The sequence below is a fragment of the Sturnira hondurensis genome, unplaced genomic scaffold, assembly GCF_014824575.4.
Source record: "Sturnira hondurensis isolate 20B ecotype Veracruz unplaced genomic scaffold, ASM1482457v3 Scaffold0013515, whole genome shotgun sequence".
Lineage (NCBI taxonomy): Eukaryota > Metazoa > Chordata > Mammalia > Chiroptera > Phyllostomidae > Sturnira > Sturnira hondurensis.
The window spans coordinates 1,838,058-1,982,236 of record NW_028086146.1 but is presented as its reverse complement, the minus strand read 5'-3'; the positions used below and the strand labels follow the sequence as shown (position 1 = coordinate 1,982,236).

The 144,179-nt window shown below is 39.6% G+C and overlaps 1 protein-coding gene across 1 annotated transcript; it reads right to left on the bottom strand.

Annotated features, from left to right (window-relative positions):
* Positions 1 to 60,563: 60,563 nt before the first annotated feature.
* Positions 60,564 to 131,733, bottom strand: LOC118997821 (transient receptor potential cation channel subfamily M member 3-like). The gene is made up of 6 exons (XM_037061681.1): positions 131,651 to 131,733; positions 116,284 to 116,497; positions 112,903 to 113,027; positions 99,451 to 99,622; positions 81,447 to 81,521; positions 60,564 to 60,742 (listed from the first exon to the last, which is right to left on the bottom strand). The coding sequence occupies exons 1-6, from the start codon at positions 131,651 to 131,653 to the stop codon at positions 60,564 to 60,566; spliced, it is 768 nt and encodes a 255-aa protein (XP_036917576.1). The 5' UTR covers positions 131,654 to 131,733.
* Between the last annotated feature and the right edge of the window lie 12,446 nt (positions 131,734 to 144,179).

The following is a 144,179-nucleotide window of genomic DNA, read 5'->3' as shown; positions in this document are numbered from 1 at the left end:
TACTAGCTTTATTATGTTTTTTTAAATTTTTATGTAAGAATAGCAACTATCAGAGTTACTTGCCTCAAACTTTTAATTTTATCTGATGAATGGAGAAGGGGACCCAGGGTATGCTTTGTGGTTCAACCCACACAGGTCCTTCGATTCTTCTACATGTATGTATTTAGAATCGAGTCCATTGGAACCAAATGCTTTAGAGCAGAGATTCTCAACCTGGGACACAAGACACACTTCCTAGGGTTGTGAGCTTCCTGAAGTGTGATCAGAATCTTGAAAAATTGGGCATATCTAATTTGGGGAGTAGACAAAGAAGGTCAGCTTCTATGGTCAAAGGGGTCACGTGGTATACTGAAGAGTTAGGCATACTTGGAAGTCCAGGCTTACTAATTAGTAATGGTAAGCAAGTTACCTGAGCAAGTTACTTAATGTCTTGTAGCTCACTGGCCCCATCTGTAAATGGGAATTAAAAACAGCTTCTACATGATATAGTTGTTGCAACAATTAATGTTTACTGTGTTTGTAAAAATTTTGGCAGTTAGCATAGTGACTGCCACATGATAGGCAGTCAAGAAAATATTAATAGTGGAAGCAGAGTAGGTAGATGGGAAACTAGAATACAGTGGTTGCTCTTCTGAGTTTTAATTTTGGAATCTATCACTGAATCATTAAGTCATCCATTCATCCCTTCATTTATTCACCAAAATTGGTCTAACACTTGCCATGTGGTATGAATTATGTGAGGTGCTGAGAGAGCAGTCATGGACAAGACGCCTTCTCTGTCCTCACAGAGCTTGTCATCTAAGGAGGCTGACCAACAGGGCGTAGCCAGCGGTGTGACAAGAGCTGCAGCAGGCAGGTGTGGGGCTCAGGAGGAGGGTGGGGGGCCTCTAACCAGGAACTGCAGTCAAAAGGTCTGTGGTTTTGCTTCATCTTATAGCTCCGGTTTTCATTTCAGTCCTAAACAGAGGCAACTTCTGTTTGTTTATTTGCATACTGAACACCATTAGCCACATGTAAACTACCTATTAAGGGACCTGAAGGGCAGGATCTGATCTGTAGAGGTTGGAGAAAAATAATCTTCTCTTGCACATGGCTGCAAGGATGAGGACATGCAGTGAGACCTCTTTATAACATTGGGACTAAAACCAGGACGAACACCAACAGCCTCTTTATAAAGGAAAACCATTCACTTCAGGCACTTCTACTTATACCTTGACTTTGAAGAAAGTTAGAGTTAAATTTAATGCTCAGTTATAACAAGTACAGTAGCCTACTTTTTTGGTTTCTTTCTCCATTGCTCTACATGGTTTTGATTTTCTATTTTAATATATTACAATATCTCTATGTCTAGCTATCTACTATCTATGCTATATTAAGTGATTTTTGAAAGTAGATAGGGCAATAATTATTAAATAACCTCAGGAACTTAGTATCTTACATATTACATTGGTCTTTTACTTTGTATATTTTTATGATTCAGTGGACATGACTAAATTGTAGTGTATTTAAATTTTATGAAATTGAGTCATTCTGTAACAGCTCCATTATAGAAGAATTGAATAGCTGGAGCGTGTCTCACAGGAGAGGTCCTTGTGTTATCCACAATTGGCTGTGTAATGGTATCATTTTGAATTATATCCACTATTAGGAGACATAAGGTTGCTGTGTTAATCCATTTAAGTTACTTTTGCACTTTCTGGATACACCAACTCTCTTACCTTTGAGCAAAGCTGTCAGGATAGCTAAATCTATGTCCTGGTGTCCTTCTGATCCCATCCGAAACACCGTAATCTGCAATTTGAAACACGACCATTAGCAATGCACTTTTTCCCCCAAGAGAAATTAAATCATTGGGACCATATCTGAACACAGACCATTTTAATATCTGTAAGGTAGATTCTTAACCACAGGAAAAGCATACATAGCAAGAATTTAATTAGATGGCCCTGCAGTTCATTAAGAGGGAGATGATGCCTCAGTAGCCGCCTGACAGAAACCATCTTGGATAATTGCACTGATTGTGGTTTCAATGAGGAGAAACCAGAAACCAAGGAAAATGTCCTCTCCTAACATTTAAGTTTTTAAATTAAAACTTGCTGGGTTGCCCTGGCTGGCGTAGCTCAGTGGATTGAGCGCGGGCCTGCGAACCAGACGATCGCAGTTCGATTCCCAGTCAGGGCACATGCCTGGGTTGCAAACTGGTTCCTTGCAGGCTAACTACCAGGGGATGCACAAAAAGGCAACCATACATTGATGTTTCTCTCCCTCTCTCCTTCCCCTCTAAAAATAAATTTAAAAAAAAAAGCTGGGTTTACAGACAAGTGTAAACCACAATGTAAACTATGAGATGAGAAACTAAGTGTTTAAAAATAGCTAGTTGGTAGTATGCCCTTCAGTAAATACTCCCCTTATGTATGGGTGTGTGTGTGTGTGTGTGTGCGCGCGTGCGTGCGTGCAGTGTAGCCATCCCTATGCTTACTCCTCGGCAATAGTTACTCAAGGTTTTCAACGTTGTGATGCTTCCAGATCCTCCAGTCCCCTCGATAACCTTGAAACCTCTTGAGAATAATTTATCAGTGCATCCAGGAGAGAAAAGTATTCTCTGGTGGATAATTAATACACGTTGGATTAATACTAAGTCCCAAAATAGTGCTTAAGAACAATAAAGTTTTTTTTTCTAAGTCAGAGGGAAGCTACTTAAAGAAGCCAAAAGATTTTTAAAAATTTCTATATTGAATTGGTATTGTATTCAGCTGCCTTAGGCATTGAGTTTCCCTGTCTATAAACGGAAATATAATAGTACTTGCCCATTTCTGACTATATAGAAAGCAAATGTTATAGAATTTGCTAATATATAATTCTAGGCCTTGCTACTACGATGGAGATCACGGACACAGAACCACAGACTGTCAAACCACTAGCTGCCTTACAAGTTTTCTGATCCAGTACTCAGAGACAGAAACCCAGCGCTTAAGGGCGACAACTAGTCAGATGGACAGCTGGAACTGGAACCCGACGACAGACCTCACCGTTTGTCTTGTGCTTTAAACATTGGAAAGAAGTGAGGAGAAGGAACAAGAACATATGTGCTCTTGTGAGATGCCTAATTCTTTTGTACCAGTTTATGTCCCGGGATGAATATAAGGCAGAGACTGCGAGAGGAAGTGCTTGACAGGCATTTGAACTGAAAAATGTAAAAAATGTAAGAACCAGATGAAATTCATCTGTGTCCTGTGTTTGGCTCATGGGTCATAGTTGTGGCCCCGGTAAGGATCACCAAGTGGAGTTGTGCCCATACTTCATCAGACTTCCACAGAAATCTGCTTCTGCACAACCACAGTTTGGCCCAAGTACCACTGGGATAGTGCCCCAAATAGTCTTGCTGCCCCCACAGAATCCACTTGGAAGATGAGAGGCAGCTTTTATCTGCTCTGTACTCATGGGAATAAAATTTGGGTTCACTGGATTAAGAACCAGGGGGCAGAAGTGGGATTTTGGCTCTTTAACTCGTTAAGCCAGGGCTGGCTGGAGTCTGAAAGGCATTATTGTATAGCACGCTGAAGCGTCAGGATAACATCTGAGCTCGCTGTTTTAGAAGAACTCAGAAATTAGGCCTCAAACGGAATTCCTCAAACATAGGACCTAATTGTTCTGCTGGTGGGTAAGTTTTCATTGCCTAATTAGAGGCTCCATTTCAGATGCAAATTCTCCTGAGGCAGCAAACACATACATCAAATTTCCCCTACAATATGAGACTATCAGGCTTTCCTGGAGATAGATTTGAGGAGGAGGGTAAGAAAGGTGTATATAGTGCAGGCTTTCAAAACGATTTTAACGTGGGAAAACAGAGACCTGGGTATACGTGCTGTTGTGTGTCAAAGAGCCTGCAGTGGAATTGTATGCCAGGACTTTGCAGTTCTTTCCCATACTTAATGGGAGGAAATGGATGTCCCACCCCCCAACATCCATCCCTGTGTGCTCAGATGAAGAACCCAAGGCCTCTAGAAAGAGGGAAAAGAAGCACGAGAAATAGGCTGGAGGATCCAAAGATAAAATTTATTCCATAATTTTGCTTTGAACTGACCCGAGATATTACATGTTCATCATTACTGCAAAGATTTAATGTAAAGATTTATTGCATGTAAAGATTTAAATTTCAAATCAAAAAAGTCAAACAAGAAACCAGAGTTCTCTCCTACCACTCCCCAATGTTGGCAGGGATGCAGAAAATCAGGTGGGAATGGGAGTCAAAACAGTAGTTTTAAAGTAGGATAGGTTGGCACAAAATTCCTTGGTTTTGATTTGTTATTCTTTAATAGCTCTGGATTTATTTGTTGATATTTTATTTGGGATCTTTGCAGCTATGTTTGTGAGTTTGGTACTTGTCATAAACTTGACTGGTTTTGGTTCCAGAGTTGCACTAATTTTCAATATGAATTTGGAAGCTTCATTTAGTTATGTTCCAGAACAGTTTACATGACAAAGAATTTGGCTTCTGGTAGGTTTAGTAGGATGGTTATAAACTATGCAATATTGAAGCATTTTTAGGGATAGATAGGTGATCATTTTTATATATTCTTCAAGTTACTGATCAATTTAGATTTTCTGCCTTTTCTTGATTCAATTTCATATATTTTCCTAGCTAAGCAGGCATTTTATGTAGATTTTCAAATTTATTGATATACAGTTGTACTTAGAATTCTCTTATTATTTAAATAATCTCCTCTACATCTAGAATTATATGGCAGTTGTTTAGTCCTCTTTATCTTTAAAAAATTTTTATCAGCACCTGAATACATTTTTTCATTGCTTTTAGAGAGACAGGAAGGGAGAGAGTGAAACATTAATGTGAGAGAGAAACACTGGTCAGTTACCTTCTGTCTGAGCCTGGACCGGGATGGTATGCACCCAGACAGGGGATGAAACCCACACCCTAGGCGTGTGCCCTAAGTGGGAATTGAACCTGCAACCTTTTGGTTATGGGATAATGCTCCAACAAACTGAACCACATAGGCCAGGGATATTCCATTTTATTTTTCACTTGATCAAAATCATGGTAATTTCAAAGAATCAGGTTTTTATTTTATTGCTCAGTATTATATTTACAATTTAAGTATTATCCTCTGTTTTCTTATTATCCATTCATTTCTTTTAATTTGCTGCCTTAGCCATTCTTTTCTTAGAAATTTGAGTTGACTTTTTAGACAATTTATTTTTATTCTTTGAAAATACATATATTTATTTTCTTTGTTTTCTATTCTTGTTTTCTAACACATGCATTTAAGATTCTGTGTCTCATATGCTTTTATATGCATTATGCCATTTTTCATTCATTTTAGATATATGTAATTTATTTTCTCTTAAAATACTGGAATCTGTAGGTGTATTTATAACATTCTGCAAATGTGCTATTTTGTTTGAAGAAAATATACAATCTCAATATTTATAAACTATACTTACTAGATTTTTATTTAAATATCCTACACATTTACTTATTTCTTATTTCTAATAGGCATGTTAAAATCTCCTATTAAGATTATACACTTCACTACTACACCTTGAAAGTAAACAGTTTTTGCTTTGTATGTTTTGGAGCTTTTAAAGAATGTATAAAGATTCATGGCAATCTCTTCTTGGAGGATGGTGCTTTTCACCAGCATATAATATCTCCCTTTCCTATTTAATTCTGTCTATTTGTTATTATATCTTATTTTATGTTATCATTGTAATTGTCCCACAACCTTTTATGAAGGACTAGGATTGGTCTGGTACATTATTCCACTTGGGTATTTGTCAATTTTTTGTTGTCATTTTGTTTCAGGTTCCTATCTTGGAAATAGCAATGCTAGATTAAAAAAAAGCTAAATCAAAATATTTATCTCTTAAAGGCAGAAAAGAATCTAGTTACATTTAATATGATTATTGATTTTTTGTCTTATTCTTCCATATTATTTTATGTTTTATATATTTATATATTTTTTATAATTTCCCTTCTATACTTGCCTTTTCTTTTAAAAAACATTGCATCTGCATAGATAAAATCCCAGTGGTACAACGAGATATACAGTGAAATTATGTGCTTCACTTCCGTCTTTAATTTTGTAGTGCCTTCCACAAAGTCAGCCAGTAGACACATGGAGCTGAATGGACTTACTGCTTCTAAAGCCCAGCAAGTCTTGTAGTTGAATAAAATGAGGGTATTGAAAAAAATATTGGAAAAATTAAACTGACTCCCTTTCAAGGTCTATAAATTAGCTTAATTTGTGATTTATGTTTATGTCAGTGAGCAATGAGTCTGTAAAAAGAGACATGGAGATTGGAGTGAACTTTTCAAAATGAAAATTACCATTTACATTAAACTGAAAAACATCTATAAGCCATAATTTGTCTCATTCTTTCAAAAACAGAAGGGAACATTCCACAACCATTTACTGGTATGTGAAATGTGAGAGATAATATCAGTTTGATAAACAGTTTGTAACACATTGGAAAATTTTAGAGAAAGAGCATAGCTACACAACAGATAATCAACAAAATTCTATTAATTTTTTTTTTTAGAAATTTATGAAAGTCCCCCAAAATGTTAACCAAAGGTTTAAAGACATTACAGGGTGGGGCAAAAGTAGGTTTATACTTATGAGTACATAAAGCAGAGAGTTTATTCTTGGATTAGTATTTATTAATTATTGTACTGTTTTCCATACAAACAATGGTAAACCTACTTTTGCCCCATCTTGTATATGCTACATTTGGAACTTCCTTAAAAGAAACATCTCTAAAATATTTCCTATTTACTCATTTAATTTCTTCAAACATTTTTTTCTTAAATATATTTTATTGATTATGCTATTATAGTTGTCCCCGTTTTTTTCTCTCCTTTATTTCCTTCTGCCCTGCAACCCCATCCCACCAGCATTACCCACCCCTCCCTTAGGTCATGTCCATGGGCCATACATGTAAGTTCTTTGGCTTCTCCATTTCCTATATTATTCTTAACCCCCCTCTGTCTATTTAGTATCTACCATTTATATATATATGTATGTATGTGTGTATATATATATATTTAGTTGCTGTTCAAGTACAGTGGGGGGAAATAAAAACAACTGTACTCATTTAATTCCTTAAAAAAAGTCTAGAGATGTTTCCCGAGGACAGGAGCAGGAGGAGCGGGAGAGAATTAGATCCATAGGTAATTCTATCACCACAATGCAATGACTTTAAAAATCAGTAGTGTAGTAGAATACTTCTCAGATGAATTATTAATATTCAGAATAATTTGAAACAATTGAATGATTAATATAAGATGTGAAAATCCATGTTTATTGAGGTATAGAGTGATACAAGACCACGGAAGACACCTAAACAGGAATCCTGACTGGTAATATAAAAGTCCTTTAAAGAGACACTGGTTTCACTTTTCACTTTGGCACAACAAAGGTCAGTAGGTACCGGGAGGAGAATGATGCAACCTGGTAAAAAGAATACTACGCACCCAAAACATACTTCTATTTGATTTCCAGCACTCGAGAGAATGAATTCTGATTGGTTGACAAAATTCTTGAAATTAAGATTTTGACCAAGTACTGGCTTTTAGAAATGGACATGCGGATTTTTATGGGGGAGGGGAGAAAAATCAGAGAAAATTTAAGCACACCTGGAAATGAGCAAACCAAAGATCAGTAGAATGTGATATTGAAAATTTTCATCAGAAAATTATTATCAAGTGAATTTAATTATTGGTTATCAAGTTCCACATAAACTATACATTGACTTTCCATGTGATATATTTAAGTAAGACTCAGTTTCATACTGAAATGGGTAAATAAAAAGTGATGTTACTGAAATAGAAATTGATGAAATTAATATAATTTTACTGTGTCCTGCTTTGAAAAGACTGTCATATATAAATTTACACATTGGATAAGTACATGATTATTTGACTTTCAAAAGAATATTTTATCATACAAGTTTTTCCCAGTTTATTTTAAAAGTGTGTTCCTTCTATTCTTAGTATACAATTCGCTTTGGATTACTTTCAGTAATAAGTTGTCTCCTAGATTAAACACACTTTAATTACCACTCAACCTCATGCTGTCTCAAGGGACCTTCATGCATGAACTTGGCAATTAATGAAGAGTGCCAGAGGATGGAGGAAGTTTTGCTTATCTGATTCTAATCCTTGTCCCCCTTTTTTATCCCCCCCCCCGTAATCTAAGAACACTAGAGTTCGTTTCTCCCATCAACAAATGCAATTCAGAGGCCAGAAGCCCACTGGTTCCAATACAAGAAAAATTATTTTTTTCTTATTATAAAAACAGTGCATGATTATCATTAGAAATTCTAGAAAGTTTAGAAAAAGTCAAATAAAAATAATTTCTAAAATCCAAACTCTTAAATGAAGACAACCTGATGATATTTCCTGTAATTTTCTCTTTTTCTTTTCTTTTTTTCTATAAGTGTAGTATGCATATATATATACGTAGGGGGCCATATTTGTGAATTTCTTTACAAATATGTAAAGAAATATATGTAATTTCTTTACATATATGTATGTGTAGGGGGCCAATTTGTGAATTTTGCATTGTTTTCTTTTCTGTTAGCATTGTAATTAAGCACTTTCTTGTGTTATTGGGAACTCTTCAAAAACATAATTTTCAATATCTGCAGAGTATTTTTTCAACGAATGTGTATAGCTCACTTACCAATACCTCTGTTATGTCTAAATCTTTGATAGAAACAATGATGTAATGAACATCTTTGCATATAAATCCTGTTCTGTATTTGGCATTCTGTCTTTAGCATAGATTCTCCGAAGTTTGGTGCTCTAGTCACAGGTTGCCTCATAGCTAAGAAGCAAGTACTTTAAGCACATAAAAGCTAGTTGAAGTAAAAGGAAGCTTGTGTTGTCCTTGAATGAGATCTGCTGTAATGGCTGAAGAGAGGAAGGCAACTCTTATGAAGCTGGATGTAGTAGCAAATGGTAACTGAAAACACAGATGCATGTATGTGCTGCCAATGCCGCCTTCACACCCAGACACAGAGAAGCTACGGGCAGGATCATCTCTCTATTTGCACCACTACCAACCATCAGGATGAGTTTAGGTGCTTGTTTTTTTTTTTTGAAAAGAAGTCTTCAAAAGCAGATTAACCTTATCACTTTCTTCCAATTTCACTTCCTTGGGTTTTACTTTGGCCCTTTGCATGCTGTGTAGGTCCCAGGGTAATGCTGGCTCGAACAACTGGGTGGCGCAAATAAAATCATTTGATTAGCATGAGGTTTAGATTCTTTTTTAAAGCATGTAAGTCAGGTCACAGTAAGGAAATTGTTACATATGTGTCAGGAGTGCAACCCAGGCTCTCTGGATCCATGATTGATACAAACTTTATAGTGAAAAAAAGACCCAGCAATTTGGGATCCTAAGGTGACATATAGAGAAGACAGAAAAAAGTGGCCCGGCTGATTTTATGATGAAGAAAAAAAATAGGAACAGGCTAAATTCCTCATCCACGAATTCTTTAGGGAAATTTCAGTGGTGCTGTCTGGGAGTTGGAACTAGATGACAGCCTGTCATTGACTATCTCCTACTTTCAGTTCCTTTCCTGACAATTGATGGCACCTCTTTCATTTATTATATAACGATGCAATGTACCTCAGCAGGTGCCAACAGATGCCAGATGTCCAGCAATAGAATTTCTATAGCTTTCTTTATATATGTCATAGCCTTGGCTAGCAGAATCAAAAATATTTGTTCCCTACCATCTGGTCAGCCAACCAGAGGGACAGAAATGCAACTTGACCCAAGACCATATTTTCCAGCTCAGGAAGATACGTAGACATCTCTGTGAGGAGAATATGTGGGGCAGCAGATGGGTCTTATAGGCCAATACCCTATGGGCTTATTAGGTTATAAAAATTGTTAGTGGGTTTTTGTTTTGGTGGTTTTATCTTATTTTTTTGCCCTAACAGGATAAAACTATATATATTTTCCGACTTTCCGTTGTCATTATCAAGACATCACATACTTCTGCAGCCCAACTACTTCTTCGTGATCTCTCCCGGTGAGAGGTGCCAAGGAGGCACCAAAAAGTGCAATGGACAGAGAAGGCGTCTTGCCTCCCTTCTCAAGCCAGTGTAGTTTCCCTGGCAGTCATCTTGTCAACTGTTTGTAAGTTGGCTGTACTAGATGCCCTTGGTTCACTCCTCTGGGAACCTGCCCACTAGACGTCACACCACTTGTCATGGGGCCAGTCTCACCCCTCCCCTTGTACAGAGTAACCCTGAGTCTGAGCCAGTGACGGAGGCCATTGTGGATAAGGGGAATACCATTCTGGATTGTTTTCTCACTTTAGGAAAAGATGCATTGCACTTTTCCTTCCCCTCCTACCCAGCTGCAAGAAATACAAACATCTTGAAGGTAGGGCATGTAAGCTTTTTTCCACACTTGCTTTCCGTACCTTTCCTGGGAGAGAAGTGGAAGAGAGCTGTTTAACACTCATGTCAGAGCCTGTGAAAAACTTAGCTAGGGAGGAACGGGGGAAATGTTTCGGAGGAAAATGCCCATTTCAGACTGTGTGGATACTTTCAGATTCCTGGGTTTTCTTTGCATGGCTGACAGGATGGAGTCTGTTTCACACGGTGGATATCCATGTCAAAAGACTCGTGGCCTAATCACCTCTTTTTCTGACTTTTGGTTTTATTATCTACAAAAAACAATAACAATAACTTAGTGATTATAAAGCCTCCTTTTAGCTCTACAGGTCACAGAATTTCTTTCTTCATGCTCAAAATAGCAGAAAATCAGACCAGCATTAGGGTTATCTTACAGTTTCAGCTTCCTGCCTGATACATTGTGACCCTGTTATTCCCTCACTCCAAGAAGGGACCTAGATTTTTGTGGATGGTAGCATATGAAAATCTCATTTCTAGTTACTTTAGGTTGTTTAATAGTTTAGGGTCAATTACCATTTTTAATTGAATATAACTGACATACAACATTGTTTAAGTCTAAGGTACACTTGAATTGATTTGGTACATTTATATATCACAATATGATTGCCACTCTAATTAACCACATGATTCAGCAATCCCACTTCTAGGTATACATCTAAAGAATGTGAAAAGAGAGTTCTGGCCAAGATGAAGGCATAGGTGGAAACCCTTCGCTTCCTAGCACAACCAAAAGGAGGATAACAACCAATCTAAAAATAATAAAAAACAAAAGTGCCAGAAAAATCAAGCTGCATGGAACTCTGACAACCGAGGCATTAAAGAAAAAGCCAACCGGAACAATCGGACCAATAAGGCAGCAGACAGCGCAGACCAACTTAGAAAAACTGTGGTGACACATAAGACCCTGGGGCTGGGGCTGACTGCCAAGCTCTGTGGGCTCCTAGGGAGGGGCTCACTTAAGAGGAAAACTGAGACTCAGAGCTGACTGTGGGCTATGGCTGGGGTTGCCATGGTAGGAGAAACTCCCAGCCTCACGTGAGAGTTGAAAAGTGTGCTAGAGAGGAGCAGGCCAGCTGCACTGTTCCCTCTCTGGCCCCTGCCGAACAGGTAGTACCACAGCGCAGCAAGGAGGGTTGCCCTACCTGGGTGAATACCTAAGGTCCTGTCCCCTTACAACCTATCAGCTGTGCCAAGACAAAGAAATGTGGCCCAAATAAAAGAACAAAGTAAAGCCTCACAGCTAAGTGATGAGGAGATTGCCAACCTATCTGACAGAGAATTTAAAGCCTTAGTAATCAAAATGCTCACAGATCTGATCGAGCTGGGTCAAAAAATGAAAAAAACAAATGAAGGATACCCAAAGTGAAATAAAGCAAAATATTCAGGGAACCAACAGTGACCGAAAGGAAACCAGGACTCAAAGCAACAATTTGGAACAAGAGAAATAAATACACATTCATCCAGAAGAAAAAGAAGAAACAAGAATCCGAAAAAATGAAGAGAGACTCAGTAACCTCTGGGACAACTTGAAATGTTCCAATATCCAAATTATAGTGGTGCCAGAAGGAGAAGAACAGCAAGAATTGAAAATTTATTTGAACAAATAATTAAGGAAAATTTCCCCAACCTGGCAAAGGAAATAGACTTCCAGGAAGTCCAGGAAGCCCAGAGAGTCCCAAAGAAGTTGGACCAAAGGAAGAACACACCAAGGCACATCATCATTAAGTTACCCAAGATCAAAGACAAAGAGAGAATCCTAAAAGAAGCAAAGGGAAAGGAGACAGTTATAAATGGGTTCCTGTTAGATTATCAGCTGATTTCTCAAAAGACACCTTGCAGGCCAGGAGGGGCTGGAAAGAAGTATTTAAAGTCCTGAAAGGCAAGGACCTACATCCAAGATTACTCTATCCAGCAAAACTTTCATTTAGAATGGAAGGGCAGATAAAGTGCTTCCCAGATAAGGTCAAGTTAAAGGACTTCATCATCACTAAGCCAGTATTATATGAAATGCTAAATGGACTTATCTAAGAGAAAGAAGATAAAAAAAGAATAGTAAAATGACAACAAACTCACAACTATCAACAAATGAACCTAAAAGAAAAACAACAAAAACAGAAACTAAGCAAACAACCAGAAGAGGAACAGAATCAGAGAAATGGACATCACAAGAAGGGATTTCAGTGGGGAGGGGGAAGAGAGGAATAGGAGGGGAAGGTACAGGGAAGAAGGGGCATAATTAGTAGGCATAAAATAGATGGGGAGAGATAAAAATGGTATAGAGAACAGAAGACTCAAAGAACTTACATGGACATGGACATGTAAGTGGACAACCTATGGACATGAACTAAGGGAGAGGAATGCTGAGGGGTTGGGGGGCAGGGTGGAAGGGGATAAAGGGGGGAAATTGGAAAAAATGTAATAGCATAATCAATAAAAATACTTAAAAATGTAAAAATAAAATATTAAAAAGGTATCTGCACTCCATGTTTATCATAGTATTACAATAGTCAAGCTATGAAAACCCGGTGGTCATGAACAGATAAATGAATAAAGAAGATGTGGCGTGTACATGTATACAATAGAATATTATTTAGTTATGAGGAAGAAGGAAATCCTGTCATTTATTGTAACAGGGTGAGTCAAGCCAGATTACTGGGGAGCAGAGGGGAGCCCCCAATCCTGCATGAGAAGCTGCATCCCCCCCCCCCCCACACCAGGAGAAGGGAGGCTGTGGGGAGAAGCTCCAAGGTGGTGGACTGAAGCAGCAGCTGGAGAAAAAGCCCACTTCCCCAGGAGGAGATGGGAGGTACTGCAGCAGAGGAGCCTGCCTGAGGCAACTATAAACAAAGGCAATGTGGTTGCATGCAACCGGTGAGCTTGAGAGGTAGCTGGAGGGAGCTTGTACAGAGCCTGTTATGAGCTGGGGTTGGGGACACCTGACTTCAGACCATGACACTTGTGCCCCTGTGCATAGTTGGGAAACTGTTCCCTTCTGCAAAATGGCAGCTGGAAGAGGGCCAAAGACACTGGGGAGCTGACAAACATGGTGCACAATGGTGCACATTGGTTGAAACTCTGGATGCTCCATTGTGCATGGATTTCTGGGCTGAGTCTTTAAAAGGGAATGTGCTGGGAAACATGCAGTCTTTCCCCTCCCCTCATTAGCCCAGTCAGCCACAGGGGCTTAAGTTCCTGAGATTCCTTAAGTTCTAGCACCCCTCTTGCACAACGCTGGCTGGTCCTGTGCGGCCCACCCTGCTGGGTCTACGCACACTCGTGAGAGATGCCTGGAGCTGAGCCATGACCAGGAACCTGCCAAGCAGCCTGGATTAACATACTACAGCCACCTGTGTTCCCCAAAGGCTGGTACTTTTAAAATGGGAAAAGGGATTCCAGACACTTCCTGGAACTGGTCTGGCCTGGCAGAGGGTGGCAGGGTTATTTGTTTTGGGGTTAAAAGGGAGTGGGGCTCTGAGACAGTGACTTGCTATTATTCCACAACTGTATGGCCTTTAAATAAACAACTTCTTTTCTTTTTCACCAAACTTCTGACTCCAGAGTTTTGTCTATAGGCGGTGAGCAGTACAACTCCACTGACTGTTCTGCAACAGCACCGGCTGTTCTGTAACATTGTAACAATGGGGATGGGCAATAAGGTCATTATGCTAAATGACATAAGTGAGACAGAGAAAGACAAATATTATGTAATATCACTTATACATGGAATCTAAAAGAGTGAAATTACGGTTTTTTAAACGTTCCCCTTTTATGTTGCTGAACCATGGTACCATCACCTCTGCCTCACGCCGTGCATACCACATTGTTGATACTTAGCTTATTATACACCCAGCTGTTAGGTCTCTGACATCAGTTAAGTGGCACATGGCAACCCTGTCTCTATTTAGGAAAATCTGTCACTCTCGGTATTGTAATAACTCATCAGCGACCATGGAGCAGGACAACACCTAAACCCCCTACTATGAATACTGCTTTAGCCCTTGAGTTCTTGTCGTCCATGGCCCCCACAACCCTCCTAAAATCTAGATGCATTTTGTGCTCTGGCTCAGAGAGGACAGACTGTGTATAGACTATGAGCTTTAGAATCACACGGACTCAGAAGTGAATGATGACAATTATTAGACTTTAGGTGTTACTGTGCCTCTCTGAGTCTCGGTTTCTTTCTGTGTGAAGTAGAGAGAACTCTTTGTCTAGAGGATTACTGCAAAACTTGATGTGGGATCATCCTTCTAAATCATATAGCACAGTTTCTAGTATTTGGCATGGGCTCAAGAGTTAATTCCCTTCCCATGTGTTGGCTCTCCCTGGCATGTTCCTGGGCCTGCTCCCACCGCCTCCGCTCTGCTGGTATTTCTTGCCTCTGAAGCTCCACTTGGCTGTCTGCCCCATGGCCTCTCAGACACAGTTCAAGCATCATCTCCTGCAAGCTCATTTTAATTCTAATTATCCTTTCCCTTGGTTAAGCATCAGTTCTCCCCTTGAATTATGTGAATACATCTCTATTGCAGTACTGAAACTATAACACAAACCATGCCAACATCAGCGACAGCAGTGTTACTGTGGTGGCTTATGTGTATTTACAATGTGTCAAACACTGTGCAAGCACTTCACAAACAGGACTTCAGCTAGTCCCACAAAAATGAGTCATTTAGTCACTGTTATTATTCCCATTTTATAGCGGGTGACCATGGGGCCAGAGAGTTTAGATACCCCATGGAAGTCCATGCAGTCAGGAAGTCATTTACCCAGACAACCCAGCTCAAGGACACAACTTCCTATTTGTTTGTCTTCCTCCTTCAATAGCCTCTGACTTCTTGGAGGGCAAGGATACTACTTCTTTCTTTACATCCCTGTTACCTAGTAATGTGCTCAGCACATGGTAGGTGCTCAATAAATGTTTGTGGAATGAATCCTTTCTGAGTTCAAATCTAACCAGTAATTTTCAGATGAGAACTATGTATGATAAAGACTCTCTCCTTGACCAAAGTTCACTCAGGCTCCTCTGAACTTTCTCTTCTCTGAGGCTCTTATTTTGGGGGCCTCCTTGTTCATCTTCTCATTTCCCAGTTTTAGTAAGAATCCTGTTAAGTCAGTTTATAGAGAATCCTTCACCATAGGTATCTATCATCCTTGATATCTGACCAAATTCCTCATTCTACACCACCTTCTAAATGATGTCAGATATCTTGGCCTGCCTTCAGCAAGAATCATACTAGGCCAGTTTAGAAAAACTCACCCTACCACCTTCATGATTTTCCATCCACTGACACCTACCCCACTCTGCTTCTTGGCCATGAGTCCCCAATTTTCCTTGTCCTATTCAGAGTTGAGACTAATGTCTCTCCCTTACTGAAAATCCTGTAATGGGGTCCCTTGAATAAAGATTTCCTTAACATCTTTAACAAATGCCAGAATTAATTTTGAGTTAACATATCTGAGACTGAACAGTCCTCATTGGGTTCATAAAGGGCAGGGCTGGAATCTTAGAAGTTCAATGTCTGGGTTCAGGCATCTGTATATCTCTGCATTACTTCTCATTCAGAGACTGATCAGTTTCCACATGAGATCCATACCCAATCTCACCAGTAAAGGCAAGACAGGCTTAGTGCTAAATTCTAAGGTATGTCCGGTGTTTTTCTAGACATGTATTCTAGACATGTATTCTAGACATGTATTCTAGACACATGTCTTTGCCATAGATGTTTTTTCCTCAACCATTTTTGCCACACTACTAATTGACCATAAAGCAATTTTGGCACTAAAAAAGACAAAGTCATGACAAATAAAAGATGGGCATTAAAAAAATTAATAAAACATGAAAAAATGAATCACAAGATTTAAAAAGATTATTTAAAGTGTGTATAGACTCATATACACTTTAAATAATACTGTGCAAATAACTGACTTTATTTTGGGGATTGTACCAAAGCACTGTCTTCTTTCTATAGGAAATGTGGGTTCAACTCCGTGTAGTCAAGGAGGGTCCTTGCCTCTCTTTCTCCTCCCAGTGTGATGTGTTTCAAAATAAGAAATGACCTGGCTGGTATAGCTCAATGGATTGAGCGCGGGCTGCAAACTAAAGTGTCGCTGGTTCGATTCCCCGTCAGGGCACATGCCTGGGTTGCAGGTCAAGTCCCCACTTGGGGGCACACAAGAGGCAAAAACACATTGATGTTTCTCTCCTTCCCTTCCTCTTTCTTTAAATAAAAATAAAAATAAAATCTTAAAAAAATAAGAAATGAACTCTTGAGGCAAATCATTATCATTGGGAAGAAGTGCTAACTAGTTTAAGACCACCTTCACCATATCTACTTATCACTCTGTAGACCACTATGAGGGCTAGATGAGACTTATATATAATATAAAAATAGGAGTAACTGTGTGAACTTTGTCAGCAGAAAAACAAAACAATACTGACAACTAGCTTAAATACATTAAGTCTACCAAAGACAGTTGATTCATCAATAAATAAAACCAAACAGAAAACACTCAAACTGTCAACCAGTTATTTTATCTTTTTTTTTAGAGCAAAATTTCCTATAGTCCATTAGTTATGCAGTGCAAATGTTTGCAGCAAAGCTGTCTATGGCAAAGATGCGACGGTGAAAGAACCTACAGCCATTCCAAGGGTACGCATATCATAAAGGGTCAGGACTCACTTCACTGCAGCCTTGCAGGCTAATCATAAGCGAAAGAGGTACTGCCATTTTGTCAAGAATGTGCCCCGTTGTCATTAGAACCAGCATTAGAATAAATTCCTAGCCTGAGAGAAGGTAAGAAAGAAAAGCTTTGGGCTGCTTTGTGAATATGTGCGCAAACCCATGTTTGAAGGACATGCTGGGCCAAGACCAGCACATCCTGGGATATGTGTCTGACCCAAGATGATCTTGAATTTGGTGTGTTTGTTCGAATTACCATATTTGAAAACATTTGCACATGAAGATGCATAATTATATTTTTGTCTGAAGCAATGGCATATAAAAGAGAAAATCACCAAGACCTTTACCAGAAGACAGACCTGCCTCTGCCTTCAAGTTTGCATGCCTCCCAGGGGTTGCCCTTCTGTTCTTGTCCTGTGTGCCTGGCTCTCAGTCCCTCCAGCAGAGAAAAATTCTTGTTTATTTACACAATGCCCAGTGTGGAGGTGCTGCCATTATTACTATTTTTTTCAGTTTTTGATTGCAATTTGTGCTTTCTCCACAGCTTTTTTCCCAGGGCCACTTGAGAAGAATAAAGCAAGAGCCTCCTTTGTCGCATGACAAGAATGGAAACACAAAGGGAGACAAAAGGCATCCCTGGTAGGTTTTCTCTGTCACCAATTTTCTCTTAAACTAGGTTGGCAAACTGAAAATGAAGCTGTGTTGTCTGATCCCACAATGGAAGAACATGACATTTGTTAAATGGTAAAAGAAAGGACCCATCACTGTCATATTATACCAACTGGCAATGAACCTTGGAAAAATGTCCTGTTCTTTCAAGCTCAGAGGGAACTGATTCAAAGAAAGAATGACTCAGTATATCAGCTCTATTGTTTCTTCCTAAAGCAAGTAATCCTTCTCCTTGGGCCCATTCAAGCTCACAGCCCTGTATCCTCCCATTGAATAATCGACTATATTCTCATTGTTGCCTATCATGTAAATGAGAGTTGTTAACTGTACCAGGGTCAAAATTCTTCAAATAATTGCAGGCTGGGATTTTGGAATTTTTAACATTTAAAAAAAATGACTAGGAGGAATAGCTTTTCTCCCAAACAGCAATTTTCTCTCTCTCTCTTATGATAGCTTTATTGTTCCATGTCATATGTTCATGTGCTACAAGTAAAAACTTTTGGGGAGAAAGATTGAAATATGATCAAGATGTGGACACTGTGAAGAAGCCCACAAGAAAACTGGAACTAGGGAAAGAAGGTAGTACCTGAAGAGACAAAGGTCATTTTCAGGTGGTGTGACACAGAAGACTTCATTGAGAAGGCCAGCATTTAATCTGGACTTTGCGAGGTAGTTAGAGTTTCAGTGGGGAAGTGTGGTGGTGAGGAGGGGTAGAAAGAAGAAAATGATATGAGAAAATAAGAGATAGGAAACATTTAAAACATTACATGCAAATATTCAACTTGGCTGCAGCACTGGGTGTAGGGAAGGTCACTTATGAAGGAAGGTTGGGGCCAGGCTACGAGTGACTTTTAGTGTTAAGGAATTTGGACATGTTTCACTTGGCCATGTACCAAGCATTTTACATCTATTACCTTGCTAATCCTCACATCAATCCAATGAGGCTCAAAGGTTCCGTTAGTCACCCAGGAGCATGGAGCTGGTAAACAACAGAGGTAAAACTGGGTCTCACGTCTGTGCAGCTCTACAGGCCATGTTTGCAGTCTCTCTAGGTTACCTTGCTAACGTCAAATGCTGCTGCAAGCAAATTAATCTTGGAGCGAGGACTGGGGGTAGAGCCCAGCTTCACGGCCACTGCGGTAGGCTTGAGATAAAATGACAAGAGCTGTCATTAGGAGGTGGCTTAGTGATGGAGAGGAGGCACTGTGAGGGCGACTCAAGAATAATCATAAAGTGGGTTGTCAGAGGGGAAGGGATTGGAGCACTGGGTGAAAAAGGTGAGGAGATTAAGAAGTGCAGAGTGGTAGCTACAAAATAGTCACAGGGATATAAAGTACAGCGTAGGGAATACAGTCAATAATATTGTGATAACCACATATGGTGCCAGATGGGTACTGAAAATATCAGGGGAACATTTTGTAAAGTATATGATTGTCTAACCACTATGCTGTACCCCTAAACTGATACTAAATAATACTGAATATTAACCATAATGGAAAAATAAAGGTTAAAGGTCAATGCCATAAAAAAAAGAGACTTAATAAACTTCCAGGCAACTATATGCAGCAGCAGCAACAATAACTAACACAAAGGAAATAACTCTCATGAGGTGGGTTGATTATCAAGGGTCAAGAGACAGGGAAGAATCAAATGTGACTCTAATGAGTTTTCCAGCCTCAGTGCTGAGAGCATAGGGCTAGTCTTGACAGAAATGGAGAAGCCACAATATTTTGGGGGAAGGTGGTGGGTTTATCCATAACTTGTATCCTTTTTGACTCAAAAGTTGAGTGTAGGCCCAGAGCTGCAGCCTGGAGGGTTGAAGGTGATCCAGACAGCGCTCTGCCTTGCAGTGAAACCAAAATACATAAAGTCTGGGCATGTTGCCGCCATGCCCTCAAAACCTTTGGGTGAGCAAAAAGAACAAGTTCTTCATTGAAATGCCCTTGAATAGAGCTACTCCATAGCCTTGGGAAGATTCTAAAAAGGGGGAAAAGGAAGTATTTAGCACAGCATACAGGCTATGGGCAACTTTTTAGGTTATAACTGCTACAGAGCAATGTGTGTGTACCAGGAGAACCCTAAGACTAAGAACAGAAGCGCTCATCAAATTGCTCTTTTTGAAGAGCAAAAGTGGAGGGAGGTTTAAACACATCCACTTGACTGTTATGACAACAAGGAGATATGTGCATGTGCACATACCTACACACATACGGTGCTCTCTTGAGTCACGTGCTGGGCAATGTGAAATATGTTAACCATTGTTCCAGAAAGCAACGATATACAATTTGAGTGTGGTCTCTTGGGTGAGAGAATGTACTTTTTTTTTAAATCCTCTGTGGGGACAACTTTGCCCCCAAAGTCCCCCCGCCTGCCACAGATGAAAGTGAAACTACCAAGACATGATCTACTTGGGGAGGAGAGGTGGCCAATCTCTCAAAGAAGAAGGGCCAAGAGTTCCTTCCTCAAGGGGTTTTTACTGGGTTCATTTGCACAAGAATACAGGTAAGGATCAAATAATAGATAGCATTCAAAGAACTATGAGGACTTATTCACAGTTAGGGTCAGATAGCTAAAGAGCCATACAACTTAGAGAAATAAACTTCTTGCTTAAGCCTTTATCATTTAAATGAAAGCGTTCTAAGCAAAGCAGGTTTCACAGGATTTTACATATTCTTTCTTATGCCTGGATTACACTCTAGCTGGCAAAGGGCTGCACCGTCTTCCCCATCATAAATTTTCAGGCTTAAGTGGATTAGAGCCAGGAAGCGCTTCTCCCAGAGGGAAATGGGGACTCAGGCTATGTCAGAATAGCTGGGGGGCGAGGGTTCATCACTCCTTCTTTGTTGCAGCCCCCTGAGTCCTTCTGTGATGGCCTCCCAAGTGATTGTGTCTGGCTTAAATTGCCCCTCCTCTGAAGGGTCATACCTGTCATAGACTAACTGACCAAGCATTGGGGGCAGGAGACAAGCTTTGTCTCCTTAGTGGCTTGCATTCTGGAGGTTGCTCACTCAGCCTTAGCCATGGTGGGGCAGTTACAACTCTTGAAACCAGGCAGAGAGGTTCCCAACAATCCTCATACAATGACATATATATTTTTTCCATTGCTGAGAGAGAGACAGAGAGAGGGATTGATAGGTTGTTTCCTTGTACATGACCCAACTAGGGACTGATCTTGCAGTCTGGGTATGTGGGCACATGCCCTGACCAGGAATCAAACCGGCGACCTTGTGTTCTACTGCACAACGCTCCAACAAACTGAGCTATGCTGGCCAGGATAGCAGAATGTGCTTTTCAACCAGCATCGCTTTTCCCACAAAGAACAATCAGAGAAGTGTTTGATTGTATATAAACCACTTCAGTCAAATGCTAGCATTTTCCCACATCTTTCCTATGACCTCAATTGGACAGTTTTATGATATCTATTTTATCAGGAGATATTAAATAATGAAGTGTTTTAAAGAAGGGAATTTTCCAGTTAAATATGGAGTTTCCCTTAATGCCAATTAAAAACTAGTGAATTTTCTTGGGTGAAAATTTTTCTAAAACATAACAGACACTCTTGTCACCATAGACAGCACTAAATAAGATGAAAATGCATTTCTTTCTTTTGGTAGTGTTGTCATCATTGACTCAAAGAAAGTAGAGCTAATTTTTTATCTTTAAATGGCCTCGGACTGCTCATGTTTTGAGTTCACTTATCTCCCATGGATAGGCTCCTGACTCTCCATCTGACTAACTCGTCTCTCAGCCCCCACTTGTTCTACCTCCCTGCATTCTAGCTGCAATAGGCAGGGGTGGGGGTGGGGGAAGAGCAGTGGTTTCCATGGCATTTAATGCCTACAACTGTGTGGAATTTAGTGCACAGGTTGTCTGATACCCACGTTGGAGTTCAATAAGTTCTTTTTTTTAATTTCTAGTGTTCTGGTTCTGAGTAGTTGAAGTTTCTACATAAGAGATCTTGAGATAAATTAAGTATCATAATATTTTAGGCAGGAAAATTTTCTAATTAATCGTATTTGAGCTCTTTCTGCTTTGAGGGAGTTAGGATTGAATACTTTTAGACTTTTAGGGAAAGCAGTTGCTAAGTGGAATAAACACGTCTGCCTCAGGTGAGAATAGAAACAAGCCCTGGTGAATAATAATAGCAGCCGTGATGTGCAAGCCCCCCTCTAAACATTCTACCTGTATAACTCTCACTTAACCTTTCCAGTGACTCTCATTGGAAAGCATATTCTTATTTTTCAGTAGAGATGCCTGAAGCTTGAAAAGGCAAATTAACTTATTCAAAGAGACAGAGCTGGAATTCCCATGCCGTCCTCTCAAACAGGACCCTGCTGAAGGCCTCCCGTGCAGCCTCCCGCTCATTTTGCTGGATGACTCATCAGAGTTTCCTGACTCTACAGAGGGGCAGGAGAAGGCACGGAAGCCAGAGGTTAGAGGGGGCGTTGCATATTCAATGTCGATGGCTACTGCTTTCAAGCAAATAAAGAGCCTGCTGAGAGAACAGGTGTGGCAGCAGCAGAGACTCATCCACCACTCTGGAGGCTAGACAGCTTCAGGCCATGCTCAGTCACTGGAGCCTTATTTCTTTTTATTTTATGGGGCACATTCCTCCATTCAGTGGACTCAAAGGAGAAGAAAAGCCTATTAGAAGAAAAGAATCATGACTGTTAGTCATTCTTCCTTTTGCTTTCTACAGTTCAGAATTCATCTGTTATTTTCTGTAAAACCATCGACTTGCAGTAGTACGAAGATTTTGGGTACATCCTTTACACAGATTTATCAGTTATTAACAATTCCTTTTTCACTTTCTCCCCCTGCCTCTACATATTCAAAACAAAAACAAAAACAAAAACAAAAAAACTCTATCAACTTGCAGAAGAGGATTTTAAAAAGCCTGAATACAAAGAAAGACACAGGGTTACTAGCCAGTCTTGACCATCCTTTCTTTGGCTTTGGCAAGAGGACCTCCTAATTATTCAGGTTCCCCAGATTTTATCATTCAGCAACAGCTCCTTTGGACTTTGCTTTTTAAGCAGAGAATTCTTTAGATGCCCAGAGCAGAACTAGCACAGAAAAAGATAAGCTGCTAAAGAAAGTCAAAATCCAAAAAAAAAAAAAAAAAGGCATAATAGAATGGCATGAAAAGGTGCATGGTTTTAGCTAGTGATTATAAAGCTACTGTATTTAATTGAGGTAACAATGACACAAAGTAGAATGTAATTATTTTATGTCTAGCATCTGTCTTTGATTCTATTGTTTTGTTATTCATTTCTGGACATTGGTGAGAGATGTTTCTTTCCTTTTTCACTTTTTCCTTATCAGTCCACTGAAGCAAAACATCCTGTAGCTTGAAAGTTATGTATGGATACATGCATGGGTACATTCAAGAAATATTCAAATTCTGTCTCTCTCTTACAAACCCTGCATTTATTTTGGTTATATTTTCAACCTCCCCTGTCTTTCCCTCTTCATTTTTTCCCTCCCTTCTTTCTTTCTAAAAATATTAGCTAGGAGCTATTAAAGTGCCAGGCACTGTGCAATGACTTAGAAATATATATTTGTATAAATATATTTATACACTCATAAATATATACAAATGTACATGTGTATATGAATATGTATATAAATAATTTGCAGAAATATTTATAAGCATATATACTTATGCAAATGTATATTTAAAGGCTCCTAGTTTATCAACAAATCATATTACAGCATATATATACATACACACATATTAACTAGGAGTCTATACATATATATTGAGAACCTTTATTTAAAATATTAACTACAAGCCTTCAAAGTGGCAGTGTAGTCACTTCCACAGTGATTTAAAGGTTCCTAATTGATATGCGTAGTCTATTTAGTTAGTATGTATATTATATATATTATACATAGGGGTAATATACATAGGGATATAGTATATATATTTATGTACTCTGCCTACCTTTAGAATTATATACTTACCCTTTACCTTATGTTTTGGATAATTCGGTAGATATAATCACTCTTTACTAAACTTTAATGACATTATGATTCAAGATACTCATTTGTTTCTCTGGAATAGGAACTATAGCTAGCTGAAGTTCAGCTCAAAGTTTATAACCTTAAAAACTTCATCAACTTTATTAGTTAAAAGAGCAAATATAGTTTTTAGATGATGATAAAAATGTGCCTAAGAGAGACTTTTTCTCTGACCATAGTTGTTTAGAATAAGAAACAATAGAATATATTAACATATAAATGAAGCTAAATTTAGCCATGTGGAAAAATTTAAAAATTATAGACTTGTCAGAGGGTGTGTAAAATTCTGAATGAAAAGAAGATTAGTGAGTTTACTCCATATACAGTGGACAATTCTAATTCCTTTAAAATCCAGGTTATTCACCCTTCAGAAAAAATCTCTAGTTTTTGTTAAGTAGTAGAGTGTGTTTGCCTTCACCATTAGCGGCTCTTTATAATTATATTGTCAATCTGAAAGGGCAGGCAAGGCCAAGTTGAAACATACCATAACTCCACAGCCCTAAGACTGAGTAGAAGTGAGACAGTCACTAAAATAAATGGACTATGGAGAGAATTTTTTTTTCAAAAGAAGCAATATTATGTGAATGACAAATCCTTTAATTACTCAAGATAATATCTGATTAAGGATCTCATCATCTTTTTACAAAGACCATCTAACGCATGGCCACCGGGCCACCAGGATATAACAAGGAAGACACTCCGCACATGGCCACCAGTGTTCCTGACCTGTGAAGGAAAGGAAGACCCAAGGACGTTTTCAGGTTGCTTGGTGTTGGAGTCTATCTGCCAGGTGAGTTCAATTTCACTAAGAATTCCCAGATATGACAGGCAGTCAACAACTTTGCTGGGCCTGACAAGTTTCATTTCAAGGAGTCCAGATCGTAATTTCAAGCAGACTGGCTGCTGTTATAGGTCCAGTCAATCCAAGGTTTCAATGGCCTTCAGGCACTACTTCACTGCGCACACGTGATCAGAGAACCACCCAGGCCTATGTGACAAAGGCTGGGAAGGAACTAGAGAGTCCCTTAAAACAAAAGCATGTTTCAGCAGCTTATTGAATCAAGTGCCTTTTTATAATGACTGATCTTCTATTTGCAATATGTACGAGGAAAAGAGGCATTTCTGGATTTAGGATAAAATCTGGGGAAGGAACTTCCTCTTTCTCACTGGTGACTTACTTTTACTGACCTGCGAAAGAGTATTGGATACTCTGCTCTCTGATTCAAATTTTACTGGACTTTACCCACAGTTTCTAAAATGACCACGTTTAAAAATTCTATAAATGTTTGACTTAAGTGTCAAATAAAAGAAGTTTAAAGGCCCTGGCTGGCGTAGCTCAGTGGATTGAGCGCGGGCCTGCGAACCAGAGGATCGCAGTTTGATTCCCAGTCAGGGCACATGCCTGGGTTGCAGGGAGGTTCCTTGCAGGCTAACTACCAGCAGGGGATGCACAAAAGGCAACCATACATTGATGTTTCTCTCCCTCTCTAAAGATAAATAAATAAATAAAATCTTTAAAAAAAAAGAAGTTTAAAAATGTCAGTCTAGCTTTGGCTGGGTTGCTCAGTTGGTTGAATTGTTGTTCCATGCACCAAAGGTTGTGGGTTCTATTCCAGTCAGGGCGCATACCTAGGTTGTGGATTCAATACCCTGTTGGAGCACATTCAGGAGACAATGAATTGGTGTTTCTCTCTCATATCAGTGTTTCTCTCTTAAATCAATAAACATATCCTCTAGTGAGGATTTAAAAAAATGAAAATATCGGTCTACATTTTACATTGGTACATACCAAATATACACATTACATGCATACATTAAACACATACAGAATCATCCTAGCTTGAAATATTCTGTCCGGTTGTCAGCTAACATCCACATAGTCTAAATTTTAGTTTTGAAAACATGGTCTCTGGACCCATATAAGCCACTGTTTTGACTCTAAGAGTGAGCTTCATATTTTAATTCAATAGATGTTTTCTGAAACCTTCTCCAGATGCAATGTTGGTGTTTTAATTTAATATCTAGTGAAACCAGAAGACTCTTAGTGCGTGGCACATGGCACATTGTTTTTTACTTGTTTCCTTTACCAAGACATGGTGGATTTATTATAACACTCTTAAATGCAGTACTTGATATATAGAACCTTTTAGAAAAATTGATTTTTATAACTTTCAACAATATTTGTTACATGAAACAATATATTTTAATATATGATATATCATCACATACACAAATGTTATAATAATACATATTACAATATGTCACCGTATGATATATGAGACCATTGAACTGGTTCTGCTGGCACAAGCAAGTCATCTTTTTGTTTTACAGACAAGGACAGTTTAATATTTTCCTCATAAGCTGTTATGAGAAAAGTGAATTAATACATGCAAAATTGTCAGAAAAGATCTTGGCACATTCTAGGAGACACTGAACTAACTTGACACATAAGCTCAAAAAAGCAAGCCACCTAGGAAATGAACAGATGTTTGATAAATGCTGTTGCTGCTCTTATTATTTAAAGTCCTAGTTCCCGCACCTGTAGACGGAACAGGTGGATTTGATTTTGACAATCTCTGCAGTTTCTCTCTTTGGGGAACCCTCTGCTGCTCTATCCTTTAACGTTCTATGAAGTGACCAATCTCCTAGATGAGTAGGTCAGGTTAAATTGAACACAAATAAAAATTTACCCTGAAGTATTAAGAATCCATGGTAGCAAACAGAAGCAGATGAGTAACTATTTTGCTTTGCTACAATGAATAACTTCTCAGTGTTTGCTTTTTTATAATGCCAGAATGATGAAATGATAATAAGCAGGTAATTTCCCCTATGGGCTTCAAAACTTGGCCAAGTTGTGAATGCTTTGGGATCCAGAGAGACAGAGGCCAAGCTTAGCCCTAACAGGGAGCAGAAGAGCTCTCTGGAGGCTCACTCTGATACATTAATTTTGTGTTGTAAATCTGGGAGAATGCTTGTATAGCCCAAGAGCCAGTTGTTCCAGCAACTGCTATCCGAATCCTTCACTGCCCAAATAGTTGCTCTCTTTCTCTTCCTATGCGAAATATAGGCTGGTCATGGGGGCTGTAAAAACTGCTTAAAATTAGGCTTTGAGCTAGTGAATATGTCCTCTCCTGAAAAAACATTTTTTCCTAACATTTCCCAGTATTTTTGCTCCACCAAAAATCCAAGTGTTACAATAGGCAGTTAGTTAGAGATTAATGAAAAAGAAGGAGGCCAGACACCTAATTAAGCTGGATTAGCTAGGAAGGGGCAGCAGCTTCCCAGACACTCCATTTGGTGCGGGAATAGTCGTATCCCCCCACAAATGGAGACTAATCCCCAAGCAGGCAGGAAAGACTAGTTTTCCAATCTCCCGAAAGAACCACCACCCATTCCTCCGGATTAATGGGGGAGGAAGAACCAGGGAGGGAAAATTCCTCTGCAGAAGCATGCACAGAATATGCCAAGATGGCGACCATAAAGGGGAGGTTCTATCCTGGAAAAATCTAGGAAAAGGAATGAATAGGATAAGGGCAGGAAACCTGGGAAGATCTAGGAAAGGGATCTGATAGTTTGAAAGGAAGCTTACGTTCGCCCAGACGCAGGAAAATATAATCAAAGATTAAAAAGCCTGAGGTGCATGCTCTCTTTGGCAGACATGTGGCCCAAAGTGCAGCACTGACGGGCTGGATGGGAACAGAGACTGTGCTGGGTGGGAATAGAGACTGTGCTGGACTACTGGAGCTTTGGATACCAGGCTACTAGCATGGCAGCTCTGGGTCCTGGTCTCCCTCCTGGGCATGGTGAGGACAAGTGCAGGCCTGCGGCCCTAGAGGCTGAACTTTTTCTACAATGAGACAGAGCTGAGACACCTGGTCATGGATGAGGCATTGGGCATGGTGTGCCTGGGGGCAGTCCTTTGTTTTTGCTCCAGTAAATGTTGCCACTATATTTCAAATCCTCCTACATGTGTACCCCTGAAATGCATTTCTTGCAATACTGTGGAAGAATCCTATTTTCTCAGGCAACACAAGGGCTCTATTTTTTATTTCTAAACACATAGAACAGTAGTTTTTTTTTAATATAGTGGTGAGAGACAAAGCAGCCAAGAAGCTACATTTTTCTAGGGCAAAATATTATTCATCAATAGTTTAATTTCCATAATGTTTTACAAAATGAACCACTCCTGATCAGGCATAAGTTTATGGGGCATACTGCTTGCGAGACAATTCCAAAGGAAAAGAAAGACAAAAAGAGAAATAGAGCATGCCTGAGAGAAAAAATAAAGGGGAATTTTGGTTTGTGGTTTAACTGGTTTCTAACAGTGTCCCTGACATAGTTTTGTTCCATGTAAAGAATATGCAACAGTGACCCAAGTCCTCTTCAGTAGTAAATTGTGGTTCTGTCAGTCGACAGCTGGTATGTAAGTAACCTTGTCGGTTGTATTGTACCAAGGAAACGGGAGACTTACAGGGCTAGCATTAGGGCCCCGTTTATGGAGAAGGCTAATCAGACAAGGCAGGACTGGCCAGAGTACATCGTGAAAGGCTGCATTCATCACCAGTGCTATGTACAAGCTGGGTCTTCATATTTCTTTTTGTCATGCAATGTCCTCTTTTCTTGTGGCCCCCTCACTTGGAACTGTGTACTCAGGGGACAAAGGTTCTCTAGTAGGTTTTGACTACCTCAAATTCCATGATGCCTAAGAATCCATGATGCTCACCAACTCAGCAAGTTGCCCCAAAAAGGTTGGGACATTAAATGAATTCAAACTAATTGTATTATATAAACTTCATGGGTGAAAAGGGTCAAGTAGTAAGGGTCATCTCTGTATTATAATATTTAACAATTATCTTTTGTTCAAATGTTAGACTATTATACCACCCTCCACAGATGCCTATAAACAGCATTCGTGTGCAATTTTAATGGTTAGGGAGGGCTTTGTTACTCAGATGTGGGGTTGGCATGCTTCTAAATCCAAAGCATTTTTAAGTGTTCTCAATAGGGTGTAGTATAATAAAATGATCTCAAAGATATACTTCCCAAGTCAGCTCCCTTACAAATGCAGTTTTGAGAACTACAGTGTAAATGGGGGAAGAAGCTGTTGGTAGCACTGAGTTGGGTGTTACAATCAGACACCTACTCTGTTCTAAAAGTGAGGCTGGGAGGCCTTCGGTGCATTGCCAGTATCTTTTCCTGAGTTTACAACTCAACCTAAATGTTTTCGATGGGGAAATTTTAGCATGATGTAATGAATGATTTAATCCTAAAAATGTATTTTTATAAATAGTACGAAAAAGTGCAAAGTTTTAATGCTAAATGAGAAAGTTCATTGTATAGAGATTACTGATTGTCACTGTGCTTAAAATAAAATAAATCTAAAAACTTACATAAGGAAAGAAAAACACCTTACAAAGAAATTCAACAAAAGTCTGTGGAGCTCATGGGGCTATGAGTGATATTTTTCCTCCGTTTATTTTTTGGTGGTCTCTAAATTTTCTATACTAGATATATTTTTAATCAGCATGTATTACCTTCACAACAGAAACATGGACTGAATAAAAGCTACAATAAAAATCAAGGGCAAGATGATTGTTCACTGAGAGATGCAAAATTAATTTGTTAAAAAGTAAAAACAATAATTTGAAATATAAAAGAAAACTGTGTAAACAAATCACGGCACCCATGACAAGCAGGACTGGATGGCCCCTGGAGGTCCTCTGTGCCATGTTCCCCCCAGCCAGGTCATCTGAAGGTGAGAATTGTTAAGGCTGGAGCGTTAAAAGCCTGTTCTTCTCACATGAGAAGAGAGAAGTGGAAAGAACACGATATTTTTTATTTAAAGAAGTCTGGATTCAAATTTTAATGCTGCTGCATAACTCTCTGTCCCTAAGGCAAATTACTTAACCTCTCCAAGCTTTAGAGAGGAAAGTTCTCAGTAATACACACTTCTGGTGGTTTTCAGATTTAAATGAGAGAGGGTACTAATTGCCTGGTAGCATACAAATGGCAGCTATTTAACATTATCATTATTATTTGATCCTCTTCGATTCCTCAGTGGCCCCCAGATCAGAAATATTTTGGTGCTTTTTCTCTTGAGTTTATAAGAAAATGAAGGTAAACTACTGAAACCTCTGTCCTGTGTATTCCAGTGTTAAATAGGATAAACATTTCAGGTCATGGCATATTTTCCTTTTGCAGATAAGAGTTATTGCGGCATCATCTCTTGATCTCTGGTCTCCTTCAGTTTCTTCCCCATTCCGGGTTTTGCTTTACTGAAAAATTTCTCAAAAGCATTTTCTACGCTCTCTCCACTCCTCGCAGCCTCATTCTCTCTCAAGTGCACTCCATTCGGGATTTTCTCCCACCACACCACTGAACCTGCACTTCTCACGGTCACCAATGAACTCCATCTTGCTAATTCCGAAGGCAAAGTTTTAATCCTGTAGTCCTTGATTTACTAGTGCAAGATCATTCCCTCTTCCTTTCGATGTATTTATTTCACATTTCTTTATTAACTCTTCCCCCTGAATGTAGGCCAAATGAGGGTAAGTACTACTCTATCTCCAGGCCCTAGAACAGAGAGCTTGCCTCATAGTAGGGACTCAATAAATGCCGGTGAAATGAATGACTACAGAAGTAGTTTGATGAATGAAAGATTGCAAGAAACGGACAGACTTTCCCTTGCTCTGTGTGACTCCTGAGCAGTCCTTAAGAGGAATGTGAATGCATCCTTTAAACCGAAGCTGACCCCACCACCTGCGGATGCCACTGGAAGTTCTTGGACTTCTGCTCAACGCTTATAATTTGTTGGCATGCGCGATGCTTTGGCTTTCGAGAGATGCATTTCCGACTTGGATTTTTCTGCTACAAGCTTTGGTTGCATATGCCCATGTTTACTTGTGTGTGAGGTATGCTGGGCCTGGCATCTGCTCTGCTTCCGGCCCCTCTATGTGCCTGTGCCCACGGGATGTCTGGGAGTTTGTCAGCATGTTATAAGGAGGTTTAGAAAAATTCTCCTCTCTGAGCCTTCTGGCTTATCTTATATTGGCTGAGAAAGCTACCAAGTTTGCTCAGCTGGCAGAGCGACAGAATCAGCCCATACAAGGAAATAAAACAGCTGCACTGGGGATGGAGAGCTTCCGAGGGCCAATGAAAGGGGAAGACGAAGAGATTACGGCTCATGGATGGCAGATGGTTGAGGTCTGGTTAGAAAGAGGGTTGTCAAGAAACATTTAATCTTAGGCAGAGTTGGAACATGGGAATTTAAAACCACAGATAGGCCATAGACAAAGCTGGCAATCTCAAGCTCTGTGTCTCCTCTAACACCCTGCCCCCATCTTTAGTCCATATGAAAAATGCGAGTAGTTCTTGAGAGCCCTGAGTGTTTGGGATGCTGGGAGGTATGTTACCTGTGCACTGTAGCCTTTCTCTGGAGCCCTCAGCCACTCAGCAGCATGTGTCTGCAGGTGCAGGGGCTGGGAGTGGAGCATTGGCGTCTGTTGCACTGAGGCTCTGAAACAGGCATTGACAGAGGAGATTTCCAGGACAGCCATGGAAAAAGAGCGTGCCATTCAGAGTGGCTTTCTGACTTCAGTGTTTTCAGAATGTGCTGTCTGTGACAAGGATCAGTTTCCCTGCTTCCTGCCAGTGAGCACGCATGTTTTCTTGCAATGTGAAATGAGGGGCTGGGGAGAAGGAATGAACAAATAAAAGGAGAGGAGGAAAGATAAATGCGAAGCACTGTGGTTTAGTTTTTTTAGAAAGATTATCTATTCTTCCTAATATGCTCTTTTTCCCCCTCCTAGAGAGTGTTACAAAATGAGAAGAGCAAATGCTTTGGAATTAGACACATCTGTGCTTGAATCCTGGCTGTTTCAGTTATAATGTTGATTTAGGCAAGAAACCTACTCTCTCAAAATTTCTTAATTGATAAAATTGAGAAATAACACTGATTACATGGTATTGTTTTGAGTCTTAAATGAAATATCAGCAAAGTGCCTAGCATAGGGTCTGAAATAAAGCTCATTCTACATTGTAGTTACAAAAAGAGTGTGGGAAGCATCAGACAGGGTAGGCCTGGGCTTCATTTGTTAAGCTACTCAGCAAATATTTAAATTGAGGATCTACTTTATAACTAGAAATGTGTGATATGTTAGACAATATAGATATACCTGCTGAAGGTGTGGATAGACAAAAACATGCAAAAATAATAAATAAGAGAATTGTAAAGTGTGGCAAGTGCTGTTGGGAAATGAATAGTGGAATGAAAAGGGAAACTGTTTTACATAGGGTGGTCAGGAAAGGCTTCCTGGAGGAGGTGATGTTCACGCTGAGAATGAAGAAAGAGAAGGAGCCAGCCATATGAAGACTGGAAGGTAAGGTTTTCAGGCAGAAGGAAAGATTCAAGCTCACGTCTGTGACCAAAGATGACTCAGGCTGTTTGAGCTACTGAAAGAAAGACCAGAGTGCTGAGCTGAGAGATTAGTGCCGAAGCAATAAGAGACCTGGGTGCAAGTATTGGTAGTCATTTCTAGGGAAAATCTCTCCTGAGAGACTGCTGTTCTACCCCGTTTCCAACCCCAAGCCCAATGGGGTTTTACAAAGCAGCAGAAAATGCTGCTTTGTAAAAGATTTCTCCCTTTGGTTACTATTCTGGCCTCCACAATTTTAGAAATGAAATGATGCCATTTTTCTTTTTTGCAGTCCACTAATTTTCCCATATAGAATATTGTAGTCACCAGTATTTGATTGTTTCTTGGTGTTGTTAGATGAGAGGGTGATGGGTTTTTGTGAGTGCTCCGTATTTCCTGTGAGAACGAAGTCTCTGTCTCCTCAATTGCTCCCTAACAGAAGTCCTCCAACCCATTTCCTGAGAAGCCCGGTGAAAGGTCGCACACTGCAGCCTTCCCACTCATGCAGCTCCTGTTGGAACCTGCTGATGGGAATTGTGTTTTTCCTTGACCCAGGTCCCCCTGGAGGCGGACAGACTGCAGAAAAACTCTAACTCCATTTCTTGGGCCCCAAGTGGACCTGCTTCCGCTGGGAGGGCTGAGAACTGTAATCCTCATCCCCCCTGGGCAGGACCTGCCTTCCTCCCACCTGGACCAGGTTGGTGGGAAGTAGCCAGGGAACTTCATTTCATTCATAACGGGAGAATCTGTGTTCTCTGTCCTTTAAAACTGGGGTGGTGGTCCTTTGAGTGGATGATGATAATGGGGGGAGTGGGAAGAGGAGGCCTGATTGCACCACTTACCAGCAGAGTCACCTCGAGCAAATTGTTACCTTCTCTTAACACGTGTTTTGTCTGTAAAAATACGGACAGTATTAGCTCTCTCTCAGTATTGTGGGGAAGATAAAATTAGGAAAAGCAACTGGCCAGCTAGGTATTAATGTACTCTTCCCTCCTTCTCTCCTTTCCCTCCAGGAGTCAGTGGCTCGTCTCTCTTGTTTGTCTCCTATCATGTAACAGCTCACGGGTGGTGTGTGCAGAGAACCTGGGGTGTGGTGGTGAAGTCCCAATGGTCACTCTCATCTCTTGTTAAATACCATGCCCAAGCGCTTGGAGAAGAATGTGATCACAACATTTAAAATCAAGTCGGCTGTGGCCAGTTTCTTTGACCTGTGATCTTTCTCACCCCACTGTGAAACCTAAGTACCAGCTCCTATCACTGATAACCATGCTGATAACAAATGGTGGGATTGGGCAGTAGAATAAAGAAAATACAGGAGAGAACAGGCCAGATAAAAGGGGAGGGAAGGAAAATAATGTTTAAGATAAAGGAGGGGATTAGCAGGTAAAACTTTTAAATTCCCTTTGAAGGAGAAAATGGCCAAGTAAAGCAGATAAAATCCAAAATCAACGACAGAGATAATAGTAGCAGTGATAATGTTCTTCGTAGCACGTGTTTGTCTTTCATGATTAGGATAATTTTCTCAGGGCAAAGTTTGGGTGGATAATGAACAGGAAAAATGACACATTGAGCAACACATAGTCAACAAGAGGCTAATGGTCCTGGCTGAACCCTTGGAATTTGATGAATGTATTCATTTACTGAGCCTCACATCCAGGAAGAAGGAACATATATACCAATACAAAAAAAAAGTGTGGGTGAATGAGTTTAAATGATAGGAGGTATTTTATACAATTGATTAGCATGAAAGAGAGAGCAGAAAGTATGTTTTTTCAGACACCTGGTTTATAAAGAACTCATGCCTAGAAATAGCCTAGATAGCTCCTTCCCATGTACTTCCCTCTAATCCTCCAGGGCTCTCTTTCTCCTGCAAACACTGTGGGTCAAAAACCCAGCACAGTTTAAAAAGTTTGAGTAAATTTTGTGGAATCAGAAGTGGAGGAAGGAATAAGCTGGGAAATATCTATCTGGGAGTACTGATTTTCAAACTTTAGTCCTACAATCTTTAGTCAAAGAAATATTACTAGGAAAGGGTTAGAGAACTAAGATAAATTTAAACCAGGGGCTGTTATGTTTAGCATTCTCTCTCTCCTTGTCTTTACTCATCATGAAGATGCTGTAGGAGGCAGTTTGGAAATGACCGGAGTGTGAGAGTTGACATGGGAAGGCGATTTCTACTCAATTGGTAGCCCACCCCGTCCTCACCTTTCCCACCTCTATTTCCCCCTTCAGTTGTTATACTTCCTAAAGGTCCCCTAATCAATGATTCCTTTGGTTCAGTATGTGCCCTCTATTGGAAGTCCAAGTATGTTATGGAGATCAGTATGACATACATGAATGTGAATTCAATACTTCTGGCCTCCAGAATCCCAGGCCATGGAATTAATTACGGGAGGTGAGAGATGGGTAGCTACGGAGGAGCAAGGTGGGGACGTACTATAGGGTGTGTAAGAGGGCTGTGAGGGTATTTCTGGGGCACAATGCTGCAGAGAAGGAGGGCACAGTCACTCGAACGTTAATACATTAACAGCTTTGTCTAAGGTCAATCCTCTCCCCAGAAAGGAGACGACAACTTTGTTTTTTTTCCTACTACATTTCTTGTTTTTTGTTCTCAGGCTCTTTATAGCAAAACAGAATCTTGCTAAATTATTTATATTGCTTTATGAGAAAATTGATTCTAGGATTGATCCTTGGATCATAGCCTTTTCATAAGCTGATGACTTTCTGAAATATATGATTTAGCATGTAAGAGATTACCTGTATAAAAACTGCTAATGAGAAACAGGGAGGTTTGCATATTTAAAAATTGCTCAGAAGTTAAATATGTATCTAGGTGAGGTATATCCAAAAAACTAGAAGGAATGTAAGACCCTGTTCAGGGCTCCTGTGAGTTTAACTTAATTGCTGCCATGGAGAGACCTCTATAATACAGTGGTTCTTAATTCTGATTTACTCATTCCCTGGGGAATCTGAGAATTGGATGCATTCTTTCGATAATGTGCTTATACTCACAAAACCTTGCATGCATTTTTAAAAGATTTGTAGCACTTTGTAAAGACCTGTAGTTACTCTCAGACACTAGGCTAAGAATGCATTCTCTATTAAACTCAGAGAAAACACTGGCCCATGTATTTGGGATGGAAAAATTCCTATTTGAGAATATGCTATAGGGTAGAGGTGAGAACTGGCCCTAGTACTTGTCAGACATAGTACCTTTAACATTTGAGAGAGGATCCAAGAGCACAACATAAAGAAAATATGAGGCATAGTTTTTTCTTCAAGGCAAATTAGATTCGGTTAGACTAGAGTATGAGTGACTAGAGCAGTAGCTCTAGTAATTGTGGCTGGAAGGGTAGACTCGAGCTGAATCCTGGAGGGTCTTTCATGGCAGACCGAGGCACTGGAACTGAATTCTGGGGGCCTGAATGTCCCAACCTACAGTCATGCTTGTACAATCTTCATCTTCTTGCTGTATGTATATATAAACACTTCAATTAAATCTTTTTCTTCAAATTGATTTTCTTTAAAATTTGTACTTATCTAGGCTTACTACCCATGGTTTTGTGTTCTTATCATTATTTCTAATATATATGCAAACAAAAACATACCTCTTAAAAGAAAAATATTAATTTGCATTTCACCTGAAATTATCTTTGCCATCATCATTTCTCACTTTGGGAAATACTAGTGAGCACAATGGGGTTTCATGATGAGAGCTGCTCCTTAAAAGGAGTCACTTGGCGGTTGTTTGTTAGTTAGAATGGAGAGGATAGGGGCTGTGAGCCCGAGCAAAGACCGATTTGTATAGATGGGCATAGTAAGGCCATGGATGTGGGAGGCAGAGCGGGAACACAGAGTGGGATCCCTCCAGTCTGTAGAAATATCTCCCTAGAGTTGGAACTTGCACCAATTTTCATGAAAATTATATTAGCAAGTAAGCTCTTAAAGCAAATAAAATAACACTATAATGTTTATTTTGTGTATTATTTATATTTCATTTATTATATTATTTTATTTTTCCTAGTGAAAGAGAGTACAGTATTTTCTATTGCCTCTAATCTACTGATGTTTTTCATGATTAGGATTGGAAAAGGTCAAAAGCATTAAAATCTAATGAAGTTGTATTGGTTACGAGAGAGAATCTGAGGTCTTGATAGTGAAGCTGAAAATCAAATGGGCATTTTCTTCTGGAGAAGAAATGGGTATACTTCTGGAGTCTTCTCCAATTTGTTTAATTTTTCTGGTTAGCCAAAAAACAGATATAATTCTTGCCCCATTGTTGTGCAGCTTAAATAGAACAAAGAATGCAACAGAGCCTTGTCCACACAAGGCATTATAATACTTTGTACATCATAAGATAAAAGTTGTTATTAGTATTAGAAGCTGTATTAGCAAGAAATTGTATAAATGATATTTCCTTCAAATTCTTGTTTTATTTTAATGAACATTTTGTGAAGAGGACATGAGTTGATGTCTAATTTTTGGCTTCTAGTGAACCTGATTAAATATTATACTGGAAAGAATAATTTTAGTTTGCCTTTGATATAGAAATACCAAGTGACCTGGATATTGTGCTTACATTGTCCTCGTAGAAATATAATGACTGCCACATAGGGGCAGACCCAGGAATAGCGACTAACAATGTATTTGTTTTTTCCCCTCCAGGAATCTCAAAGTCTAATGAACACCCGTGTAGATTCCTCTGGGAATAAGAGAGGAAATGGGCTTCTACCTAAAGTCATTTTAAACTTGGTCATATCTAATATTTAGAATATGAAATCAGCTGAAATACGGTACGAAAAGGCCAAGACTTACAGAAAGATGCTCTGGGTTCAAGCCATGGGCTTGTCACTGAAGTCTTTGAGTTTTGATTTCCCTCTGTAAAATGGTGATCTGAAACCGGTGGTAGTATCAAATACGATGATATAAAAATAATCTTTGTTAAATATAAACTACTACATCGCTATCGTTGTTAAAATAAAAGTACTCATTGAGTGTTTTCTATGTTCTTTGCATATGTTAACTTATTTAATTGAGTAATTACCCCAAATAATATAAATACTATTATTATTTCAACTTTCTGAAAGAGAAAACAAAAGCCTCTAGAGATTCACTAACCTTCCCATTGTTCTGTATTCAACTGACTTCAAAGCCTGCATCATTCTTATTGTTAGAACCGTGATATCTTAATCATCTAAAAGTGGTTCAGAACTCGCAGAACTTAATCTGCAACCCACTGTAAATTGAAAAGTAATATGGAAAACAGTTTTAACAGAGCAATACTTTTTCTGTATCTTCTTTTGACGATCTCATTTAAAAAGTTTGGACTTTGTTAACATTAAGATGATAGTCAAATAAACTTAAAAGTAGCTAGTAACATTCTCTACTTCAAAGAACACTCCAATTTCTTCATAAACATTGTGTTGGAGAGAACTTTCTACTAGACCATGTAGGTGACTCTATGATTTCAGCTACTTGGCTCAAACAGCCCCTTTCATCTGTAAGAAGGGTTTTATTCTCATGGACATGAGAGGTCTACTGCACTTGTGTGAAATTCAGAAAAGCAGGACCTTGGAGGAAGACAAGGTTAGGTATTCATGCTGTTGGGAGATGTCTCAAAATGATGACTCAAGTCAGAATAGTGAATGCAAGAGGAAAGAGCCAAGAATTGATATTTGATAGATATCTGTTTATAGCATAGGGAGGAAGAAGAGGAACAAGCAATGGAAAGAGAAAATGAACTATAAGAAAAATGAGAGGAAACAGAGAATCTAGAGAGTCTAACATCATGGAATCCATGAGCAAGTCACTTTGAGGACGGAAGAGGAGTGTCTCTCTACCCCCTTCTTCCTGATCCCTTATATTTGCCCCCCAAATTAATATGCTGCTGTGGAAAGGTTCTGTCTCTTTGATTTTTATTTTTTCCTAGATAACAATAATGAAACTTAGCTCACAGTTTGGTTCCTAGGGGGGTATATGCTCTAAGAAGGTGACAGGTTTTGAGATGTTGTTTTGACCCAAAGTGGGAAGCAAACAGAGCAGTGATTTTTTTCAAGAATGATGTACTGACACAAAATGCCCACCAATGCATATTTTCCTGAGGCCACATGGCCCAGAGGTCCATAGTTCACCATCTATATACACATCTAAAGTGCAGTTGTTTATTACATTAGTTGGATGTTAGGATGAGAAAGATGTCAGATTTACTCCAGAACCAAATCCCTTAGTCGAACTTGGCAATGGTTAGATTGACCTCAGAATGTTATGTCTGTTTGTAAAGAGAATCAAAGGAAACTTGGAGAAGATAAGAGGTAAATGGAATTCCACTAGGCAATGCTTCCTTGTTTTGTGTGCTGACTGTACAGCATTGTGAGTAGAAGCTACCTGGACGCTGGAGCAAGACAGTCCTAGTGAAGCTGTTCTTGCTGTGTTCTTGCTGTATGCGATGTGCACATTGCTTACCTCGCCCAGCCTCGGGTACCAACCCTACTCCCTGCAAGGGAAACAGAATGTGTGCCTCACCTCCACCTCCTTTATTAAGTATCTAGTACTGCCCATGCACATAAATTGTCCCTTAAACATGGCAATTATTATAATTACATTTATGATTAAGAAATCCTAATTGATTTCTGTCCAGATGTGCAGATAAGGACAATTTATTTCTGGTTAAAATCACATCACCTTACCCAACAATGTAGGGATACTCCATAAATTTTGCAATAAAGATCTCACATTAAAAGGCAGTTGACCTTTTCAGCAGGAGCCATAATTAAATGACATGACAGTTATCAGGCAGAATCCCAGGGAACACTCCTATGAAATACCCAGAGAAGCACATTTAGCCTCATTTGGTTTTATGACTTGCAACTGGTTCTGAGAATTTTAATCCTAATTGCTTTCCTAAAAAATTTGCATGACTGCTGAAATGTATAGTTCTGATAAGTTTTCACAGTCAGCATTGGCCTTAGCATTGGAAAATCATTAGTACTCGATCAGGAGAAAATCCATACTGTGGCATGTGGAAGCTCAGGGTTTCTTGTGCCTCCGTAGGGGCAGAGGCAGGGGTGAGCCGAACAGCTGTGAGGTAACCACGTCCTAGATGGGAGAATGCCAGGGGCACTCTCCGGGTTGATGATAGATGCTCTCCTGGGTCATGACTGGGAACCCCATCTGCACATTGGCTTCTCTGTGCAGCAGGGACAGGCTGCTGAGGTCTACGATTAATGAAGAATTAGAGGTGTTGTCCCATCCTCCTCATTTCCACTCCTTTCACCTGAACCTGGAAGCTGTTGGGAGCTTCTCACAAAGATCACGTGGATGCTTTCCAGAGATGGCTCTTGCTTACTTGAATCAAATCCCCCTTTCTTAAATGTTTGGCTTCTCAGTCTCAGAAATTGCCTCCCACCCTCTCTCCTGGCAGTCTCAGTGAGCCCCTGAGTGTGCCAGCCACTGTTTTAGGTATAGAGGGACACTGTGCTGAGCAAGACAGTTCCAGCTCATGCCTTGAGGTACTCAGTCTGGTGGAGAAATTGGGTGAAGGCTCCTCCTACTCTACCTACATCCCTGTGTTGAGCCTTTTAGGGTCTGGCCCTGGTGACCCTCTGGAAGAGAAGGGCCCCATGATGCCCCAGAGGTAATCATTCCAGGGTGATTACCTCCACCGTAGAGTGTCTGAAACGTGTGTGAAACCACAAGCAGGGTTTAAAGGGCTCCTTACCTCCCCTGTCAGCAGGTGGGCTCAAATGCCCTCGAGAATAGTCCCTGCCTGCTAGGGCCTCCAGAGAGTTTACCCAGAGTGGGGGAGTTCACTATACTGCCTTCAGTGAGACCATTTCTATATAAAGATATTTCCAAAAGACATTAAACACCACTTGTTTTGAGCCCTAGTCCTTCATTTGCTAATTACGTGATTTTTAATTTCTTTGTCTTTAAGGTAAAAACAATAACAAACCTCTCTCACTGGGATGGTAGCGAACTTCACAGGAGTCAGGACCTGCAGAGACTTAGCATCCAGCCTGGCACATTGCAAGTGCTCGTTACACATTAGCACATTTTTTATTTCTGTTCACCTAACAGAAGGTCTCTGTGACTACACCAGATTCTGTAAGACACTTCCCAGATGCAGGGAATGTCAGTAGGTATTGGAGGACACTCAGGAAACCACGGAAATTTCCAGCATTCCTTGGTTTCATTCCTCCATTTTCTACCTGTATAGATTGGCGTATTGGCCTGGACCCTAAGATATATCTGACAACAAGCACATCAGTGATTCGCTACTCACAAGCACAGTGAAACCCCAAACCTAAGAGAGGATCAACTGAAGCATTTCTCGGGAGGAAACTGGCTCTATCTCTTCGACTCATTTGGTTGTGTCAATCAGAAGCACTTGGGTGAACTTCAATAGGAAATGACACTAAAACCCTGCCTCACACAGTTCATTAAATTACGGCAGGAAAAGCAGTGTCTTAGCTACTGAGGAGAGGAAACTATAGAAGCCAATGGGGCTTGAGGAAGGTTGTAAGCTTGGCTGGTAAGAGAAAAGTATGTGACTCAAGAAAAATGATTAAAGAGACACAGGGCACACGGAGAGAGCTCTGCCACTCACAGGGAGCGGTGCTTACATACCAATTCCTTCTTCTTCATGCACTCCATGAGGATGATGAACAGATGCTGGGCCTGGGTTCGAGTGTACGTGAAAGTCTTCTGGATGGTCACCAATAGCTGGTCCCGCAAAGATTCATTTATAAGTCTGCAATGAAAAACAATGCCCAAACAGGTCACCCCAGCTGCTATTCAATGCATATTACTGAGAAATATTAGAAAACATAAGGAAGCATTATGACCATTGAGATAGGTGTTACTACTTCCTGTATTTTTCTTGCAATAGTTATTTTGACCAGGATAATTGAAAAAAAAAAGTGCACATAACAATAAATCCATTTTAATGTTTCAGACCCTAAGAGTAAAGTGAGATTTGGTTCTTTTTTCTTTTTCTTTGTTTTATATAGGATGTGTTTAATTCCCTCCTCTTCAAATGCTGTGATCAAAAATGCCTTTAATTAATCATTAGCATTTTGGTAAAAATTTATAATACTTATCTAAAGATTTGAATTCAACTTTATCTGTAATTATAAAACAGAGGTCATATCTCAGTAATGGATTTTTGAGCATTGATAAGGAAAAATAGAAATTATGTTTCCTCTAAATCATTTCAAGTTGGTGGTAGCTTATCTGCCCTATGACTTGGGTCATCATTATTTATGTCAAGATTTTGTGTGTTACAGCTAATAAGGGCATGACCCCAAGGAGGCCTCATATTAACTGCTTTATGAAAAGACAGTTTTTACACTATAGAAGAATTAATGAAAACAAGGGAAGTGCATCATATCCAATTCATGCTCTATCATCGTCTCTTAAATGTAGACCAATTGTAACTAAGTTTAACTCCCCTCTCACTAGCCTGGTGAGAAATAACTGGGCTATTTCTACCAGCCATTAAATGGCTGGGAACAAAAATCTCCTTCATTTAACAGGTAATGTCCAAAATCAGAAAGATAAAACTTTTTTTTTTAAAGGTACATTTTTCAACCTTTTTATTTTTTATTTTTTAAAGATTTTATTTATTTATCTTTAGAGGGAAAGGGAAGGAGAGAGGGAGAGAATTATTGATGTATGGTTGCCTCTCATGAATCCCCTGCTGGGAACTGGCCTGCAACCCAGGCATGTGCCCTGACTGGGAATCGAACCGTGATTGTGCGGTTCACAGGCCCACGCTCAATCCACTGAGCTACACCAGCCAGGGGCAGGAAGATAAAACTTTTTTTGAGAACTAGTGACAAAATTCTAATAACTTGCCTAGTATTTTAAAGTTTACACTTTTTAAAAATAATTGAAGTATCAGCAACTCCTACATGCAATAGTACAACATAATTGTTATGCAATTTGGTGCTTACAAGAACCCTACAGCCAAAAGATTTATACAATTAAAGAGGGAAGGATATTTTATCCCAAAAGAGCCAGATGCTTATGGTGACTCCGCAAATAAGTGGCAGAGTCAGGGCAGAATCGTGCTCTTCCCACTGCACCGCACTGCCTTGTATTACACCCGTCGCACTGCACCACTGCCTCTCTTCATTGCTGCGGCTATTTGAGCGGAAATCACAGAACTTTCTTTAACAAAAAGGCATGACAAATTTTATTGCTGAAGAGAAAGCAAGATAGGAGGCTTGAGATTATGTTCACATCAGTAGCCTGCTGGGCTCCAGGATTGTGTGAGGATTCACCTGGGCCCCCTGGGTTGGATATTGTGGTGGCTGAACTTTGAGGAGGGTGCGTTCCCCATGACAGAATTATACAAAGGATCCTAGAGTGTCACTGACTTCAGTAGTGGACTGGGTTATTCCTCTGCCCCTCAGGAAGATTGATTTCATGAGCATATACATTTAGAAAAAGAGGATGGGCCAGATCAGGTTGAAAAATGATACCAGATCGGGTTGAAAAATCATACCAGATCACCTCAAGTTACTATTCTGGAGGACTGGTTGTTGACCAGTCTAAAACCATTCATTTGTTCATCCATTCATTTAGCAATTGTTTAGTGATACCTATTTAATGCCAGGCACTGCCAGGGCAACAGGGATCGATGAGATATATACACTTCCAGCCTTCAAGGACCTTACACACCAGTGGAATAGAAAGACAAGAACCAGGACTTCTGCCAAGATGGAGGCATAGGTGGAAACACTATGCCTTCTCCCACAACCAAGTTTGAATACAACAAAGGTTTGGAGAAACAAAGACACAACCAAAGGACAGAAAATTGAATTATACGGAAGTCCGACCTCATCTAACCGTTCAACTGGGATGGTAAGAGGGGCGGAGCCAGCAGCGAGCAGGGTTGGGCAGGACAGGGCCCCCGACCCAGGCGCGCAGGCAGACGGGAACCAGTTGGGGTGCGGGGCAGACCGCGGGCACATATTCTCGCACAGTGAGACAGACCACGCAGGCCCCAGGGGGCGAGGGCTGATGGCGGTGGCACACTCGCGTGCAGTGGGACGAAACACGTGGGCCCGGTGACGGCAGCAACTGCGGCACTGGTAAGGGACGTGGCAGCAGGCGGTGGACAGGATGCCATAGTCCCTCTTTGACCCCGCCCCCACATACAGCGTCACAACCCAGCGACTTAGTTGCCCTGTTCTAGTGAACACTTTAGGGCTCTGATCCTGCTATGGAACAGGCACGAACAACCTGAAAGATGGCGCGAGAAGAACTCAAAGTCCCAGAGCCAATAACTCTAAGCGACCGAGAAATTGCCAGCCTCTCAGAAGCACAATTCAGGACACTATTTATCAGGATGCTCACAGAACTGGTAGATTACAGTCACAAATTAGAGGAACAGAGTCACAAATTAGAGGAACATATGAACGCTAAACTAATTGAAATGAAGGGAGATGCACAGGAAACCAATAGTGATGGAAAGGAAATGGGGACACAAATCAATGGAATGGACCAGAAGGAAGAACAAAACATCCCACCAGAAAGGAATGAAGAAATGAGAATTCAAAAAAATGAGGAGAGGCTTAGGAACCTCCAGGACATCTTTAAACGTTCCAACATCCGGATTATAGGGGTACCAGAAGGGGGAAAGAAACAGCCACGAGTGGAAAACGTATTTGAACAAATAATAAAGGAGAACTTCCCCAGTCTGGCAAAGGAAATAGACTTCCAGGAAATCCAGGAAGCTCAGAGAGTGCCAAAGAAGTTGGACCCAAGAAGGAACACACCAAGGCACATCATAATTACATTAGCCAAGACCAAAATGAAGGAGAGAATCCTAGAAGCAGCAAGGGATAAGGGGACAGTCACCTACAAAGGAGTACCCATCAGACTGTCAGCGGATTTCTCAAAAGAGACCTTACAGGCAAGAAGGGGCTGGAAAGAAGTATTCCAAGTCATGAAATCCAAAGACCTACAGCCAAGATTGCTTTATCCAGCAAAACTTTCATTTAGAATGGAAGGACAGATAAAGTGCTTCTCAGATAAGGTCAAGTTCAAGGAGTTCATCATCACCAAGCCCTTATTATATGAAATGCTAAAGGGACTTATATAAGAAAAAGAAGATGAAAAATATTAACAGTGAAAGGACAGCAAACTCACAGTTATTACCAACCACACCTAAAACAAAAGCAAACCAAGAGGACAGCTAGATCAGGAGTGGAACCATAGAAATGAAGAACACAAGGAGGGTTAGAAACAGGGGGGTGGGAGGAGGAGCAGGGGGGAGAAGGCACAGAAAATAGCATAGATGGTAGGTAGAAAATAGATAGGGGGGAGGTCGAGAATAGTGGGGGAAATATAGAATCCAAAGAACTTGAGACACGTGGTTATAAACTAAGGGGGGGAGAATGGTGGGGGAGGGAGGGTGCGGGTGGAGGGGATTGAAGGGGGGGAATAGAACAACTGTAAAGGTATAATCAATAAAATATATTTAAAAAAAAGAAAGACAAGAACCAGCAATTCACCTGTGATTGACAGTGGTAAAAAGAAGTAGAGAAGCTTGTGACAGTTGAATAGAATCTAATCTAGAGAGTTCAGGGAAGATTCCACTGAGGAAGTGCTGTTTTATCCCAGACTTGAAGAATGAATGAGCATTAGGGTTGTCAGGGGGTGGTGGGGCTGGGTAAGAGCATTGGCAGCAGACAAAAGAGCACGAACAGGCCTAGTTTAGAGAACATAAAAGGTCAGTATGCCTGGACCATAGAGAGCAAAAGAAAAAGCGGAACAGGATGGGGCCACAGAAGGGGTGAGCAAGGGTAAGATAACAAAGGAAATTATGGGATAGTGTTAGAGATCTCAGATTTTATCCCCCCATCACTCCCAGTGAAAAGCCATTGAAGGATTTAAGTTGGAAAGTGACATGATTACTTCTGTGTTGTCAATACATTTTCTTGAAGAGTCAGAGCCTGAGTCTTCATACCTGAGCCTGTGCTAGTTGACAAAGAACCCATACGGATATGTCTAGAGAATTCTGCAGTATCAAGTGTACCTAGAGGTTGTACATGATTAACAATAGAAGAGACTCTTCTGATTAGTCACTTGATAGATCCAATCATTCATCTGCAGGTGTTTAATTTTTATAACAAGTCAAAATTTGTTTCCCATGGCTAAGCATCTGTAATAGAATCCCAGTTCCCTGAGGTCATTAACTGTCTGAAGGATCTGCCTGTCATTTTATAAAAACTGAGGAATGATGTGCGCCTTAGCTAATTGTGGGCTTCAGTGGTTAGGAGAGATGAAAGACACTTAGAATCTTATACTTTTAGCACAGTGTTGCAGTTGACTGAAGTGGTTTTGGATAAATCACTTAGCAATAAGAACCATGGAATTCTACTTCCAGAAGTAAAAGATTTCTCTAGCTTAGTTGGTTTCCAAAGTGTGGGATGCCTATCCCTTATGGAGCAGAGACAGTATTGGGTACAACAAAGGTTTTGGTTTTCCAAAGGCACTGGTTATACTCAGTAAACATTAATAACTGTTATTGCTGGTTTAGTACTTTTTCCTTCCTTCTGATTGCATTAAGAGGAAAACCATATTTCTGATGCCTCTTTGCCTTTAACTACTCCTCAATATTTCCAAATTTCCCCCTTTTGACATAGAAATAATGAATATTAGATCTCATGCTTTTGGCCTAAAAATTTTAATAAGATTGTTTTGGAAAAACCCTGCATAACATGTGGTTTGTATATAGCACATAATGGTCTATGGCACAGTGGGCCTCAGTGGTAATCTTATTTTATCTTGATAACACTCTGTGAGTCAAGCACCTTTTCCATTTTGCAGAGGAGGAAACTGTTTCCACGATGTTAAATGATTTGTGCAAGGTCACATAACTTGAGTTGAGTCTACTGATTTCAACCTTCCCTGCGTGGTGCCACTTTTCCTGATTGTAACCTGTAAATATGTCTTTCAGTTTCCTGATCATTGGCACCGGAGGTAAAAATTTCAGTGTATTTGTTGTAGGTAATTGATTTTCCTTTTGTGATATAGAGAACATCTGAAAGAAACCAGGCAAGTTTGGAGGAGATAAATGAATGACTGGTAAATGAGGACAGTAGCAAAGTGCGTTTAGTACACGGGAGATTGTATTCTCTTCTAATTTTCCTCAAGATTTGCTGTGCTGAATCAGAAACTTGGTGTTTGGCACAAAGGCTTCCGCTGTCTGCTCGAGGAACCCTTTTTTAATTTGTGATCACTATTCTGAAAGATATTGAGAAGCTTGCTTTCTTGAGATTATTGCTTTCTGAACTCACCCTCGCCTTTTTGTTTCTTGCAAAACACTGGAATGATTTAAAAATCTTAACTGTGATATCATCAGCAAAAATAGAAATAAGCCCAGTTTAGTTTTCTTTTTATGGCATTATAATAGTAATTGGAAATTTTTTGACATCGAAACATGGTCGTGTAAAATTTTGGTTTTAGAATTTGGCCTTTGACAAAGGGGTGCCTTTTTATGGAAGCTGTTGATTTGTAGCTCCATGTACCAATGCTATTTTTGTTATGCCTAAAATTGGAAGTATAGCCATTAAAGTGAGGGAATTTTTTATACTATGGCATTTATGTCTCCTTTTCTATGCTCTGCTTGTGACCTGGAGCTTTTTAGATGAGTCACAGAGTCATATGAAATAGGTCAGTGTTCGTCCAGTGCTCATTGTAACCCACAAAACTTCCCACAGTCTGCTATCAGCATTCTGTTCAAAGGCTAGCAATACCACCCACATATACACGTTCTTCAGAATGAATTTAACTGCCTGCAATATCAGAGTTTTGTTCCTAGATTTAAAAATTAGAAAATGTGTTGAGAATTCAATGGGACGTGGAGTTAGGCTTGGGTTAATGGCTTTCGAGGAGAGGAACCCTTCTAATGTGCTCCACAGACCCTTATTAATTAGTTCAGATACAATATGGAAAGATTTGCTTATACAAATAAAAAAGATTGTTAATAACATCACAATGTGGTATTTAACTGACATCATTTCCTAAAGGATCTCCAATGCTCTAAAGAAAAGTGAAATTTTATTATTTTCTTGACGCTAAAACAAAGTACTAAATGTAACATTAAGGACACAGAAAAATTATGTGCTTTGCCTAGGGTCACAGAGAATGGTATTTTTCTTTTATTCTTCTTCTCCTTGTCCAGTAGAAGTGAGCACAAATGTCATGAGCCTGGGTCACAAGTAACAGCCGGGCCCTCCCAAAGACGCAGGACAGCATGTGAGTCAAACTTCCGGGCCGCCAGGCCCAGGCTGCCTGTGGTTAAGCTGTCACTTGCCAGCTGTGTGATCTTGTGAAGGTTATTTAGTCTTGACATGTCCTACTTTTCTCATATATCAAATGAGAATTATAATAGTACTTATCTCATAGGAATGAGAATTATAATAGTACTTATCTCATAGGCTTACAAATACCAAATGAATTAATCTTTGTAAAGGGCTTAGAAAAATGCCTGGCACATACCAAATACTATGTAAGCATTGTTATTATTAAATCACTGTCCTGACTCTGGCCAGGCAGCTCAGTTGGTTGGAGCGTCTTCTGTACACCAAAAGGCTGTGGGTTTGATCCCTGGTCAGGGCACATTCCTAGGTTGTGGGTTTGGTCCCCAGTCGGGGCCCGTGTGGGAGGCAGTTAATCGATGGTTCACTTTCACAACAATATTTCTCTCTCTCTCTTTCCCCCTTCCTCTCTAAAATCAATACACATGTCTTTGGGTGAGGATAAAACAAACAAACAAACAAAAACACTGGCCTACAATGCTTCTTAGGAAAGAGTCACTAAGTATTCCTTCTTGTTAAGTAGCATGACCAGTGGCCAGGGCCTCTGTGTGCGATGCAGAGCTGTCTTGGGATTGCCAGTGCTCTGCATACCTGCTGAACCCCGTGGTATAAGGCCACTCACAATCCAGGCTGGAGAAACAACCTTTCCACTTCAGAGAGGCTAGAGATCACCAGTTCTTTCTTACATTTGGGGAATGGAGATACTAAACAGATTTGGGAGGCTCAACTAGAGAGGAACCTTGAAAACACTCCATGTAGACATTTATGCATCTATTTATTTAATCAAAAAAGATAAGAGTACCTACTATGTTCCAGGAACTATGCTAGGAGTAGAAAAGTGAAGAATATTCAGTCTTAGCCTCAAATAATTCATAAGGATATATTTTATATAGTCTGATAATCTATTAACTGGTAAGATACCCCAATATTTAGGTAAAATAGCATTTATTTATTGTGTTGATGGTTTTGAGGGTCAGGGATTCAGGTATCGAACAGAAGAGATGATTCATCTTTGTTCCACGATATCTGGAGCCTCAGCTGGAGAAGCTGGAATGGCTGAAGATGGCCATAAATGCTTAATTAGGACTATCTGTCTGGGACCTCAGTTCCCCATGTGGCATCTGCTGGGGCTGGAGTATCCAGTATGGAATATCTTTACTCCTCCTCTGGCACAGGGCCTGGGATGGCTGAGTGACCGTGGAATGGTCGACATTGCTCCCTTCCGTGGTTTCAGAGCGGATGAACTTACATGGCTTCTGGCTTCTCTCGAAGTGAGGATTTCAAGAAAGAGTGTTCAAAGAGGTCCAGCCAGAAACTGCAAGGCTTTTTATGACTTGACCTCAGAAACCCTAGAGTGTTATTTCCTTATTGTCAATTATTCAAGTCATTAAGAGCGGCCCAGATTCAAGAAAAGGGAAGGAATAGACCTCATGTTGACGGAAGAGAAGCGTATATATGCATACACAGAAGGAATACGTTAATGCTGATCATCTTGGAGACCAGGAACTTCATCAAGTGATGCTGTTCAGATGGGACATTGTAAACCATTGATCCTTTCTACATCGAAGAAGCATCAGCTTTTTCACTTTAAATTCCTTATTTTTCATCGACACGAACAAGAGAGTGGTGTTTGCCAGGGGAAGGGGGTTTGGGGGGAAGTGGAGAAGGGTATAGAGGGGATAAATGGTGACGGGAGGAGACTTGACTTGGGGTAGTAAACACATAATACAGTGTACAGATGATGTGGTGTGGAATTGTGCACCTGAAACTTGTATAATTTTGTTAACCAGTGTTACCCCAATAAGTTCAATTTAAAATAAATAAATAGTTTTCCTCTTTTAACAGCTGATTATGAGAACCACAATTTTTCTTAAAAGTGATAGTATAACCTCTGATAATATTTTCAAAATCTTATTGCTTATTTGAAGCATAGAACCTACAAATGTTTTCTTTTGATTCAGTGACCTATTTATATGTATTGAGTACCTACTATGTACTCGATACTTCTTTTAGGCCCTGGCACCTGGCTGGGCCCTTTTTTCCATGGGTACCATTATTATACCTTGTCTCTGTTACATGCTGCATGTAAGAGACATCCATAAAATGTGTGACTGCTTGGATCAACCTGTGAGGTGCCCAGGTTGTCACCTGCAAGAACAATGGAGTATTTTTTCGGTGCCCTCCTCTCACAACACCTTCCAGAAACTAAATAACAGAGATATCTGACTTCCCAGAATACTGTTCCAGTCAACACCATTCTCGGTCTGCCTTGGTCTGGGCCCTTACCCAAATGGTACCCACAGACCACTAACCGGTTTGTTCTTCATCCTCCTCTAATTCACATCCCACAGTGTTGATCGAATGGAGCCTCTACAAAGCAAACGTGACCCTATCACATCCTCCTTCAAACCCTGCAGTAGCATCTCATCACTAGCAATAGCTCATATCAACACTTGATATTTCTGGAGCATGTACGTTCTAAGGAAAGCCCTAATCTGAAAATTCTACTGAGGGATTTGAACTGCAGATAAAGGAATGATCCAACTTCAGAGCAACCACTTTACAAATGCAGAATCTGAAGCATAAAGACGTGACCCAACTCACTAAGAGTATATATTGCAGTTGAAAGCATCAGAGCAGGGTCTGGGGGGCAAGAGAATCAGAGAGGGAGAATCTCCAATAATTAATTATATGAATCTAAATACATAGGTTCAACTCAGTGTAGTAATGTGGTTTGTGGTTTAATTGACTGGATGCAAGTGGAGATTTCTGAAATCTCATGAAACAGATTTGTTCCTGAAACAGGATGTTATGGATCTCATGTGTGAAAAGATTAAGTCATGCAATTTCAAAGATCTGCTACTTCCCCAGAGTTACTCCCCTAGCTTATCAGATGCCCACATTTCCTTTTAATTAAAAGGCAACTAAATATTTTGCTCAACAATTAGAAACCCTAAAAGCAATTCAGGATAAGTGATGCTTCATGTTAAACTCACTTGACTGTAACTGACAGATATTGATGGTTTTCAGAAAGTACTAGTCTAATAGAAAGTTGGGGATATGTGAACGGAACACACAAAAGTAACCAATAGGTGGGATGGGGTGAGTAAACTGGTTTGCCCAACCTTTCACTGGGAATCAAGTTCAGATTCAAATGGTCTCTCTCAGCTAAGGCCTAAGAGAAATAGCACATAAGTAAGTAAATATGTAAAGTGAAAATGATCTTTAGAGTCTAGCCTAGAGAAATAGTTCACTGGGGCTTCTCCAGAGGGTTCCCCTCCAGAGATGTGAGGTAGTTAGAACAATCTTAGAGAAGCTGTCTATAACTGGGGAGAATGCACACACCCTGACGGTACACCATGTTCAATGAATTTCACTTACCGCTACTCATAGAGTAAGGGTTTCTTTTGTTTGCTTAGTTTTGTTTTACTTTTTAAAAAACCTACTCTAGAATCCCAAGCTAGATACAGTAAAGTAGAAGGCATACATGCATATACAAAAGGAAACAGGAAGTGGTGGTGTGCTGGTGGGGAGGGTGGTAAGAAAGGCACTTAGTACCTATTGTAAGAGAAGCTTTGTGCCATATATTTTACATGTGGCATTTTATAAAGACATATTAACCTAAGAAAGTCCTAACTACACTTCAACCCCTTGGATGCAGGGATTGCGCGTTATATTACTACGTACTCTTTTCTCTCAGTGTTTACCCAGGTGCTGAAGATGGAGCCTTTTCCACTACCTTCTAATCTAGAAATCCCCTCTTTTTATCACCTTCTAAAATATTATACAACCTTTTATTATGTTTATTACTTATTATCTATATAATCTGTCAAAATGTAAACTTCACAACAGCAGGGATTTCTGCCTTGTCAGTTCACAGGCATGTTTTTTGCCAGCGCTGGGAACACAGTAGGCGTCAAAAAAATATTGTTTGAATGACTGGATAATGTTGGCTGAGTGAAAAGACGTAACTTAAAAATAAAGGGAACAATGGAAGTTGGTCAGACATTCCCAGTCTGGTGGAACTCAATGCTAGAGCTGGGCAATCCTAGACCACAGCCATTCATCGTGGGGTAATTTGAACTTAAATTTATCGTGATTAACTATAACATAAAATTCAACTATTAGTCAGTCCAGCCGCAAGTCCAATTCAAGTGCTCCGTGTTTGTCTGCTAGGAGAGCAGAGATCTAGAACACTCCCATCATCACAGAAAGTGCCACTGGAGAGCACCACTCGGGAGGCGGACACGGCTGCCAAACTCTTCACATACGGCCGGGACCAGCAGGACATTTAGGCGGCAAATCCTGATCAGTGTCTCTGCCATTTCTCTTCCTTACTTTGCCTTTGGTTACAAATGTGTCTGAGAGGAGAAATGAAAGTGTTGCCAAAGGATAAGGGACCACCACATGGTCAGGTATCTTTTCTGCTGCCAAAACTGTAAGGAAAACACATCCTCAGAGTTCTTTCCAAATCAGAGTCCATCAACAGCTATTGCACAGAGCCAGGCAAAAGGAAGAGTCAAACTTTTATTGCTTTAGGCCCTGTGAAAAAGACAGGATCGGAGCTTTTGCTCCTTGGAAGGCGAAAGCACTGGTACCTCTTCAATGGACTTGCTTAAAAGTTGGTCCAACTTTTATTCAGAGGAGAAGTCTTTTAGGCAGATACATTTCTTAGGCCTATCTATAGGATTTTGTCTTCATTTTAGAGTAAGAGTAGACATCCATTGCACGTTAACTGTAAATTTCTTTCTTTGTGTCTTATTAACCTATCACGATTATCTTTCCTCTGAGCCCAAGTGCAGTCTCAGAGTCGTTCTCAACACCTGGTTGGGCCAGGAAGTCAGTACCAGTTGATTATTGTTGATACTCAAGATGAAAATGACTTGTCATCCCTGCAGTAGAAATAATAAAATCTCAAATATACTCTCAAATGGTGAAAAAAAAGGAGGTCATGAAGAACTCCAAATTTGAGGTCTGTCTCCAAGACACTGAACTGTGGCTTCCATAAATTTAGAGAAACCAATTCTTGAATGCCTACTCAAGACCCTTGGAGGTCATTGCTTAAGGCAAGACACTTGGTTTGCACTGAATATCCCCAGAAAGCACAACAAATGTTCCTGTTAACTCCAGGACAGCTGTCCAACAATTAGGATGATAAAGGAAAGACTTTATCAAAACCGAGCGGAGACTTTTCTAGACAGCAGTAGTTCAGACCTCTGTTGATCTTGGAATGCTACTTTAATGCATCTTTAACGTTTCTCTGGTTGAAGAAGCTTTATATTAGGTGATCACTATTATATTTAGTTTTCATCAATCCTATGGTCCACAATTAATATCTGAGAATTGCATGGGAAATCTGGAGGAAACCCACTAAGTACATTGCAAACATCATTTATTATCAGTGATACCACTGGGTGAGATGTTGGTAATCCACTCTGTTTCTAGCAGCTGCCTATTCTAATGTCAGAAAGGTTGACTCAGAATTCATTTCTTCTAAAATAGAGGCATTAAATACCAGGGCATTTTATCATCTGTGCCTCACTCAAAGACGTTTTAAATGTATTTGTGGATTTTAAAGCCCTTACCACTTTCTTTCATGAGAGAGAGGCTATGTGACAGAACTTTGGGAAAAAATTTGCTAGCAATTAAGTGAGTAAAGAAATGTATATGCTACATTGCATATTTCACCGTTACTTAGAGAGTAGATCTTAAAAGTTCTCATTACAAGAAAAAAATTTTTTGTAACTATGTAAGGTGACTGATGTTACTAGACTTATTATAGTGATCATTTCTCAATGTACACAAATATTAAATCCTTATGTTGTATATCTAAAACTAATATAATGCTATATGTCAAATAATGTGAAGTCAGAGATGGCTACAGCAGCATTTCGTGCTTGGAGGGCAGTGGGGAGGACCGTTCTGGTGGGTCTCTGGGTGAGTGAACGGTTCATGGAGATGGCTCTAGTCACAGGCTGGGGCCAGACTTCAGAGTCTTGAATCCAAGTGAAGGGATATGGACTTGACATGTACATTAAGGGTCTTCACTGGATTCTACCAAGAAGTCCCTGGAAGTTTGAAGAGGAGCTCCGGAGCTGCCTCAGAACTGCCTTGGTGGGTGAGAGCCAGGCTGAGAGAGGGAGGCTCTAGGCCAGGAGTTCTCAAAATATGGTCCCTGGGTCTATAGCACCAGCGTCTTCTGGGGACTTCTTTGAAATGTAAATTATGTGGCTGTAATCAGATTTACAGAATTAAAAAACCTGAGATGGATCTCAGCAATATGATTTTTAATAAGCCCTCTGGTTAATTCTGATGCAAGGTTAAAATTGAGAACCAGTGGGCTAGGCCTTCCACTCCAGCTTCAACAGAATGAACTTTTGTCTTGCCTGTTTTATGTATTGCACTTGTATGTAAGATTTCATTTGAGAAGGGGTTCAGGGGCTTTATAAAAGTGAAAATCAATACTACAGACAAGGGGGGAACTGTGACTCTCATATGGTGTTCATTGTAATTGAATATACACACACACATATGCACACGTGCACACGAGGTCTGTCTGGAAAAAGTCCAGCTATTGTTAACATAATAAGGATGGTTTGCATGACATTGATGTAATCTGGCAACCAAGGAGAATGGACTGGAATGCGCACGTGTGAACGTAATTTCACTGTACTAGTCAGTGGGGACAGTAGAAGCCGATGAGTGAGCATGTGAACTGGTTGGTTATCACATTCAAAATGACCGAGCAAGTAGGGCAACAAATCTGCATCACATTTTGCATGAAGCTTGAACATTCCTCCACGGAAACTACTGAGATGATTCAGAAGGCTACAGCTATGGGTACCTGGTGATAGCTCCATCATGACTACATGCCTGCTCATGCATTATGTCTTGTGCAGAGTTTTTGGGTGAAACATGAAATCGTCCAGGTAACTCAGCCTCCCTACACAGCCCATATTTGGTGCCCTGTGAATTCTGGCTTTTGCCAAAACAAAAATCACATTTAAAAGGGAAGAGATTTCAGACTGTTGATAAGATTCAGGAAAGTACGATGGGATAGCTGATAGCAATTGGGAGAACTGTGTGAGGTCCCAAGGTGCCTACTTTGAAGGGGCCTGAGGCATCATTGTTCTATGTATAATGTTTCTTGCATCTTGTATCTTCTTCAGAAAAAGTCTCTATTTTTCATATTGGCTGGATACCTTGTGGACAGGCTATATACACACACACACACACACACACACATACTGCACAAAACAAACTTTTGTCACACTGTCTTATAGAACTTGTCTCCTTTACCAACTTTCCTTCAATCCTATTCAGATTGATTCTTTTTTTCTGGGTTGGGTTTTATAAGGGAAAGACATATATTAGCTTTTTCTTGGTCATTCATTCATGCTAACTCTTAGTTTAGGTGTAGTTTTTGATGAAAAAAGGAGAGAAGGAGCAAAAGAGTCATTATATTGTCATTTTGTGGATAAGTAACATATATGGTTCCATTGAATAGATTCCTGTGAGGAATGCTACACTCAAGTACTTGTCCTCTGTGTTTTTGTAATACTTTCTATGTATTTACCATAGCACATGCCCTACCAGTTATTTGTACTCATGTTTATGTTTTAATCTCCACTAAAAATCCATGACAGGGCCATGTCTCACTTATCCTCTAATAGTTCCATGATTATAATGAGCACTTAATAAATGTTAACTTGGAAAATAATTTACAAAAATAAAACTTTTATAAATAAAGCCACCAGAAATCTTTGTCTGTATAAGATGTTTCCAGCTTTCCTTACTTCCTTCTTAGAAAGCTAAACAGAATCAAGTTTGGACATGCCTTTTTATAGAAAATTCTAGGAAAGAGACGGGTAAGATGAAATTGACAGAAGTGAAAATGGACACTTGGAGTCAGCATGCTTGATATTTGTTTCCTTGTTTCTCACTTGACATTCCAATTACGTCTAAATCATGCTGGAATACAAACCATCGCTATCAATTACTGTCTTTCAGCAGATCTTATAGAGACAAATGATAGGGCTGTGACATCCATCAGCTTTAGATGGAAATCTCTTGAGCAGCAGAAGCAAAGCTTGGCGACCACTGCATAGAATGATATATCCTGGGGAATACAGCCTACACGTGGGTTTCTAAAATGACTAATTCTTTCTCCTGTCTTTGCTCATTTTGGTATATATTTGGAGAGAAACAAACTTTTGTTGCACCTCTGTGAGGGTATGGTTTTATAACTGAAAACCATGCAACACATTTTTCCTTTTTCATCTCCACTTTGTGTTTAATTTATGCCCTTACCTCGGCTAATCCAAAAATGTTGGGACCCTTATTAAGGTCCCTTTAGATAGGAAAATTAAATTTTTATTGGGAATATATTATCTATTCCCCTGTCCTCAGGAGCAAGCTATTGCTCACTTTTTCTTCACAATATTGAATACAAATTCCACTGGCACATAATGTGAACAGCTAAAACTTAGTGATCTGATCCACTAAAAAGAAAGAACAATTGTGCAATATAATAGAGGTGCTAAGTATCACTAACATATCAATCATATTACAATACATACAGGGTCCAACAGAAGTAATGCCTGCTTGAGTGTGGTTGGTAGAGTAATAATATGGGTGTAGCCCTGGATGGCATAGCTCAGTGGATTGAGCGCGGGCCTGCGAACCAGACAATCGCAGTTCGATTCCCAGTCAGGGCACATGCCTGGGTTGCAGGCCAGTTTCCAGCAGGGGACACATGAGAGGCAACCATACACTGATATTTCTCTCCCTCTCTCCTTCCCTTCCCTTCTAAAGATAAATAAATAAAATCTTTAAAAAATAATGATAATATGGGTGTAATAATTTATAGTTTTAATCTGAACATTTCACCTAAAATGTCACATGGTGTGCTTGAGTGTGATATTGTTACGTTACAGAGTTACATACTTATGATTTTGTAATAAAAGATTTTATAATAAAGGGCATAATTTGTGCCACAGCCTGTAAATATATGAAATTAACACATTGTACACATTAAATTTACACAATGTTAAACATCAGATATACTGATTTTGTTAAAGACTTTATTCATTTATCTTTAGAGGGGAAGAGAAGGAAAGAGGGAGAGAATATCAATGTATGGTTGCCTCTCACATGCCCCCTGCCGGGAACTGGCCTGCAACCCAGGCATGTGCCCTGACTGGGAATCGAACCATGATCCTTTGGTTCGCAGGTCTGCACTCAATCCCCTGAGCTACACCAGCCAGGGTCAGATATACTTAAATAAGAAAATTATTGACAGTCTTTTGATGTTTGCCCCACTGATAACTTCCCAAAAGTTATGAACAGACTACTTAAAAGCTGTAAGGTGTTTTGCTTCTGCCAGTTCTACTTCTTGTCCTGGAGTATTTTAAATGGTAAACCCAAATGATGGTTTTGGGACAAACATGCCAAATACATGTAAGTATCAATAATAATATTTGGTTGAAGGACACTAATTCAGATGTGTTTTGCACACTCACATTTTCATTTGTGCCATGTGTGCTCCCTGACTGACAAGTTTCCCTGTAATACCAGACTTAGGTTGCCGAATACTGGGAAACATCATAGCTGCATTCAGTTTCAGCCACCTGCAGCCTGGAAGGTCTTCCTTATGGGTACCTTGCTTAGTTACATATAGCATCAGATGGAATCCTAGCATTTAAAAATTTAAGTAATTGAATGTAATGCTTTTTAGGTAGCACTAATCTATTTATGTTTGCAGTATTGAGTCCTTTATGATTCAGAAATAAAATTTGGCAATATTCCTCAAACAATGACATTGTTTAAGGAAAGTGGAAGAAGTCCCTCTTGGTCATGAGGTCTTGGTGGGCTAATTCCTTTTTTAGCACACTACTGCAAAATAATGTCCTTTGGAAATAATTTTTTAAATTGGCTGCACATGTGTGGCCAGACAATTTCATTTCAAGCTAAATAAACAGGATTAAGTCTGGCGGTTATTCAGATGCCACAGAAACATTCCAAATTCATTTTATCATCATAAATGTATAATTGCTTTCTGGGAGTAGCAAGAACATGCTTTCACCTTAATGCTTTATAAATGTTTCTTTAAAATTTTGAAGTTTTAATTGTAAATAATCCCCATAAAAGTTATCTTAATTCTTTATCTCCACACTAGTTATGCACATGACTTCACATTCTTTGATAATCAGTTATGGTTTATACATCTGTATAGATCCTATATAGATTGTGCTCTTGCATATTTTGACTAACTAAAGAATAATTAGAACTAAAGATAAACTTTGGTTGTAAAATTACAACTGACAAAGTTCAAGGGGCATGGGATTTCTGACTCAGTTTTCAGGCTGGGGTATACTGGTTGGGTGGGGTAAGGAAAGGAATCCCCATGAGGTAGAGCTGGCCAGCTAGAACACTGGTTTACAAGCAGGAGTGCATTGATTTTATCTTTCTGGAATGCACATAGTAAAAATGCTGGGACATGATCATGCAAAGAGGCAGCTGAAGGCATGTTAAGTGCACTTATATGTTTAAAAGAGAGAATTATTGGAGTACTTCTATATGAGAAACCCTAAAGCACAAACCAAAAAACACCTTTCAGCGAATTTGTATAGTACACCAGAAAGAACCCTGAGCTGGCACTGTGGGCTATGTGACCTTGGCAAAGCACTTCATTTCTCTGTGTCTGTCTCCTAGGTTGAAAGATACAGAGTCCCACCCATCCTTAACATGTACAACACTTTTGTCACCAAAACAGAATCAGGAAGGGAAACATAAAATATTTTAACATTTTCCAAGTACATAACCCAAACTAATGACAACAATAGACACTAGGTACAGACTATCATTGTGTATAGACCTAGAAAACCTGAAATACTGGGATGCACGGCTTCCTCGTTCCTTTGTTTTCTGAAATGAAGCACGCCTTCCGTCCTGATCACACAGGTAAGGCGGGAAGCATGCATTCTCAATGCAAACCTGTTTTTACTTCATAGAAACACAATAAAATAATCACAAGCACTAGGAAGCAAAAAAGTAAGCCAAAGATGAAAACTGTACAAATTCTTTACTTCTTTCAGAAAAAGGAACAAATTGCTATACTTAAATCAATGAGAACAATGGCTACATTTTTCATAAAAGCAAAGCACAGTTGAGGAGATTAAATTCGTGTTGGTAATAGACATGGAGGCACTGGACAAATGTTCCCTTTCTTTTTTTATCTCCTTAACTAAAAATGTGGACCAATATTTGCTATCAAAGAAGAAGATAAAGGTAATTTAATTAAATTTGCTAGTAAGCACACCGTGCTTACAAAATTAACTTTAAAAAGAATATCAAAAGCTTTAACAGGGCCTAAAATCTCTGTCATTGTTTGCAGTGTTGAGCAAGAGGCCCTATGCTTTTCGCCATTCCTCCTTTCACATGGCTAGGTCCACACACTTACCAGGGGAGCGTGCTGATTCAGTGGCTCGCCTGGACTGCTGCTCACAGAGGTAAGAAAAGAATGGGAAGAGAAGAGGTGGTGGTATTGAGCTCCTATGCTGAATCTCCTTATTCTAAGGCAGGTTGGGCCAGAGAGAGGTAGAATGGGTGGGGGGGGGTGTCCTGAAGTAAGCAAGCTCACCTGTCGCTTTTATTATAATTCCAAGTTTGCCTATTTACTAGTTTCACTGTGAGATCTTTGAGGACAGAAGTAGTATGTTATTCTTTTCCCTATCTTAGTGCAAGGCACACGGTAGGCACTTACTGTAGANGTGCTTACAAAATTAACTTTAAAAAGAATATCAAAAGCTTTAACAGGGCCTAAAATCTCTGTCATTGTTTGCAGTGTTGAGCAAGAGGCCCTATGCTTTTCGCCATTCCTCCTTTCACATGGCTAGGTCCACACACTTACCAGGGGAGCGTGCTGATTCAGTGGCTCGCCTGGACTGCTGCTCGCAGAGGTAAGAAAAGAATGGGAAGAGAAGAGGTGGTGGTATTGAGCTCCTATGCTGAATCTCCTTATTCTAAGGCAGGTTGGGCCAGAGAGAGGTAGAATGGGGGGGGGTGTCCTGAAGTAAGCAAGCTCACCTGTCGCTTTTATTATAATTCCAAGTTTGCCTATTTACTAGTTTCACTGTGAGATCTTTGAGGGCAGAAGTAGTATGTTATTCTTTTCCCTATCTTAGTGCAAGGCACATGGTAGGCACTTACTGTAGACTTATAAGAGGGATGAATAAATGACCCCCATCTCCTTTGGAGCTCCTTTCTCCCTCCAGTTTCACGTGTTAGAATAATTGATTATGTTAGGAAGTTCCTTATTTAAAAGTTCGGTGGCTCCCTTGAATTTTCCTCCTTCCACTCATTCACATAGTGAAGTGAATTACTTTGATCTAGCAATCTGTGAATGCCTGGATCCCTGGTTGGAGAAGCGGGCTGTGAAAGGAAGGCCTCCATGGGCCTGAATGCTTTGGACTACTGAGAGCAGCAGCATTGGGGGGCTGAGAGACCAAGGAAAGGACACAAGGGAGTCAAGAGGAGTTTATTCAGGGCCAGGGTGGTTCCCTTTAAAGAGATGCCACTTCCCAAGCCAACACATATGGGTTGGACAGCACAGGCTGCCAGCTGTTTCTGTAAACACTTAGCATGTATAGACCCACAGCAGCCTGGTGATGCTGCTATGTGGTGGCCAAGCCTGGAAGCTGCACGTTCCGGCTTCTCCCAAGTTACTAATCCGTATTCTACGGCCCAGGTTAGCTGTGCTAACAAAGAAAAGAGAAAGGCCCCGATGGCCCCCTTGCCCCCCTTTCCTTTTTATCATCAGTGTGGTCTAGTATCGCTTTCACAGAATTTACCGCTTAATAGGATGTTTGGAATATGTTCCCTTATTCTTTCTCACCACCCTCCCATGCCATCCACCGTAATCAGCTAATACCCTCTCTTCCACGCTTAGAACACGGGCTCTGCACGCACAGCTCTCCTACGGGGCCTGGAAAATTACCTACCCGCCTTCTTCTGAGTATTTGTGCCCAAATGCCAGGATGTCGGATGCCCGTCCACTCCCATCACAGACAACGACCGGCACGGGAGGGGTGTCTCGAAGGTACTCCAAGACGATTGAGATCACGTTGGGTCCTCCTTCCACAATGAGCGCCACCACTGGAACGCCTTGACCGATTCCTGCATTAAAAAATGAAAATAAAAGGAAAAAAGAGAAAAGAACACAAAGCCAGCACACCAAAGAGACAAAAAAAAAAGAGAGAGAGAAAAAAGCACAAACTAAAATTACTGAGCACAGGGGGAGGTAACAACATAGGAGGGACTAAAATACTGAGCAAAACTTAACAGAAAACCCATCAGCAGAATGCTCCCACCAGAAAGTCTCTTTGACTTTGCCCTTTCCCAACACCTCCCAGGATGCTGGGGGCTCAAGGCACTGATTACTGTATTCACAGGGGAGGGCATGAGGGGAGGAGGAGAGAGAGGAACTGATTAGCAGATGGAGCCCTGGTTGGGGCTCCAAAGGTTGGAAGACAAAGGTGATGTTAAACAAGTCTTGCATGTATTCATTGGTTCAGTTTCTTACATGAAAAATGGGAAGTTAATAATTCCCCCTTCCTGAAGCCAACACAGTGGTAAGAAAATCTTTAAATGGTCCTTTTTATCAAAGTCAGCTGAAGGCATATTTTAACTTGTGGCATCAACTACTGGCCAAATAATGGGTTTATTTTTGACCATAAATGATCAGCTTGATTATGGATTCCTAACAGCATACTAGTTATAATAAGGTGTCAGGAGACATGGCGTCTGCCATCTGCCATCACAGCGTCCTTCGTACTGAGCAAGGTGCTAGGCACACGGTGGCTGGTCAGTAAGCATTTGTTCAATCCAGTGGTTTCACAGACCTTTCTTAAAATATTTAAGCTATTTATGCGGAACCACAAGACACTGCTGTTTTCAAGTAAAAATTACCCTAACATCAGCACTTACCCATGGCTCTACCTAACATATTAAAAACAACTATTCAAAACAAATGTCTATGAGAGACATGCGAAAGAAATCAAATTCATTTTCAAGTGCCTTATCAAGTGTTATTATTTGTCGTTGAATACTCAATTTGGTATCACACTGCATTTTCTCATTCAACCTTCTCAGGTTTTGTAGGATACCCAAAACAGTTGTCTTAAAAAAAGGGCTAATCAAGATTCTATACCCCTCTAGTCTATCAACAGGAACTAAAACAAACCTTTAGCCATCTTAGTTCTCCCTCTTCCCCCTTCAGCTATGGTTTTATCTTATATCACAAAACTGCTTTTCTGTGAGAAATACTAGTTTGGGATTTGGTTTCTTGCTCCATTAATAAGAAATTTTATATGACTTATGTATGACCTGTTTTACTTCTGAATCAGTGTGTTTTCATGGCTTGATTTTCATCTTAATGGAGTGTTCCAAAATGCCACTTATAAAAAAAATGGGTGCTGTTTTAAATCTACATTTTAAAGTATAAAAAAATGACATTGTTGATCAAGACCAGATGCAAAGATTTGTTGTTGTTGTTCCCCAGAAGGAACTGGGAGAGAGAGAAAAGACTCGTGATCCCACCAGAGTTTTCTGTGCGTGGAGAGGTTCTGAGAGTTCCTCCTTCAAATTCAAGGAGAAGGAAGTGAAAGGCTGTGCTGCTCTCTCCTTTGACCCAGAAACCCTGCATGACTTGCACAAAAGATTGCTTGAAAGCTCTGTTTGGGTGTCTCCGAGGAAGACCCTTTTCCCATTGCTGCTGATTAGAGGTTTGAGTAAATTCCTGTTGAAAGGCACTTTGAAGATTAACATCTCATTTGAAATGTTAATACAGCACGTTTCTTTTGGAGGAGAATTTGCTGACATAAAAAATACCTACCCCTGTAGATTTGTATTTTAATGTGTCTTGGAAGTGTGTCTTTTCCAGCATTTAAAAAGTTAGTTTATAAAGTACTTCTCAAAGTACTTTGCTGTTTAACTTTCCTTTTCGTTTAGTTTTAGCACTTACTCCCATCTTGCTTCATATCAAGAAACAATGAGTCACACTTCATATTTTATAGCAAATGATAGATTTACACTTATTCTAGGATCCTCTAAGGGAGGCCTTTTCCAAATTTTGACTCTTGAGCACTGATTCTGTCAGTGGGATCTTTACTCCAACTCACACAACAACTGTGATCTACTCAGTGTTCTCACAGAGGAAGACATCATGAAGTGGACTTTCTAGAATGTTCCAGTGATCTAGAGTCTACAAGACAATAGACAAGATGGCTGGAGACCACTCTTAGTTTACAGGTGCCGAGGATCAATTTTCAGAGGATGATCTGAGAGCAATAAATTGTCTGCTTGTAGTTAAGTTGTTATGCCTTGTAGAAATTCAGAGGTTTAGAGTTCCTATGTTAGGAATAAAGTCGTAACCAATTATAATGATGAAAAACTATATCAATTCTCTATATATTTATGATAAGTGGATTAAATTTGTTAAGATGTGGTGACATTAAGCCTTCCTATCAAGACACACAAACACACACACATATTATGTTTGTTTCTGAGAAAAGAAAACCTTAAATAATTAGTAATGACCTAAAACAATGGTTCTTAGCCTATTTTTTAGATATCAGGATCTTTTAATACTTTCATGGATCTGATAACAGCTATTCACACTTTCTCTGAAAAAATAACTGCACATATGGACAGTCACAAAAATACTTCTATGCAATTTCAAAGGGGTTCATGGATCCTTGAAGCCTATTGAAAAACTTGCTAATGGACCCCTATATAACCCCATCCTAAAATAAGCCCATTGGTGTATGTGCAAAAAGCATTGACTTGTGTTCTTTTATGAAGCTCACTGAGGCCTCTGAGACGAGTTCTGAAATGGGTTTTCAAACAAAACTATGCCCAGGGAAGCTATATCATGTTATCGCTGCCTTGTTACATTGATTGGCTTAACTTCCCAGGATGAAGCACTACCTATAGGTTATTCTCTTCCCTCCCCTTCATTTCTCTTCTTGTTTTTGTTTTGTCTGCCCACAGTTTCATTCTAAATTACCTTTTATAGAGTATTAAAAATACTCTATAGAGAAATTAACAAACATACAAAATAATATCTGTAGTACATAACTTCATTAGTAAAAAAAAGCTTTTTAAAATATCAAGAGTGGTATATTTTTATTGTTGACATAGAGCAAACTGGGCATCAACTGCAGATCCAGGTGGGTGCCCAGGGCCCACACCATTTTCTTTATGCTCATAAAAATCAACACAACTTCCTTTAAACATCCTCTCAAATGTACGCCTTACTTGGCCAAATCCATCAACCATTCACAAAAATGGTTGCTTGGACCCATGGTTTTAAAAATGTAATCTCTATTATTTAGGGAAAAGAAGTTTAATTTTATCTAGATCCCTCCGGAACCTTTTTGTGAATACTTGTTCTTTTAGCTTTGAGGAAAAGTAGGTTAATTTCTCATTTGATTGCAATAATTTTTCACTTTCTACCATAACCAAAGACTTGCAGTAGTTCTTAGAGATAATAAATTTCCATTAGAATTTAATCTTAGAGTAATGTAGAGTTGCTTAAGAATCTTCTGTAGGTTCTTGCAAACTCTAGCTTTTGCAGCTTTAGAACTGGATGCATCACAGCCTACAAAAACATGTGCGTGAGTCACGGACTTAGTAGCTATAGTCTAGAGGATGCCCGAGGGCTCTCGAATGACAAACTAAACCCAACTGTGTTTCACAGAAGATAATCTCTTAGACTTCCGTCACATTTTGTTATGACTGTGATGCAGTTCAACCTGCGCTTCCAATAAGCAAAAAGTGTCAAAATTGACTTAAACAAAGACTGGGTGGGGTATTGTGAGGAAGGGAGGTGGAAGGAATAGAGGAATGTCTCAAAATTCCAAAGGCCTTTTTTCTCTCTTCCTCCCTTTTTCTGCCGACACAAGACCATAGTTCATGATTGGTTCAGACACTTGAGAAAGCATGTGGTGTGTTGTAGTGGACTGCTTAGACAACTGAAAAGTTGGATCAAACTGCATTAACGCTTTGGTTTTATGTTAACATCAAGCTAAACTAACACATTGGTTTTATATCAACACCACCATATATGATCTAAAATGCCTATGAGCCTAAAGGATACTTTATTTGCTGTTGGAAAATGGTTTATATTTACATGGAGTTAGAATGGAGCAGCTTGATCTTTAGCCGAATCCGAATGACAAAGGCCACACAGATCATATGATTGTTGCAGCATAAGTTATTTCTAACGGAGGGTTTGAGTTTTATGTGAGCCGTGACTTCCTGAGGATTTTGAGCAATCGGGACTGTGTCTATTAGCGGTGGGTGGACATTTCTGTTTAACAGCTAACGCTGTATAGCAATAACATGAACATAATTCACTGGCCTTGCCAGCTCTGGAATTAAGTGATTCCTGATTTAGAAGTTTGTGTGAAGAATTCATATGCTTTGAAATTATGTATATGAGACCTTATTAATATGTTTTGTTTTTTATTATTTAAAATGTGCATAGTTAAGTTTTGCATAAAATTAAAAAGCAAGGAACATGTCCCCTTCATCCAATTTGTCCCTTAAATGGCCTGGTCTTTGATTCAATGGTTGACTTAACCAACAAAACACTGCTCACCATTTCCTGTTTTTGGACTATGTATTGGGGCCATAAAACTCAGCAACCACCTGAGATTGTGCATTTTTCAAATAGAACCTTACATAGACTTGGGGGACACTAGCAATTACTGTAGTGAGGGGAAGGGTAGCAGTTAAGCTATATGTCTCATTTGAATGGTCTCTTATTTACTGCCTACTTGAAAAGAAATGGCCCAGATTTGCACAATACCACAGCGTCTCACAAATAGTTCCAGATTTAGATTCTTGATGTCCTTAACTTTTACTGCCTCTCTTCTGTGGTCTGGAAATTGTGGGATGGATTGGTGAAAAGCAACATTCAAAACTATTCTTATTGATTCAGTTTAAGGTGCTTCTTACAATTAGGAATATTTCCAGGACATGAATATTCAGGTACAACTGAATATTATTATACAGAAAGAGAATGTTTAATATGCTATATATACAAAAAGAAATGTTATTGAAAATCTTTGAGCTTCTAAGGAACAGAGTGTGCCCAAGACAATATCTAGGGATGATATGAGAAAAAATGCATCTCATTTTAACTATAATATCCCTTCATTCATCTATGGAAGCAGATGTTTTATTTATTGCCCTCATGGTTTGGAGAGAGGATACAATATCCACTCAAGACAAGAGAACCATAAATGGGATGTGTCTGACTTTTCAGGGAAATGGGTAATAAACCAAAATACATTTTAGTGAATCCTGATGATGTTCCTCCATAAGGGAGTGTCACACCTACTGTGGAACAATTGTGTGTGTCATTATTACCACACTTTTTTTGTCTCTATAATTCTGCACCTAAATTGATGCTTAGGAAAGTACTTGGAATTACAAGGTGATGCAGATGCTATGAAGCAAAGTAAATACACAACAAGACGCTTCACTTTCAGGTATCCATGGTTCTCTAGTGGGGAAGAAATTCCTTGAAAGATGCCTGGGGTCTTTGCTTGTGGTTGGGACTTCATAAGGCGTAAATTTTCAACCCACTGTAGAACTAAGCAGGGGTAAAAATAATGTGAATTTATTAAACGTCTTTTCTTATCATTGCCAATCCCTATGGCAACTTCCTTATTTGTGTTTAACTTAACAGACCCATTCCATATAAAACCTTTCTATATTTAAAGCTAATATCAATATTTCAGGGAAAATGAACATGCATTTTTTATCTTGGCATTTAAAATCTCAGCACATTTGGCTGGAGATACTGTATTTTGCCCTGTATAGTGTGCACTTTTTTGTCCAAATTTTTGAGGGAAAGATAAGGATGCACATTATACATGGGTAAAATGGTTCCATGTATAATGAGCACAGAAACACAGGTGCACATTATATAGAGCAAAATATGGTATGCGGCTGTCCAGACACTGAAGATAACAGAGTTTGGATTAATGGGAACGCCTCTCTGAGACAGTGATAACAGATTGAAAGTAATGGTACATAGAATTTCTTATCCTGGGGACTGACACTATAAAATCTATTGTATTAATATAGCAAACCCCATTTCTTCTGTTTGTTTTCTATATTGTTGAAGTAATATATTTTGTGAATTATCAATGTTACAGATATTTCCATAGAAATCCTGTACTAGCCCTCACTAGTTGGCTCTTATTTTTAGCATTGTCTTCCTGCTTTGCTTTTCTGTTAAGCAATCAGAGGCCAAAAGACAGAACTGGAGAGGTAGATGAGTAGATTGAATAGGAAATCTCACAAGCCAGCCAAGGTCACTGTGGCATGTGGCCTGGAAACACTCATCATGTCTCCCCTATCCACACTCCCTTAGGGAATTGAACTATCCACAGCACAGAAAGGCCGCCTTGCTTGGCCTCTTTCAATCCTGGTTTAATTCCAGACCTACAGTGGGTTAGATTTACCTTCCTGGAATTGGAATTGATACCTTGGGCCCAAGGTGAGTAACTGGGAGACAGGTGGCCATTCGTATTTGTTGAGTAAACCCTCTATTACTGGTGGCTTTGATGGGACTGTGGGAGGGTGAATAAACAGACAAAGAAGCCTGTATGCAGGAAGAATAAAAGGGAACAGAGGGCGCCAGGGAGGAGAGAGCATGTGGTTTGAATGAGAGGGAGGCCAAGGGTATTTGTGTGAGACAGAGATTTCCAAGATTCTGGTGACTTTTCAGTCCAAGTGACAGTCACTTGGCTGTAGTTCCTACACAGAGTCCCCTATAGACCTGGGGAGATAATTGTCTCTTCTGAAGAAGGATAACATACTAAATATTTTAGGCTTTGTCAGGACAATGGGTCAAACTGAGAATAGCATGCAAATACTTATATAACAAGAGAGAAAACAAATTTAAAAAAAATTAAAGAATATATTTTAAAATACAATTAAATGTCTATTTTTGTACTACAGGTATACATACTAATGAGAAAAAGGGAATTTATGTGGATGCTGAAATTTAAATTTCAAGGAGTTTTCCTATGTCATAAAACATTTTCGATTTATTTTTAAACATTTAAAAATGAAAAAGAACATTCTTCACCCATGAGTCATATGAAAACAGGGTGGAGACACATTTCTGTCTCCTCATGAAAAAATACCCTTTTTGTATTTTGAGTGAGTTTCTTTTTATTGCTACCCAACACTTGACTCCTTAGGTTCACCTCTTCTCACTCTACAAAGCCTTCACTTGTCTTTACGTACCCTAAAAGTCCCCCTGTGAGCCTTCTCAGCATGCAGACGCCTGCGTGGGAAGAGTCCTTGAGAGGTCTTGAATAAGAAGAATTTTGGATAGCAGGGTTTTTTTTTGAGGCAGGGCTTTAAGAGGCAACATTCAAGTCAAAATTGAGCAAAGACTACCAGCTGTAGAAAGGCCAAGTGGGTCTCCCTTTTGGAGCATCAGCCGATGCTCATGTGGGAAGCTGGTTAGAGGTCACGGTGAGCTGCTCTACTTCTCTCTCTTTAAAGTACAAGATGTTGCCTGTGTTGTATAAAAAGGAACTTTACCCTAACAACAGCAGGAGAGGTTTTGGTCCCCTCTTTGGAGAGCTCTGTACCCAGTAGAGGAGAAAGCAATCACTCTTGGATTATCCTTAATTCCTAGAGAGCAGCACCGTCTTCTACATGAAACGAGGCTGGGGCCTTTGGTCCCTCCCTGGCAGCATGGGCCCCCAGACTGGGGTTTTGCCATGATTTCACTGAACATTCCTGGAAGCATTTTTTTCACACAACACCACTGCCCTCTTTACCCTACACTTTGAAAGCTTTGACCTATTTCGCACACCATCCAATTGAGATTTTCCTTAGATTGTGGGCTGTGAGCCTGGAACTGGGCTGAACCTGTTTTGTCCTTGTTCTTAGCCTTTGATTCTCAGTCCCGTTATAACTTTTACCTTCATTTATCTGCTGGCTTCCTACTGACTCCCACTTACCCCCTCAGCACGGGTGGCCAGTCTATTTTACCTTCCTGCTACTGTAAACTTTGACAGCATGGTTAGACTCCACAAAATTAATAGCGTGTTATTTGGAACCATGCACATCTTAGTAGGGCAAAAAGAAACCTTGATATAAATCGATATACCAAAAATACATTTTGATTTTCTACACATGATCTAACATACAGAGTTGGTACATAATTCACAGGGTTGCTCTGAGTAATAAAGACCTTATTATTTACAAAGTACTTAGAGCAGATCCTGGCACTTACTAAGAACAATATGTTTAAACAGATGCAAACAACGTCTTTTATTTATATTTATTAAGTTGAAATAATGTTTCTACTTTAAGTGTATAAATTATTTTTGAAGATGAAAGTAAAATTAATGCACTCTGTATGTGTAAACCAAAAAGATGCTCTGAAAAATAATCTGAAACGTGCTCTAAGTTTAAATAGTCTCTCCTGCAGAGCAGTAACATGCTTCAGAACCCAGTCCCTTTATCTTGTATCCAAATGGCTAAAACTGTCTCTTTTGGGGTAGGTGACATTTCATGTCATTCCCCAGATGCCTTCTACTAGGGGCCTCTCCTCAATTCTTCAATCGGCTTGTTAAGTCTTTTGAGTTCTGTGGGTTGGATAAAATATAAACGCCAAATAATAAGATCTATAAACCATACAACCAACTCCAAGTATATTATATGCTAATAAACTAACTTAGCTTTTGACTTAGTGAATGGGAAACAGTTATTCCCTTATGGGCAGAGAGCTCTGATTAAAATATTCTGCCATTAATGTGCATATATAACAAGTACATCCAAACAACATTCCCCATGAATCGTTTCAATAGAAAGCAAACAGCCAATCCCATGGGCTCTATGGCAAGTATCACTTTCATAAAAGAAAAGCCAGCATTATTTTCTTTGGGGCCATTGTTTGCAGGCTGAATGTTTAGATGTAACTGATCTAAGTCTACAAGAAAACTCACCCAAACAAAGCCATAGTCTTCTTAGTCTCTGCTCTGCTCGAAGCCCACATCAAAAGGCATTCACTGCCTTCTCAGATGTAAGGTAACCAGAGTGGTTCTAATTCATTTTACTTCATAATACTTTGCCCACACTCTCCTGTAATGGTGCCAGGATCTAGGCGCCCACAGCCCGTACAAGTTCCTTTGGCTTCTTGGCAGAAATTAGCCAGCAACAGAGCAGCCAAGGGAATTCTGGATTGAAAAAACATGAAAAGACCCACAGTGTGGAGCAGGGCTGGGTATGAGAGGCAGATGGCAGGAGACAGGGAAATGTTGCTGGTGGTGTGTATTCAATTACCTGTCCAAAATTATTAAAAAATCTCTTTGCATCAGTTGAGGGAGACTGCAACTACTTTTCTCTGCCTCAAATATAAAAAGGCTCTATTCTCTCTTTAAGGAATGTTCTTTTTGATTTACTTTCTGTGAGGAATGGATACTCATCCTTAAATTTTCAGACTCAAAGACAAGCTTCCTTGGGTCCCTCCCTCTGACCTCCACTAGCAGAATTAACCATCCTCATTCATGTATTACAAAGTGCATGTCAGTAGTTATGTACCTTGAAAATCTCTTGAAGTTTCATTTCATTAGTTACATGTTTGGACATCTCTTTTCTCTATTAGGTTTATCTCTGTATTCCCAGTGTATCATACCGTGCTCTACATGTAGTGGTTTATCACTAAAATTTGGGGTACAGAAGACAGGATACTGAGTTACCATCAAGTACATCCTGATTTCTCATACATTAGAGGACAATGTAGTTATTTCAACCGAAATTTTAAAATGTTTTAATAACATAAACAATTTTCCCTCAATCAACCAACTTGAGATCCAGAACACTCAGGTCTGACTTAAATTTTTATGAAATCAGGAATTACGTCAAATACCCAGGCTCTATGCTCATTGGCTTTCCTGTGGACTACTAAGATCACTGCCTGACTGATTTTCCTGCTCTCCAACAACCATCGCATAACTGCTGATTATTATCCATAAATACGCCTTGTCTGTAACAGTCCTCAGAGGATTCCCACTGCTTATGGATAAAAGCCCAAATCCTTTCGTGTGACAGACAAGCCTCCCACATTCTGGACCCAACCTTCACTTGTAGCCTCATCTCTCTCCAGAATTCTCACTCTGATTCTGGTCTCTTCGGATTATTTTCACAATCCTCAGCCTATTTTTATTTAACTCCCCATTCGCCATCCTAATTCTCATGAAGAATTTCTCGTAAGCACATCCTCGAGTTTTCTATGCTCTTTTACTCACTTGGCTTTTTGGTGAATTTGAGCAGGCTAACTAGGCTTTCTCACTGAGCCTCATGCTTCTTCCCTTTGGCATTTGCCTGTAGGAAGCCTGAGACTACGGGGCTCCTCCAAGTGGTCCTGCTGCTGAAGGTGTGTGTGGCAGGTTGGGGGTGCGAGGGGAAGGCTCACCTTGAGATGCTGCCTAAGTCAGGGGAGCCACTAAGTCCACTGGCCAACAGACTTAACACCATGACTGCTAACTTGTGCCCCAACTAAAAAATGATATTTTGAGTTCTATCAAGGGCTTGTTTTATTTCTAAAATGGTTTAGAACTTGCATGAGGAAGAGAGGTGCTATTTACTGTGGGTCCTCAGAGACCCCCAATTCAATCTTCCAAGTCCAGTTCAAATGTTACTAAATCCTGACACCTTTCCTGATTCCCTCAGGAAGTATTAATTATTCATTCTTTTGGAGTCCCATTGTTGTTGTTGTTCTTTTTTATACATTTCTTTTGGCAGTTATTTTATTTCTGCCTTATTTTCATGAAAGTTTCATCCACTGAATTATAAACTCCATGGGACAGACACCCCCATCCCTCTTAGGCAACATTCTGGTTTTCACAGTGCCTCGTGTTTAGAAGAGAGTTCAAATAAATGCTTGTGATAGAAATGCCCAGGCTCTATCCCTTGGGGCTAACACAGCTGGAAGGACAGGAATAAACTGGTAGCTGTAAAGGGACTGAGTGTCAAGCCTTAGCACAATGCCATTGACGCATACTACTGAAAGTGGAGAAGATAGCCATTTAGGTGGCCCCCTTGTGTCCTTTCTCGGGTCTTCTCTGGGTCTCCGTGGTCAGGGCCCTAGAGAAGAATGTGCTGAGTGATCTGGGTGGGCGATCACATGTCACTGGTCCATCTGGATTAAGTCTGGAAGTGTCCAGATTCTCAGGCACTTGAACAGGCAATTTCATTTCAGCTGTCTTGTACTTTTAAATGGAAGCCTTGCTATTTCTCAGAATTGGACCCAGCTAGAGTCCTATGTCCCAGCCACTGGGGAGAAAGATATAAACAAAAGTTTACATTCTTCCTCTGTGGGAAGGATGTCCCTAAAAATTATTACTTCCTCTACTTGAAATGAATAGGAAACAATATGACTGAAATTGAAACCTAAATTCTCTTTCCTCTGAGGTGATTAATACGTTCTAGCAGCTAAGGTGCTATAGGCTAGGAGCGACCTTCATTTGCCACCAAGGTTATTAAAATAGCTGACTGCCATTATCATATATAAGACAGAGGAAGGGGACTAATTATTTGGGATCAGTAAATGGTATTCCATCCAATTTGAACCAACAGTTGGGAAATATGATATTTTTATTTGATTATCTGGACATCTTTTTCAAAAGATAATGTAACTCCAATCTGATCCAGTCTTTCCTGTGACTAAATCCTTAGTAAGAAATACGGGTGACAATGCTGTGGGGGACCTTCTTTCCTCTGGCTTCCAGTTTCCATGGGGAGGAAGTTCCATTAGTGAGACACATCTAGCCCCTTCTCCTTCCCTTATTTCTGTTCATGAGTAGAATCAAGTAACCTAATCAGTGGTGTTGAATTGAGTAACTTAATTATTGGTGATTAATGCCTGTGTTTCTTGATGGGATAGAACTAATCTACTAAAAGTCTTCCGTGATGAGGATTCTGCACCCACCCTGCCTCGACCCCCTGCCCCCCATGCCCTGTGTACTAGTGCCAGTCAGTGATATTAGTAAAGGTGTCTGCTGTAAACCCAAATTTCTCTTCTGGTTCACTGGGTGGGGGCAGAGGTGAACCCATTTGGCCCTCACACTAAGTCATTATCTCCAACAACTTCATCATTAGTAAAAATGGTATTTCATTCTTCATCTGCCTGGTCCCGGTGTCTAACTCTCAGTCAATCTGAAACTTTTTTCACCAAGAGTGAAGTACAATTTATTGGGCTTCCTCAAGTTTCAACACCATGAATCGCAACATTGTCATTTCCATTTCTGCCTTTATTTTGCAGCAGCATCTAACAAACTTGAGCCTCCTGTTCAAGTTTGTGAATAGGAACTTATTTTCCAGGTGCGAATATGGCCTTCTCTGAGAGATATTTTTTTTCTTGATGTCATAGTTCCTTAAAAGAAAACAATAATTATAATATGTTTAAAAAGGTAATTACAAATAGAGTCAAAGCAAGGTTGCTTATGAATTTCAGAGCTGCTGTGAATGATTTCCCATTGTGAAGCCCACTGGGCCAATTGAGTGAAGGCCGTTTCTCTCTCCCGGAGGAGTGGTAGCCATTGCTGAGCACTTAACACGTATGGGGCACTGGGCCAGGAAGGTTGCACATGCTTACTCAATCTGCTTAACAACCCTGTGATAGAGACATTACGATCCCCATTTTGCCATTGAATGAATTGTGTGTCTGCGTGGGGCTGCAAAGAGAGACCTGTTAGGAAATGCAGAGTCTGCCCTCTGGCACTCTACTGGGTTGTGTCTCACTGGGGTGAACACATGATTGATCACACCAATATCGGGATGTTTTTGCAAGTGAAGGGGTTATCATTAATTGCTACTCTGGAGTGACAGGTGTAAAATGGAACTGGGAAAACCAGTATGTATGGTCACCCTATCTTTCTCATGTCTTAGGGTCTCAAACTCATTTCTGGCAGATTTAAAAAACTGATGTCATCATCAGGTCTTTAGAGATGGGCCTGGGTTTGCTTACTGTTCCTTTGCTGCATCTCGTCCTGCTTAAAAACGCCAAGACTCACAGATGCCCCTGCCTGATTCCTGGGACCAGGTTTCCAGCTCTATTTAAACCACAGCTGTTCATTTTCAGAGATATTCCTCTAGATGCGCAGAGGGGTGAATGCTCCAGGGAAGGATTAGATCATTAAGTGAAGGAAAATAGCAAGAACAATACCAGTGGCAGGAAAATACCAATTGAAAGTTTTTCATATGCTCTAGCATATCCATGATGGTGCTGGAAACAAATCTCTCCTACTTTTCTCTCCTATAAATAAATAAATGCCCCTTTTCGTTCTGTCACAAGCCCATCAAAGAGCATGATGAGGAATCAGGAGACAGCCATGACCCAGGGGCATGCAATGCGTATCTTGGGCCCATAATCACTGGAGGGTGTTTAGCCTTATTATCCTGCTTTTCCATGTTTGTGTGAACAGACACTTGGCTTATTCCTGCTGCTGACACCACGAATGATTTGGCTGCAATAATAAGCACGAACACCATCATTCTAGAGAGTGGGCTACCCTAGGGTGCTGTATAAGAAAGTGGCACTCTAAGCACTGCTCTGAAGAGCCTAATTCAAATGTATAAAGAACTATGGTGTGCACTGGGGTGTGAAGAAATGCCCATTTCAAGTTCTTAGCTCTTCTTATCAGTGTCTGTTCTAGGACAGTGGCTCTCAAGTTGGGCAAGTATCACACTGACCTGGAGGAGCAGATAAAGCACATAGTGCTGGGCCCCATCCCTAGAGCTTCCATGGGAATCGAGAATGTATATTTCCAACAAGTTCCTAAGTGATGCTATTGCTTCTGGTCCATGGACCACACTTTGGAAACCACTGCCCTGGCATAAAGCTGCAGGGAGAGCAGACATCCCCCGGGAAAAGAAGAAAAATCTAAGATGTGCCCCCTCAAGTTAATTAAGATGAAAGCCCATGGAGTAGGATCAAAACAACGTCCATTTTCAAGTTTATACCAGGAGTTAGCAAACTTTTTCTATAAAAGACCAGATAGTAAATATTTTCAGACTTGTAGGCCAGATGGTCTCTATTGCAAATATTCAAGTCTCACTGCATCTAAAATGAAGCCTAGATGGTACGTGAAAGAATGAGCATGGATATGGCTGTGTTCCAATAAAGCTTTATTTGCAAAGACAGATGGCACACTGGATTTGGCCCATGGGCCATAGTTTGACAACCTTTGGGTCTAATTAATGTGATAAAAATGATTCACATAAGGCAACATCTGTTAGTTTGCCAAGCCCAAGGTTGCCTATGGTTAATGAGAAACTTACCAAGTTGGAAACCTGACTATCTATGTAAGCCAAGCGCTGACACCTGTTCTAGTTGTATGTGATTGATACAATACGCCCTTACTGGGACATGTGCATTCTCCTTGTAGTTCACCCCCTAGCACCAACTAGTTCAAAAGGAATCTCTTAGTCATTCCATCCTATGTCCATAGGGGTTTTGCTGCCCTGCTGGAAATTGCTTATCTGTATTTAATAACTTGTCTACTTGCTACTATGACTAAAAGTAAATAATATCTTTTCTGTGTAGCAGACTTATTTATAGACTTATTAATTAATTCATATTTTTTAAAATTGGTTTTTCCCTGTCCTCATTTCAAAAAGGGTCCACTAGGCTGTCTTTTCTCAGGGGAGGCTTGCATTGCTGATGTGAAGATAAGACTACTCAACAATTTTTGTTAAAAGCCTAACCCACTAATGTCCTGAAGGGGGAGAAAAGAAAGAAAAGTGTTTTTGATGGGGAAAAGTGGGAGAAAATTACCCAACTCTGGGATAGGAAGAAGAGACTTGCAACAACCCTGATGGTCAGTTCCTGGGTCTCTCCTTACTTGACCTGTCAGTGGCACTTGACAAATTTTTGGCTGTTCCTTTCTCTTGGAAATAAATACAGTCTTCACTGGGTTTTCAGACAGCCCTCTCTCCTGGTTTATCTCTTACCTCACTAGCTGCTCACTCTTGATCTCCTTTGCTGGCCACTCCTTATATCCCTGATCTCTGATAGGATTGTCCCAAGGCTCAGCTCTTGATCCTCTTCTGTCCCATCATCACACACTCCTTTGGCGATCTCATCCACTCAAATGATTTCATATTCAGTCTACACACAGACAACTTTCATATTCACGTTCCAGACCAAATATCTCCACTGAAGTCACCTCACACAACTGTGCCCCTCTCAACAACTCTGCACATGCTACAAGACACCTCCAGTATGCCCAAAGCTAAACTGATATTGTCTCCTACCTACCGTCCTCATCCCCATGATCTTCCCATCCTCGTAAATGGCAACTCCACTAAAAAAAACTTGGAGTCATCTTTGATGCATCTTTTCTTTCTCATCCCCTACATCTAATTCAATGGTAAATCTTGCCTGCTCTACCTTCAAATTATAGTGAGAATGTGACTACTTTTCCCTTCCCTAACCCTAGTCTAAGCCACCACCAGCATTTGCCCCAATTATAGCCTTTCAATTAACTGGTATCTCTGCTTTCATTCCTGCTTGTAATTCAGGCTACTCTTAACTCAGGTGGTAAAACAATTCTGTTGAAATGCACAAGACCATTCATTCCTTTGCTCAAAGCTTTGCAAGCTCCCATTCCACCAGAGTGACTGTGGACATGAAAGGTCTTACAATCCTCCCTGAATCTGGACCCAGTTCCCTCTCTGGTCTCCTTTCCTATATCTCTCCTCATTGTTCATTCCACATGGGCACACAGGGATCCCAAGGTTCTTCAAATATGTCACCCCTGTTCCCTCCTCAGCACTTTCTTATTGCTATTCCCTCTTCTAGAAATGGTCTTCCCCAAGATACCACATAGCTTGCTCTCTCACTTTTTCCAAGTCTTTACTCAAATATCCCCTTTTAGTGAGGTCTTCCCACCACTCTGTTGAAATTGCTGCTCCTTTCTTTCACTCCCTTTACTGTCTTCTTTATCTCTCTCTCCCTAGAACTACCACTATGTAATACACTACATATCTTTCTTGTTTATTTGTTTGTTTATTTTCTGTCTTCTTCCACCCAAATGTAGCTCCCTAAGGGTGGGATTGGCACAGGCATCTGCTCTGTGGGGACTGTTGTGAAGTGCACCTTGGGGTGCTGATTCTGAGGCTGCACCCTAGTCACCAGTAACACCAGCTGTGGCAAAAACACCACTGGTTTTCCTCAATGCAGGCACGCCTTTGGCTGGGAGAGGCTGAGCAGGCTCAGGCAGTTAGTATATCAATGGTAACCTTGGGTGAGGGATGTTAAGAGGTATTTTAACTTCCTTTTCCAATTGTGCAGAAATATTGTAAGTATGAGAAAGGTGGGGTTAGAGAGAGGCAGGAGAAGGAAGGTGAGGGGAGAGAGAAGGAAGGAGAAAAGGAAGGGTGGAGGAAGGGAGGGAGACACAGAGAGAGAGATGGGGGAGGGATGGAGAGATGAGTGACAGGAAGGAGGAAAGAGAGAGTGGGAGGTAGGACAGAGAGGAAGGAAAGAGGGAGAGAGGGAGAGAGGAGGAGGAGAGAGGCAAAGACACCTAATAGAGATGAAGATTGATTTTACAAAAAGGAGATCGAAAGGGGTTTAGAATTAGATTTATTTGAATTAAGGAAAGATTTTACTACATGATGTTTCCTAAATACCTAAATTTATGAATAGTAATTCACACTCACTACAATGATTCTTATTCCTTGAATACTGGAACCAAATAAATCAACAGAACAAAACCAGTGCTGCTCCATGCATGGCAAAAAAGCAAATCTCAGAGCGGATTTGCAAGGGGAAGTGTGCTTCCCACGGCCCCCCAGACTCCTGATGCAGGCACGCCATGCTTAATTGCTGCTTCCTTCAGAATCTCCCCCGGCTTTCATAATAAGTTCTGATGTGCACCCGACTCAGTGTGCACTTTCTGTGTTCTCCCTCCGGATGGGAGAAATGCTGCTAATGAGGAGGGCTCAGCTCAGATTTGTTTGATGACCAGAAAAGCTGACTGTTCAATCCTCATCCTTGTGTTTTAGCAAAGGTGCACCTGTTTTTTTCCACCCTGCTTCATTCCGGAAGGAATTGCCCACAGAACCCCACGTGGACCCAGAGAGGCCAAGGCTCATTAGCTAACAACAATTGTTGATCTCTCCACCAGAGACTTAGGGCATCAGTGTTTGCCTGCAGGGTTGTGGCATGTGGCGCTCCACGCAGCTTCTGAAACGTGGCCTCCTCACAGAACAGGGACAGCCTGTTCAGTGAGGGAAAGAGCACTTGTTTGTTTCAGCCGTGGATGCCAAAAAAAAAAAAAAAATCAGCTGTTTGCTTATTTGGTCAATAATAGGGCCTAACATGTTTATTATCCTCACTTTTCTCAGGGACTAACAATCTTTAGCTAAGGGTTCAAGGTTAAAAGATTTTATTCCATTAAAATGTATGACAACTCTATTAGGGACATCTTGGGAGCACTATCCCTGGTCATTTTGCAAGCCTATGTGAATTATACTCCACTCTTAGGTCCATTCATTTCAATGGCTTGAAATGTTCCAAGTACTTTTTTTGAAGGGATGGTCAAAATATTTTCAGTCCTAGGGAGGGGCTTTGAAGGGTCCTATGATTGAATTCCCTGGCCTTAGCCATCTCAAGCAAATTAAAATCTCAGTTCACTTTTTTTGAGACTCCCCCTGGAGAATGAGATACTTTAACTTCTCTAAATATAGCTCACTGTAAAATTGCTGATTATGGCAGAAAAGCACTCAGACAGCACAAGTTTTCTCATTAACTTTAGGTTTTTTGTCTTTCTAAAGTTACCTATGCATTTCTATGAAATGGAGTGATCCTAATCTAGACTGAACACAGACATGGACGACTATCACTTTAAATAACTGAGGTAAAACCCACAGGTATTTCTTTTTCTGTGGAAATGGAAGTAATGAGCCATGATGGCATGGAGAGCTAAAAAAATGTATCCTTAATCTCTCTAAATTCACCGGATAAAAATGACTTACCAACACGAAGAGGAACACGGTAAAATTTCCCCGAGTAAACGCTTTCGTGCACACAACAGAAGCATGCGTGGTGGCCCTTGCCTGGGCACGCCCCTGTTCACGTGTCCTCCCCAAGTCTTTCTAGGCATTATCATTAGTCCTGTTTTATCATTAGTCCTTCCTTTCTGGCTTTTAATATCTAAGCTTGTCTATTATATTTTTATGTCAGACTGGGCATCAGATCTAAAAATAAGGCCAGAAAGCCAAATATCAGGGTTTACAATAAAAATTTATTAAGCACCTACCTGCATGGGCCAGGCATTGTGCTTGGCTTATAGGATGACAAAAATGGGTAAGACTCAGCCTCTGCTCACAAGGAACTCACAGTCTACAGGTGATGGGGCAGTGCAGACAGGCGGACAGACAACCGCTCTATCAGAAAGGGGCAGTGCTATGACAGAGGTTTGCATAGAGTGCTGTGGGGGTATGGAGGATGTGATGAATAACGGAGCCTAAAAGCATCATGGGGTGTGTGTGTGCGTGTGTGGTTTGTGTTCAGATTTCCTAGAAGAAAAGGTTTTTGCCAGTAAGTAGAGTAGAGGAAAGGCTGCAATTTCACCAAATGTCAAGACAGGACAAAAGCATATTTGACAAGTTATGTCATTTACAGGAGGCTGCAAATAGCTTGGAATGGGTGGAACATAAGGCCTACATGCATTATTGAAGGAGAAGAAGCTAGCAAAACAAGAGATAAAGAGATATAAAAGTTCTTTTGGTGGTGAAACAAGGAAGAGATTGGGTCCCAGAAAGGAGGTTTGTTATCGTCAAAGGAACCCGTTAGATCTGACCAGCAAAGTAAACTTCACTGACTTTGAGACCAAATGCCAGTCAAACATTTGCAACTCAAATCTTTCTGATCTGCAAGGAGATCTCAGCATTCTTCCCTGCATGTCAAAGAATCTAAGATCTTATCAGAGTAGTGGACACTTCTTGGACACTTCTTCCATTCAGGCATTTGTTTACAGGAATTGCCCCAGTGCCTGAGTGAGTAACTCTAATTCGGAAAAGTCTCTTTCTCCAAAAAGAGAGGGCTCCTGGCTTGAATTGGAAAATGAGTCAGATAAACAAGACAGGCAAACCTTAAGAAATCCATATCACTAAAATTTGTTCTACTCTTCCAATGTTTTTGTTTGACTCTATTGTTGTCTTGATTGACAAAGAGACTTTCCATTAACTAGCATGACAAATATTTCAGTGACACAGACAACTGTGTCAAGCCAAGATGAAGAGAGAGTAGATGTTTAAACTGCGCTGTCTTCTTCACTCAACTTATTCTTTAGAGGGAAAATTCTTTAAAAGGCAGAGAGAACTTTGAAAAGCACATTCAGTTGAAAACATCTGAAAAATGTCAATTCATCACATCTAAAGTTCACTGATTATGAATTTGGCATTTGTATTTTGGATGGTCTTTGACTTGATTGGTTTCTACCAGCAGTAAAAAGTCTGAATGATTGGGCTGAACAAGTTAGAACACCCACAGATGGCAATGATATGTTCTTGATACACATGTAACCTGCCCAGAGAAAGTTTAGCTTCCCTTTCAAGTCTTGTGATTTGAACCCAGGCCTGTCAGTCTATGAAAATATACATTCACTGCTTCTTACTTTCAGAATTCCCTGGGTGAAGTTCTACTATGACCTCTAACTTACAGAGTTGTTATTTGTCTCATGGAACAGTTATGGGCTCAAAGATGGAAAATTTCATGTCATGGTTACCCCAATGCATTTGATGATGGTGCAATGATCAAAAAGATGCTGGTGATGACAATTGAACGTCCCTTTGCCTTCCCAGCCTCCTTCATATATTCTCAGGCATAGGATGACAAAGGGAAGTCCACGAGTCACATGAAGAAAGACGGTAGCCATGGGAACAGGAACAGGAGCTCCTCTGTGTGTCTCCACCCCACCCTCCAGGCCATCATACCATCCTACCTCCCCCTCATGCCGTAGCCTTGCGTTCCTCCACTATCTTTCTACTGATCACCATCCTCTGCCCAAAGCCCTTCCAATGACTAATTCCAACTAAACCAATGCTCAAAAATGTGTCTGGCCTAGTTTGTGTTCACATACAGTGGTATCTCAGGACTCATTGTTAATTTGTTCTGGAGCCTGTGATGAGTCCTGAAACCCATGAGTACTGAATAATGAAACATTGTCTCTTGTAGGATGGTGTAGTGACGCATACGAGTTCTAGCAAGTGTGACAAGTCCCAAGCAAGCGACAAGTGCGGAAGCATTTTTTTCTTGTCAAAATGCAAGAGCACAGAGTTTGATGAGATCTCTGAAATGATGAATACTGAAGTATGACTGTAGTTATTGAATAAATAATGCCCTACAAATCCTCCAATGTAACAGAATATTGGGGGAGTGTCTTGTTGAATGAAATAACTCTTCTGTAGGGAGAAAGGAGCAAGTGGTTTAGAATCACATCAGCCTAGGAAGATAATAATGCCCTCCTTGAATATTTTTGTATTAAAAGAGGTAATATGTATAAAAATGCCACGCATGGTGCCTGGAACATGTGAGGACCTCAATAAATGCTCATTTCCATCCATCCTATCTTATGTATATTTTAGGATAATAAATAATAGGGAGTAACTAATCTCTGATGTGTTTGGATGTTTTAGAAGAGACAAAGATAAACAACAGTCACTGGAAAGGATATTGTTAGAAATTTCTAAAAGAAATAAATGTTTCTATGGTTACTTTTCTTGGTTGGGGTTTAAGAGGAAATTCATGTTGTCCATCAGTTATACTTACCAATTTGGTCTAATTGGCAACTACCCCAAAATGAATAAAACAAGCGGGAATCAAGAGAGAAAAACGGCAGGCATCCTGTCAAAAAATAAAATCTTTGAAATTTCTACAACCCAATGGTTGGATACACATTTTATTAAAGCAGACTGATCACCCAATTTATATAAATTTACACATGTGATGGCAACACAAGTTGCACATTCAGACATATGCCCAGCATCAAGTAGCCCTCCTGCACCACCTACAGAAGTCTCATCACTTCCTCAGTTCTGTACATAGGTCCTTAAAATCCACATTCCCTCTTCTGGAGGAAGTATCCTTCACTACTCTGTTTCAGCCTAGAGGATTGCGGTGGTGGACCAAGGGTTGAGTACCGTTCATGTACAGTGACTGAAACAATACTTAGTATTTAGTAAACTCCTCAAGAAATGTGAATTGCAATATTACTTATAATAATCACAAATCTTTCAAATCTGTGTCTTTCAAGACTGAACCAGAACTGGATGCTCCCTTCCCTACTTTTAAAAACATCTTTCTAATTTCTGGAGGTATGTGTACTATTCTCAGGTAATTAGCTACTTTTGACCTAAAAGAAGCACTTTTCTCTTTTCAAAGACAAATTGAAATGAATGTCCACATGTCGCTCAATATACATAATATTATTTACTGAAGAGATTCCCACATTTCCTTTTCTTCTCTTTCTCTGGTTGGCTCAGAAAGTGACTAATTAGAGAGATAAATAGATATAATCATATATATATATATAAGTTATACCTATGTCATATATATCCTTATCATCTTTCTTTTTATTTTTCTATCTCTTTATCTTCAAAAAGTCATCAAAGCTATTTCATTATAATAGGTTTCCTACCAATTTGGCTATTCTACCCCTCACTGAATGATAAATTTAATGGTAAATCATGTCTCTGGAGTTGTTAACTTACTGAATAAGCTAGCTTTTGGCTAGATGACTCAGGCAGTTTCTCATTTTCAAAGGTAGGCTTCAGAGGAGAATCCCATGAGCTTGAGTGGTTCTGCTCTGCCCATTTTTTGTTCCTTCCCTAAAAACAACCTCTATAGAGGGCCCTAGACCTTCAAGTTAGGTCTTCTGGCCCTAGCTTCCAAGCCGACCTTGTAGAGCAGCCTCAAACTGTGGCAGGTGTTGACAGTTGGTGGTTGGGCAGGGGTAGATGATTGGTGACCAGCATTGTAGGGTCTCACCCCACTTTTCATGGAACTTGGTAAATTCTCACTGCCCATAACCTGGCAGAGTTGCCTTTCATAAGGATGTACTCATTGGGAAAAGTAGAAAGCAATGTCCCTCGAAGCATAAAATATAAGATTTGTTCCTTTGGATTCTTAATAGTTTGAAAAATAACAAACCAAGAGTGACTACTGTATATTTTCCAGAAAGTTACTAATTAGCACGTCCCTGAGAACATAAATTCAGCTTGTGAGCACAGGTCTCTGTGGGCTGTTCTGCCGCAGTGTGCAACAATTAGACCACTTGCTAAATACTGTGAGCGAAGCCTCAAATAGACACCAACACAAACCCTGTTGGAAATGTGGCATGAGCATTTGTTTATGGAGACACACGCACATTGGCTTAGCTATGTTTTTCCTGCAGAGGGAACAGTGCAGTCGTGTTTTCAGTTTCTTTCTTTATCCCCCCCAGTTACCAAATCCTAGTGAACAAAAGTTACCATAACATTTTAGAAAGATCAACCACAGTCTGGATATCAGGTATCTATCGGTTGTGACCCCAAATGTCTTGATATTTCCTCAATTACCCTTCAGGACATAGTGGAAGGAATGTTCTCAAGAGGAGAAGGAGGGAATAAAAGCATAAGGATTTTACATCAAATGAGCTTGATGCCCTAGGAATCCTGTTTTTGCTCCTTGCTCAGGTGCCTGGAAAACCTTTTTCTGATTTGGGTTTCTCTGGTGCCAAATGAAATGAAATAAGAAAAATATGTCCCAAGCTAAGGCTGTGACCATGCCGAGCAAAGAGCTGCAGACTGGAAGTACAGAGCTCTGGGTTCAGATAAAGGCGGCCCACTTAATTCACTGAGTAAGTTTAGGCAGGCCACTGACCTTTTCCGAGTGGACTTTCCTATCTGAAAAATTAAGGCAGTGAACTGATGGAATATTTGTCTATCTATCTATCATCTATCTATCTATGTATCTATCTATCTATAGATATACCTATATATATATCAATAGTACATTCATATAGAATAATAGTGCATATTATTCTATAATTTACCTTCCTATATAAGGAAGGTAAATTATAGAATATAATTAACTCTTAAGAAGAGTTGATAAAAGGTAAACAATAAAACAGAGATAACTTTTTCTTTGAACTTTATGATAGTATTTCCTAAAAAAATTAATCCTAGTTTACATGTAATGCTAGTTTATATTTGCAACAGAAAATTTGCATATTCAGGAAGGATAAATGATTTAATGAAAATAAAATACATTTAATTAGACCACACGCTGTTCACTATATTTCTGGGTGTTGAAAAATTTCTCCTATATCCATTGCCATTATTGCCTGCATTGCACCTATCAAAATCTTCCTTAAAATACTTTGGCCTTGTACTCTTATGAACTGCCCCTCATGTGCTCTCTGTTCGAATTCCTATTGTACTTTTCATCACTGAAGGGCATTTAACACTTGCTGCTTTGTAGTGCGGCTCTTTGTGTACCGGGAGGCAGCAGAACACAGTGCTTGGGGCACTGACGCAGTCTGACCTTGGGGCTGGTACTTGATTTCTCTGCCTCTCGGTTTTCTTTTTGAACCTTGGGGGTAACAATAATGGTACCCACTTCATAGGGTTATTATTATTATTATTATTTTTAATTTTAATTGTTGTTCAAGTACAGTTTTCTGCCTTTTACTCCCATCCCAGCAGAGGGTTATTATTATTATTATTATTTTTAATTTTAATTGTTGTTCAAGTACAGTTTTCTGCCTTTTACTCCCATCCCAGCAGAGGGTTGTTCTAAGAACTAAATAGCTTTTTTTCTTGTAAAGTGTTGAGAATAGCACTCAGTGAACACGAATTATTAATGCGTCTGTAAAACTCTAAGTTCTTCGAGGGTGAGCTTGGTCTTATTTATCTTGTACCCCCTACAGCGCTTTGTGTATTGCAAGCACACAAGCCAAACGCTGGTAGAGTAAGAGAAGCACTGTCACGGGGAAATGTATAAGACAGAAACCAGTTTATTTTAAATGAAAGGTAGTTTGAGTTCTCATTTTTTGTCACATTTTGAAAAGCCGAGGAACTCCTGATAGGTACTTTGGCTCCATACGAAGCACCTTAAAAGTACAGAGGAATGAAGACTAGAACGGGGGCCACTGTTGCCACAGTGAGCACTACAATCTTCAGCATGAAACAGCTGTTGAATGAGCTGTTGAGCGAGCCAGTTCCCACCACAGGGAGCAGGACCCAGAGAGGAGGGGCATGGCACCCCCTGGGGCGTGATGAAGGACAGACAATTCCAACTCTAGGAGACTGTACTCATGTCAGAGATACAACAGGAGGGAATCTTCAGTAGCCCTATTATGTTAAGATAGCTGGTTATGACTAAGGATCGGGGATAAATTTAGGCTGTTTTGTCACTCACCAACTCCTAAGAGGGAAGATAATTTTACTTTTAGTTTAGGTATTATCAAATTTAAGCATCAAACCTGTTTCCCTGGTCTCATAATTTTTACACATACCCTTTTTATAGGATTAGATAGGATTATTCTCTATCATGTGTCCTTAACCAGTCTCTTCCCTTAGGTTTTCTGACTTGACTCTTTCCTTTTGTCTTAGGAGCGGAGGATTGCCAGCAGGCTGAGTGAGCAAGACGTGACCAGGTATGCCAAACACAGTCATGCTGGCTCCTTATACACAGATCAAGAATGACACAGTATATGCACTTGGGGGAAGAAGGCACTAAACTCCTACCTTACATGGATGGGCTGACCACTTCCGAGTGCTTTCTTTCTTCCTCCCTCCCACCCTTCCCCATTCCTTTCTTCCCATCTTTCTTCCCTCTCCCCTTCCCTCCCCCTCCCTCCCCCTCCTCTCCTCTCTTCTTTCCCCACCTTTTTTTCTATTATAAAATATATAGTTACTCATTGTAAAAAACAATGTTAAGTTTTTAAAAGGTGTAAGTGAAAAAATGTCAATTTTCATATTAGCTTTCCCACTTCAAGTCTCACTCCCTAGAAGCTATAACTAATAATTGTTCACCTGTGTCCTTTCAGATATTTTATTAGTTTGTGTGCATGTGCATGAAATTTAAAAAAAAACATAAATGTGATAGTAAACACACAGTTTTTTAACTTTAAAAAAATAAATTTACCCTTGAATATCTTTCTATTTGAGCTCAAATAGAGCTATTGCATTATTCATAGTCACTTCAGAGTTTTTTTTATTGTTTGTCTGCATGTAATTTAATTAGTCACTTATTAGTGAATCTCTGAGTTTCAATTTTTTTAGTACTTTACTCATTGCAATAATATGCATAGTATAAATTCCTAGAGGTAAAATTACAGGGCCAAAGGATGTGTGCATTTAAAATTTAATAGGACTAGAGGGGAGAGGGGAGGGGATTTCAGGGGGAAAAGGGGGAAAGATTTGCAGGAACTAGTATAGAGGACACATGGACAACAACTAAGGGGGGCGGAAATGGGAGGGAGGTGGGGAGCACTTGGAGGGCGGGCTGGGATGGGAGTAAGGGACAGAAAACTGTACTTCAACAATAATTAAATTAAAAAAATTAATAAAAAAATTTAATAGGGACTCTAAGCCATCTTCCAAATAAGGTTGCTCATGTTTTCACACACACCAGTACATATGTCCAGATACTACCCTTATCAACAGTAGATGCTTTAAAACTGTGTTTTGCCAATCTGGTACATTAAAAAACATTTTGTTTTTCTTAATATTCACTTCTTTAATTTTGAGTGAGGCTGAGTATTTGTACTTTCTTCCCTGTGATCTTTCTGTTGCTAGATTTTGCCCATTTTCTTATAGTTTTCTTTTGGACTTGTACATGCTTTTTGATAATTATGGAAATTAGCCCTTTCTCAGGATGGCAAGTATTTGCTTAGTGCTGCTGTTTGTTTGTAGTGTTTTTCTATGAACAAATTTGTAGAAACAAACCATTTACAAACTATTTGTTTGTAGTGTTTTGTAGTTATTTTGTCTGTAGTGGGGCTTCTATACTTTGAATCTATTTTGTACAGAAACTCAGCTTGCATGAATTAAAGAGTCACAACAGCTCTGAGTTTGCTATTATATGAAGATGAAGGAAAATATGCTAGGTAAGGCAGAAACAAAGTAAAAAAAAAAACCTGTCTACATATAGAGTATCCAGGGTGGGAAAGGGAGGTTTATTTTCAAAGCAGTTGCCTTTAGTTTCACTAAATCTGTAAGGCAACAGATCTTTCTTGGCTTTATTCCCTTAGTGAGATAGAAGGGATATCCCAACTACTGAAAAGCCCTACCTTTTAAGTTTTATTGAATAGCATGAGCTAAAACTGAAAGAAAAACGAACTGAGGTTGGAGTGATAATGACATTGTACCTTGGTCTCTAAAACAGGTGACCCATTCATCATTTATGAAGAGAAGCTCCAAAAATTAATCTTAATAATTGTCATGGTCAGCAAATACTCCCAATTATGTATTTACTGGCATTCCGAGGGTTTCAAGAGTCCTTCAGCTATATCTTGCCAAATTATTAGTTATCATTTAGGGATTATTAAAATGTAGAAATGTCAAGTTGGATAGGCTCATCTGCTTATCAAGTCTCATCAAATGTTTCCTCCACAGAGTTGAAAGGTGAGCTGTTCTTACTCCCTTTGCCCTTTCCCCTTGGTGGGGCCAAAGCCCAGTTATAACCGTTCCTTCTCAGGATGGATTCCAGAAGCCGGCCAATCTCCATTCCCCTGTGTGTTGCGAAGATTACAGTCATGCGTAGGTTGTATTTTTCAGAATTTATATTTGAAACATAAATATTAACTGTATGGTGTTACAGAAACATAGAACTTATTCTATTAATTTGTAAAATCTTGGGATTTTAACTGTTACCAAATAATGTGGAATAAAATATACGGCTAAGGCTTCATTATGGAACGCACATGTATTATGCATAGTGTGGCATGTGCAGAGATCTGCTCAAGTTAGTTAACTAAACCAGGACGGTCCAAAATAATCTATATAATTTTAGACAGCTTGTCTCAGTCTGATTCCACAGGGAAATTCCAATTTCCAGAGCCAGTGAAAGACTCTTCAACTACATATCACTAAAAAACTCACAGATGCAGCGTGAAAGAGCAAGACATGAAGCACACACTACAGGATCTATTTATGGCAAAGGCTCCCCGGTGATATTGGAACAACTAGATGTATCCTATTTATGAATGGCAGATACATTTTATCTCATGTGCCCACTCCAGCAACTTCTTAAGAACCATTTGGAATGCTGTGCTGAAAAGGGGTGGCAAAAATCTGCTAGTTGTACCCCAATATTTATTCTTCCTTTCCTTTGTAGTGATAGAGTTTTTAGCTGGTTCTGTGTTTGCCCAGGATAAAGACTACATTTTAGACCCCGCTTTTTAACTGGATGTGAACATGTGACCAAATATTGGCACATAGTATATAAGGCAAAATGGTGTGTATGACTTTCTCATGGTGCCTTTAAAGGGAAGGGTTATGATTTTCCCTTGCTCCTTCCTGATTCCTAGTGGCCAGAACGTAGAGGTGATGGCGAGCTCCCATGGACCGTGAAAAGAGAGATGGGCAGAGCAAAATAAAGAAGAAACCTGAATTCTCAACACCGAGGTTGACACATCAGATGTGGACTTGTGTTCACAATAATATATGCATAAGGAATAAACTTCTGTCTCATTTAGGCATCCACTGTTTTGAGTCCTTTTTTTTTTTTACTGTTGTTCGGTTACAGTTGTCCCACCTATCCCCCCATTGCTCATGCCTACCAAGTCTTCATTACAGCTGCAGAACCTGTGTTCCGATGAACAAAAATGGTTCTGGGTTATACAGGACTCAAAGGGAAGAGTGTTATGCTAGGTTTGCAGTGTTGACAGTGGGCAAGGGACCCAGTGGTTTCCCGAGAACTCTTACTGTGTGGGTATCTAACTCACTCAAAATGGAAAGCTTTCCCAAGAAACTCTTGTGTATCTCACACCTTCCATCTTCCCTTTGCCACCTGCCTCCGTCTCCGTGCTACTGTTGACCACTGCAGGCTTGGCCTCTCTGTATTTGGTATGAATACAAGGCAATGAGGCTGACTTAACAATCATAAGAATAAAAATAAGTAGTATGTATATACTTACAATATATTATTTCTTTATATATAAATGATCATAAGCCTTTAAAGTAGCCTCCTGTCATGCTATATGTTATTTCAATGATACTATTATTGCCAAAACAGTTTTGAAACTTTTAAAAAACTGTAAATTCACACATTTTTTATAGTAATATGACTGGGTCAAATCACTTAAATCTCTTTCATGCCAAACCAGCATCTCTTTATTGAGCTCGTACTATGTACATTAACATCGTTTTGATGTCAGAAAGGTTGCTAAATCTCTTAAGGATTTATGGTGCTCTTTAGACAATCTGTGCTGAATTTCCCAGGTAAGTTAAGTTCATAATTTAACAATAGGAAAATACTCATACATAAAAGGTGTCTATTGCAGTCCAGGGAAATGGGAGACAAACACCAGAAATGAAAGATGAATTTTTTAAAAACCATTGTTTTGTGATGTTTTATTTCATGAATTTATTCATTCACTCAAGATTTACACTACTGCTCTGTTCCCTTATTTACAAAATAATTCTCAGGAATTTATAGATAAGTAATTAGAGTTTTATTTGGATTCAGTTTTGAACTCATTGATCTACTAGAACCTTAATTTATTAACATATTCCTTGGGCAATGAATTCTAGTGAGTAGGCTCTTCGGGGACCTATTGGTAAATAACTACATTTCTGGGCCTCTGCCTGTACCCCCCCAATCAGCTACTGATTGTGAACTGTTGGATTTCTCTGAGCACCCAGCACGCTGACCGGGGAGCTCCCTCTGTTGAGCACACTTCTAGTCCCTGAGACTGAAACATGCTAAGCAGCGGTGCTAAGAGCGGGGGCTGCTAAACTGGAAAGTGACTGACTTCACGAGTCAGTTCTGCCGGTTAAGCAGGTCAGTGTATCTCTCCAAATGCGAAATAGCTTCCTTACAGCCATTATAGTGGAGTCGTCAACTCAAGTCCATTTCCAGTGTTTGAATACGCTGAGAGCTCTAACATAGACAGTGATTTTGGTCCTCACCCAGGAGAGAACAGATTCAGGGCATATGGAGTTAGGTATGAGGAAGAGTTAACTACCCAACAGCAAGTGACTTGAGGATCTGAAGGAGATATAGGAGGGCTGACACCCAGCCTGTGCTGTGGATTTAGGACACCAAAGTCTTCACAGGTTGTTAAACATTTTGAATCTTACACATGTCTTTTCACCAGGACAGAGTATCTTGGAAACGTGGCTCTTCTGAATCAGGGTGAGCCACTGAAAATGTTTGGGAGAAATAGCAAAAAGAAAACTCAAGGTAACAAACAAAGTCAGAGCACTGTTTTCTAAGGGATGTGATTGGCATCTGGGCCAGGCTATTCATTCGAAACCACGCTGCACATGGTTGAATAGCAACATTCCTGCCTCCTCGCCTGTGCCAATCAGCAGCACCGGAAACTGTGTCAACCCCAAATTCCCTGACATTTTAAAGTGCCTTCTAAGGGGCAGTGCCACTCTAGTGAAGGACTCCTGTAGCCATGTTTAAGAATTACCACTCAAAAATGGCAGTAAGGGAGCTAGGATATAAATGACACAGTCAGGAGTATGTCTTTCTGATTACGGAAATTTCACTGAAATGAAATGCTTTAAATTGGTTGTGTCGCCTCACAGAGATGAGCTTTTAAAAATAAAATCCCCTGTAACCAATTGGACTTTACCACTGTTGACTCACTGTGTGCATTAGAGTGTTTATGGGGCTCATCTATCATACAAATCAGTGGAAAGGGGGAATACTTGTCCCATAATACAGCATAACTTCTCAGGGATGATAGCTGTACTGCTGAGAGACAATGTTGTCATTATTATTTTTCTTAGTTTGTGTGAGTATTCATACAAATACAAGCATATATGAACAGGTGTGTTGGCTTAGGGACTGAATAATAAAACACATGTGTTTTCCAGAAAACTCTAAATAGCATTATCCTCAAATATCAAATTTAATTATGTTTTATGAATTTTGCAATCATTCCTGCTACTTCTTTACTTAACAACGCCAAGCCCACTTCAATCTGATGCTTTAGAGAAACACACTCTTAGTGGCCTCATCTGACAAGGCCACACTCAAATGTCCATTGTTACAAAGGAGCAAGTAAGAGAAAACAAGAAATTCTCTTTTAGTTACATCCTGACAGAAGCAAAAGCACTGCTTAAGGAAATATAAGCCTATCCAGATACACCTATCAATTAATACAGTAAAATAGGTGTATCTATAAATGACTGTGTCTGTAATACCTTAGACCCATGAATTTAGGCTGATGTAAATTCCACTTTATGGTAGGGAAATGATAAACTCAGAAAATCCTAGTCTTATAAGAAAATATCCTACAACCAAAGTTAATGTTTACAATATAATTGTACATGCAATTCAAATAAAAATTTGCATTCAGCCAAACCTAAAATAAAATTCAAATACAAAGAAGTAACACTTTATTCAACCTTAACTGAAAGAGAACTAGATTTCTGTCCTCTTTTCCAATCTCCTTTGTGAATAAAATGGTAAATTACAAGAAAATCTGATATTGGACTAAATCTAAACTTTTAAGAAATATTCTGGGCCAATTCATATTTAACCCAAATTCTGACAACTCCAACAATTAGAGTAGCCAACACTCTTAATTGACATTCATAGTTATTCCAACACACTGAAATAACTTGACTCTGAAGAAAAATTAAATTTTCTTATTATTCTCTGTTTACGTAGGCAGAAGGAATAACTACAGTTTAGAATATATTTTCAATAATATAGAAAAAAACAAAGGCATTTTCTTGCCATTGCTGCAATGATCAAGAATGTAAATCAATTGCCCTTCAATAGGTAATACTAACAGGGGTGTGATGATGTGCTCCAGACTATAATTTTGAGCCTCATTTGCCCTTTTGGATCCAAGGATTCACAGTATCTAAGCAACCACAGCCGGTTTCCTTGTGTGTTAGAGATATTCTGATGAATGCCCTGGACTCTGATGGGCTTTGAGAGGAAGGGTATGGGCCTCAGGTTGGAACCTATGGCAGCCAGGCCATAGAGACAAGGCACACGGCTTCCCACTGGGGCACCACAGTGCACCAAAGTCAGGAAGGCAAGCCATCTTTCTGAACCCCCACAAACCAGAATCCTCTCATTTTCTGACTCATTTAATCACATCACTGTGAGGAATTATTGTCCCTGGCTTACAGTTGCGGAAACAAAGCCTAAGAGAAATACAATAATTTGTTCAAGGTCACAGAGCCAAGAGGATCTGAACTTCAGGTCTCCCTGCTGCTCTCCGCTTATTATCACTGGCAATAAAAAAAGGTCTCCTCTTCTTCCAAATGCTATATTCTTCCCTCTAAACTCTTTAAAGAAAGCCACAATTTCTGGGGATTTTCTGATCTTCCTTTTTAAGAATCGCTGCATAATACAGGGTCCAGGGAGAGTAAGGCCTGCTTGAGTGTGGTTGGTAGGGTAATAATATGGGCGTAATAATTCATAGTTTTAATTTGAACATTTCACCTAAAATGTCACATGGTGTGCTTTAGTGTGATTACATGCTTTTGATTCATAATAAAAGATTTTGTAATTAAAAAGGGTGTTATTTATGCCAGACCCCTGTATTTGTTTTAATGGTTTTTGGCCTTCCAACAGTAGAACTTCAGCTTGAAAAAATGATTGTCAATCTTTTTGGATGAATTTTAGAATGAAAAAATGAAGTTCTTTTTATTTTTTGAAAGGATTGTTAAAGAATTCTTGGATAATATTTGCCACTCTGTTTTTACTGAGTTAAGAAAATATTTTTTAAAATCTACCCTGTATGTTGCCAACACAAGTTAAAAAATATTTCAGTACTGAAATATTTATGGACAAAATATTTATGATAATGAAATACAATAAAACATTTATGGATGTCTGGATTTTCTTCAAAATTATTCAGAGGAGAATGTAGGTGTATAAATATATATATATAGTGGTATCATACATCTATGCAAATATACATACAAAGTCTGTCCAGAAAAAGTCCAGTCATTGACTTATAATGAGAATGGTTTGCATGAGTTTGATGTAAACTGGTGCGAACCTGGTGCAGTCCATGAGGTGGACTGATGTAACCAATCCACTCTTCAGTCCACAAGGAGAGTAGACTGGAATGTGCATGTGTGAACAATGATGACTTTATTTCATTAGTCAGTGGGGGTGGTAGAAGCCATTGAGTGAGCATGTGTACTGTACGGCCATCACATTCAAAATGACTGAGCAAGTAGAGCAACAAATCTGCTTCAAATTTTGCATTAAGCTTGAACATTTCTCCATGGAAACTATTCAGATGATTCAGAAGGCTATAGCTAGGGGCAACTGGTGATGGGCGGCTTCATTATGACAACATGCCCAATCATGCATCACGTCTCATGCAAGTTTTCTGAAGAAACATCAAATTACCCAGGTGACTTAGTCCCCCTACAACCCAGATTTGGTGCCCTGTGACTTCTGGCTTTTCCCAAAACTGAAATCACCTTTGAAAGAGAAGAGATTTCAGACCATCAGTGACATTCATAAAAATATGACGGGGAAGCTGAAGGTGATTGGGAGAACTGTGTGAGGTCCCCAAGTGCCTACTTTGAAGGGGACTGAGGCCTCATTGTCCTGTGTACAATGTTTCTTGTATCTTGTATCTTTTTCAAAAAATGTCTCTACTTTTCATATTACATGTCTGGACACCTTCTGGACAGACTTTGTATATGTAGGGGAATGTAGGAAATATATATATATATAAGACTTTCCTACAAGACTTCCCATAGGCTGATAAATGTAGCAGCTGACAATTGTAGGAGGTTATTATAGTATTCTCTAACTTTGTATTTGTTTGAAATTATTAACAATAAAAATGTATACAAAAAGTATGAAAGCATGCTTGGGATGTTAAACTCTCATTAGGACACCTACATGTTACTGTCTGGAACAGTCCTCTGGTACTCAGTCTTCATGTTCAACAATGTGCTAAGTTGATTCAACTTGTGTGAATATGTGCACATCAATAAAATACAGATATTGTTTACTATGAACCTATGTTTATTTCAGTTCAAGCTCAGTATATGTGATGTTTGGCAATATCAACTAAAGGTTTGGGTCACCTTTGATAATTCACTTAATCACCTCTCTACCTCACTCAGTCTGATCTTTGAGATGAATGATTATATATTCACAAATATCAGCCAGAGCACTGCTTTTATCTATGGACATTTGGGAATTAGGATAATACTCTTGGGATATATGTATATAGAGTACATGCAGCTTCACTCTCTCTCCCTCTTTCCTACCAAATGAAATCCCAGTGTGAGCTCAGCCCAGCTTTATGCCTATTCTCCTGCTCGAGCTGCACATGGGTGGAAAGAAAACCTACAACCCTGATGATTCACGCCACTTTAAATTCTCCATGACACATATCAAGTGGGTCCAGGTTGCTGTGGGGTAATCTTACATTTCCCTAGTCCAACCACTCTCCCATTCTCTATACTAACTAGCATTTTACTCTCCTAACATCCTATACCTCTTTCCTTCCACTTTCTCAGACCACAACCCGCGTTATTTTCTTTAGATATACAAACTATCACAGAGGACTATCTGATCTTCCCACCAGGGAATGCTCTATCTTACCCACATCTGCACCCGTGTATTTTTGCCTTTCCACCTGCCACACAGGATGAAATTGTCCCAGTTCTAGTTAAGGCCACATTCTTCATTTGTGCATGGAATCTCATCCTTTCCCTCCTTCCGAAGGACCTTATTCCAATTCCCCTGAGACTGGCCTCCAACTTCCTTTTCTTTTCTGTAAAAGCATACTCGTTAGAAGCTCTAATCTACAATAGTATCATTATTTTAAGAGTGCACTGACATCTCTGTGGATGAGCATGCAGCACCCTTGGTGTGTCTGGTCCTTACTCTGAATGCTCAGTTCGCTGGCAATCCTCTTGAGCTCTACCTTCAAAGTATATCCTATGACCGATACTGTGATGAAAAACTTCTGGGGACAGAGAGCAGTGGTAATTGTACAACAGTGAAATTTACTGAATGCTACTGAACTGTACACTTAAAAATGGTTAAAATGGTAAATTTTTGGTTATGCATAATTTGCCACATTAAAATAGATCAGTGAAGAAAAATATGTATATTTGAGTCCAAACACTTTTTACTACCACTATTGGTCTCATCTTAATTCAAACCACTGTCATCTCTCACCTCCATTATTGCAGTTGCATCCTAAAACGTCTCCCTGCATTTAATGTTGCCCCCTGACCACAGCCTGATCCCTACACACAACAACAGAGTGATGTTTTGAACCGTAAGGGAGGTCCTGTAACTTAGCAGATCAAAGCACAGTTAGAATAAAATCCAACTCTTTACAAAGGTCTTCTTGCTCTTCTTTGAACACCAGGGGCCTTTGTCCCTGCTTTGACTCTCTACAGAATGTTCTTTTCACAGCTGGCCCCCTGACTTCACATCTCTGCCTATATATCACCTCCTCACAGAGGCCATTCCAGACTGCCTAATCGATGCTTTCCTCCCAACACATATGTGCTCACATGGATGCACACATGTATCTTTCTTTTCATTTTTTTAATAGTGTTTTTTACTACTAGACATCACCTACTTCCTTGTCTACATACTTGTGACTCTGTTTGCCCCTCTTGACTGGAGCTCACTCATCCACCACTGCTTTTCTACACCTTAACCATGACTGGTACATAATAAGAGTTCAAGAACTATTTGTTCACTAGAGGCATGAGCACGATTGTTTGAGGCTTTGCATATTCAACTGGAAGTTTAGAAAACTGCAGATGGAAGAGTGTTCCAACGCAGGCAACTGCTCACAGCTGAGAGGATTCTCCTTTAAAAACGAAGCCCTTCAACAACCAATGCTGAGGCTTCAGGACAGACTGTTGGCAGCAAGAATGAGTAGAGGCAGGGGAGAGATGAGATCATAGAGGCCAGAGTGCCACGAAAAACGTCAGACACACTGCTTGTAATATGCAGTTTTCAATGATTGGGATGTTGGTGGAAAGGGGTTTAAAGGTCTCCTGAGCAGGATTCACTTAATATTTAAGAACAGTTCTTCAGAAGATTATATCATTATGTAAGAAAATAGACTTGTTGAAAGGTTACTATGGCATGCAGATCACCCCTGAGTGATGAAAAGGAATGGTGATTAATGAAGAAAACGCTGAGTGTGGATTCAGACCACCCAGGATTATCCTAAGTGTGATAGGCGGTGGGCAGAGTTTTTGCAGTATAGTGATATTGTGACATAGGGTAATCTGGCATAGTGTCTAATTTTTAGGACATTAAATAGGGCCCTCCTGAAACTGAGTTCCGCTGGCATGTTTTAGATTTCCTAAACTTTTAAAGAATGAAAAGAAAAAGCAAGAGAAATTTTAAAAATAAACTTCTAGGACAAAATGTCATTTTAATATGGAGAACCACCTTACTGCTAATTTGATACAGAGAAAAAGTCGTGTCCAGATTAGAAAGTAGAATTACTATGCTAAAATATTGACTAAAGATTGCATCAATGGTCTGTTGTCTTTATTCTGCTATTTCCTATTATAACCAGGTCTACTCCCCTCCTTCGTCTTTGGTCTTCCTCTGGAGGGTTTTCCCAGTGGGCACTTGGCTGGCAACTGAGTGGAGATCTCCAGGTCCCGTGCCACTTCTGTGAGCCCCTGGCTGCTCCCCCCCTGCTTTGTGGGGTGAATGTAGTAATAAGAGGAGTACATGTAATTATTCACAAGTCCCTCACTTAGAGGGTGACCCATAATCTATTTACCTGGGACCAGAAGGGCCAGGGAACATGAAACTTTCGTTTGCTGTATCTGAGAAAGTCCTAGGCAAACTGGGATGGTTTGGTCACCCTTCCACTACTAAGTTCAGTGCTTGAACTTCTGTAAGAGCTAACAGAATGCTTTTAACTTCCTGTGACCTTGGGGATCTTTGCTGGGCATTTTTAATCCTTCTCTTCCCATTTAATTACATTTACTGAATGAGAGACTATAAGCTTCCTCTTAAGCCTCAAATGTAGCCCCCAAAGCAAGAAGAAAAATTATGTTTATAAATTATTATGATTATAATGACCATGTGGGGAGAGAACCCTCTCTCTCCCCCATCCTATTCCAGCTATTCTCACTTCACTCACTCTGGGAGCTCAGCCCTACCCTGGACTCCAGGCCATTAGGGCTGGTTTAGAGCATTGCAGGAGTCTTTTTTTTTGATTGATTGATTGATTTTTAGAGAGAGGGTAGGGGGGAGAGAGAGGGAGAGAAACATCAATGTGTGTTTGCCTCCCACATGCCCCCTACTGGGGAACTGGCCTGCAACCCAGGCATGTGCCCTGACTGGGAATCAAAACTGGAAACCTTTGGTTTGTAGGTCCGTGCTCAAGCCACTGAGCTACACCAGCCAGGGCTCATTGCAAGAGTCTTAAATCAGCTTCTCTGACCTTATCCTCAGCTCTGTAAGCTGAGTTTGTGCTTCCCTTGACTGGGGCTCCACTTGTCAATACGCTCGTGTGCTGCTGCTCCACTTGCTAATACGCTCGTGTGCCTTGACAATCTAACTAGGGTTCAGGGTCTCCACAAATGGCCCCTAGGGAGTGTATGGGGTCTGGCTCCTCCAGCACCCCTGATGTCCTGACCACCTGCCTTGGCCTGGGCTTCAGCTCCACATTGCTCAGCTCTGGTCCTCCCTTCACCCCCCAGGAGGGCTATCCACTCACGTAGCACCTCTGTGAGCTCTGGAGAAAGGCCCCTCCAGGTAGATAAATTACAAAGGGGGCCCTGTTTGCCCTGGAGAATTAGAACAGAACATCCTTTCCTTAGGCAGCATGTAAGGAACAGGGCTTGGCTCACAGAGCCCTGGTTATGTTTTAACTCCTGCTGGTGCCCCTAGCTAAGTGTATGATTTACACGATCGTGCCTACTTGTCTCCCTAATGCTACTAACTGTATTAGGTGCCACTGGGGCCCGACATGATGACATGCTTGGCTTGTGTAGATAGATTTTGTCTCATTACTGAGCACCAAACTTGAGTAAATGTGTTCCTTGTCCACCTTGATCCCATGTCCTTCGGCTTTCAGATCACCCCTGTGTATGGTCCCATTCTTAATCTGATGGTGTGAAAAAGCAATGCTATACCCTATAAAAACTTAAACAGACAACACTAATTCTACAGCTCTTCCTCTTTCAATCAAATATTATAACACAATTCAATTTTAGTATAACAAAACCCATTTCTCCTTGCTTATAGTGCTTTATTACACGTGATCAATGCTGGTCTCTGGATAGATTTTCTAGCTTTTTCTACTCTCTCTCTCTCTTTTTTTTTTCAGGATAATATTGTGCCTTTTCTTTCCAAGGACAGTTGAGGATTCTTAGATAGAAAAGAGCTCACTAATATAATTTTGATTTCAGGCCCACACCAAACTTTATGGTTCCAGACTTCCCTATGAAAAAGATGGGAGTCTGAAACCTGACTGCCTGAACAGCATAGTTTGAGGAGTAAAACCAGAAAACAGAGAGTAAGGAAAAGAAGCCGAGGTCTGATCGGTGGAACACCCCAGTCCTGGGGGCGGGTGGTTACAGCAGGGACACTGCCCTGGGGCAGATGTAAAGAAGAGACTGGAGAAGAAAAGAGCCATTCAGACAAGTTGAATCACAGCACACTGAACTTTGGAAAACTTGTCTAGCCAGCAAGAGTCTTTTTCTACTTTGGAATTGTAGGCTTTGAAAGTTTAGTCAATTTAATTCAAGTGTCCCTGATAGGACATACAATTACCACAAAGTTTGAACCTACCACGGAGCCTCATTACTTTGTGAAAAGAAGTTGAATTTTACTTTGTGAGGAGGGACAGTAGATTATTTTCATACCTCTATCACATTTAAATGCAAGACACTTAGTGGTCTGGGGAGCATGGCTGTTTTTACAATGCTACCTTTCACAGTTAAAACAAATGTGTATGCTATAAATAAGTTCTATAAATACTATAGAACACATAGATACTTCAGAGGGAATTTTAGTGTAACCATTGGATATGTATTATGTGGTCTACATATACCTAAATACCTACGTATCAAGAGACAATGGATGAATACACACAGAAAACTGAAACAGAACTGAGGCTTCATCAGGATGGTTACACACGATGCTTTCTTTAGTTTAGAGAATGTCAGTTCCCTTGCAATGCCTTTGCCCAGACGTATCTGTGCAAAGATAAATGCTGAACATTTTTTTCTTTTTTTCCCCAGTTACTCAAAATAGCTTAATAAGTAGAAACAATTTTCCCTAGGGTGCCTTTCCTTCTTAAGAGTATTGTGTAAAGGATGAAGGAAAAGTTTAGGGAGAAAAACTTATCTACATTTACCAACCCCAGATAGGATGGAATTTTTCACGAATGATAAATGAGATGGAGCCCATGAATGAGGGGTGTGGCCACTTCTTCTGCCTCCCCTGGTCTTCCTCCGGAAAACTTCCTCTAATTCTAACCACTGGCCCACGGACATAATGACCCATGTTGGAAACCTGCTCGAGTTTTCAAAATATTCCTGCATGGTGCACTTAAAGTTACTCATTTTCAACAGATTTCCTAGGAGGCATGACAGAGGGAAAAGCAGCTACTTACTTGTGTTTATCTTTTGGAGTGAAATATGCTTTTCCAGTTGTCTCCTAAGTTTCACCTCTGCTCCGTATTTCCCGGTGGTCCCGTTGTCAGCCAGAATGAAGTGGGAATGCATGCTGTTGAGGACCGTGAGCTTGCTCATGGGATTGGACATGGTCTGGTAGGGCCGGACAACCTGCAGGATTGCAAAGGAAAGAGAAAGGAGTCAGAGAAATGAAGGGGAAATGGTAAAAGGAGAGCTGAAGAGAGAGAGAAGAGGGAAGAAGGAAAGAAATCATTTCTTTGGTACAGTGGGAGTACAGTGTACTTCCTCTCCCTAAGACTGCTTTGGGCAGAAGCAAGATTTATGGCAAATGTTCTGTTCAAAGCAAGATCATGCTTAAAGGATTATATGTTCATTTATTTACCTAACACATACAGAAACTAGAGTTTGTACTTGCATTGTACTCAAATATTGGTATGTGAATGACTGTTTCATTTTGAAGTTAATCTGTTATTGGCTGATGAACTAAAAATAATTGAAAAATTTAGTTATTTTGTTTCTTTCTTTCTCTTCTTTATCATGGCCATACTCTAGTATGCACAGCAGAGCAATCATTGAGCAATCAATCTGCACAGCACAGCAGATTCTGGAGAATTGTGGGGACTAGGGACCCAGAGGGTGGATTTTTCTGTGACGCTCATTCAATAATCTGAAATTCTGTTATTTCAAATTCACATGGTTCTTATTAGGCACCTCATCTAAGGGGAAATCTTGAATGTAAAATAACTACCTCATGAGAATAATATGAATCAGGCTCAAAATGATCATCATTGTCTTGTTTTCTTGTTGTTCCTGTTAATTTCATGGTGAATTACACTACCTAAAACAACAATTCTTAGTGTGGTCTTTCAGATTTTTGTTGTAAGAAGAAAGCAAAACCTATCGTGAGCTAGTTGCTTTATATTCGTTATCTATATTCATTGCAACAATCTTACAAGAAAGAGGCTGTTATGTTTATTTTGTAGATGAAGAAACAGGTAAAGTACATTTTCCAAGAATTTACTACGCATGGAACCAGAATTCACACCCAGGACTGCCTGATTCCGAAATCTATGCTTATTCCCCTTTCCTTAGGGCTTACACACAATGAAACAATGTTTCATTTTACTCCTGAAGTACTTCGGTGGGGACTTCCCTCAGGACTATGAGAAGGAACATTCAATAAGCTCATTGTCCAACAGCGTCTTTATAGTTATCCCTGTACTGAATCATCAAAAGTGACAGGACAGAAATAAATGCTGTTAGGTTTTTATTTCTGTGCCGTTGTGCACTGTGTACATTACCTATAAAGGTGAGAGGCTATTTTTCATTTTCAGTATGTAATAACTCACCATGGAAAGGTATAGAGTAAGATTCAGTAGTTTGTTAAAGGGATTACAAAGTAATTTAGGAAGGACAGTCTTCAACAGTGAAGATCTCATGAAAGTCATTTCTTTTTTTTAGACCTTGTGGCTGATTTTGAAACTCCACATTTCCACAGTCTGTGCCTGACAATTACAATCTACTCAGTAAACGCTGAATGAATGAATAGGACAACTGGAGACAGACATGCTTTGTTCTAAATTGTAAAAAAAAAAAAAAAAAAACCCCAAACCCTTCTCTTTTCTTAATTGTTGGAAGGTTGATTTCATCTAAATTTGAGATGTGTAATTCTGAGCTTTTGAAATATCCTTCATTCCTTTTAATATATATCCTATTTGTTAATGTAGCATTAGTATAACATTAATTCACAGCTTCATTTGTGTTGGCTCTTGTTGATAAAGGAAACACAGAACGTTTTGATGATTGTTTCCAGGGAGCAGTGTCCTGTTACTTTGTCTGCGTCCTGAATAGAGCCCTCCAAAACACAGAGACAATGGTTGGCTAACTCCATCCTGATCTCTTTATCACTGGAAGAGTGGGCTGCTTGTGGGTGAAATTCCCATTTTGCTGTTACTCATTTTTTATCATAAAACATTCATTCTACATCAGAATGAGAGTTAATAAATATTAATGCTTTATTGAAAGTGGCTTAGCAGAGAGACCTCTTATTCTTAAAGTGCCTCTGCATTGTCTGTTTGGAGAAAAGAAAAAATACCTTAGTTACTGTTCTCCCTTTTCTAACAGCAGGCTCCATGCCAAGGAGGAAGACCCAAACAAATCTGCGGTGGTGGTGGGGGCGGGGGGACTAGATTTTTCAGAGGTTCAACGCTTTATGACAGTAAGTTCAGACATTTGTTCTAGCTGAGACACAAGGACATGTTTCTAATTTCTGGGAACTTAAGTTATTAAGACCATCAGATAATAGGACACTTTCAAATGAAGAAAGGCATGAATACAATTCTGGGCCAAGCTCATGTTCTCACCACAATCTAAGAATAAAAGAACACAATTAAATCATCAGACTACGTTCTACATATCTTTTCTTCCACCACAGGATTCTATAGATGTTGGTGCCTCTGTCTTCTGAAAGTTGACCTCCTTTCCCCGTGAAACATGGAGCACAAGTTCTTTGGGAATACTGTACATTTGAATCAGTCATGCAAGAAGATCAAGTTTACAGTATCACTCATGCATTTTAGTTTCTTCCTCTTTGATGGTTCCCATTTCCTTTGACTTTATGTGAAGGAGAAATTAAAGGTGATGACACTTTGGCAGCAATTTTGTCTGCTGAATAGGGGCTGTAAGTCTAAAAGAATGAAAATGTCCTTATTTACTTTCTAATAGTCACTGGGGGAAGATGTGCTAAACAATTCTGAGTGTATGAGCCACAGAATGTTTGAAACCCAGTTCTGCCATTGGCTGTTTGAATCTGCATCTCATTTTTTTTAATCTCTGGAAGGAAAAGAGTAAAACCACTTACCTTAGATGAGATGATATGTTTAAAGCACCTAAAACCGTGTCTAACTCCTAGCAGGCAATCTATAAACGTGATTTTCTTCTTTTTAAAAAAATTTTAAAAAATTTACTTTTAGACATAGGGGAAAGGAGGGAGAAAGACAGGAAGAGAAACACGAATATGTGGTTGCCTCTTGTGGGACCCTCACCGAGGACCCAGCCTGCAACCCAGGCATGTGCCCTGACTGAGAATCAAACCAGTGACCCTTTGGTTCACAGGCTGGTGCTCAACCCACTGAGCCACACCAGCCAGGGCATGTAATTTCCTTCTTAAGTTCTGTTTTATTTTACCAACTATAAAACAATTTTCTAACTGCAAACTGGTGACCGAAAGGAAATGATAGAAGACAAATCACTGACCTTTGTTTTATACAAGGGATTTAAATAAAGCAGTGTAAGTAAAGGCAAAAAATAAGCAATTTTTTTGCAAATATGCAAAGTGTTTTTTTCTTTGCTGTGTCTTCCCAGGCCATTGAAGAAGGTGATACTCTGAAACTATTCATTGATGACTTACAAAGTAAATCACTTCTCAAATATTTCAGAGAAATTATCTGCAAAAACACTTGATATTCTTCATTACAAGCATATCAGCAGTCTATTTTTGTTTGAGTTTCAATTTGCATATCTGCAAAAGATTTACTGATCTTCCTGTTATGTTTCTCAAATAGACAAAAATAATACCTTTGTATCACATAAATGTAAATGAATTTTTCCCTTTGACAAAATTTCAGAGATAATGCAAATTCACTTTTAAGAGCTCATGAAAAGAGGACTTAAAGAGGGCATGCAGGGGTGCACAAGTGCAGGCATGGTAAGAATTGTGACATGTTCACAACTTGCAGGTGTATTAGGTTGCTATGTTCCACATCCGGTGTTTCCTGAGAGAGTCAAACCCTTCTGCCCTGTGGCACCCACTGTAGGTAATGGGTTACCCACTTTCCTAAGACTAAAGGATGGTCCAGGTTATAACTGAGAAGAGTCAACCAAGTAATTTTTTGTGTTTTAAATTTCCGATGAGGAATTGGATGGAGAAAGGCTGAATGGTGTCTGGAAGGCCTGCATATCAACTGGTTTTTCATGATTGGCAAATACAGTAGCATCTAGATCCAGAAAGGGAATTTGGTTAGAAATGGAATTGAGACTCTTTGGATCTTGTGGGCCAGGGTACCTCTAAGAAATGACACTTTGTTTCTCTTTCTTGTCCCTCAAGAGGAGTTGAGAGACTCCTTCATTCAATCTATTGTGCACTGGTTCCTACTGGCTGTCTGATAAGATTCTGCTTCCAAGGCCTTTGTACACCTTGACTCTGAAACAAAGAGGCAATGAAGGCAGAGTTGTTTAGGGGTTAATAGAGGTAGAAGTCCTTCACATGAGTCACTTGTAAGGTTGTTATCATTGCCAGGAAGGGACTGATCCAGAGACACTGTGGGAAAACTGAACATCCTTTATGTGCTGGTGCCAGAATATCGCATTCATTTTCCCTGGAGAAGCTTAAATCAATCATTTGGGAGCTGATCGAAGACACCTGCTTGAGTTTTCCTAGCTGTTTTCATAAATGTGAAACCCAGGAGTACACAGTGCAAAGTTAGGAGTTCTAGTTCTAGGTCCTCCAGTTACTAATTTGTGATCTTTAACAAGAACTCATTCATTTGTTTACACATTAAGAATGGTTTGAAAAAATGAATGTGATAAGTACTATTGTCCTGGCTTGAGGAGACATATAATTTCATCTAGGTAATATCTTGCAACAAATATTCAAAATATATTTAGTGGAAGAAACTTTTTGGATGGTAGCTTTCTCATCTATAAAGTAGAAGACTAAAATTTCTAAAGGCTTTCTACCTCTAAAATTGAGTCTGGATAGCCTGTGTTAAACAGTACATTTATTCTTTTTTCAACTTAGTGCAGAACAATGAAACTCTGTGTGTGTTTGCTATAAAAAAAGTAGTTGCTCTTGACCTGTGGTCTCTTCCATTTTGTGGTGCTCTCTACAACGCAAGGGCCATTTGGTCATCTGTGACAACTTTCCTGAACAGAGCTGAATGGAGCTGGAGCAGGTTTTTGATTCATCAATCACAGGCCTTCTGCAATGTCAGACCTTGCTGCCTGGTGTCTGTCAGCATGCCCCAGGCAAGTAGCAAGGTAGGGGTGTGCATCCACAGAGTCATTCTTTCCTTCCCAACAGCACTGTGATTTTAATTTAGGCAAGAAGAAAGCTAGCATTCATCTACCACTTTATATCTGACTCTTTCATATAGGCTGATCCATCTCATGCTTATTTGATAGGTGATACTATAGAGGTTCAGGGAAGGGAAGTATCTCGGGCAAATTTGTCCCACAAGCAGCCTTTCTCAAAACCCCACAGAGACTGGCATCCCCTTACAGACCAGGAGGCATTAAAGGGAAGATAGAGGACCCAGCCTGATTTTAAATTTGTAACAGATATGATTTTGCTGCTGGACTTTTTTGCCAGTGGCTTAGCTGGGCATTAAAATCCTTCTGACAGCTGATCAGATTATTCCCAGATGAGTCTTCTGGAACTGTATAGTATGTAGAGGTCAGGAAAGGCACCAGCAGGTAGTAAATGAGGTTTGTGCAGCAGAGAGAGAGAGACAAAGGAGTGGTGAGGTTCTCTTAGGGTCAGGCCTGTGTTTCTGGGAGAAAAGGAGGGATACTGCTGAGAAGTGGGAAGCAACCTCTTCGAGACAAAGGAATATCGGGACTGAGTGAATAAAAGGAAAAAGAAAGAAAAAAAAAGAAAGGCACTGTGTGTCTTTATAATCACAGCAAGGCCTGTGCTAGTGGGGACACTGGCTTGTTATATACTATTCAGACAGCTCAGCTGTAAGTCTGGATATAAAGCTGGGTCATATTGAAACTCAGATGCTGCCTCTCAGCTCAGCAATCCAGTCAAGAAAGCAGTAAACCCAGGGCCCACATGCTTTAGCGGTGTGACTCCCACTAAAATACATGGGAAGACAATTACATCTTTCTGCAGCTCTTTGAAAATGTTTTCCTCCACTTGTGGGCTGCAGAGTTGCACCATCCTCATTTCAGGCTTTCCTCTTGAATAGGCTCACCATTCTTTGTCCTGTCTTGAGGGGAACTGGGTACCATTCCCACCCAGGGCCTCCTGGCAGTGGGAACAGACCCTTGAGTTCGAAAGGAGTTATGTGCTTTAGAAACCACCATGTATCAGTGAGAAATGTTAAAACATGTTCAAATTCTTTTGAAACATTTCCTTTAGTTTGGGCTGGATTCAGTGACTTGCTTCTCAAAAGTAGAATAACACAGGAGTGATAGCATGAGACTTCCAAATCTAGGTCATGAAAGGGTTCCTCTTTGCTCTCTCTTGGATGACTCGCTCTGGGGGAAGCCAGCTGCCGTCTCAATAAAGGCGCCTTTCTGAACTCCTGACCAAGAGCGACGTGCGTGGGTCATCTTAAAAGAGGGCTCTGTGCCCCCATTCAGTCTTCAGATGATGCAGCTCCAACTGACACCTTGACTGTGACCTTAAGGGGGACCCCATGCCAGGACCACCAAGATAAGTCATTCACAAATTTCTGGCCCACAGAAACTGTGAGACAATAAGTGTTTTTAAGCCATGAAGTTTGGGGGGCAATATGTTACACAGTAATAGATAACTGATACAGTAGTGTATTATTATTATTATTATTATTATTATTATTATTATTATTATCTTCTCTGAGGCTTCACAATGCATTCTTTCCCTTGTCTCCTGGAACGGCTGATGCATCACAGTTTCATGGCTTCTTCTTCCCACTGTGTTCTCTGTGCTGCCTGGCATTCTTCCCTGGGGCTCTGAACAGTTCTGGCTCCAGTTTTCTGTTGGGGCCATGGCTATCATTCTTCACTCTCCTCAAGGGACTGACCCAAACTCCAGCCTTCCTCGTTTAGCAGATGATCTGATTTCTGCACCTGCACACACGCCCGTCAGGTGACCCTATTTAGGTTACCTATTCTCTGTGTCGCAGTATCTCCTTGTGTAAATGGAGATAATAATGATTATAACCACCTCATCGGGGTGTTGTAAGGGTAAAAAACTCATAGGACAAGGCACATATGAACTCAATGAAATGGATAGCTATTACTATTATGGAGAAATAGTGCTGTACAATAAGTATGAATATGGTCTTAGGAGCTAGATGGTTGAGGTTGAAATCCCAGCTACATGCATTATTTGTCATATTAGTAATTAGTGCATTAGTCATATTGGGCAAGTTACTTAACCTTTGTGGTTAGTTTTACCATCAGTAAAATGGGGAGGATGATAGATAATAAAATTAACAATTTTTTACTGCCATTAAGAGAATTAAATGACTATGTAAAAGTGCTTAGATGGGTGCTGGTATTTATCAAGCTTTACAAAAGTGTTGATATTGTTGTTATGATTATTTCAGTGATAAATGATAAACCTCCAGACTAAAACTTCAATGCCCTGCCACCAACCCTTTCTCCGTCTCTTCTTGTCTTTTAGTTATGATGGTACAGATGGTTACCCTCCCCTTTAGCCCTGGTCTCCTCTACCTCAGGGCTGTTCTAGGGCTAATTTTATCCGTTATTTCCTCTATCTGTCCAGCTCCCTTTCTACCATACTTGTATAAACAAATTCCAGTCTAACCTATCTTGATTAAAAAACCCCTCAATTTATGGCTCCCTTTGGCTACTCATACATATCTCTTCTCTTCACAGTCAAACCTACAGAACTGTAGTTTCTACTTGCCTTCTCTACTTCCCCTTCCTCAGTTGAATACAATGGGAGCTTGCCCCCTCACCATCGCAGTGATGCCAATCGTGTCCATATTGATAAATTGGATGAACACGCCCAAGTCCTTTTCTTCTACAGCCTCTCAGTTCTATTGGGCATTGCCCTTCACTCCATCCTGGTTACACACAGTCCCTCAGACTCCACAACACTCTCTGGTTTTGCTCTTACCATTAAGCTCTTCTTTTCGTGTCCTTTGCAGGCTGCTTTTCCTTAGCTCAGCTGTAAAATGTTGGAAGGACACAGGATCCAGGTGTAGGCCTTCCTTCTCCCTACTCTACACATTGTCCCTTGGTCATCCTATCTACCAGAATGGCTCAGGTAATTGTCATCCATAGGCAGATGCCTTTGGAATTGAAGTGTGTAGCCAGATCTTGCTCCTGAGCTTCTGCCACACAGACTCACTGGCCTGCTGGGTTTTTCAAGTGGGTGTCTCGAAAGAACTTTGAAATTAACGTGTCCATATCCAAACTCAACACTGTCTTTACCGATTCTGCATTCCCCCAGGTGAGTAGATGCAGCCCAGAACCTGAGTGTGGGCCAGGTTCAGTGAGCATCGAATCCTGTGTAACTGTAACAGACTCGAGTGGGTCTCCTTGACTCTGAACTTTTTCTCTCACATCTCCTATTTACATCTTATCTAACGAAGTCATGGACGTCTAATGAGCTCTATGTAAGGCCATACAGGGCCCTTACTGAGCTTGCTTTAGAAATAAGTGATGTATGTATTGAGTTGATAACTACACCAGAATTATCAGTCAACTGTGTTATTAAACTTAATTATTCTTGGATTGAAATATAAAAATGACATCAAAAGGATAGTTTCCAATTAAATATAAGAACTCTTAAATATTATAAAATTCTGAGAATCAATCTATGATTTAGAAAACTATAAGATGTACTTAATGTCAAGATAATTTGATAACCACACAAGATAATATGTTGGCAATTTCCCCAAACACAATTTTTGTCCTCAAGTTAAAATGAAAAGTACTTTTTCTTGTGATCATATCTGGATTTTTAACTTGACATGTGTGATGTTAATTTAGATTTGGGGAGAAAATAAATGATAAAGGCTTCAGAAATTATTCAATTAACTGAAAAAATTCTGGGAAGATTGTTTTCTAATGGGATATAGGTCTAAAATGAGTCACATGAAAATTAAAAATGCATTGGAAGTTCTTTCTTGACTTTACACTGGTGACACTTTCATAATCATCCATGCAGCTGAGATTCTCTAGGGACAAAGTAAAGGACTCTGGCCACTCTCATTGAATTTCTTTTTAGTGCAACCTACAGGCATAAGATACCAGCCAATTACCTCAGCTAACAATAAGAACATAGTATCATTAAATACTTGCTTATATCTTACTTGGCACACTACTACCTAAAACTATGGGCTGTGGAGGCAGTGGACCTTGGTTCTAATCCTTATCTGGTTGCCTTACTATAAAAAGGGATAGCACATACCTCATAAGGCTAAAATATGTGCTATCACAGAGACCACCCAGAAATAAAAGCTCAAAAACTATAATTACTATTATTATGATTATAGAAGTTCTATGAAGATAGAAAAAACAGGTGTTTCTATAGTCCCTTTAGAGATGAAGCCATCAAATCTTAAGAGTTTAAACCACATGTCAGTGCTTCAGGATCATGAAAAGTATAGCATCACTGGTGAAAATGAGACAAACAAAAATAATTCAGCTCCTGCTTTTGAGGAGTTATTAATTACGTTGGGGGAGAAGACAGAGAATTACAATCAGCATATGATGTGATGGGTGAAGACAGTCAGAGAAGATGTCTTAGCTGAACCATATACAATTACACAGCCAATGTCAGAACAGAAAAGTATTACTATCTCAGTATTCATAGCATTATTCATAAGAAAATCTGTTGCTTTGATCTATTGATTGAGAAAAAAGGGTTTGAGTAAACAGACTAGAAAATATTTAAATTTAAAGAATCAAGGCTGGTTCTATCACTCAGCTGGGTGGGTCATTCATTTCTCAGAGGGTTTAGAGAAAGGCCTGTTCTCATTCTACACTTTGCCCTTGTACTCAACATACTGAAGTTTAACCCCCGCCCCCGCATCAGTAAATAAGAAAATAATTTTATATTTGTATGTTAGGTTAAAAACATCCTTACTAAAGTCACTACAATATGATCAAGCTTGGAAATATGATGACAGATGAAGTTGTGGTGAAGTTGTGAACTAGTTAAGATTTATTGTAGTATTTTTTTCTACAATGTTTATTTTCCTTGTTGCCTGAATTTCATAATGCTCAATCCAGCTTCATGGATATTTATTGAGCACCTACTGCATTTGAGCCTCTAATTTGAGCTTGGAAAATCCAAAAATACATGCCTTATATTTTTAAAGTCTAATAATGTTTAGTTAAGAGGTAAGCTTGAAGGGAGATAAATGCTTCAGGATACCTTAAAGCAGACTCAGGGCAAATTAATCTTTCTTCTCTACATTTAGAACTAGTTTTGCCTTTACAGTACCATTCCAAAGGGGTATTCATATTCTCAGTTGAATAGCAACTAGCAACTGCTGTGTTGACTATTTTTAGCAATAAAATAATGCTCCTAGTACTTGAATGTTCAGCGTCTGAAAGTGCTCATTTGAGACCCATCTCCATGAAATTTCTCCATTTCTCCAGAAATAAAATAATCTATACTCTGTATCAGTTGAACAATAAATCACTGAAGTAAATATCAGGCACAAGAAATGGAGCCTTCCTTTTATCCTTATATTTTTATCTATTTCATGTAAATTTCCTAGATTTATCTTGACAATTTTTTTTGCTCCACTTCAACATTACTCTGCGATATTGACATAGACTAGCCCCCCAAATGCAACTATTTTATTTTTTCAAATGATTGCATTCTCACAGAATTCTGAAGTGGTAACTTCAGAATTTATTAATATATATTTATAATATATTTTTTCACAATATATTAGTTTCTTTTCCTGCTACCTGAGGTTTATTATTTTTTATGTCAATTGCATATGAGTTTGATTATATAAAATAAAAGAAAAAGGACAGAGGCACTAAATTAAACTAGCTACGAATATTGTTATAACCACTTACTGGAAACCACTTGTGTTTTGATGATTTTTATAGGGATTTTAACCAGTGATCATCAATATTTTACTCAAATATTATTTTTAGTGACAACCTAACATTCTGTTCTTTTTCAATGATTACATTACAATTGCAAACACATATAAAAAATTTCCTCTAACTATGTCATAACATATACCTAATAATTTTTGCTCCAATAATTTACAACTTGAAAAGCAAACTCCATTAGTACACAAGAGCCTGAAAAATTCTATATATATTTCAGTTACCCAATTTTTGTGAAAAAAATGTACTAGCATGAAATTTAGTAGAGCTCAGTCAAAGATTTACTGAAAAAACTAAAATACAACTGTTTTTCCAGTATTCTTTACAACCTTCCAATTTCATTTCCTTTTCTTTGTGGTCTCTTTACAGGTTCACTGGGATCCTGGTGAGCTATGGCTTGCCTTTGCTAGACTCCTGTGAGTGGGGACAGTGAATGTGCACATCTTACTGTGTATATAAGGGGCTCTTTCTGCCCTGTGGGCCGGGATTGAGTCAATTTTTCATTGGAAAGTCAGGCAACATAACTAAATCCTGTTGGCACAGGCATGCCTCAGTTCTTATTGGCATACAAGTAGGAAGAAATATGGGGAGAAAGAAGAGAATAAAATGAGCTTAAGAGGAAGTAAAATCAGAGAAAAAATGCTGGCATTGGAGGAAAATGAATCAGGGTGATTCTCCCAACTCAGAAAAACAAGTAAATGTAACATAAGTACTGTGTTTCTGCAATCATATAGGATTTATAAGATGAACAAACAGAATGATATAAAAGGCCAGAATCCTCTGCAAATGTTTAGGTAACTGAGGTAATTATTTGGGTACTTTCTCCTAAATAAAGAAATAATCAATTTCTACTTATTTAAGATCATCTGAATGAGAAAGTTCTAAAATATCCACCTCCCCAAACTGAATAATAACAACTTAGGTTTACAACAGAGATCTTGTGCTATAAATATTTAAAAGTGACTTCTGAATCATGACAACATTAAATAATTAATTTGTTAATAAAATGGAACAATAAATTCCATCTTTGGTATAAGGGCATTTTAGCATGTTGTAATTCTTTAAGAAATATACTTATTCTAGGTCACAATCAACATACACTTAAAAACCAACTTGGAACCTAAGGCAAGTATTAACCCAAGCATAGTCCATCAAAGACTAGTCCCAAACACTCTGAAAAAATTAGAAACATCACTTTTTCAATAAGTTCTGACTATATAACACTTTGAGAATTGCTGCTTGAGATACTTAATTTGTGTGTGATATAAAACAGTTAGTGAATTTTAGTTATGAGTTTATTATCCTGATGAAACTATTTCATTCCTTACCCTACATAGTCTGGATAAATTAGTACATCAAATGTAATTTGGTAGCATTGCTATGGACACTTCTTATCACTTAAAATAAAAGCCCAGAAGGATTTGTTTACTGCTTACATTTCATGGTATTGAATTTTTAATTCAAAGTATTTTGTATTAAATTTGAAAAAAATCACATATATTGTGTTGCATTGAAATAAGATGGCTTTGCTGTATTGCATTGCAATACAATAGAATATGCAGTTTAAGACCAGTTAATTCTACACTGCTTTAAATTTTTTCTCTCGATTTTCTTGACAGACTTCATAGTACTTGTAAAAAGCTACTTAGCACATTTGTTACCCTCTGTGGAAGGCCTGGATTTGGAAGGAAGGACTACTGACCTGATGTACTAAGGCAATGATAAATAAATAATTGTTCAAATTACTGAAGGAAAAAGAAGTGAATAAGGTATGAAAATTTGTGTACATAGTGTAACCACAATTTCTATCAATGGAACTTTGAGCAACATTATATGGGGGGAAAGCCTGGTGGTTAGTAGGAAGGAGGCTGAGAATGACCTGTTTGTGTTTTCAGAAAGAGAGAGAGAGAGAGAGAGAGAGAAAGAGATCCTGGCAAGAAACAGAAATAAGATGATGACTCACTAATTATAAGATCACGTTCTCTCTGAAAAGTTATTGATTAATTGGTCATTGGATAGCTCTGGATATTAGAATAGGAGAAAGATCTTGACACCCTGCCGAATCCAGTCAAGGCTTCTAAATAGTTCCAGAATGGGAAATAACCCAACTATGCCTGCTCCTCACCCAAGCATTCAGTGAGAGAAAGGCCAACCAAGAAGGCCACAAGCTCACTGGAAAGAGCCTTCCTTTGTAGCTCCTGACCTAGGTGAAGGACACTGAAACATAAAGAAGCTGGAGCCCTGGGGTGAGGAGAGTCCTCTTCAATGTAAAAGTCTGTGAGTCCAAGCTGTTAATGAATCTCAATGTAACCTTGCGGAAAACAGTCACATTTGGTGTGTAAGGAAAGACCACAGCTTGGTTCACACCAAGAATAGAGTTGGTAAGTTTTACTTAGGACTTTTCTTGGTCATAATAATCAACACAGGAGTGTTCATAGATAGATTTTGGAAAATGAATAGATTCTCAATAAATGTTTCCTAATATAGGCTTCATTTTGGGTGACAGGGACTAAAAGAGTACTGTAATATGCATGTTTTTAATTCTAATTTTATTTAACTCTTTTAATATCACCTCTGAGAAAGCACATACAGAGGATGCTCCCAGGACTTACGTCTCTTCCAATCAAGTCCTCTTGGTTTTCCACGATCCCCCAGGGGGCGATACCTATGGTACATATCTTCCCTCGAGACTTCGACGCATGGTCCTTCAAGGCATCCCCAACATGACGAATTACACCTAAGAGAAAAAAAGAGAAGTATTACTCTTGTCTTTTAAAGCAGTCACTTCTCATTGTTCTCAAAGGAACTGTGATAACTGTTTCTCCCAAGATTAAATACATTGGATATAAAACTCAGACACATTTCTACACACGCTGCGCGTGTTTATTTGATAAACTTGCGCCACTAACACCAGATACAATTGCTGGGCTGGCATTTCTTATCCTACTTTATATTTTTAAAAAGTGCCTCTAACATTTATAAAAACATAAATAGAATTCTTTAAACTTAGGAAGTCTTTTTCTTGTATTCTATGCATAATGATGTGTGAAGTACGATTAAGAATCAATCCCATGACTGTGTCCTGTAAAAAAAGCACCATATATAACATTATATTAAATCTACACCACAATTTGTGTAAAAGTCAGGTCATTCAAATAGTGCAGTGACAGCTCAGATTTTGTCAACCTTGATTCCATCTTTTTATTTGGGGATACATAATGTGCAGACCCTACTTGTAAGGCAAGTGTCGACACATTCCGTGGAGAGTTTATGTTAGAAATATATAAATACACCTTTTTACCTTTGCCATTGCAACTGTTTTCCTCTTCTCTTGGGAAGGCCTTCCCCATCACAGTGGCCCTTCTCACCGTAGTTAAAAGGGAGAAATTCAGCGTGTAAGATGGAAGGGCACCAATGGCTTACTGTTTACAAACCGTTTTAAACAGGCACAATTTCTAACCTTTTAACTTCTGTCTCAAATGATCACTTTTATAGAAGATACGAAATGTCTATATTCTCTCTGAAAAGATGTTTGCACTTGCAAAAATTCCACCCATTCCTCAAGGAAAAATTCATATCTAGTTCCATTTCCTACACGAAAGCTGAACTGGATTTCATTCCTTCTGAGTTTGAGTAGGATTGTGGTTTGCACATCCTGAAGAGCTTACTAGGTCACCTAACATAATCTGTTGTCAATCACAAGCATACATAAAGACATCTCCTTTAAATGTAAAACTCTTTGGTAGGAGTTTGGAAGGCCAGAGTCTCACATGTCTTTGTGCAATTCAGAGGCTAACACAGACTAAAGGCTCAGAACCTGGGCACTGAACTAATAATAGTTTATACCATGAAAAAAAAAAACACCAGGCAGTTTAATCACAGGACAGGATATGCATGTGCAAACAACTCAATTTGAAGTACTCAAGAGATGAAACAGAAAAATCTTTCTTTAAAAATAAATCAAAGAACAAAACAGGGTAAATAGCCACTAATCCACATTGCACAATTCTGGGAGTGTTGAGAAGAATATCAATTTTGTTTACTAGCTTATCTGTAGATCTCCTAAGTGAGAGTGCTGGTTTGAAAAACCTAAGCAATAAAATTGTGAATATGAGTGTTAAAAAATTTTTCCCATTTGTATGCAAAACCCCATTCAGGGCCAGACTTGGACAAGAAGTTTAAGTTCATGGTATGCCCTCCATCTGCCACAATTCCACCATCATCTCTTACCTAACCTGAGCGTGCACCATTAGAGCCTCACATTGGGTATTGCACTGAATATTAGGCTTGGACTGAAGCAGAGAGGAACTCTTTGGTTTACAGTATTCATGCTGTAAGTTCTTCTTTGGCTATTAGATATATTTCATAAAAGAAGAAAAATAATAATATTCCAGGTACTCAGAAGCTGAAGATTGGTAAGAATTTCTTTTGAACCTTCAGGAATTTTGAGTTGGTCTGTATATGAGGTGCAGGTCCTGTCAGAAAAGCAAAAGACTGATCAACCACAGGCAAATGGTGCCTGCTAAGCTGTGAGTGAAAGTTGGAGCCTACAGCCTCAACAGTCACGGAAAGAACATTGCCCTGCAGAGGTCTGATTACTACAAAATAAACAGCGATGAGCTGACTGAGCAGATCATTCTAAATCATGTCAGTCTGCAGACCAAGTCAGAATTTCGCCGAACAACGATGAGCACGTGCAATCTGCAGAGCTCACCGCTGAAATGTGCCTATGGAGTTTTGTGCTGAATGTTCACAAGTTCGGGTATGGAGGAGAATTCTGAGTGCAGGTCTCGCTCAAACATCATCCCAACTACAAATTGAAGATAAACAACACTGAGCAAATTTTCTGTTTAATGTCCAGGGTTACATTAGAACGCTCCACTAAGTCCATGTGTGTACATGCTCAGACTTTGAACTTTGTAACAAGTTTGAATTAACCCACTGCAGCATTACTCATGCACTTCCAGTCGGCCCTTCAGACTCAGGCCGGGAAATATGTCAGGACAGTTTACAGTCATGCACTCTATTCTCTGTTGCATGTTAATTCTGCAGATAAACACTTGAGTGTAAGTGAGTTTGTAAGAATTGGTGTGACGACCTGCCTGTATCACTGTGGCTTTAGATGGTGGGCACTCAGTGCAACACGCAGATCTTATATTATAAAAACGTGCCCCTGGAACCTGTGTGATCCTAGTAACCTATGTCACCTCAGTAAGTCTAGTTTTTTAAGAAGATTGCCTTACCAAAACTTATCTGGCAGGTGTAAACAACTGTTTGGAATTCAGAGTGGAATGTATCTCTCACTGAGGCAGAGGTTATTTAGTAAAATATTTGAAATAATAAGCAATGAATACTCTGGGCTCTGCCATCACAATTTATATCCCAGATGGGAAGGGCATTTTACAAAAATTAAAGCTATTGGCATCGAACTTAAAGTCACCCAAAGACCAGAGGCAAAGCATGTAATTTAGAGCAAATGTTATTCCTTAAAGAATTATTGGGTACAGCATAAGGAATATAGTCAATGATATTATAATAACTGTGTGTGGTTTTGGGAGGTACTAGACTTCTTGGGGGGATAGCTTCAGAAGTTATATAAATGTCTGATCACCTGAAACTAATATAATATTGAATGTTGATTGTATTTGAAAAATATAAAAAATTTAAAAAATATTGGATGCTTATTTGACAACTTGAGTTATTGGAAATATCCTATGAAATTTCATTCATCACATTTAAACATTCTGTATGGTCAAGTATTAAATATCCCCACCTATTTCTCACGTATAACTAATTCTTCTTGGTTGAGAAGTAGCAGCACAGCTATTATGTAGGTAAAGGAGGGAGAGGAAACCAGTGAGAGGAGAGATAACCAGCGAGTATGCCCACATGAGCAGACAAAAGTGGGGAAATATTTAACCTTAGGAGAAAATTATCTTAGTCGGAATGTTCTCATGGCCTTATGTTGCCTTCCCTTTCCCACTTCCAATTACCTGTGTTAACCCCTCCAGTGAATATCCACGCTCCGGTGGTCATGGCTGCTTTGATAAGACCTTTCCCAAAGACTTGCTTGAGTTTTGGCTGGAGTTCAAAGTTCTGCAGGCCTCCATGGACAGAGATGAGAAGCTTGGGAAGCTCCAGCTGCCATTCCTTGGTCATCAGGTGTAAGAGGAGATCAGGTTTTGTATCAAAAGATACTCGCACGTACTGGAAGAAGAAGGGACTTTGGTTAGGGGGACAGGGCGGGCTGGCTAGCGCTGCTTGTCTTCAGCGATTGCACTGACACGTGTGCTTACTTGGAGAAAATGTCTCATATGAACTCAGATTTTTAAAAAGGGGGAAATCATCTGCTTTCCCAAGTGAGCCTGCATCAGGCAAAGGGAGTCAGCATTCTAAAAGGTTGTCTGGAAATTGTCAATTACTACTGACTTTCGAATTGTTTGATTTTCTAAAGTACAGCACAAGCACAATTTTCCCTGGAATATGTTCTTTGCTCAGAGGAAATCATGTTTACATTTTGCCAACATTCACATTTGTACAACAGCTCAAATATTTCCAGTTGTTCAATATAAGTAATCCCTTTATGCCAGTCATATCTGGATGTAATTTTTCTGTGACCCTATTATTTGGAGAGGTTTTGAAAAGTTCTACAGTTCAATGTAATGTAATGAGAATTTTAAAATGAGGTAAGAGCTGGTTATATTTATTTAAATCTATAATAACTGCATATCAAACATTTCCTTTATCTTTCAGAGAAGACAAGTGACAAAAAGCACACCAGTGGCTCTTGCAGTAGAGCTGAAAAAAATTAAAGGGTTTGGAAGACGTAGGAGGATATCACCACCACCAGATGAAATGAGAAATAAAGTTATGATAAGTATATATAAATGAAAAGCCATAAAACATATAATGATGGATTTATGTTTATGGTTATCTATATCACCATGGACATAGATACTCCATTTAGATCTCATTTTCATTGTATGAAGCCTTCTGTCTCTATTTGGAAACAACTGAAATACTGGGGAAACATATTTGAAAGCCTTGTGTAATTCAGTGCTGAGCTGGCATGAAAAGGGGGCATATTCAGATTCCTAAACAAAATGGAAGCTGGAATCTCAGGAGACAAGGAAGCACTACAGCAGGTTTTAGTCCCGACAGTTTCCCCTACACGCTGGAAGGCTCTGAACATCTGCTTTAATGCCTTTATGCGGTACAAGTGAGTTCAGTGGGGCCCTCCATGTAAATCTGGGACACTTCAAACGCCTCCACTCTCAGGAGTAACGAAAAAAATGTAAGTCTGATATACAGACTGGGAGCAGGGGACTTTGCCTGTTTACCTTTGTCCTGAATAAATAAGACAAAAAAATGCCCTCTGACTATTTACAAACAAAAGTGGATTCTCACACAGGATTTTGTTCACATTCACTCCGTAAGCATGGTTTCAGAAACACAAAACAGAGTCATGTATAATGGTTCTGATGGGGTAAGGGCTCCAGGGAACTGGCACACACCAATGCAAATCCTCTGTGGAGGAATGTGTCATCAGCTTAGGTCTGAAATATTTCCCATGGGAAAGAAATAATTTCAAGGCACAAATTAAAATAATAAGTCACACAAGGAAATAAAGCAGCATGAATGAGATCAAAAGGAAACAACAGACACCAGAATAAGATTCTCAAAGATACCAAAATGACCAGACAGAATATGAAATAGCTACATGTTAAAAAAAACACAAATGAGAAGGTTGCATATTGCATTGTGAGTAAAGAATAAGATATTATAAGGAATGTCTTATCTTTAATAAGATATTAAACACATTCACATTTAAAAAATAATCAGAAACAGAACTTCTAAAATCAAAATATAATAATGTGAATGAAAGAAATGGATAAATTAAACTACAGATCAGACGTGCTAATGATAGATCCAGAGCAATAAACCAGCTGCCACTTAGAATTGAAAACAGAAGAAAAACTGAGAAACTTGGAGGAAATAATCAGAATTCTGGGTAGACATAAAAGAGATAATGGTGAATAGGCAATACTTGATGCTAGCTGAGAATTTCTCAGAATTGTTGAAAGACACCAATTCTTGGATCCAGGAAGTTCAATGAATCCCAAACAAAATAAATAAAAAGAAACCCTACCCATAGACACCTGATAGAGAACACCGAAGGGACAGGGGAGGAGAAACCTTCAAAAGCAGCAAGAAAGAAAGGCAGATCACCTACAAAGCACATTTATCAGGCTGAAGACTTATTCTTCAACAGTATCCATGGATGCCAGAAGCCAATGTCGTCCATGTGCCAAGAGAAATTGCCAATGTAGAATTACGTAGTTGGTGAAAATATCTTTTCAAAATGTGAATAAATTATAGCTATTTCAGGCGACCAAGATTGAGAATTTACTTCTAGCAGACTTCATGAAAGGAAGTTTAAAAATATATACGGCAGGTAGAAGTTACACGATCCAAAATGAGTGATCTGGGTTACAAGAAAGAATGGCATAGATATTAGCAAATATATAGTAAATGTAAAAAAGCATTGGCTTGTCTAATTTATGGTGGAAAGGGTCAGAAATAAAGCACAAATTAATATAATATATAAATTGGGTCATAGTAATGAGAGGTAAAGCATTCTAAAGTCTGTTTGTTGTGTGGGAGAGAAGAGAAAGTTACTAACTTTAGAATTTGTTAAGTATTAATGTTACAGTATCATAGCCACAAAAACAGACCTGCACGTAATCATTCAAACCCATTTTTGAATGGATTGATAACATTATCCATGAGATGGCAATTTATTGTGATATACTTGGATCTGGGAGACCCCTTGTTGGAAAAATCTCAAAAATTATGTCAATTCTTTTGCTAAAATATATTTTAAGTATACTTAGTTAAAATGTGAAGAAAAACACTCAAAATATGAAAGGTGTTTGATAAGTAAACTGCATTATCAAGAAATACCCAAAAGCTAAAATTTTCTATACACATATACAAAAATCCAAAGATGTGGTAGAATCTAATAAGCTGATTCTATATTGATTTGATCTATGGTAGAAAAAATCAATTCTAGAATGGAAAGAGTAAATGTCAGTGATTTTTAGCTAAGTACAATATATCAATAAAGTTTAATTGGAGTTTGCAATATGAAAATGGCATATTTTGTGCACAAACTTTCATGCAGAGAGCAAAGAAGTTTCAGGTAACTACCAACAGAATGTTTCAACAACGTGCACTTCTGTGCCAGGCACAGAGCCTTGGGGGCAAACATAAGTGTTTCTAAAAAAAAAAAAGCTTATTAGCTACTTATAGTTATATTTACAGCTCACTGAGTGACGGTTTACAAGAAAAATATCTAGATAATGAATACCATAAGATGAAAGAATAAAATGATTCCTGGCCTGTACTCTGAATCTATATTACTTGAGTAGTTAAAATTTGGTGGCTCTGCTGCATTGAATTTATATCATGTTGACTAATTCCAGAAAGATTTTTAGTGAAATAAAGTAGAACGAGTACTCAACACATCTTCCAAATGATACAAACCAAGAATGCTTAGTGTGAGAGACAGTAAGAAATTGCTTTTCAAGTTACTGTTCTCTTATGCACAAACTTTAACATATCCCTCTTTTCCATCTAAGAAAAACACAAATAAGGACGTATATTCTTTTAAGGTGAGATATAAACCATACTTTTTTAAATATAGAAAACCATCTCAAGTATAAAGATACTTCTAAAATTATGTGCCCCTTGCATAACGCTCCTAACAATTCTGAAGAATTGTAAAGACACAGGACCAGTGATTAGAGAAGGCATATGTGAGAACAGTGTATTTTGAAAAACAGGGTGAGTAGTTATGGTCTGTGGCTTTTGGAACATCAGGATGCCTCACTAACTGTCCCTACCTATACGTTTCATTTATTCAGGTAAATAATGAGAGATTCAGAGCCACAGTCAGTATCAGGAAAGAGATATGTATACATTATTAACTTACATAGTGTAAAAAGAGATTAAAATGCATACAAAATCACTACAGAGATTGGAGATAGTTTTATTAAACTGAAACTAGCTAAATAGCATATGAAATTCGATTATTTACACTAATTGGTAATAATAGTCCAAATGCATTTTTAGGAATAAGCCTCACTTGGCAAATAATTCACTTTGGGGGCTTCTAAACTTACCTATACAGCTTACCAGGAAGGAAATTTTTTGATCATGTGAACTGGAAAATGACCAGCAAATCTAATGAATGTGGTGAGATTCCTGTTGAACTAGTCTAAGCCTTTTACTGGTTAGTAAACTAAAAAAAGTTTGTTCATGAACACAGAAGGCTTGTTACTCAGCTATTAAGTTCTGTGAGGGAAGGAAGGAGGGACCCTGAGCACCTTAACCCAGCTCTGTCTGTAAGATGAAGACATGGAGGCTCTCACGTCTGGCCTGTGTACAGTCATATGGTTCATAGGCCCTCTTCATGTATTTCTCTCAGTTCTCAATTTCTTCATTCTACTGAGAAAAAAATACCCTAACTAAAACCCTAAGGTGTGTTTACTGTGTTGCAGGCCCATACACGCTGTGAGCTTCTTATGCAGTATTTCATGGGCGCTTTCCAATCATGAGAAGGTGGGTACCATCCATATTTTACTGATGAGGAGCAGAAAGGATCCACCAGGTTCTCAAGTTCAACAAGTGGTAATGTCAGGAGTCACAACCCACGTCTGTCTGACTCCAGAGTCCTTGTTCTTGACCTCCAAAACAATAAATGCCTCCCTCTCCTGCCTCCTTTCCCTTCACCTACAAACAACCAGTGTCTGAGTCTTAATGATCCATTTCTCATGATGGCGCTCTCCATCAGGCCTTTCCCTCTAATACTTCAGTTGCTATTTTAAGAGTCAATTCTCCTTAGTAGGAAGTCAGTTTGGATTTGCTAACAGTCCTAACAGCTTTTTCTCTATGTGACACCAACAGGAAGACTTCTTTCCTCAAACCTTTTTGGTTATATTGTTTTCCTATTCAAATTATTATGTCATGTGTGAACTAAACTCCCATTCTGCCTGTCACGGTCTCCCACAATTTGGCCTTCTCTACCTATTTAGAATCATTTCCCCACTTCTCTGAGTATTTGACTAATGCTGTTTCCCAAGTCCTAGAAAACCCAGTCCTTCTCTCATCTATCTAAACAGTCCTAGTCTTCCAAAGACTTTTATTGACTTTTCCTGAGAATGCCAGCTCATGTTGATCTTATATAACTCTCAGTTAAACTCAGTCCAATATATGTTTTTTTTTGGTTGTTTCTTTCATATGTCAGTTTTATCTCCCCATATTGCAAAATCTTAGAGGGAAGAGACCATGTTTGACTTGACCTGGCTATGAAATAGTTACAATCTTAGAAATAAAAGGAAGCTTAGAAATATCTTAGCAATCATGGGAGCTAGAAATCACCTAGTGCAATTCTGCTTTACAGATGAGGACACTGAAACACCGGGGAGGTGAGTGCTGGGGACCAGGGCTAGTTATCCAATAACTAACCACTCACTAATCCATTATGCAAGTTGATGCCACACTGCCAGCTCTTGGCTGAGCTGTGCTTCTCAAACTAACATGCTTGACTCACCAGCAGCACCTCAAAAATGCAGGTTCTGATTCAACAGGCCTGGGGCTTGAGGTTTGGCATTTTTAAAAATTGTTGTTCTGTTACAGTTGTCCCAGTTCCCCTCATTTGCTCTCCCCTGCTCCATCCAACCCCCTCCCACAGGGACCATGAATGGCAAGGATCACAAGTCTTTCCCGCACTAAAGGTTCTAAGTGGTGTGTCTTGTGTTTGTCTTTGGGCCAAAAGAAAGAAAGAAAAGCCAATATTTTATATGAAAATCAAAGGGAAAAATAGAGGAAATCCCGGAAGAATTACTCAGGCCATGATAACTAGGGAAATGCAGCCATTAACAAACCACTCCTGGTCTCTCTAACTACCTAGTCCCCTTTGACCAGGACTAATTCTTATACAAAGGAACGCATGGTTAACTACAGCCCCTCCTCCCTGATTATTAACACAAATACTGGGTGTTCCTGGTCCTTTGATGTTAGCTATTATTTGTGAGTTAACCATTATTTGTCCCTTCCCTTTGGGAATAAGAGGCAAGATAAGGAAAGAAAGGAAGAATTTAAATGAATCAGTTTGTTACTTTTTATTATGTTATTGTCTAGTGACTCAATGAAATGATTGTGGGCGATAAGAAAAAGAATTCTGAGATGTTCTAAATTAAAGAGCAGGCTGGAGAGTGGAATAAAGAGACTGACCTGTTAATCTGTTTATCTGTTAATGGCTGTGGACCAGCTAACAAAGACTTCTCATAGCATTTTGGATTCATTTCCAGGTGGTTATTTCTGCAGTCGATTTTAGCCCGGCATCATCTAACTCCAGGAGCCTTCACTGGTTTACATGTAATCTTTCCAGACTGCTGCCCACAGCCAATAATCCAAGGAGTGGACATTTCTTCATGGGGACTCTGCTCTTCCAGGGCAGCCCTGCTTCACCGGCTTCCACACCTGTCCTTGTAGCTCATGTAATTCCTCTCAGACTACCTCTTTCTTTCCCCTGACCCCTACTTGATGTATTAAAATGCTTGCAAAACTCTGGAACAATGGACATGCTGTCTTTTCTACCTACCATGCTGCTGGTGATTTAGACTCCATGCCCCAAGACCAGTCTTTTGGCTATCATTTTTGGATCAATAAAACCTCACTTAAAAAAGAGCTCAGTCAAGGAAGTTAAAGATTTTTAATTTAATATGAGAAGAGAAAGATTAAAACTAAAGGATAAAATAATATTTTATGGTGTCTAAACATTTAAAATTTTAAATTATAGCCTTTTACTCATAAAACCAGGTTATTTAGTAAGCTCTTAAGGTGCTTGCAGTGTAAATGCTACTCCCGTGCTGAATCAGTAGTTTCAAAGTCATAAATGACTGTGCCCAGAGCAATTAATCAAGTCCTGCTAAATAGTCAATGTGATTTGAAATTAGGAGCTATTTTGGATGTCAAGATAAGCACTTTTAACTGCCCACTTGTGAGTGTTATAATTGCTAAGGGATCACTTTACAAATAAGAAATCCTCCTGATGTGTATATTAAATTTTGTCACCTGGGCATGACTCGGTTATGGTGACATGTGCTTCCATTTGTAGATTTCCCAATTATGTTCAGCATTGGACTCGGGCATCAGACGGCAACCCAGTATATGCCATTTGGCCAGTGTAAGTCCCATTTCACGTGAGTAGGGATAATTCTGGCCATCTCATAGGATGCTGTAAAGACTAAATTGTGCGAAGTCCCTGTCATGGCAGAAAAACTGATACATGTAGATTGGGTGATGGTTACAAGCATTCACCTTATAAATGACTTCTGCATACACAAGAATTCAAATAACTTGCCTTTAGCTTTCTATTTTTTTTTAAAGTAGGTTTTATTTATTTATTTATTTATTTATTTATTTATTTATCTTTAGAGGGGAAGGAGAGAGGGAGAGAAACATCAATGGATGGTTGCCTTTTGCGCGTCCCCTGCTGGTAGTTAGCCTGCAAGGAACCAGCCTGCAACCCAGGCATATGCCCTGACTGGGAATCGAACTGCGATCTTTTGGTTCACAGGCCTGCCCTCAATCCACTGAGCTATGCCAGCCAAGGCTTGCCTTTAGCTTTTTAACTAGCACATCCTTCTTAGTAGCACTTTGTGTCTGACCTCTAAGTTATCTGGAGTGACTCGTGTGGGTGTTTATATGGAAGATCTGTCAAGAGGGAGAAAGCTAAAGCCATTCTGGGCTATATAACCCATCCTTCAACACATGTTCTTATAGTTCCCCAAGTTTTAATTTCTAGAGAAAAACTGAGCTCAAATAAGCTGTCCATGTCTGCAGTTATCTCCCCTTTTTCCTTCCCATCATTAGCTCCCCTGACTGACAAAAAGCCTTGTCATGAACTAATGACATTTAGAATTGCATCTCAAGAATGCTCTTCATAAAACAGACATTTGCTCTACTTGAAATTATACTATTTTCTTCTCATGGCTAAAGAATCATCAGCAAAATGAAAAGGAAACCAACAGTATGGGAAAATATATTTGCCAATGATACTTCAGACAAGGGTTTGATCTCTAAAATATACAAAGAACACACACTACTCCACGTCAGGAAGACAAACACTCCAATTTAAAAAATGGACAAAGGACCTAACAGATACTTCTCCAAGGAGGACATACAGAGGAGCCAGAGACATATGAAAGGATAATCAGCATCATTAGCCATCAGATAGATGCAAATTAAAACCACAATGAGATATCACTTCACACTGGTCAGAATGGCCATCATAAACAAAGCAACAAACACCAAATGTTGGAGAGGTTGTGGGGAAAAGGGGACCCTAGCACACTGTTGGTGGGATTGCGGACTGGTGCAGCCACTGTGGAAAACAGTGTGGACTTTCTTCAAAAAATAAAAGTGAAACTTCCTTCTGACCTGGCATTTCCACTGCTGGGTTTATAACCTAAAAATCCTGAAACACCAATTTAAAAGAACCTATGCACCCCAATGTTCATAGCAGCACAATTTATAATAGCCAAATGCTAGGCGCAACCTAGTGCCCACCAGCAAACGAGTGAGTCAAAAACTGTGGTGCATTTACACAATGAAATACTACACAGGAGAAAGGAAGAAGGAGCTCCTACCCTTTGTGACAGCATGGATGAAACTGGAGAACATCATGCTAAGAGAAATAAGCCAGGTGGTGAAAGACAAGTACCATATTATCTCACCTATAAGTGGAACCTAATCAACAAAGCAAACAATCGAGAAGAATATAACTAGAGACATGGAAATAAAAAACACACTGATAGTAACCAGAGGGGAGGGGTGAAGAGAGATAATTGTGTAAAGAGGGGAAGGATCTTCAAGGACATGAATAATGTACCCATGGAGAAAGACAACAGAGGGAGGAAAGGATTGAATGTGGGAGGTGGGGGTGGGTAGGATTGGGGGAGGGTAATGGGTGGAAAATGAAGACAGCTGTAATTGAATAACAATAAAATTAAAATTAAATGTAAGTTTCAAAATGTGAAAAAAAAAGAAATTGTACTCTCTGATCTATTATTAGGTCCTTTGGAGGCCAATGCATATAGCATAACTTTCACAAGGATACATATTTTGAGTGCTAAACCACAAACTTACAAATAAACAATTTAAAGTTGAGACTGTAATAGAAAACTAGAGATTTTCTTCTGTTCAAATGGCTGAGGGATTTGCTAACTAAAACTCATGAGATTTTGTTTTGCCTGGTACTAAAGTTCTTTTCGTTTAGCAGGGCACTTCATTGCAGTTTGTTCCCAGAGGCACTCTTACTGCTTCATCACTAGAAATATTAGCATTTTCTTAGCAGAGCAGAATTCTTTATTCTGGCCTGGTTCCGCACTAAACTTAAGGATCACAGAGGTGTTACAAACCAGACAGTACCCTTTCCCTTTCTGACACCCTGGATGGTCAAAGGCTGAAGAGTGGAGATGCAGCCAGTACTATTTAGCACAGGTTGGGGCTGTTTACTTAAAAATATAATCATAATATTCCTTTGGCATTCTGAACCTGAGCTTCTATGGAACAATTTGCATCTGACAGTCAGTCATGTCTTCAGCCGAAAGTGTTTACCCCCATCATTTTACCCAGCTTTTAAAAAGGAAAATGTCAAAGAACTGCCGAACAATAAATCTGGCTACACTCTTGGAAATGGTAAATGACAAGTTCTCCTCCTAACGTTGCAAAGTCACCTTCAATTCTTGGAAATAATCAGTTGGTATTTGTTAGTGGTGCTTGTTTTGAGTAATGGAAGGGCTAATGCTGAAATCTATTTCAACAGTATTTTTAATGCCTTTCTTAATGGAAAATTTGCCTCATTTTCCTTTCTTTTAAGAAATGTAACAAGCATCATTTCCCTTTCTAATTCTTTGCAGCCACAGTTTAGATGAGCACTTTTAATTAAAGCTGTGGCCACGGAGACCGTGTTGCTCCGGACTGCTAAGACAGTTTTGCTGACATCAGCTATTCAAGTCCATGAAGCCTTGTGCTTTGCAGCAAGAGTTGAATGCATATGGTGGTTTAATGCATATAAAAGCTCTCTAGAAAGAAAATATTTGGAATGTAAATGTGAGGTGTCACTGTTATTGGATTCCTAGTTTGATGACTCAGAACACTTTAGAAGTGAAAATGCCATTGTAATTTATTCTACGTTGTTTTTGTAATTCCTCAATGTTAGATACCCAGTACTTCCAGGTGATAGATGCTGATAAGCTAAAGCAGAAGGTTTTAGAAATAATGGTAAAACTTCACTGAGAATATGAACAGGTCATAGTGGGTACTCTATGAAATTTCTGCTAGAATCATTTAATGTAAATTTTTCTAGTAGCAGGGAAATGGGAATTTTCTAGAGGGAAGATGAATTCCTTGAGGAAGGTTGGGTCTTCCTTCTTTACAGGTCTATGATTGGGATCAGAAATTTCACTGACAAATTTTAGTTTTAATCTCATTTCAGAAAGGCACTGCCAGTTCAATGGCCTAGAGATTACAAGATGGAAATTGGAAACCAATGGAGCAACTACAAAACCCCTCAAATACCTTACCATGCTTATATTAAGCTGCTTAGTTAGCCACACATAGTCTAGTGATTAGCTATTTTGCTTTGTGAAGTGGGATTCATTTAATTTCATATTTGGTGTGTGCCAGTCAGTGATGATCCCTAGATCCAATTTGTGTAATGCAAAGCGTAACAAATTTTTAAAAGTCAGATTCAATCCCAAAGCATTTTAAGAGTGTACGGTTGTAGATGACATACTACTGACAGCCTCCCCAGCCGCAGCCTCAGATCTCCCCCGTGCCCCACTTGTCTTCCCTACTCCCTCTCACCCTCAGCATACTCAATAGTTAGAGCACTACGCATGAAAATAAGGCATGGAAAGAGTTATCTAAATTATATGGAAACTGTAATAAGAAGCTCCACCTGATCTAACAGGCAGAATAAATAGCAAGGGATTGCCTGAGAATTATGTGTGGGACTTGAAAGATTTAAATACAAGTCTGTAATTAGGTTATGGCTTGCCTTGTCCACAAGGCAGCTCAGCATTAATTAAAAGAAATATTAGTAAGCAAATAAAATTCTATCTCATCAAGTGCAGCACTGCTTCTTTTTCTAAATAACCTATAGCCTTAGCCCCAGAAAAAAGAGTCTTTGAAAAGGACCCGATGTCTGAGGTTGGCCTTTCTCGCTGCTGTCCTCTAAAACAGTTTTAAAACGTTACCTGGAATGCTGAAATCAGAGTTTTAGTAGCTTAGTATTTCTTTTTGGGGGGCAGGAGTGGGAGAGTTCCTCTGTTCTAACTTTCATGATGCATCTGAGTAAACTGTCAGGTGCCCCAGAAGCCCAGAAATGCCTTTTTTGGGGACAGGCAATTTGGTAAGATGTGACTTGGAGCTGAGAATAAAAGGGAGTGAGAATCTTTCATTCACTGTCAGCTTTGAATGTCTCCTTCCTGCGTCACCATTTCTCTGTAATGTGTGAGAGAAGCGGGTTTCATTTCTATTTTACTAGGGTTTGTAGAGCCTGGGAGTGAAGGATCGAATACCACAAAGCACAGGAAGGGCTCAGAAAATGGTTCTGTTAACAACCTGGATGCAACTTTACAAACAACTCTTCTGCTCACCACTTCTGAGTTTAATTGAGCTTGTCAGATAATAGAGATTTTGTAGCTCTAACCACAAAGTTTCCAGAATCCTTCTAAAAAGCTAGAAACATAATGACAATTAGCTTCCTTTCAAAACACAGCTCTAGTGTGTACCAAGCACAGGGGGCAGAGAAGAAACCGAACTGACGGGGGTCCTGCCGAGCCTGGATTTGAGAACCGTCTCTGGGAAATAATTGGGTGACTCTTGGATGCTAATTCAACTTGACTGGGCTCATTGGAGCCCATCTATTAAAAAGGAAGAGTGAATGGGATTATTTAGAATTTTTTAAGCCTGGATGAATAGTAGAATGACCTGGCTAACTCGGATGCCAGTTTCTATCCCAGACCAGTGAAGGAGACTAACTCTGGGGGAGACTCTGGCTGTGGGCATTTGGCAGCCCCGCCAGTTATCCTGAGCCACCGAGTTGAGGACCAGCGCATCTGATCCCTCCAGTGTCTTTGGTGTCCAGTGTTCTGTGGCATCATTCTGTACTGCCTATGTGGTAACATGGGTATAGAATGTTCCTGAACAGGGATGGTTTTAATAATTTTAATAACAATTAAAATAATTTTAATAATGATTCTCTTTTTCTCCAACTGTATCTTCTACTGAACCCCAGAAGATTCTGCCTCACATTTTTTCCAGACCACCTTGGCATTTTGGAGGCCCGAGCACTTCATTTTGGTATGTCTTAAAAGGAAAAGTTAATGTTATACCTTATTTTAAAAAAAAATTAATGAGGGTCAAAGTTAATCTGCTCTCCAGACTTTTTGATCGCTTTGCTAAAAAGCGTTTCAACTTTCAAATTTTTTTGTCAGGAGCAGGAGACCAAAGACATAGTGAGTTAGTTGACCTGCTTCACTTAAATCTTGGCCAATAATTAACCATGGCTTTTCATCTAAAGGCTGGTGCTCTTGACACACAGCCGATGCTGATGTTCCCTTCGTCCAAGCTGCATCCTTGTTTGCGGGAGAGAATAAGAGGTAAGACTGGTGCAAAACAACCATCCTGCCAGGTAAAACAAGACCTGTGACCTATGGACAACTCAACCCCTTGGTCTAGACAGGAGGATCAGAATACAGGGAGGGCAGATACTCAAAGTGGACAAATGCTCATTGCGTCTGGTGAATAGCAGGACTCCCACGTGTTAAATATTTGATTGTAATAAAAAGGAAAATGGGCCCTTGTTTGGCTGATTAGACTCAAAAAGAAAGGTTTCCCCTCTAATGACCACCCTGAGACTGTCTAGGGCAGGTGAGACCTAAACTTAGTGCAGTCATATTACTCAGAAGGGCAGTGCATATGGCTTAATGCTCTGTACTTATTGACTTAAAATTCTTAACAATTTTACCCTTGAATATGTGTTTTGTAAGTGTAGTCTGATGGGACAAGGAAGCATGTGCCGAGAGGGCTTGGAACCTGGGCTCACATGTGGTCTATAGCCACAAAGCCTCCCGCTGCCTCCCTGGGGTGGGATCTCAGCTACGTGCTCTTGCTTCTGGCACTCCTACCAGGCTTGCTTGCCCTCCCAAGCCTCCTGCATGGCATAGTGACAAGGTTAGTTTCCATCACCTCCTGCATCTCTGGCTGAGATCTGGGTGCAGACAAGAAGAGGGTCACTGTTGGGCATATGACCTGCAGCATTCCAGGGCAGGGCAAGGAACTGGCTGTCCCTGCCGTAGGCTGATGGTGCCATGGTGTGTTTTATAGGTGACTTGATGGGAAGTCTCACTCACACCAGATACTGAGCATGTTCCAGTGGGGTGATGGCAATCTCTTGGGATTTGCCTATCCCCTGTAGATTGGGGCTATTGGCTATGGGAAGGGGGATAGATTTCCCTGCCCCTGTTGAGGGTCTACATTTTCATTTTATACTGGGCTCCACAAGTCCTATAGTTGACCTTGCCTAACCTGTTTGCCAACAGCCAGCTCTGGGTTCCATAGAGCTATGTGAGCCTGGGGAAGGCTGTTAAAGTTCTGTGTCCACGCTTCAGAAACAGAGTGAAAGCTCTGTCCATCTTTTCACTTTTTTGTTTACTGTTAAATATCATAATATACATATATAATATATTAGCTGTGTGACATGGAGAGAATTACTTTTCTGGGTTTTTGTATGTTATTCTGTCATATAGGAATAATAATACTATGTCATAAACATGAAATGAGCTATCATACATAAGTACCTGACACAGTGCTGGCCATACAGTAGATATTTAATAAATTTAAGTTGCTATTATTATTATGACTGTCATTATTATTTCCTATGAGCCCTGGAGCAGTTATAGAAGTATTTTGATGAATACTTTGAAGGATACACATTCTAAAAAACTCATTTGGGGTTTTGGTCTCTATGTTTCTTTCTAATATGTTACTCAAGATTTATTTTAATCTAATATGTAGTTCATAATTAATTTACTTTTAAAAAACATTTTATTTTTATTTATTTTTAGAGAGGGGAAGGGAGGGATGAAAAGAGATAGAGAACATCAATGTGTAGTTGCTTCTTGTTTGCCCCCTACTGGGGACCTGGCCTGCAAGCCAGGCATGTGCCCTGACTGGGACTCGAACCAGTGATCCTTTGGTTTGCAGGCTGGCACTCAATCAATCCACTGAGCCACACCAGCCAGGGCCAGAACAAATTTTCTTTGGGGAAAACTGTGAGAATAGCTTAGTCAACTATCTTGGTGAAGAAAATATTGCAGTGGGGAGGAGGGGCAGATGTGTAAGTGGGAAGGGGAGAAGAAAGAGAAGTGGCTTTATTGTATGGTTTTCAGATTATAACTGGTGTAAAATGACTTCTCTTGAATTTTGCAGGATGCTTCTCTACGCAAAATTTTCTCTACACACTTGGAAACCTTTGTGCCACACCTAAGAACAGCCACCTCCACCCACGACTGACTCTCTTTTAACAGTTAGAACCAAGCTTGTTGGAATATAGCATTTCTAGAATTTCCAGAACACATGGCATAGTTTCCTCTTGGCAAAATGTGACAGCCAAGTAGGCAGAGAGGTCCGTGATGAAAGGTGAAATTTAGAAGTGACAATTCTTAGAAGTAACATGTGTTTATTTCCTAAACCCTCCTTTCCAAAGAAAAATGCTTTTCATACAGAGCTCTTCCATTGAGAATGTTGTTGAACATAGCTGCTCAGAGAAAAAGCACTTACTTTGATAGAACAGAGAAAAAATAGTCTGTGTGATCATTTCTACCTTGAATTGAGAAAAACGCTAGTTACCAATAGGACAAAAGAGAGACCTAAAGGTAAAATATTTTTACCAAAGGAGTTAGAAAAACCTGTCTTAACAAATGAGACCCAGAAAGCATCATAATAAGTAGAGGATAGAAAGTCACTTATTTTTAATAAAAACAACAGTCATGTGTCCAATCTCATACTAATTCTTTTTAAAACCCTTGGAGGAAGGCTCATTGGCCTCCTTTTATAGAGATCGAGCAGAGACACCTGGGGGCAAGGTAATTACAGAAGGTTACTCCGCCAAGAAACAGAAGAGTTGAGATTAGGTCCAAAGACTAAATTTCCAGCTCTTAACCACTGCCTTCCAGGATTTGAGGTAGAATTCGGGAAGTGACTAAACGTTTTTGTAATTACCATGGCTTTGTTGGAATGGCCACCGCCTTGGAATTCAATGGTCCCAAAAGCATCTGTTGGGCTGAGCTGTGTGTGCTTGCTGATGGACCACTTCTCAGATTGAATGTCATTTCGAGAGAGGCGACTCTCGTTTTTCTCATTCTGAAGAACGGAGATACTGGGGGTGAGGCCGACATGCTGGCCTATTAGACGCCCACAGCAACACCTGTAACATAAGAGGTCAAAGTGAACCCATTGTATCAGCCACTATTGGGATACACACTTAAGGCTGGAAAAATCTACAGACGGTAACAATCCACTTAGTCAATTTTCAGGTGGAATCCTATGGTGTGGTTGTATCAAGCAAATGGCGAACTCAGGGTTCAGCTGACATATCTTGTGTTCCTTTCCCGCCCTCTCCTCAGTTTCCCTTAGCTGTACAGGTGGTGACACGTCTCCTGTCCTCCTCTTCCCACCCCTTTCACACCTGCCCCCTTGTTCAGGATTGGAATCCATGAACGAAAGCTCTGTAGGATTTTCTACTTCTTCCTCCTCCCGTCTATCAAATCTTACAGGAAGGACACTGAGCCGCTTCAAGGGAAGAATTTTGACATGCACATTTAAATGAGGACTCTCAGTCATATGTGAGTCATAACCCAACTTGTCTTTTCCAAATTGACACTCACTGTCAAATATCCAATTTGAGGAAAAAAATCTGCGGGTTGAGTGTTCTTGAAGAAACAATGGAAAAATTATTCACAAGATAATTGAAAACAAAATTTACTCCTTACATTCTGAAAATGTCCTTCAGGATTTACTGCCATCATTATTATGATTATTACTAATAATTCTGATACACAGTTACCATTTGTTAAATGCTAACAATGTGCCATTCATTTTATGTGTAAGATGTTGTAGTTTTAAAGGTTAGGTAATTTGCTCAAGGTTACAGTCTACATGACTCTATAGTCTATATTTTAAACTGCGTAATCACATTGCCTTATCAAAAAGGCCTTTCCAGACATTAATAGGTTACTTTTTCCAAATACTTCTCACTTTATAGTCTGCTGATTTTCAAGAAGGTAAATCAGATACTAAAATTGTGCTTGGATAAGGATCTGAAGGTCTGCAGTCTAATTAATAATCTGCTAGGAGTCGTGTATTTCAAAATCTCTTTTACTATAGCAAAGCAAGTTGGTACAAACTAAGTATTTTGGTGAAGTGCTCAGTAGGGAAAACCAGTAACCATACTAAAAATACACATGTAATGCATCCTTAGATACAGTGATTAATTCCTCTCCTGATGGTACATCTATTATTCTGAAGAGACTCAGAGAATTAGCTGCAGAGATGGCATATTATGAGGTGAATATATACAAGAGTGCTTCAAAGATGCCCAGCAACAATAAAAGTTGATCTTTAATTTCACACTGGTCTACATGTAATGGATAGTGATTACTATTGTAGTTCCCTACAAGAGTGATCACTATCACTAAGTAGTTGCTATTTCAAGTTCTCAGTACATTATAAAGGTAGCGAGATTACCTATGGGGGTCTTTCGTGCTGGGTATGATGTGAACACATTCCCTTTTGTAAAATGCTCTTTCTATCCAGGATTTCTGAGCCTAAAAAGAAAAAGAAGAGCAAAAGTGAACACAATATTTAAGTACTTTTGAGAAGGCAGCAACATTTCAGACTCACATGACAGAGTCACATCTCACGAGCTGAGGTGAAATGGCGGTCACATACACAAACACGGCATACAACAAAGTCAGTCACTCCCAGAATGTGGTGATTAGTTTGTTGGACATTATAATGCCGAGAGTTAAAGGACGTGATCATAATAAAAACAGTGCTGGAACCACACACAAATAATATTTTTGAAGGACAGAAGAAACAACACTATTTATGGAGAAAGTGAAAAATATGAACAGTATGTTTGTAACCCTACAGATAACAAGTATTCAGTTGTGGCAAGATATACAGTTGACCCTTGAATCACAGATTTGAACAATGTGTATCCACTTATACGTGGGTTTATTTCAATAAATACTGCAAATGTGTTTTTTTTCTTATGATATTTTTAATGACATTTTCTTTTTCTTTAGCTTACTTGATTTTAAGAATACAGTATATAATACATGTAACAAACAAAATATGCATTAACTGGCTATTTATGTTATTAGTTAGGCTTCCAGTCAACAGCAGGCTATCAGTGGGTAAGTTTTGGGGGAATCAAAAGTTATACTCCAAGTTTTGACTGTGCAGAAAATTGGCTCCTCTAAACCTTGCTTTGTTCAAGGGTCAACCATATATCTAAACCAGCATAAAGTTTTTGTGGCTGACACTGAGATATTCCTTATAGAAGGAAAGAGAAATGGTGAGGAAAATACAAGAGTCCTAATCTATCATCGTGCTTTTTCTAAAATCTAAAGTACTGGTGCTTAAATACAGAGGGGGAAACAGAAAGTGGAAACATAAGGAAGATAAATGTCTTCATCACAGTCCACAATTTCACATGTAATGCCTTTGGAAGAAGGCAAGATAGCACATTTTTGTTTTATTTAATTTTCTTTTCTACTGTATTTGTTTCATGATCACTTACCCCCCTTATCCCTTCTTCCACCTCCGCCCACACCCTCCCCCACAATCACCCTCCTGTTGTCTAGGCCCATCCTTCATGCCTTTAAGCAGAGCAAATGAAGCTTCTTAGATGAACTTTGCTTGCCCTGTCCACCCAAATGTTTGGCCATGAAGATTGGGCTCCGGAAACATAAAGGCAGTTCCAGAAAACTGTACTGTCTTTGTTCCAAACTACAGTGTCCATCCTGCACCCTCCTACCCCTTTCTTTGCCAGCATTTCAAATAGCAGAGGAGTCTCTTATGGAATCTAGTAAGCTACTCAAAAGATTCTTCTTTCTTTAAGTGTTTAAAATGAAAGTTGCTATAGCAACTTACAGTGTTATTTTCATCTGGTATGTCATCTTCTCCCTAACCCAGCACCAGGACTAAGTGCATGCTCCTTTTAAAAAATATTTTATTGTTGTTCAATTACAGTTGTCTGTATTTTTATCCCCATCCCTCCTCCCCACCCCCTCCAAACCCACCTCTCTCCCTTGCTTCCACCCTCCCCCTTGGTCTTGTCTCTGTGTCCTTTATAGTAGTTCCTGAAAACCCAATCATGCTGTGGACTTGGCCTGTGTCAGTGAGCAGTGTTAACTGTGACAAGCCCCCGTTTGTTGGCCATGATTGATATTGACTGTGCTAAGGATCCAAATGTCTGTCTAAGTTGTGCTAAGGTCTGGTTTGTCCTCCACCTCTTCATCGTGCACCTCCCTCCTCTCTCAAAATGGAGTTTCCATGAGCGTATGGCACCAAAGGCAGGGGTTATTGAATACTCAGGGCAATGCACAATTTAAAAGTAGTACCATGGGGGATGCTTGAGGGGTCTGAAGGAGCTGCATCCTGTGTCCGGCATGGTCACATAGTTTCTGAGTTTCTGCATTGTCCTCATGGAAAGGTGCACCCACCTTGCCTCAGATACCCTTGGGTCCCAGTGACCCTCTGCACCCTTATACCACAAAGGTAACATTTGCAGTTGTTTTCAGCAGGGCATGGAAAAAGCCCCAGTGTGTATTCTCAAAGCTTTTTTTCTTTTCAAATATGTAGGCAAAGCTAGTGGCTACATCTTTGCAACAGAAACGAGCTTAGCTGTGTAGATGATAACCAGTCTTTATCTCTCTAAAAAGCCTGTAAGTTAAACTATTCATAGGCTGTGATTTTTTCTAGACACTGAATACTTTCACTGATAACATCTCTTGGCAGGAAGACGGTAAAAATATTCCTCACTGGACATTTGAAACCAACTTTCCCTACACCTTGGGGAGCAGAGAAGAGTACACTCCCCTTTTTCCTTTGTGGCCTATGTTGGCTAGGATTCAGTAGGATCTTTGGGGAGGGCACCTGGGGATTTCAGGGGGTACTGATCAATATTCTCCGAGAGAAAACAGGGATAGCAATATCATGGGGAGAGCATGAGGTGCACAATTAGAAAGACTGGTGTGAGTGGGACTCAGCAACGTGGAGGAGGTCATGTAATTCCTTTGTTCCTCAGTGTTCTTCATCTACATAATGGGCAAAGGCATAGTTCCTGACATAGAGTTGTCACCTTTAGTATTGGGGAACTGTGTTTTCACTTCAAGAAGAGGGACCCACCCTGGGTTTGTTCTGGTACTAAAAGTTCAGATGAAGTTTCAGATGAGACTGTTTTAAAACTGCTGTAGCAGATTGACCTAGATTGATCCAACTTTACATTGGGGATGATGTGTTCTCAGAAGGCCTGGCTGGCCACTAACAAGGTGTGTAGAAAAGTTATTTAATTTCCTCTGAGCCTCTTCTATAACATGAGGATAATCATAGCTATTTTGGAGAGTTATATTAGTCAAAGAAGATGATTCAGGGAAAGCACTTGACACTGAGGATGAACTCAGTGGGTAATAAAAACGCCTAACCTTTATTAATGGGGCATTATGTGGCTGAAATTGTGTCATATGTGTATTATCTCCTTGGATCCTCATGAGAACACTGTAGGGGAAGTATTACTATTATAACCATTTTACCAATGAAGAAACTGAGTCAGATGCAGCAAATCTGACTCAGAGTTTGAAGTTCAGAAAGCTCACGCTGCATTCCAGATTTCCCGAGCTCACAAGAATTCCAGGGTTCACACCCTTACCCACTCTGCTAAACTGCCTCCCCAAATTGGATATTATTGGTATTAAACACTCTTGACCTTGGCAGTGCCATCTGAGCATGCCTGGAAGTGCCTTTGTATTTGAACAGAGCTGGGCTTCTAGAGGCAGGTCTTAGAGCCAGTTCAGACTTGCATCGTTCCTCTTCTCATTTTCCCTTTCCATTTCCTACAGGCAATGAACACTGCTATCTGTTCTTTCTCTTTCCTTGTGGTGAAGGATTTGAAAGGGACATTAGGGAGCCAACAGATTATGAGAAAGAAGTTAACAAAAGGGGAGGATCTTTGTAATAACTACCGCAAAGAAATGTAATCACAACAGGACTGCCAGCTTGAGAATCTGGGGGATCATGATATAGATTAGACTTTTCAAGGGCACCTTCCTAATTTCTCTCACTCATGGATCCCAGTTGCAACTTGAATAGCCCTGGCAGTTTTACTCAGATACTACATAGTAAGAATTGCTAGATGTAGATTGCCAACTCATTTGTTAGTCTTTAATTGTAAAGTAATTTGACTTGTGTTCAGGAACTTAATTGCCTTCTCAAAGGTGAAAAGCTTCCTTATTGTTAGCAAAGGGATTGAGAATCAGTTTCTATTTCTTATTCTTAACAGATTAATCATTCCTCTTGCAAAGGCACAGAAAACTGGGAGGAGGAAAAAAAAAGAAACATAATGTAAAAAGAATCTTTCCACCATTCATAATCAAATTAGATGTTCTCTTTTTTGAGAAGAAAGAAATACTAAATAACAGAAAAAATGCATGTATAACACATGAATTAGAAATTGTACAAAATATCATGCCTAATTTACTATGCTTTTTTGTGGGCTTTCCCCTTTTTTGTGGCTTTATTCTGGTCTTCAGTGTGAACAGCTATTAGACTTTTAAAATTATTTTCTTGAGGAGGGCATATTTGAAGTATGATCATGGTTTAACTTGTTCTCTAACCCAATTCCCTTTTCATTTGTTCCAAGTCTTTGAGCCACTCCACGTCAGGCTTCATACTTGGTTTCAACATCCAACTAAGTTATTTCAGAATGGCTATCCTTGTTGTTAGAAAGCATGAAATAGTTTTAACACTCCATGTGTTCTAAAATCTCTTTTTAAATATACTTCGGAAGTCTCATGTACTCTTACCTTAGAAAATCAATTATATCCATTCTTTTCTAAAGGTAGAATGGTAACATCACCGTGACTGAGTTTGTGAGAGACTATTTTCTTTCTTGTCTTTCTGCATTATCAGTCATGTGTGATGTGTAAAAGGAAAGTGTCTTTCAAAAGGTAATGATTAAAGGACATCTTATTCAAAACCAGAATGAGGACATTCACATTTTGAGCAAATATATATAATGATTACACTCAAAGAACAAAGTAAGTATAAATTTTGAAATTCTAATGTAGTCAACAAGGCTCAAACTGATAGAAACAAACAAAAAAGCTGCAAGTATTGCCTTCAAAAGAAAATAAATTAATTTGTTTCATTCAAGTAGGTTTCACCTCTTTTTCACAAAGGCTCTGCTGTAAATGTTAGTCCCTCAACCTACTTTGGACTCTTTTTACTATCTACTCTGCATTAGCTACAGAATCAAGTTCTCCAGGAAGGAATGGTTTACAAGCGCATGCACAGAGAATGTATTAAATCAGAAATTCCTGCACAGAGCTATTGCATTCCACCTTTAGCAGGCAACTTTAACATAAGGACAACAACCCACACCAGTCATCATAAGGTTAAAGAGAGTCCACTAACTTTACAGGAATAAATTATGAGCAAAGTTTCTCTGTGTTCCTCACTTTGAGACTCTCATGTTTTAAATGTACCCTTTGTCCTAATCAGAACAAAACACCCAAGACCCAAAGGTACTAAATCCTCTGTTCCTTTTCGCCTTTTGCTTTCCCACAACATCTCCCTTTGGTCTTCCTCTAGGTCCCCAGATCCAATATTGGAAAGTTGAAATCAATTTACCTGAGCACTGACTCTGGGGTGGTGGTGAAGGCAGTCCCACGAGCAGCTCCTGTTGCTTTCATTTTGCTGTGTCTGGGGCTGGTCATCCTGTTAATAATGCTCTTATGACCGCCCACTGGAAAAAAAGTCATTTGCCCGGCTCTTCCCCCAAGAGACGTTTCAAGTAAGCAATGAACTTGGGCAGATTAGCCCCTTGGAATGTGCTGCTTTGGGATTAGCCTCCGTAAGAATCCCATGGACATTCCCTCGCAGCCTCAAACACTGCTTGATTTGAACATCTAATCTGACACCAGAAGAAAAACAAATCCCCGGAGAGATCAGATTTAACTGGCACAAGTCCGGACAGGCTCTCCCCCCTTTTCTTTTTCCATTTTCAGAGAGGAGGCTTGTGAAAGTGTGATAAGGTGTTCTGAGTTCTGAAAAGTTCAACTTTGGAAAGTAAATCCTTCTAAAGAAACAGTGTATTAATGCTCCGAGTGGGCTGAACACACAAGCCGCATTGTTCGTTCCTCCCCAAAGAATGGCATGATAGCATTTCTTTAAAAGGGAACTGCTAAGAACGGAACGTTTCAAAAGAATAGTTTGATCCCTGAACATCAGCCCAAGTAGAATAAAGTGGGAGTTTGCCAGTGACCTTCCACAACTTCTAAAATGTCAATAAATAATAAAACTTGTCTGATCACTCTTACCCTGCAGCCTCTCTCCCACAAGTGCAGCGGTGTGATCAGAACCCTACACTCCTGTTTCCCTATTAAAAGGAGACGAACTGTGACCATGACGGCACACGGGTGCAGACTAGAAGCAATGACAGTGTGATGGGTTTCTCTGGGCCTGCCTGATGGAGAGGTTCTGGCTCACACAAAAAGGGGTCTTTTGAATATCACTCAGAGTGATTGTTTTCATATAAGAGCCTTTTCGTTTAGTTCTTAATGGAAGTGAACAAACTTGGGTAGAAAAAAAAAAACTCAAAAAGGCAAAAATACTCTTTAGATAAGTGAGTATTTAAGCATCTCATCTTCAAAAGATCAAACTCTTCCCCCAGACAGAAGTCAGAGCAGAGAAGCGGTGTTCATAATCAACTCTGTGGGCTGCATATCTATGAGGGAAGTACCACTTTAGTCCTCATTTTTTCACAATAACCTTCCAATTGCCTAGTATGATTCATGTGGACACTCACTGAAGATCATAGTGTGAACAGAATGGCCTATTTCAAACTTGGATTGGCTCCTTAGCCCTCTCCACACCTCTCTGCTGTTTCCAAGATTGATCTCCTCTAAACTCCCACATCTTTTGATCTCCCACTTTCCAAAGTTTATCCAGAGAGTAGGAACAATAAACTATTTAGTGTCTTCCAACTGAGGGAACATTACAGTTAGCAAGATCCAAATGGAACATCAGATTGAGCATGTAATTAAGAAAGTCCCTTTAGCTGTCTTCAGGGGTTGGCTACAGAATAATCTGTAGTGACAGCCTTAATAATATGCATATACTTCCTTCTATGAAGCTGTAACATTCCTGAGCCTGTATTATAAGGGTATCACCAGAGAGATGATCACACAAGATATTCACCCTAGCATTGTGTATAATACAAAAAAAAAAAAAAAAAAGGAAAAAAATGAAAGTCCATCAGTGGAAGGCTAATTAAACTAATTAAATGGATCATGCCACTATTTCAACCTTTCATCTGACTGACTTTAAATCTTGAGTTTAATCACATACACACCAAGTCTTTTAAATATTGTCCATGTATTTTGCACCCTATTTTCTCTCTAGTCTACTTATTTTTTGTTTTTCTTGTTGCTTTTTGATAAGGACAGAACATGAGGCACCTTCTATGAACTTTATTTACACCAAAGACAAAAATATTGTCACTAGAACCATAAGCATGTTGTTGAAGTAGAAGAGAAAACCCCAGATAAAATCAGCACAGTGACTCTTTCATATGTGGTAAGAGATGATCTCAAGACCCTTTGATTTGAGAAGGTAATTAGTTCCAAAGAGACTTGTGGCTCTGAGCCACACTGTCCATATGAATCTTTAAAAAATCTTGTGTATCCCCCAGCAATGCAACTCCTGACAGCCTCTATTACCTGCCTGTTTCAGATGTACTTTAGAGAGAACATAATTTGAATAATAACAGGCGGAAACTCTAAGACTCAGGGGTGTCAGACTCATTTTCACCAGGGGCCACATCAACTTCATGGTTGCCTTCAAAGGGCCAAATATAATTTCAGCTCCTCAACAGTTAAGTAGTAGTTACATTTATACAGCCCTAAAATTATTTTGGCCCTTTGAAGGCAACTGAGAGGCTGATGTAGCCCCGGTGAAAATGAGTTTGACACCCTTGCATAAGTGTAAGGTAACTGTGGTTATTCTTCACTCCTATCTTTATATAGGAGATTACCTTATTCTTCCAATTCATCGTTAAAGAAAAAAATCACATGCAACTTGAATATGCTAAAAAGTTTCCACTGGTACATAACTCAATTTTTAAAAATGAAATCAGATTTTCTACAAGTAGAAACTAGATTTTGACATATGAAATATATATTTATTGTTGTAAGGACAGCCAGAGCATTTTTTCCTGTGATGTCTACATTGGACAACAGCGACAACAAAGCATGATATAGAGCAGTGGTCAGCAAGCCTTTGCTGTAAGTGGCTAGATGGTCAATAATTTAGGCTCTTTACAGGCCACATGGACTATACTGCAACATTCAACTTTACTCTTATAGAGTGCAGAAGGTACTCTGCAACTTTGGGCAAGACGCAAACACTTGAGAATGGCTGCATTCCAATAGAACATCAGAACATTGGAGCATTCAATGGCTGCATTCCAATAGAACATTCCAATAGGTGCTGGGCTGGAGTTGACGTGTCCCGGGCAACCTTGGTTTACAAGAAGGGGGATTGTGTGATGGGGCAGCTGGGGAAGGGTGGTAGTCCTAAGAACCAGGTGTCCATGGCACCATCACTAGTTTGCCTCGGCCCCTCCTCCAGCATGTCAGGTGCACTTAGTGGGCACTTAGTTCCGATCGAAGTGCCTTTGCTCCTGCTGTGCCTTCTATCCAGAGAGCTCCATCCTCAGATAGCCCAGAGCTCACTCCCTCAACACATGGGACCACTGAGAGGCCTTCCTTGGACAGTGATCTAAAGGCACACGGTGTCATTCTCTATTCCCTGATTCCTTGTCTTTTCCTCACAGCCCTCCACATTACCTGCCACGTCTTTATGTGTCTTAAGTTTTGTCTGTGTCTTCCACTAGAATATAATAAGTTCTTGGTGGCAATGATTTTGTTTTGTTACTGCTGTCTCCCCAGCACCAACAGCTGTGTTTGGAACACAGTAGGAAAACATAGGGCTTAGGCCCAAAAGATTACTGGGCCTATTGAGCACATCACTTGATTTGCACATCAGTTTCTTACCTGTAAAATGGTATCATCAGATGGACCATGTTTCCTAAAGCAGAATTTAAGGTGGCACCCAGATGGGTATCTTTTCATTTAATAGTTGGGTTTATATTAATATTAACATATAAGCAATGGCTAAACCTTCAATTTAACAAATACTATTGCTTAGGGTCATACATTTTCTTTTTTGGAGCTGTGAAGAAGTGAGTGTATCAAGAAAATTTAATAAATTGAGTTAAAAAGAATTTATAAATAACAGAAACATTATGGTGGTATCACAAAAGTAGCTAAAGTTGGGGAAACACAGGGTCAATCCCTTTTAAATGTCCCTGAGACTTCTTGTTTTTATTCTAATGCTTTAAAATAAATGTAATGCATTCTCTAACATTCAGAGTTGCCATTAACCTGTACAGTAAAACAGTGTGACAAACATGACAAAGCCCGCTGCCTCCAGACCACAGTGACACCCAATACATTCTTCCTAAAACAGACAATCAGGCCATCTCCTAGTCAATGTCCTTCTGCGGCACCCGGTCCCCAGAACAATCAGACCAGTTCCGTACTCAAAGCCTCCAGGATCTGGCTCTGGAAGTATCTGCTCAAATCTTTCCATTTCCTTCCAAACCTTAAACTACATATGCCCCAGTAAACTAAACTGTTGATTGTTCCACACCTCTCAACCTTTAAATATGCTGTCCCACTGCTTGAAATGCTAGGTTCCTCCTCTGTACTTAGAAAATGCCTCTTTGCTCCTCCAAACTCTGCAGAAAACACTGTGTTCTTTGAGAGACATGGCTGGACACTGCCAGACAGAACGAATCACTACAACTATTGTATCACTTCCACACCTTGCTCAAGCTTTCACTGGGAAAAGGCCATACAATATTATAATTATTGATTTTACTTCAAGTGTATACTCATTCACTACCAATACACAGTACTTAGGTATCTTATGGCATAACTAGCATTTTGTAGCCTTGCCTAGGATGCTTCCCTTCTTCCGTCCCCTATTTTTAACACAGCTTCTATAGTAATATAAATTCTTATTCCTAATAAATAATCTTTTGGGCCTAAGTCCTTTTTTAAAAGACTTTAATTATTTATTTTTGGAGAGAGGGGAAGGGAGGGAGACAGAGAGAAAGAGAAATGCCAGTATAAGAGAGAAACATTGACCAGTTGCCTCTCGTACACTCCCCAGAGGACCAAATCTGCAATCCAGGCCTGTGTTTGGACCAGGAATGAAACCGGTGACTTTTTGCAGTGTGGGATGATGTCCAACCAACTGAGCTGCACCAGTCAGGGCCGAGGACCAATTTTTTATGAATTAAAATTATTTATATTAAAATTCACTCTATAGCTTCTAAACTTAAATTATAGGCATTTTAACATAAAGTTAAATTAGATTGCATTTTAATCACTAGACTAGGAAAACACTTAATAAATCATGTTTTACAATTAACAGCAAAACTCTCTTTTACCAATAGGTTGTGCCATAAAAATTATGTAGACTTAAACACAAGCAGAGTATTTATGAAGCAGTCATATGAATATAAACACAAGTGTTAATCCCATAGAATTTTCATTAACAATTAAAATATATTTCCATGTTTCTTTGGAAAATTGTTTCCTCATTATAAACCAACTATAAAATATAATGTATCCTTGCCAAGCAATAATTAAAGTATTTTACAAGTCACAGAATGATTTCACATACAGATTTCTATGCCATGGGGAGGCCAATATGCACACTAGCTCCATACGGTGGGTATTAAAAGATTCAGTCATGCACATCAAAAGCCCAGGGTTACAGAGGTGAACCATCACGCCAAAGTTACACATCAATCATCGGCTTAGTCGGACATACCCAAAGCCTTTGTGTGTCCATTAGGGTACAGAGAACCCTGTATCCCCCAACTCTGTTTTTACAGATGCAGAATGATTTTTTTCTTCTTTGTGGCGGAATAGTTCATTTTAATTATTCTCATCCTAATAAAAATGTGCATGCTTCGTCAAACCTAAAAGACTGCTAACAAAGTGCAATGAAGCTGTAGGCATCTGTGTCAAAAGCACAGTATTATATTTAGGGTCAAGGATAAGCCATCTGTTTGAATATAGTAGCTGTTTCCACACATGGTGCCATAAACACTTGGAAGCCACACACATACATTTAGGGACTTTAGTGTCTCATTGGCCAAAATAAGATAACTACAATAGTGCCATCCTTATAAAACTGGTATACAGCTTACAAAATAATAGTAGGATGTGCCCCGGCTGGTGTGGTTCAGTGGGTTGAGAGCTGGCCTGAGAACCAAAGGATTGCCGGTTTGATTCCCAGTCAGGGCATGTGCCTGGGTTGCAGGCCGGGTCCCCAGTAAAGGATGCCTGAGAGGCAACCCTCATGGATGTTTCTCTCCCTCTCTTTCTCC

What these genes read in the sequence shown, in the direction of transcription:
- LOC118997821 (XM_037061681.1), bottom strand. An exon ending in CACTGGAGGGGTTAACACAG is followed by an intron (nt 113,028 to 116,283) that starts GTAATTGGAAGT and finishes TTTTTCTCTTAG; the next exon opens with GTGTAATTCGTCATGTTGGG. An exon ending in TTGCCAATTAGACCAAATTG is followed by an intron (nt 60,743 to 81,446) that starts GTAAGTATAACT and finishes TTTTTAATGCAG; the next exon opens with GAATCGGTCAAGGCGTTCCA.